The 105,399-nt window shown below is 42.2% G+C and overlaps 2 protein-coding genes, 2 long non-coding RNA genes and 1 pseudogene across 21 annotated transcripts, besides 13 other annotated features; 2 read left to right on the top strand and 3 right to left on the bottom strand.

The window, feature by feature from the left end:
- Positions 5,038-62,215, top strand: RBL2 (RB transcriptional corepressor like 2). 7 transcript variants are annotated; one of them, NM_001323608.2, is made up of 23 exons: positions 5,038-5,363; positions 9,583-9,713; positions 13,225-13,425; positions 17,609-17,673; positions 22,270-22,398; positions 24,019-24,179; positions 24,272-24,336; positions 25,223-25,409; positions 30,018-30,184; positions 32,308-32,417; positions 33,119-33,222; positions 34,793-34,930; positions 36,005-36,169; positions 37,625-37,736; positions 40,483-40,752; positions 40,950-41,230; positions 41,313-41,489; positions 49,721-49,792; positions 50,453-50,558; positions 51,134-51,336; positions 52,238-52,402; positions 60,697-60,868; positions 61,082-62,215. In NM_001323608.2, the coding sequence occupies exons 1-22, from the start codon at positions 5,124-5,126 to the stop codon at positions 60,865-60,867; spliced, it is 3,420 nt and encodes a 1,139-aa protein (NP_001310537.1). In that variant the 5' UTR covers positions 5,038-5,123; the 3' UTR covers position 60,868; positions 61,082-62,215. The 7 variants fall into 7 exon arrangements, with proteins under 7 accessions (NP_001310537.1, NP_005602.3, NP_001310539.1 ...); NM_005611.4 differs by having other exon boundaries at positions 60,697-62,215; NM_001323610.2 differs by having other exon boundaries at positions 40,950-41,083; positions 60,697-62,215.
- Positions 5,093-5,312: a silencer, noted in NCBI's record as "silent region_7496". NCBI's record gives its function as "represses an Ori minimal core promoter by ATAC-STARR-seq in GM12878 lymphoblastoid cells {active_cell/tissue: GM12878}" and the evidence as "EXISTENCE:reporter gene assay evidence [ECO:0000049][PMID:35858748]".
- Positions 5,923-6,032: an enhancer, noted in NCBI's record as "active region_10842". NCBI's record gives its function as "activates an Ori minimal core promoter by ATAC-STARR-seq in GM12878 lymphoblastoid cells {active_cell/tissue: GM12878}" and the evidence as "EXISTENCE:reporter gene assay evidence [ECO:0000049][PMID:35858748]".
- On the bottom strand, positions 13,833-13,899 carry RNU6-1153P (RNA, U6 small nuclear 1153, pseudogene; annotated as a pseudogene).
- On the bottom strand, positions 61,607-74,979 carry AKTIP (AKT interacting protein). Of its 12 annotated transcripts, none has more exons than XM_017023566.2 (10): positions 74,896-74,979; positions 70,785-70,896; positions 68,958-69,163; positions 65,829-65,893; positions 65,640-65,740; positions 65,084-65,172; positions 64,906-65,004; positions 64,705-64,812; positions 63,260-63,320; positions 61,607-63,086 (listed from the first exon to the last, which is right to left on the bottom strand). In XM_017023566.2, the coding sequence occupies exons 2-10, from the start codon at positions 70,824-70,826 to the stop codon at positions 62,979-62,981; spliced, it is 879 nt and encodes a 292-aa protein (XP_016879055.1). In that variant the 5' UTR covers positions 70,827-70,896; positions 74,896-74,979; the 3' UTR covers positions 61,607-62,978. The 12 variants fall into 12 exon arrangements, with proteins under 12 accessions (XP_016879055.1, XP_005256155.1, XP_047290442.1 ...); XM_005256098.6 differs by having other exon boundaries at positions 61,607-63,089; XM_047434486.1 differs by lacking the exon at positions 74,896-74,979 and adding an exon at positions 73,934-74,454.
- Positions 72,972-73,473: an enhancer, noted in NCBI's record as "H3K27ac hESC enhancer chr16:53536317-53536818 (GRCh37/hg19 assembly coordinates)". NCBI's record gives its function as "activates a minimal SCP1, AML or CMV promoter by ChIP-STARR-seq in naive and primed H9 embryonic stem cells {active_cell/tissue: H9 hESC(naive and primed)}" and the evidence as "EXISTENCE:reporter gene assay evidence [ECO:0000049][PMID:30033119]".
- Positions 72,972-73,543: a biological region, named in NCBI's record as "H3K27ac hESC enhancer GRCh37_chr16:53536317-53536818".
- Positions 73,244-73,543: a silencer, noted in NCBI's record as "silent region_7497". NCBI's record gives its function as "represses an Ori minimal core promoter by ATAC-STARR-seq in GM12878 lymphoblastoid cells {active_cell/tissue: GM12878}" and the evidence as "EXISTENCE:reporter gene assay evidence [ECO:0000049][PMID:35858748]".
- Positions 73,474-73,973: an enhancer, noted in NCBI's record as "H3K27ac hESC enhancer chr16:53536819-53537318 (GRCh37/hg19 assembly coordinates)". NCBI's record gives its function as "activates a minimal SCP1, AML or CMV promoter by ChIP-STARR-seq in naive H9 embryonic stem cells {active_cell/tissue: H9 hESC(naive)}" and the evidence as "EXISTENCE:reporter gene assay evidence [ECO:0000049][PMID:30033119]".
- Positions 73,474-74,133: a biological region, named in NCBI's record as "H3K27ac hESC enhancer GRCh37_chr16:53536819-53537318".
- Positions 73,804-73,873: a silencer, noted in NCBI's record as "silent region_7498". NCBI's record gives its function as "represses an Ori minimal core promoter by ATAC-STARR-seq in GM12878 lymphoblastoid cells {active_cell/tissue: GM12878}" and the evidence as "EXISTENCE:reporter gene assay evidence [ECO:0000049][PMID:35858748]".
- Positions 73,894-74,133: a silencer, noted in NCBI's record as "silent region_7499". NCBI's record gives its function as "represses an Ori minimal core promoter by ATAC-STARR-seq in GM12878 lymphoblastoid cells {active_cell/tissue: GM12878}" and the evidence as "EXISTENCE:reporter gene assay evidence [ECO:0000049][PMID:35858748]".
- Positions 74,434-74,533: an enhancer, noted in NCBI's record as "active region_10843". NCBI's record gives its function as "activates an Ori minimal core promoter by ATAC-STARR-seq in GM12878 lymphoblastoid cells {active_cell/tissue: GM12878}" and the evidence as "EXISTENCE:reporter gene assay evidence [ECO:0000049][PMID:35858748]".
- Positions 74,854-74,943: a silencer, noted in NCBI's record as "silent region_7500". NCBI's record gives its function as "represses an Ori minimal core promoter by ATAC-STARR-seq in GM12878 lymphoblastoid cells {active_cell/tissue: GM12878}" and the evidence as "EXISTENCE:reporter gene assay evidence [ECO:0000049][PMID:35858748]".
- On the top strand, positions 74,947-76,545 carry LOC124903690 (uncharacterized). The gene is made up of 2 exons (XR_007065069.1): positions 74,947-74,987; positions 75,308-76,545. It is a non-coding gene; the product is annotated as an uncharacterized LOC124903690 (long non-coding RNA).
- Positions 76,546-80,850: 4,305 nt separating this feature from the next.
- On the bottom strand, positions 80,851-90,124 carry LOC105371268 (uncharacterized). The gene is made up of 2 exons (XR_001752188.2): positions 90,004-90,124; positions 80,851-81,290 (listed from the first exon to the last, which is right to left on the bottom strand). It is a non-coding gene; the product is annotated as an uncharacterized LOC105371268 (long non-coding RNA).
- Positions 81,089-81,228: an enhancer, noted in NCBI's record as "active region_10844". NCBI's record gives its function as "activates an Ori minimal core promoter by ATAC-STARR-seq in GM12878 lymphoblastoid cells {active_cell/tissue: GM12878}" and the evidence as "EXISTENCE:reporter gene assay evidence [ECO:0000049][PMID:35858748]".
- Positions 89,758-89,867: an enhancer, noted in NCBI's record as "active region_10845". NCBI's record gives its function as "activates an Ori minimal core promoter by ATAC-STARR-seq in GM12878 lymphoblastoid cells {active_cell/tissue: GM12878}" and the evidence as "EXISTENCE:reporter gene assay evidence [ECO:0000049][PMID:35858748]".
- Positions 90,125-105,399: the final 15,275 nt, after the last annotated feature.

A 105,399-nucleotide genomic window follows, 5' to 3' on the forward strand; every position in this document is an offset into this window, starting at 1 on the left:
ACCCTGGTCTCCAAATTTTCAGGGAGACTGATTTGAGTCATACAAGTCCGGTCTCCTGTTTAGCTGGCTGTGAGTGTATTAAACTCTTTCTCTAATGCAATTCCCCTATCTTGATAAATCTACTCAGTCTGGGCAGCAGGCCAGAAAAACTCACTGGACAGTTACAATTTCAACTCCTAGCATCTTGCTCAAGAACTAAGACAGAATCAGTTAACCTCCACGATCAAAAATGGCTGTGACTTAAAATCTCTTTCTTTGAAGGAACGTTAATGTCAAACATCATTTTTTTGTCCCACAGATTTCAGTTGGGCAGGGCTCAGTGGGAAGGTTCATCTCTGTTGTATACAACATCAGCTAGGACAATTTGACTGAAGGCTGGAGGATCTGCTTCGGCTTCCAAACTGGCTTATTCAACACAGCTGAGGGCCAGAGGCCTTGGGTCCTATCCACATGGTGATAACTGCAGAATTCTTGGCACATAAAGGCTCCTTCCAAACCTCTGCACTTAAGAGATGACCATATCTCATGAGCAAAAGAAAAGAGAGAGAGAGAGAGGATCAAATTTTTGCATTGCTTCTGGGAGCTTAGGGTCAATTCTCTGGAATGATCCTGGGCTCCCTGCCCCCACCCTCCCATTGAAATCATCAGGAAGAATAGGGGTTCTGTCTTCCAGTCTGTGTAGGGGACAGTAGCCTGACTTTGATAGTTGCTGGCTAGTAGACACAACTAGCCTAATGACATTAACATTGACCCACCTTTTGTAATTTTTTACTCAAGCTCTGCTCTCTCCCCCTCCTCCTTTACTCTTTCTTTAAAAGGCCAAGTCACATCTAAAAAAGTTGGAATGAAGCTCAGCTCTTTCCCTGCTGTCTGTCAGTAGTTACTCAGTAAAATCCGTTTTTCACACTTTAACTAATGTTCGGCTTTGTTTATCTTTGACAATAGGTGACCTGGTCTTTCCCACAGTATGTTGGCTGGGTACAAAGAGTGAATGAAGAATGACTGAGAGAATGAGAGACAGAGAGAGCACATGTGCCAGTCAGGTGAAAGACCTCTTGCATTTTATGACTAAGCTTCATAAGTCAAATAATAACCTCAAGGAAATTTAACTTCTCCATATCAGAGGCATCCAAACCAGAGTGACTCCATCTTGAGTGATGGCTAGGAAAAATGGGGCTGGGACTGGCTGGGCTGCATTCCTAGAAAGTTAGGTATTCCTAGCCCCTAGATGTTTATAGTTAAGGGAACACATTGATAACATTTACTAAACAGACCCAGACTTAGGAGTGTCCTGATATCCCGATATCTTGAGAACAGAAGCATTCCTAATTTTGCTTTAAAGATAATATCAATTCTTGCAAAATATAGTAATTAGGAAGATTAATCCTTTATCACAAACCCTTGTGGCAGAGCACATCTCCTCATGATCTTTCTAAATCCTATTTATAAACAAGTATTGTACCTAGGGTGGATGCATTCCTCCTCCTACTTTCGGGAACGTCCTACTCTCTATGGAGTAACTGTTCTCTCATCACTTTACTTTCTTAATAAACTTTCTTTTGCTTTGCACTGTGGACTCGCCCTGAATTCTTTCTTACATGAGATCCAAGAACCCTCTCTTGGGGTCTGGATCGGGACTCCTTTCAGGTAACACTCACACCCCCATTCCACCCCACCCCCATCCCAAAAGGCTTTGAAAACATTGGTATTAACAAGCAAAGGATATTTTAATAAATACATATTTGATGGTTTATTGCCACCAATTTTGCTTACATTGCAATAATTATTTAAATTACATTAACTTTTACTAAAAATAGTAAAGATAATTTCACATCGTTTGTTTAAGTTAAACAGTTTGAAGTTAAACTTTAATTGTTAAAACAATTTAAGTTTTTCTCTTAGTTGCTAAAAGAAAAACTTTGGACAAGTTAACAGTTTAAGCAAACAACAATTCATGAATTGGGCACCACTTAAAACAAGAAGATATTCAGAGCGCTTCTGCAGGTGAGCAGTAAGCTTTAATAGAAAAGTAAAACAGTTACTTGATTGGCTACAGCTGGGTGTTTGCCTTATTTGGGTGTGAGGGCTGGGCCCGGTGGCTCATGCCTGTAATCCCAGCACTTTGGAAGGCCGAGGTGGTTGGATCATTTGAGGTCAGGAGTTCAAGACCAGCCTGGCCAATGTGCTTAAACCCCGTCTCTACTAAAAATACAAAAATTAGCCGGTGTGGTGGTTGGCTCCTGTAATCCCAGCCACTCTGGAGGCTGAGGCAGGAGAATCGCTTGAACCTGGGAGGCAGAGGTTGCAGTAAGCCGAGATTGCATCATTGCACTCCAGCCTGCGTGACAAGGCAAGACTCTGTCACCAAAAAAAAAAAAAAAAAAAAAAAAGGAAAATCCCTAATTAGAGGCTAGTTGGCAGTTTCTGATTGGTTAAGCTTATGTTTTGTTTTACTGTTGTCTTACTGTTTACACTGAATTCTGGTTTGCTTACATATAAGCTCCAGCTACAGAGACAGATGATATCAGGCTCATGGCCTCTTTATTTGCTTTGACATAGTAAAGTGTTGATAATGATTTCCAAAGGAAGAAATATCATTATTTTAAAATCAATATTCCCAGTGTATATACAGGTAAAATACTAAGATTTTAATACACTTATTATTTATTAATTTATTTATTTATTGAGATGGAGTTGCTCTGTCGCCCAGGCTGGAGTGCAGTGGCATGATCCCAGCTAACTGCAGTCTTTGCCTCCTGGGTTCCAGCAATTCTCCTGCCTCAGCCTCCTGAGTAGCTGGGATTACTGGCACCAGCCACCACTCCTGGCTAATTTTTTGTATTTTTAGTAGAAATGGGGTTTCACAATGTTTGCCAGGCTGGTCTTAAACTCCTAACCTTAAGTGATCTGCCCGCCTTGGCCTCCCAAAGTGTAGGGATTACAGGCGTGAGCCACCGCGCCTTGCCAAATTATTTATTATTATTTTTTTGAGACAGGGTCTCTGTTGCCCAAGCTGTAGTGGCATGGTCACAGTTCACTGCAGACTCCCCAGGCTTAGGCGTTCCTCCCACCTCAGTCTCCCAAGTAGCTAGGATTACAGGCGTGTACCACCACTCTGGGTTAATTTTTCTATTTTTTGTAGAGACAGGGTTTCACTATGTCGCCCAGGCTGGTCTCGAACTCCTGTACTCAAGCAGTCCTCCCACCTTGACCTCCCAAAGTGCTGGATTTACAGGTGTGATCCACAACGTCCAGCCTATATACTTAAGATACTTCTAAACCATTTGTGTTCAACTTCTGTTCTTGCCCCATAGTCACCTTGAGACTCATCACTTAGCCAACTCCAAAAGCATTGCTGATTACTGTGAATTTTACTAAGGTTTTCTTAAGAGGGTTCCATTGTCTCAAAATTGTTCCTGAAATATCCTGTTACCTGTCTACCTGATTTTCTCCTATCTTCAGAGTTCCATTTCCTGTCCTCCCGCCTGTCATTATACCTTCCATAAGCCCCTACTTTTGTCCCAGCACTTTTCCCTCTGTCAGTTTACATATCCCACCAAGCAAAACAAAAATAGCAAAACAGTAATGCCTTCTGAATCCTCAAATTGCTCAATCCTCAGATTGCTCCTCAATCTGGAAAATGTTTTATATCAAGCCCATTTATAAATCAAGGATTGGCAATTTAAAAAATTAAAATAAAGAAAGGAGAATTGGAAATAAAATGAATTGGCTGGGCACGGTGGCTCACGCCTGTAATCCCAGAACTTTGGGAGGCCGAGGTGGGTGGATCACTTGAGGTCAGGAGTTCGAGACCAGCCTGGCCAACATGGTGAAACCCTGCCTGTACTGAAAATACAAAAATTAGCTGGGTGCGGTGGCGCACACCTGTAATCCCAGATACTCAGGAGGCTGAGGCAGGAGAATCGCTTGAACCCAGGAGGCGGAGGTTGCAGTGAGCCGAGATCGTGCCACTACACTCCAGCCTGGGCAACAGAGCCAGACTCTGTCTCAAAAAAAAAAAAAAAGTTTAATTCACGCAGAGCCAGCTGAACGGCAGACAGGAGTTTGGTTATTCAAATCAGCCTACCAGAAAATTCGGAGACTGGGGTTTTTAAAGAATGACTTGGCGGGTAGGGGGCCAGGGATTGGCGAATGCTAATTTGTCAGGTGGGAGGTGAAATCACAGGGGGTTGAAGTGGGCTCTTGCTGTCTTCTGTTACTGAGTGGAATTGCAGAACTTGTTGAGCCAGATTATGGTCTGAGTGGCGCCAGCTAGTGCATCGGAATGCGCGGTCTGAAAAGTATCTCCAGCACCAATCTTAGGTTTTACAATAGTGATGTTATCCCTGAGAGCAATTGGGGAGGTCAGGAATCTTATAGCCTCTGGCTGCAAGCCTCCTAAATCATAATTTCTAATCTTGTGGCTAATTTGTTAGTTCTACAAAGGCAGACTGATCCCCAGGCAAGAATGGGGTTTGTTTTTGGAAAGGACTGTTACAATCTTTGTTTCAAAGTGAAATTAGAAATTAAATTCCTCCTGTAGTTAGTTAGGTCTTCGCCCAGGAATGAACAAGGGCAGCTCGGAAGTGAGAAGCGTGGAGTCATTTAGGTCAGATCCCTTGCACTGTCATAACTTTCTCACTGTTAGGATTTTTGCAAAGGCAGTTTCGTGAACGTACAGAGACAGGCCCTTGCTATTATCCCTATTTTTTAGATAAGGATATCCAGGCGATGAGGAAGTTTTACTTCTGGGAACAGCCTGGATACGAAACCTTCACACGTCAGTGTCTTTTGGACATTTTCTCGTCAGTACAGCCCTGTTGAATGTTCTCACGGTGGGGAGGTACGTGTTTAAAATGCGGGGAAGGTGCTTTTATTTCACCCCTGGTGAAACTAGGGGAGCTAATTTTTTTAAACATGATTTTTGGCCCCCTTGAACCGCCGGCCTGGACTACGTTTCCCAGCAGCCCGTGCTCAAGACTACGGGTGCCTGCAGGCGGTCAGCGTCGTTTGCGGCGGCGCAGGCGCGGTGCGGGCGGCGGACGGGCGGGCGCTTCGCCGTTTGAATGGCTGCGGGCCCGGGCCCTCACCTCACCTGAGGTCCGGCCGCCCAGGGGTGCGCTATGCCGTCGGGAGGTGACCAGTCGCCACCGCCCCCGCCTCCCCCTCCGGCGGCGGCAGCCTCGGATGAGGAGGAGGAGGACGACGGCGAGGCGGAAGACGCCGCGCCGCCTGCCGAGTCGCCCACCCCTCAGATCCAGCAGCGGTTCGACGAGCTGTGCAGCCGCCTCAACATGGACGAGGCGGCGCGGGCCGAGGCCTGGGACAGCTACCGCAGCATGAGCGAAAGCTACACGCTGGAGGTGCGCTCGCGGGCGGAGGGGCGCTTCCGGCCTAGTTGGCGTGAACCGGTGCCTTCCGAGCCGCGTCGCGCGCCTCGAGAGACTCTCGGGCGGGTTGCGGGCTCCCAGCCCCGAGAGGGGTGGGGACTTCCTCTGCGCTATTCCGAGGCTCTTAGCCGCTCCGAGGGCTAACCCGCTCTCGCCGCGCTTTCCTGCGGCTTCCGAATGGGGAACGCGTCTTGCCCTAAAGTAGCACAGCAAGGCTGAGATCGCGCTGGGGTCCCGTTGAGGAAAATGGGTGTGTGTGGCCCATCTGACCCCCCGCCCGCCTTGTTAGTAGAATGAACTAGTGTCGTTGTCAAGACCACACGGACAAGGGGAGGGGACTTGCCCTTATTTGCACCGCGATTAACCGGGTTGTGGCACCTGGGTCTCCAGGCGTCTCCGTCTGTTCGCTTCCCCCTGTTAACCAAATTGCCTTTGCCCTGGCGTTGCGGGCGTTTGAGTCAACGTGCTGATGCGTTTTGGGCTGTGTTTACGTCTGTGTAAACAAATTAATACTCATTTCCCCCCAGGCCAGATGAAATGAGCCCTCCGCCGACCCGGATGTAGACACATGCCCCCATTTGTCACTAGGATCAGGACTGTGGCTACCTCGAGGGCTTTTTGGTCACCCCGGGCATTGCACAGGACTCCTGTTGTTGTTGCGATCCGGGTGTGTTAGGTCGCAGCCTTCGGACAGGGCTTGCAGATGAGAAAAATGGCCATTCTAGCCAGTGAGTGTCAGCTTTGTATGCACCTCCCCTTCATGGGCCAATGGGAAGTGACACGGAAGTACGGATTGTTTATCAGCTGTTTGACTGTGTGTGTGGCATTTAAACCTGAGGCCATTTGATTTCTCAAGTCGTTTTATAATTAATTTGTAGAAAGAGTCGGGCAAATAGGTCCAGGATGCAAAGCCTAACCAAGGTATTATTTAAATATGATGTTTTTGGCTATGTGTACTGATGAGTGAGGTTATTTTTAATTTGTATTTGCATTAATAGAATTTTAATTCAATTACTAGTTCCCTCTTTGAATTGTTAGGTCTGCAGAAGATAGTGTATGGTGGCTTTAGAACCCGACAGACCTGAAACCGCTGGAAAAGTTCAGTATGGTGATCTCTAAACTGGAGATATTTGTGTTTACCTCACAGAGCTGTTCTGAAGATTAAATAAGGCAATAATGTAGTTTCTGGCACATAAAGCACCCATATGGACAGTGTTTTCAAGTTTACTAAGCTCTTTGTATATTTACATGATCTGGCTGAGTAAGCTATGTTCCTATTCATCTCTCAGTGCCTTTCTGTAGTCTGGCAAAGAGAAGGACTGGTTGGCTTTTTATGTTGTTTTTTGTTTTTTGGGTTTTTTTTTGGTAAATGGCCTTAAAGGCTTCCAAACAAGCTCTTATTTTACCCTCAAGATAATCCTGTAAATCAGATAGAACAAGCATTATCGCCATTTATTTGAGGTATTTCAACTCATAGCAGTTAAGTTGTATGAAGTCTAGTGATACATGAGCAAGTATCACGTAATAGCTGGTTAGTAAATTATTTTTGAAAACATGTTTGATTACTCAATTCTTTTGATTACTGAGACTTTAGTTTCAGCTTCTTAGCCCAGTTTATTCAGTAAATGATTTACTCAGTAAAATATTCATCAAATATTTCTTGAGCACCTATTACTTGCTACACATTGTTCTAGGTGCTGGATATAGAGCAGCAAACCTGCTCTTGTGGGGCTTACAGTGAGGTACGCTGTGACAATATGGGATGTCATTCTCATGGGAGTGCAAGGGAAAATAAAGCTCTTATGATGTTTAATACAGAATACTGGTTATGGAATTTTAACTTGATTTCTTGTATTTTCTGTGCATTTTTAACCTGTAACTCATTCTCACAGTCCTCAGCCAAGAAAATGCAGCCTCTGAGACTGTTAAGTAATTTCCCCACTGTGTTATAGCTACTGTATGGCAGAGCCGGAATTTGAAACCAGATCTATTTGACCCTAGAAGATGTGACCATGAGATGTTAATTTTGAGGATAACTTTTTTAGTATTATGGAATTTTCAACATATATTTTTTAGGACCAAAGATAAACTAGGCACAGAGTCTACTCTTTGCATAAATTATTTAAAAGAGCTTCGCGCTCCATTTTGTCATCTAAGCACTGTAAAATTCTCACAAGACTAATTCTTCTTTTTAGGAACGATATAGTTGTAAACTTTCTATTTTTTTTCTTTTTTTTTTTCTCCCTCCACCATCCAAGTAGTTGTGAATTTTCTAGAGCCAAAATAGAACATTATAGATTATCTTTTAAACCCTTTATTGAAGCAGAGGATAATGCTGTGACCGACTTAACTTTATGCTTTCTAAGAGATATTGATATAGTAGAGAAATGCAGTAGTTATGCATCTAAATTTGCTTTTACATCATAAATCAAGAATATTATGAAACCATCTCCCAGAGATATATGTGATACACAGATCTTGGCTGTTTTTTTTTTTTTTACAAAAGAACATCTATGCTATTGATACATATAAGTGGGTTTGTAAGACAGTCTATGTGTAAATGTGAAAAAAGGAAGAATTTCCAGTTCTTCTCATTTTCATTTAGACCAGTAATGAATACATTGAAGCTAAAGGACATCTTCCATCCTTCCTCGCTTTTATAGGGAGAGGAAAGTTGTATCACTTCTTGAGTAAAAAGAATTGTGACGATCTTTTACAAACAATGCCTTAAAAATTATTATTTTTGAATGATATCTGGTAGTGGATCCACAATAGTCTCATTTGGTTATACAAATAAATTTTATGTATTCATGTATGTGTTTTGATTAGGTATAAAATTAGTGGCTGAATATCCATTCAAGCTTAATTTTGTATTTCTATCACTTTTCTAGATTTTGAGCAAGATTAAAAATATAAACAATAGGCCAGGCGCAGGGGCTCACGCCTGTAATCCCAGCACTTTGGGAGGTCTAGGTGGGCGAGTCACGAGGTCAGGAGATCAAGACCATCCTGGCTAACACATTGAAACCCAGTCTCTACTAAAAATACAAAAAATTAGCTGAGCGTGGTGGTGGGCACCTGTAGTCCCAGCTACTCAGGAGGCTGAGGCAGGAGAATGGTGTGAACCTGGGAGGCAGAGCTTGGAGTGAGCCAAGATGGAGCCACTGTACTCCAGCCTGGGTGACACAGTGAGACTCCATCTCAAAAAAAATAAAAAATAAATAAAAATAAACAATAATATTGTTTGCATTACTATGGCTATATAGCAAATTGCCTTAAAACTTAGGGGCAGAAAGCAATTTGTTTTGGTCACAGGTTCTGTGAGTAAGGAATTCAGGCTGGGGACAGTGTGGATGTCATGTTTCTGCGTCAAAATGACTGGTACCTCACCTGGAAGACTTGAGCAACTAGGTACTGGCACAGCTGGAGCTCGTTGGGCATCTCTGTATGTTTGTTCCATGTGGTCTCACCAGCATGGTGATCCAGGGTAGCTAAATTCTTACATGTTGGTTCAGGACTCCGAAGGCACATGTCCTAAGAGAGAGAACCAAGTGGAATCTATACTGCCTTGTATAATCTTTTAGAATTACATAGTTTCACTTCTACCTCTGCAATTATTGATAGAGACAGTTAATCAGTGTGAGGGAACGCAGACCCTTGCCCAGGTCCAAGGTGAGGGAACCCTCTCTACCTCTCAGTGGAATAATGTTAATGTCACATTATAAGAAGAGCCTACGGGGCTGGGTACAGTGGCTCACACCTGTAATCCCAGCACTTTGGAAGGCCAAGGCGGATGGATCACTTGAGGCCAGGAGTTCAAGACCAGCCTGGGCAACATGACAAAACCCTGTCTCTACAAAAAATACAAAAATTAGCCAGGTATGGTGGCGCACTTCTGTAGTCCCAGCTACTTGGGAGGCTGAGGTAGGAGGAGTGCTTGAACCTGGGAGGTGGAGGTTGCAGTGAGCCAAGATTGCGCCACTGCACTCCAGCCTGGGTGACAGAGCAAGATTCCATCTCAAAAAAAAAAAAAAAAAAAAAAAAAAAAAGAGCGTATGAGATAGGGTCATCATTGAAACTAAGTTTCCCACAAAAATATAAACAACACTTTCAATTTAAACATACTTTTAAAAATATTGAAATATTTATATGTAGCTTTTTAACTAAAAATCAATTTTCTTTTCTTTTACAGGGAAATGATCTTCATTGGTTAGCATGTGCCTTATATGTGGCTTGCAGAAAATCTGTTCCAACTGTAAGCAAAGGGACAGTGGAAGGAAACTATGTATCTTTAACTAGAATCCTGAAATGTTCAGAGCAGAGGTAACTATGTTAGAGTTTGACAAGTAGAGTATGGCTAATGTAAGCTCATAAATCATAGTGATAGTAAGAATTATCTCTGTTTATCATTTTCTGAGCATTTGTACCTGTGGACTGGTGAAATTAGATGCTAAAACTAGCATCTAATGATTTTCCTTTCTTTATATCACAGTTAATATCCATTATATTTTACTTCTTTGGTGAAAATATTTAAATTTTAATGTTTTAGGCACTTGTATGGCAGAATTTATTTTTAAAGTTTAGGACATTGTGTAATATTGGGAGAAATGAAGGATATTGAGAAACTTTAGGAGATACTCCAAGTTGAAAAGGTAAATAAAATATTATTTGCTATTATACTTAGAAATATGTGCACAGGACTTGTGGTCTTAATATAAATGGAACATGTAAGTATTTCTCAGTTTCCTGTTTGGAGGATAAATGACATGATTATAATCCATTTTAGAAAGGGTCAAATATGTTTAAAAGAAGAGGCAGAAATTGCTTTATCTGTTGTGTAATTAAATTGATTACATTTATTTTTTGTGCCTTTTAGGTGAATTTTCTTACATGGCTTATTAAAGATAAGTGGAAAAATGATGTTTAGCATTTTGGGGGAAATTACCACTGTCAAAATTTATGGAGTTAATGGTTAAAAAATCACTTACTAAATAAAAAAATTAACTGGGTGTGGTTGTGCATACCTGCAGGCCTAGCTACTTGGGAGGCTGAGATGGGAGGATCACTTGAGCCCTGAATGATGGAGCAGCACTGCACTCCAGCCTGGGCCACAGAGCAAGACCTTGTCTCCAAAAAAAAAAAAAAAAAAAAAAAAGAAGGTTACTATTAAAATAATTAGCAGGCTGGGGGCGGTGGCTCACACCTGTAATCCCAGTAATCCCAGCACTTTTGGAGGCCAAGGTGTGTGGATCACTTGAGGTCAAGAATTGGAGATCAGCCTGGCCAATATGGTGAAACCCCGTCTCAACTAAAAATACAAAAATTAGCCGAGTGTGGTGACATGCGCCTGTAATCTTAGCTACTCAGGAAGCCGAGTCAGGAAAATCACTTGAGCCCAGGAGGCAGAGGTTGCAGTGAGCACTATTGCACTCCAGCCTGGGTGACAAGAGCGAGACTCCATCTCAAAACAAATAAATAAAATAAAATAATTCACAATGTCATGTTTTAGCTGACGTTGTGAATTTTAGTAATCTTTTTTTAACCTTTAACTCCATCCTGAGTTACATTGACCAAAGAATCAGTATCTAGAATTATATCAGGAACTACTAACAGGGTTAATAAAATGAATAAAGAACATGACTTCACAAAGGTTATAATTCACATAGCTAATAGATACAGGAAGAGATATTCACTGTCACTAATAAAGACTTTCAAAGTAGAAAGATAACATTTCATTCTGTTTTTTTTGAGATGGAGTCTTGCTGTTTCACCCAGGCCAGGGTGCAGGGGCGTGATCTCAGCTCATTGCAGCCTCTGCCTCCCAGGTTCAAACGATTCTCCCGCTGTGGCCTCCCAAGTAGCTGGGATTACAGATGCGCACCACCACACCTGGCTAATTTTTTGTATTTTTAGTAGAGACGGGTTTCACCATGTTGGCCAGGCTGGTTTCCAACTCCCGACCTCAGGTGATCCACCCGCCTTGGACTCCCAAAGTGCTGGCATTACAGGTGTGAGCCACCATGCCTGGCCAACATTTTATTCTTATCATTGGGAAAATTTGAAGTCTGGTATACCAAGTTTGGTCACTGTACAGGGAAACAGGAACTCTATTTTTTTTATTTTTCAGTTCTTTTTTTTTTTTTTTTTTTTTTTTGAGATGGAGTCTCACTCTGCTGCCCAGGCTGGAGTGCAGTAGCTCAATCTCTACTCACTGCAACCTCCACTTCCCAGGTTCAGGTGATTCTCATGCTTCAGCCTCCCGGAGTAGCTGGGATAAAGGCACATACCACTATACCTGACTAATTTTTGTATTTTTTGTGGAGACCAGGTTTCACCGTGTTGACCAGGCTAGTCTCGAACTCCTGACCTCAAGTGATCTACCTGCCTCGGTCTCCCAAAGTGCTGGGATTACAGGCATGAGCCACTGCGCTCAGGCAGGAACTCTATATTGCTGGTGTACATTGGTGAGAGTCAAAATTGACACAACTACTTTACTAGCAAATTTGGTGGTATCTAGTAATATTGAAGGTGCACATTCTCTTACTGTACTTCTTGGAGTAGTCCCCAAAGAAACTCCTGCACACATGTATAAGGATGTTTTCATTACAACATGTTTTGTTATCATGGAATATTAGAAACAACCTAAATTTCCATTGGTTGGGGAGTGAATGCAAAAAGTCATTGTATGTTCATATGAAAGAATGTTTTTAGCAATTAAAATGAATATATCTTACATATCAACATTAATGTCAGAAACATTATTGAGTGTGAAAAAGCAAGTTGCAGAATACCACTGAAGTATGATAGCATTTATATAAAATGTAAAAACACGTAATAAGATATTGCTTATTGTTTACACATACATGTGTATGTGTAGTAAGTGTGAAAACATAGGAAGGATTAAGACCAACTTTAGAATGGTTTTTATCTTTGGGGTAGAAGGGTAAGGATGGGATTAGGGAGGAGTATAAAATGGTAATTTTGACTGTTTCTTTTTCTTTTTCTTTTTCTTTTTTGAGACAGAGTCTCGCATTGTCGCCAGGCTGGAGTGCAGTGGCGTGATCTCGGCTCACTGCAACCTCCGCCTCCCAGGTTTAAGTGATTTTCCTGCCTCAGCCTCCTGAGTAGCTGGGATTACAGGTGCCCGCCACCACGCCCAGCTAATTTTTTGTATTTTTAGTAGAGATCGGGTTTTACCATGTTGGCCATGCTGGTTTCAAACTCCTGACCTTGTGAATCTCCCACCTCGGCCTCCCAAAGTGCTGGGATTACAGGTGTGAGCTACTGCGCCTAGCCTTGACTGCTTCTATAGTGTTGCTAGTTTAAAAAAAAATCTGAAGTGGCAGGAGGAGGTGGCTCACACCTGTAATCACAGTGTTCTAGGAAGCCAAAGTAGGAGGATCACTCAAGCCCAGGAGTCTGCAGTGAGCTGTGATCTTGCCACTGAACTCCAACATGGGTGATAGAACGAAACCCTATCTCTTACAAAAACAAAAACGACAAAATTTATTTAATATATTAACATTTAAAAAATCTGGCAGTGAACCAACGTGAATGTTGGTTAGGTTACTCTTGTTAATTTTGGTTTGTATTTTCAAATATTTCATAGTTAACAAATACTTTAGGTAACCTAAACAAAATGGATTAGGAGGATCAGAGGAATATACCAATCTGTAAGAAATTAAGCTAGTCAGAGACATGAGTTGTGATTTTATTTCACTGTCTAAAAGTAATATAATTTAATGCGATAATATTGATTTACTTTTGAATACTTACTTTTGTATACTTTAGCCTTATGTTAATTATGAAATATCTTGTTTGTCTTTAATACCAGCTTAATCGAATTTTTTAATAAGATGAAGAAGTGGGAAGACATGGCAAATCTACCCCCACATTTCAGAGAACGTACTGAGAGATTAGAAAGAAACTTCACTGTTTCTGCTGTAATTTTTAAGAAATATGAACCCATTTTTCAGGACATCTTTAAATACCCTCAAGAGGAGCAACCTCGTCAGCAGCGAGGAAGGAAACAGCGGTAGGTTTTCTTGTTGGTTCATCAGGAATACACGTTAGTCTGTGCTGCAGTGTTGATATTCTGCTAGGTTTTTTTTTTCTGGTTTTAAAAAAGAAATAAGATTTAAAAAATCTTTTTCCTCAGTCGTTTTCTTTTAATGATGCTTTTTTTGCTTTTCATTGTGGGTTAGCCATGAAGAGTGGCTTTTTTCATATTGCTAAATGTATACAGGTCTTTGTTTCTATAAACTTTCATTTGTCTTATTTTATTTTATTATTATTTTTTCCTCAGTGATCCTTGTTCTGAAACCTTCCTTTTTCATTTAAGCAACAAAAAATGCAGACTGTACAAGTCAGACTTAGGGATTTTCACCCTTTCGCCGCCTTGGAGATGTATCTGTATCTGTATCTGGATATATATATTTTTTATTGCGCAGGGGCCATGCTAATCAATGTATTGTTCCAATTTTAGTATATGTGCTGCCGAAGGGAGCACTGCCCTAGATATAGATCACTATATTAACCACTATATTTTCTACTAGTGATTATATAGACTATTTTATGTCAAACTGAGTAATAAATAATCCCCTTGAAATGACTTCTCTATGTATTTTGATGTTTATAATGAATTCAGAATAGAGAGACTGGATTGGGAAAAGACAGGAGAACTGAAACTATTATGAATTTGTGCTTTCTGATCACTTCTGCAAAGTCTATAAGCATGCTCTGACTCAGTGTTTTCTACCTTTCCTGATAGATAAAGGCAGTTATGGAATACACATTTTCCTTCTTTATCATTGAAAGTTTTTTCATAAAGTAGAAATGAAAATTCTAACAATTAGAAAAATGTTGACAAGAAAAGTAAAGGGAAAGGAGTTAAAATTATTTGGCTAGAATAAATAATGTTTGCTTCTCTTTAAATATAAAAGTTTTCCCAGACTGTGAAGGATGTTTACATTAAGTGTAACCTTTTAAAAATAAAATGGGGGAATGACAAACCAGGAGGAAAAAAAATTTAAAAAAACTAGAACTATTTACATTTTAATATAGATGGCACCACTGATACAGAAGCATCTGGTCTAGCTCACTTACAGTTTTGGGGAATTGACTATTTAAAATGAAGCATTCTGAGCCAGGCGGGTTGGCTCACGCCTGTAATCCCAGCACTTTAGGAGGCTGAGGCAGGCGAATCACCTGAGTTCAGGAGTTCAAGACCAGCCTGGCCAACGTGGCAAAACCCCGTCTCTACTAAAAATACAAAAATTAGCTGTGCGTGGTGGTGCATGCCTATAATCCCAGCTACTCGGGAGGCTGAGTCAGTAGAATCCCTTGAACCGAGAGGCAGAAGTTGTGAGCCAAGATCGTACCATTGCATTCGAGCCTGGGCGACAAGAATGAAACTCCATCTCATAAATAAATAAGTAAACAAATAAAAGGAGGTATTCTGGCTGAGTGCCTGTAATCCCAGCACTTTGGGAGGCCAAGGCGGGTGGATCACTCTAGGTCGGGAGTTCGAGACCAGCCTGGCCAACGTGGCGAAACCCCGTCTCTACTAAAAATAAAAAAATTAGCGGGGTGTGGTGGTGGGTGCCTGTAATCCCAGCTACTTGGGAGGGAGAGGTGGAAGAATCACTTGAACCTCAGAGTTGGAGGTTGCAGTGAGCCGAGATCACGCCACTGCACTCCAGCCTGGGCGATAGAGCGAGACTCCATTTTAATAAATAAATAAATAAATAAATAAATAAAATGACATATTCTCCTAGCACTTTGGGAGGCCGAGGCAGGTGGATTGCTTGAGGTCAGGAGTTCAAGACTAGCCTGGCCAATGTGCCAAAACCCCATCTCCACTAAAAATACAAAAATTAGGCAGGTATGGTGGTGTGTGCCTGTTGTCCCAGCTACTTGAGAGGCTGAGGCAGGTGAATCACTTGAACCCAGGAGTCGGAGGTTTCAGTGAGCTGCGATCGCGCCACTGCACTCCAGCCTAGGTGACAGAGTGAGACTTCGTCTCCAAATAAATAAATAAAAAATGAAGTATTCTAAAGTTTGAATAGAAGCTTTGTACTGAGTCTGAGTGAGGCCAATGTGATCATTTATGGGAAGATATCTTCTTTCTTTGGAGTATCTGGAAAATAATTTCAGATTGCACTTGTTTTGCTATTTCTTAGGATATATATACTACCTAATTCTAATTAAGAGAATTTTAAAAGGCCATGTGCAGTGGCTCACACCTGATCCCCAGCACTTTGGGAGGCTGAAGTGGACAGATCACTTGAGCCCAGGAGTTTGAGACCAGCCTGGACAGTATGGCGAAACTTCATCTCCACAAAAAATAGAAAAATTAGCTTGGAGTGGTGGCGCACACCTGTGGTCCCAGCTACTGGGGAGGCTGAGGTGGGGGGATCACTTGAGCCTGGGAGGTTGAGGCTGCAGTGAGCTGTGCTCATACCACTGTACTCCAGTTTGGGTGACAGAGCAAGACCTTGTCTCAAAAAAAAAAAAAAAAAAGTAAATCACTTTATTAGAGATTTTACATTTTAATCACTTTGTATACTTTCTGTTAGCTCTTTCTGTTAACTATAGTCATAATGTATAGCACTTACTGAGCATTTACTTTGGGGCAGGGACTCTTAAGACTTCAATATGTATTACTTCAGTTAATCCCTCTGACAACCTTGTGATACTCATACTATTGTTAGATAGAGAAAATTAGCCGCAGAGAGGTTAAGTAATTTGGCCAGGGTCGCACAACCAAGCGTGGAGTTCTTATTGAAACTGACTGCGGGAACCCATGTGCTTTACTGTGACTATATACTGCATCTCTCACACACTATCTGAAAATGTGTCACTATTTGTTTAGCACTTATCCACAGGAAATACTGTTAGGTATTATGTAGGACACAGGCATTTTTTAAAACACCAAACCCCACAGTCTCTGTCTTCTGAGAGCTTACAGTACAGTCAGCGAGATGAGGCAGGTATGAAGATTCCAGTGCATGCAATGCAGTGTGTTATAAAAGTCCCATGACTACCAGAGGGAATACAGATGTAAAACTTAGGAGGAAAAGAAATCACTCTGGATGAGCCAGTCAGGTAAGTTTACATGGAATAAGTAGAAATGGGTCTTGAAAGATGGGTACGAGTTTGATAGGTGAATTTGAAGATACAGATAGCACCTTCTGTGTAGAGGAAACAAGAAAAGACAAAAGCAGTAAAGCAAGAAGAAATGTGGGAGGTTAGTCAAGTTTTTTTTTCTAGAATTCTCAAGTTGTAGAGCCAGAATTAAGAGTAGCTTAAGTGTTAAGCTAAAAAAAATTGAATTTTATTTTGGTAGGCAACTAAAACTAGAAATAGTTTATCATGCGCCTATGGTAGAGAGGCTACTTTTAAAAGCAGAACACTGACATTTAATCCTTGCCATGGACTGGTGAACTAAGTACAGTATTGTACCCAAGTAGAGTAATCTTTTGACAGATGAAATGACTAAGGCCCAGGTGAGCAAGTACCCTAGCTAATGGCAGTGCTGGAACTAAATCTAATCTAATCTTCTCCACGGAATTTCGTTCTTCTGGGCACCTTGTTAGAATAAGGCTGTTGGGAGGTGGAGACCACAGATTTCTTGTCTAAAAGTTGTCAGAGGTTTTGGTAGAAAAGCCAAGCTTAAAGCAGGTCTGAAACTTGGCAGACTACTTGGCAATATACAACAGGTACTCTTAATGGATGGAAGTATAAGGAATTATAGGAAGCTCATAATTTACATTAAAAAGGCCTTTTGTGATTTGATATAGTCTGGAATATCTTTAAGGAGGGAGGGAGGGATACAGGTCATTAGCTATGATAAAGGAGAAAAAAATAAGGACATATCTGACTGCATATAGTGGTCCTAAAGCAGCATAGCATTGCTGTGTCATCAAAAGAACTATTTTTATTCATTTTATTTTCCACCTCACCTATCTTGCCCTCAAAAAACTTTAAAAAATTCTTTAAGAATTTTCTTTTCTTTGAGATGGGCTCTTTCCCTGGATCCCAGCTATTTCCTACCAATATTTTGTTAAGGCAGAACGTCCACGTTTTCCATGTGAAGCTGAATCTGTTGTCTCTCCCTTTAACTGTGGGTTTTATTTTACACCTGATTTATAATCATTTGGGATTTTTTTTTCTGATTCTTCTGTTGTCTCATGACTTTTTTTTTTCTTCCCCCAAAGGCGACAGCCCTGTACTGTGTCTGAAATTTTCCATTTTTGTTGGGTGCTTTTTATATATGCAAAAGGTAAGAAAATAGTAATATTTATTTAGATTTAATATGTCTATTTACATTTTCAGGTATTAATTTTGTCAACTTCTAATATGTATCAGGAAAAGATTTTCACTGAAAATTTTCTCAAGGGTTTTAATCCTAGATTCTTTTTTAAGTATTGCCTTTTCATCAAAGGATCTATTGGATTTCTTTACAATATCCAAATCTTCTCTTATTAAATGGAAAGTCCATTAACTTTGTTGTATACAACATCTTTTCTACCCAAAGCTACTCTTTTAAATTATGAGCTGAAAACACATTATTCTGTATATGCTTGTATTGTGAACTCTATTTTTCATGAGATGTATCTTATTTAGTTGAGCGCAATTACTGATCAACCTCAGAGCTGTTCAGATTTTTTTTTGTATCTTGTTCAGATAAGTATACTTAGTCAAATGCTTTTATATACTATTTATTTTCTTTCCCTTTTTTCTTGTCTCATTTAACCTACCCAAGGTCTGCATTCAGTGAAATACATGTCTCTATTATTTTTTGTCCTTTTTGTATTTATTTATTTATTTATTTATTTGAGATGGAATCTCATTCTGTCTCCCAGGGTAGATTGTAGTGGCACAATCTCGGCTCACTGCAGCCTACACCTCCCAGGTTCAAGTAATTCTCCTGCCTCAGCCTCCCGAATAGCCGTGATTACAGGCGCCCACCACCATGCCCAGCTAATTTTTGTGTTTTCAGTAGAGATGGGGTTTCACCATGTTGGCCAGGCTGGTCTCAAACTCCTGACCTCAGGTGATCTGCCTGCCCTGGCCTCCCACAGTGCTGGGATTATAGGCACGAGCCACTGCGCCCAGTTCCTTTTTATATTTCTATGTAGAAACAATTCTTTAAAGTAGATAGGAAAGTGCAGTTATATTATTATATAGCTTTCTTCTGTATACTATGTGGAATGCCTTTGCCACTAAGATGGCTCAATAAAATGCAAAGTTAACAAAGAATCTTAGAGCTGGAAGGAGTTTCATAAGTATAAGAGAGACTCTCATTATTAGATTAACTAGCTTAACTTACTTTATTTTATTTTTTTTTTGAGATGGAGTCTCACTCTGTTGCCCAGGCTGGAGTGCAGTGGTGCGATCTCGGCCCACTGCAACCTCTGCTGCCCGGGTTCAAGCAATCTCCTGCCTCAGCCTCCCGAGTAGCTGGGATTACAGGTGCCTGCCACTGTGCCCGGCTAATTTTTTGTAGTTTTTAGTAGAGACGGAGTTTCACCATCTTGGCCAGGCTGGCCTTGAACTCCTGACCTCGTGATCCACCTGCGTCAGCCTCCCAAAGTGCTGGGCTTACAGGCGTGAGCCATCGCACCCGGCCTAGCTTAACTCATTTACTTTATTTTTTATTTTTATTTTTATTTTTGAGACAGGATCTTGCTCTGTTGCCCAGGCTGGAGTGCAGTGGTATGATCTCTGCTCACTGCAACCTCCGCCTCTTGTGTTCAAGTGATTCTTGTGGCTCAGCCTCTTGAGTAGCTGGGATTGCAGGCATGCACCATTATACCTGGCTAATTTTTGTATTTTTAGTAGTGTTGGGGTTTTGCCATGTTGGCCAGGGTGGTCTCGAACTCCTGACCTCAAGTGATCTGCCACCTCGGCCTCCCAAAGTGTTGGGATTACAGGTGTGAGCCACCATGCTCAGTCAGCTTAGTTACTTTAAAGATTAGGCAGCTGAGCCCAGAAACTAGCTGCTGGGAACAAAGCTAAGATTGAACTCAGATCTCCTGGTTCCTGGTTCTTAGTTTCATACTGGCTGTGAAGGCCTCTGGGAAGAATGTGTTACATTGTTGGTCTCCAGGTTTGATTTGTCCTGGTCCCTCTCTGGCTAATTAGGGTGAGAGCCGCCATCCTTCCTTCCCTGAGCTGCATGCTTGATTCAAGAGAAAAATCTTTCTTTTGTCATACATGACACTGGCATGTTTCTTTAGTGATGATAAAGGCGACATGATCAGTGGCATGAAATAAAGGTTTTGGAGTATATAAACCATTTTTACAGCGGCTACAAATTTTAGAATGTGTGACTGCTATTATGTATGATGGTAATCTTTTCATATGATTGTATTGGGCAAGTATGTCTCATTTCTAGGATTTTTATCTGTTTTGTTTGTCTTTTATGGCATATGTGTACTTAGAAGTAAATATAGTTGGTACTATATATAATATGTACAATACAATAAAAAATAATTTCATTGTCCTTATTTTGTTCTCACTGGACCTGTTGGGGTGGTTTTTTCTCTGTAATTAACTCAGTGTTTGACTTTTATCTCATTAATTCAGTTTATAATAATTCCACCTTAAGAACCTTTGTGGATTGGGCATGTTGGCATATGCCTGGAATCCTAGCTACTTGGGAGGTTGAGGTGGGAGAATCGCTTGAACCTGGGAAGCGGAGGCTGCAGTGAGCTGAGATTGCACCTCCAGTCTGGGCGACTTTGAGACCGTGTCTCGAAAAAAAAAAAAAAAAAAAAGAAACTTGGTCCTCTCACAGTCCACCACTGTGATCTTTTATAATACACGATGATCTTTTCTAATAGTCATTTAATTGCTTTAATTCAGTTCTCATTTATTTGGGGGAAAGGTGTACTCTTTTATAGCCACCTTTCTAATGACAAATAAGCCAACTCTGGAGATGAAACATTTCTATTTACTTGTTATCTTTGTTGATTAAAAGATAAAATACCTCACAAAGTCAGATTTATTTGTAAGGTCAGGATTTGAAATAGAAAATACGTCATGTTGAGAGAGTCCTAGAATTTAATTTAAATTAGATTCTGATCTTTAGGGGCATTTCAGCTTTTTATTAGATGTTACAGTACTGCCTTTTTTTTTTTTTTTTTTTGCCTTCTATGGCAAGTGCACACCAGTAACAAGTTTAGGCTTGTTGGTGTGATGGGCTTTGTAGCTTGAAATCAGTAGGTGCTACTTACTTCCTTTTTTACACATGAGGAACCAAGTATATTTTAATATTAAACCTCTTTATAGAAGAACCAAGCAAGTTGGTTTGGCTGTATCAATGCACAGTTTAATGTGTTGATTATCGTTTGCCTCTTTGGCAGAGAAGAATTTTTTTTTCTCTTTAGTTCATTTAAGTTGATTTGTTGAATGTTTCCATCTATACAAAAAAAGAATTGCTTTGTATACGCTGAGGTAAGTGGTAACTTTCTTTGGAGGAACAGAGAGAAAGGGAAACCTGAAACAAAGCTGCAGGTGTGTGTGTGTGTGTACATGTACACTTGGGTAGGCGTTAAGTGTGAAATGCTGAGGTTTGGAAATAATTCTTCATATGTATGTTAGCTATTTAAATTGAATTTATCTGATGATACAAGAATGTAAAATCACCATGAAGCATACATGTGCAGTGTTTAACTAAAAAAGGATGGGCTTGAAGTTATAAAATAACTAGAAATAATTCTTAATTTCTAGAAAATTAAGATAATAATAAAATGGTTTAACTACACGTAAAAATGTGTTCAGTGTTAGAGTTCAACCAGCACTGCAGAAATTACATGTTTCTGTCAGTTTAGGTTTTTGATTTCTTATTTCCCTGTTACCAAGCATCAGCAATTATTCTTGGGATTATTAGCCCTGGAATTGAAAGATATTTAATGGTACTCCTGTTGCATTAATTTGTCTGAGTTTATGTAGAAAAGTATTAAAAATGTTACTGTTGGAGTCTGATAAAAAGTTCTGGTCTTTTAAAAATATGTGTATGAGAAATAGCATGAACTCAGGAGGCAGAGCTTGCAGTGAGCTGAGATCGTGCCACTGCACTCCAGCCTGGGCGACAGTGAGACTCCATCTCAAAAAAAAAAAATGTATATGAGAATAATTAAGTGAATTATTTTTTCGGCTGTCTCCTAAGTATTTCTAATAATTTTCATGACAGAAAAATGTTTTCATGCAAAACAATTTCTTACAGTTTGAGATAATTTATAAATGTTTTGTGTTCAGAATTTTCAAAGAAAAGACCAATGATAAAGTTTTATTCAGCTACTAGGTATTTAATAAACACTTAATGAATGAATGGCATTTTTAGTAAAGTTATAGTTTTCACTAAGCTGTTAGACATTTATTAATTTATTAAAGGCCAGGCATGGTGGTTTACACCTGTAATCCTAGCACTTTGGGAGGCCAAGGCAGAAGGATCACTTGAGTCCAGGAGTTCAAGACCAGCCTGGGCAACATAGCAAGACTCCATCTCTAAAAAAAGTTTTTAAATTAGCCATGTGTGGTGGCGTGTACCTGTAATTTCAGCTGCCCAGGAGGCTGAGACAGGAAGATCCCTTGAGCCCAAGAGGTTGAGGGTGCAGTGAGCCATGATCATACCACTGTACTCCAGCCTGGGTGACCCACCAAGACTCTGTCTCTTAAAAATAAATAAATAAAGAAATTTATTAAGATATAAGAGTAATATGTCAAAATGTAAATTTGCCAAAACACTTATTGTAATGAGTCAATTTTGTACAATTGTTTTGTAATGTCATAATAAGTAAAGGAAGAAATTTTTTAAAAATGTTACAAAGTCAATGCTAATTTAACTCTGTAACTGCTTATAATCCTGCAGGTAATTTCCCCATGATTAGTGATGATTTGGTCAATTCTTATCACCTGCTGCTGTGTGCTTTGGACTTAGTTTATGGAAATGCACTTCAGTGTTCTAATCGTAAAGAACTTGTGAACCCTAATTTTAAAGGTAGGTTTGTAAATCAAAGATTTTTGGGCAATCTGCGTTTCTGTGTTATGTTTACCCTTGGAGTTGTACAGGTTTCCTAGCATCAGTATTTTGAAGAGCTCCTGTCATTACGGCTATCCAGGGTACTTATAACTAAGAGTCAAGCTGCCTGTAAAAATATTTTTGGATAAACAGTTGCAGATACCACAAAGTTTAAAGTCTTAAATGACAACTTCAGAAGTTTCTGAAATATATACTCAACAAGGAGAAGGCATTTAGAAACTCAGAGTTGCGAAGATGACATTAAAGCCGATGATGTTTTTCTACATTGGCAAACTTTGTGCCTGACACATTGTAGGAGATCAAAAAGAATTTGTTGAAAGAATCTTACTTCAAATTTTGGTACAGAAGAATAGTTATGGTTCTAAAATAAAGAAAATGAACTTTCATCTTTTAAACTAACAGATATATGGAAATGATGATTTTGGCATTGCATTTAATAGAACTTAGGTATATAATTTCTATGAATGATAAACAGTTACAAGCCCAAATTATGATTTACAAAGCAAATATTAAAAAGTATGTATAGAGTTAAAATAAATATTGCTGCTGCTATTTGAGTAATATTGTAATAGGATTCTGGGTGATTCTCAGTTTTGAGGTAATTTCAGTTAAAATTTCAGCTTGTCTATCAAGGTAGATTTTTAAAATTAGTGGAGTTCAGTTGCTCCTGGTATGGTAAATTTAATGTTCCTCATATTCTTTTCTGTTCTTTCTCTCATTTCTATCATAACTCCCTTGTATATTCCCAAAAAGCTGCTTCCTTTCACTTTTATCTTTTTTTTGTTTTAAATTAAAAAGAATTTTTTTTTTTGAGACAGGGTCTCACTCTGTCACCCAGGCTGGGATGCAGTGGTGCAATCACAATTCACTGCAGCCTCAATCTCCTGGGCTCAGATGATCCTCTCATCTCAGCCTCCCAGGTAGCTGGGACTACAGACATACACCACCACACCCAGCTAATTTTTTTGTATTTTTCAGTATAGATGAGGTTTCGCCATGTTTCCTGGGCTGGTCTCAAACTCCTGGACTCAAGCGATGTACCCACCTTGGCCTCCCAAAGTGGATTATAGGAATGGAGCCACTATGCCCAACCTTTACCTCTTTTATTTTTATTTGATTTTTTTTCTTTTGTGCTGAGTCTAGGGCAAGAATAAATTGTAAACTAGTATGAAATACATCTAATACATTCAAATTAAAGTATATAATATCTGAACAGTGTAATTTTTTTAAAGTGGTGTTTTTTGTTTAAAAGTAGACTTACTTGCAAAGTTGTATTTTGTGGTTTTTAGATCTTAGTATCCTAAAATTTGATATCCTAAAATTTAAGTTTTAAGTTTCCCTTAACCATCTCTACATAAATAATTGAATAACTGAAATCTTTCGAGTAATGATACACTTTACTTCTATTTGCCATTTTTTGACAAATTCTTAGCGTTGAAATAGGCCCATATATACTGTTTCCTATACATTTGTATGCTAAGTGGTATACTGATTATACTCTATGTTTTACATTTTAGTTTATTACAAATTGGCTTATTGTGTGCTGATATCTCTGTTTTGTGATTCTATACACCATAGGCTTATCTGAAGATTTTCATGCTAAAGATTCTAAACCTTCCTCTGACCCCCCTTGTATCATTGAGAAACTGTGTTCCTTACATGATGGCCTAGTTTTGGAAGCAAAGGGGATAAAGGAACATTTCTGGAAACCCTATATTAGGAAACTTTATGAAAAAAAGGTTTGTAAGTAGCAAAGAAATAACGTGAAAATGTTTTCTGGAGAAAAACTTGATTTAACATGACGACTTAAGGATCTCTTCTTTCATCATAGCTCCTTAAGGGAAAAGAAGAAAATCTCACTGGGTTTCTAGAACCTGGGAACTTTGGAGAGAGTTTGTGAGTACTTCTGTATAAAATGTTTTAATATTTTAAATTGTATACTTAGGAAACTTCAGAAGTTAGTGTTTTTATTGTTTGTACTCTGGAAACTGAGAATATGTTTTGTGAGAGAATACAGGGAAGCAAAAATTCTGTCACCTAAATATAAGCACACTTTTTAAATGTGTTCAAAATTGTATGGCTGTTTTTGAAGTTTCTTTAAGCTTCTGGATTATAAATTTTGAAATAAATTCTTTTGGAACTATATGGGTGAAAATTGATGATGTGTAAGTGTGGAAGTCTTCAGGGGTGCCTAGAGCAGCTAGACAGATAGTTAAGCTTCTCACCGGAAGTTGCACCTACCAGCAGCTGAAACACTGTCAGCAAAATACTTGTACTGTGTGATGGATGAGCTTGGGGATAGCAGGATTACATGTGATACTATCCAGTTTTTGTTTTGTTTTGTTTTTTGAGATGGAGTCTCGCTGTGTCGCCCAGGCTGGAATGCAGTGGCATGATCTCGGCTCACTGCAACCTCTGCCTCCCAGGTTCAAGCGATTCTTCTGCCTCAGCCTCCTGAGTAGCTGTGAATACAGGCACGTGCCACCATGCCCAGCTAATTTTTGTATTTTTAGTAGAGACAGGGTTTCACCATATTGGCCAGGCTGGTCTCAAACTCCTGACTTCGTGATCCACCTGCCTCAGCCTCCCAAAGTGCTGGGATTACAGACGGGAGCTACTGCACCCAGCTATACTATCCAGTTCTTATAACTACAAGTTACCCTACCAAAGTTTAACTTTCAAAAAACTATTAGAACTTTTAGTAAATAAAAAAATGAAATAATTAATTGAAATGGCAGTTCTGTGAGAGAGTACATTTTGTCTGTATTTGTTTTTCCTATAGTAAAGCCATCAATAAGGCCTATGAGGAGTATGTTTTATCTGTTGGGAATTTAGATGAGCGGATATTTCTTGGAGAGGATGCTGAGGAGGAAATTGGGACTCTCTCAAGGTGTCTGAACGCTGGTTCAGGAACAGAGACTGCTGAAAGGGTGCAGATGAAAAACATCTTACAGCAGCATTTTGACAAGGTGAGTTTAGCCATGCCAGAAGAGTAGAAATACAGGAGCAGGTAAGCCAGGGGTTCTTTTTTATTTTGGTAATTTCATGTTTGTGTTTTACTTGCCTACAGTATGAAGGAGAAAATTCTCATCATACTTCTCTTAATTGAAAAAGGTATCTCTATGATATTTGCTTTGTTAATATCAACTTTCATTCATTTTAGTGAGGTCTGAGAAAAAGAAATTAATATAAATTTAAACAAATGTGTCATGCTGATAATTGTTGGTTTTAAAAAGATGGGCCAGTAATATATGGTCTTATATGTAGTGAACATAGTGTAGGCATTTAGAAAGTGATAATTGACCTGACTGGGGCCTTCATTTAAGAGACTGGAGAAAATGAGGATCTACAGTCTTTAAGAAAATTCTTTTAAACTGAATTTCAGGACCACGTGGTATTATTTCAAACAGACACTTAGAGTGATGCAGGCCAAGAGTTTCCCTTCTGCTATGTGGTGGAACAGAAAACACCAAACTTCTGGCAAGTGCCACCAGGGAAACACTGGGTAATCCAAGGGCCAGTTCACCTGGAAGTGAGCTGCTTCAGACTTGAGACTGGTCTGCTTATTCATTCAACAGATATTCCTAAAGCATTTTATATGTCAGGTTGTGTCCTGGACACTGGAGATAAAGCAGTGAACAAAATAACCACGAGAACCCTGTTCTAAAGAAGCTTATATTCCAGTGTGGGGAGATGGACAGGAGATAAACAAGTAAATATATAGTATGTTGGGTGATGATAGATGAAGAAAATAGAGTAGTAATACAAAATATTGAGGGGAGGGGAGAATGGGATGGGTGGGCTGTGGTAGGTAAGGTGGTTGGGAACGGTGTCACACACCAGAAGTAAGTGAGGAAGCAAGCCATATGAATAGCTGGGTAAATGTATTTGAAGCTGAGAGCATAACAAATGCAAAGCCGTGAGGTTGGAACAGGATTAGCTTTTTGGAGGAACAGTGAGAATGCTAGTGTGGTAGGAATAGAGTGAGGGAAAAAGTGGTAAGAAGTGACGGGAGGCCAGGTGTGATGGCTCATACTTGTAATCCTAGCACATTGGGAGACTGAGGCAGAAGACTGCCTGAGCCCAGGAGTTCAAGACTAGTCTGGGCAACAAAGTGAGACCCCGTCTCTACATAAAATATTAATACAAAAAATAAGCTGGCCATGGTTGTGTCCACCTGTGGGCCCAGCTACTTGCGAGGCTGAGTTAGGAGGATTCGTTGAGCCCAGGAGTTCCAGGCTGCAGTGAGCCGTGATCGCGTCACTGCCCTCCAGCCTGGGTGACAGAGCAAGAGCCTGTCTTTAAAAAAAAAGAAAAGAAGAAGAAAAAGAAATGCAGGGAAGAGGGAACAAGAGAGCCAGACAGACCGTGTAGGCTTTGGAAGCCATCGTAAGGACTTTTGCTTCTGCTCTGATTGAGGTGAAAGCCATTAAGAGGGTTATTAAGAGGAGTGACTGATTTACATTTTTAAAGGTCTTCTGGGAAAGTGGGATTAGAGGCAAGGGTGGAAGTAGGGAGTTAAGAAGCTATTGGAATGATTCTGGCAATAGTTTATGGTGGCTTGCTTCAGAGAATGGTTTGTAGCTGGGCCATATTTTGGAGATGGCACCCACAGGATTTACCGAGGGTTTGTATCTAGGGTATGAGAAAAAGAGAACAGTGATGTCTCCAGTTGGGTGAATGATATAAAAGCTAAAATCCTGACAAGTGCCTGTAATGTTGTAAGTTATCTGGCCCTGGCTCTCTCTGAATTCATCTACTTTCCTCCCTCCTCACCCACTTATGCCACATTAACCTCCTTTTTTGTTCTTCAGATATGCCAGGCATGCCTGCAACACAAAGCCTTTGCCTTTGCAATTCCCTCTGCCTAAACTGTATTGCTTCAAGAGACTCATGTGGCTTCCTTCTCACTTCATTCTGGTCTCTGATAACCCAACTGCTATGTCAATAATAACCACAACATCCTCCCCAACCCTCAGGACTTCTTTTCCCCCTGACTCTGCTTGCTAGTGTTTCTCTTCGTATTTATCACTGTCTGACAGTAAGTAGGGAGGTAGGTAGAAAGAATTGTTTATTACCTGTCTCCTTGCATTAGAATATAAGCTTCACCAAGGCTGTGACCAGTGTTGTATGCAGCGCTTGGCACATAGTAGACATTCGGGGAACATTTACTACTGAAATTTATTAAGAGGGAAGAGCAAGTCTGGGGGAAGGGGAATCAAGAGTTAGGGTTATTAGCATGTTAAATTAGAGATGTCTTTTAAGCATCCTAGTAGAGAAGTTGAATAGACAGTTGAGGTATACAAGACCGGAGTTCACAGTTCACAGTAGAGGTTAGGGGTTGTGTATATATGTCCTGGGGTCATCAGGGTGGGTACAGATAGCTTTTTTTTTTTTTTTTTTTGAGATGGAGTCTCGCTCTGTCACCCAGGCTGGAGTGCAGTGGTGCAATCTCGGCTCACTGTGACCTCTGCCACCTGGGTTCAAGCGATTCTCCTGCCTCAGCCTCCTGAGTAGCTGGGATTACAGGTGCCTGCCACCATGCCCAGCTAATTTTTTGTATTTTTAGTAGAAACGGCATTTCACCATCTTGGCTAGTCTGGTCTTGAACTCCTGACCTCATGATCTTCCCGCCTCGGCTTCCTGAAGTGCTGGGATTATAGGCGTGAGCCACCATGCCCAGCCGTAGATGGCTTTTAAAGCTATAAAATGAGGAGGGATTACTTAGAGGTATGAATTGAGAGAGAATACAAGAGGACTAAGGACAAAGCTCAGGGTCACTCCAAATTTTGTAAGTCTTCATTTGGAGATGGAACATCCTAATATTTTTAAGATACCGACTTAATATTTGCACCCAAGTTAAAGATTCCTCTTGATCAGAATGAACAGGAAGCTTTAAGCTAAGCACAGTGCTACCAAGAAGCACCATGTTGACCTTGAGGACTCTGGCAGGAAGCTGTTTGTGGTTGTCACACCTAGTTTCCTCTGTGAAACTACTGCTGCCTGTGGGTGATGTGGTTATATGCTGCTGGCTGCTGTTGATTCTCCTGTTTGTGTACAAGGTGTTTTTCCCTCCCAGTGCCTCCCAATGTAGGCATCGGTTCATGCACAGTGAAGTAGTTGGCTGCAAGAAACCTTGTAAGGCAGGGAGCAGCCTTTTGAATGCAATAATCTACCCAAATCATTTTATTGACTTAATTATAGAATGAATTTCTTTGAAACAAAGTGAAAGTCTTAGTTGTATTACACTTTAAGACATAGAGAAAACATGTAGGTTTGTTTCTGTATACAGTAAATTTCTGTGCTTTTCTATATCTTATGAAACTTGAATAGTTGGCTCTGTTGCCAGGTGAAAGTTTTGCTAGGTTTTTTAAAAAATTAGAATAAGTACATTTAATACACAGGGAAATTTTATCTTGAATATTAAAAGACATTGTTAAGCTATCTTAACCTTTCAGAGTTTATTTGAAAAATCAGAAAGATGTTTTACTGGCTCCTTTGACACCAAGTCACATCTTCTCCATATTTATTGTCAAGAATGTTGACTTTAACTTATTTCTCTGAAGACCTGTCTACCTTAGGGGGAGAACCTGTGATAGATTCTGGTAACCAAAGGTAGAGGAGGGGCAGGAAGACCAATGAAGGCTGTTCTGCATCAAGTTGCCTTTTTAGGGAATGTTCAACTTATTATCTGTCTCTGAAGCAAATTTGAATATTTGGATGGTGGGTGTATTAATTCATTTTAACGCTGCTGATAAAGACATGCCCAAAACTGGGAACAAAAAGAGGTTTAATTGGACTTACAGTTCCACATGACTGGGGAGTCCTCAGAATCATGGTGTGAGGCGAAAGGCACTTCTTAGGTGGCGGTGGCAAGAGAAAAATGAGGAAGAAGCAAAAGTGGAAACCCCTGATAAGGCCGTCAGATCTCGCGAGACGTATTCACTATCACAAGAATAGAACGGGAAAGACTGGCCTCCATAATTCAATTACCTCCCACTGGGTGCCTCACACAGCACATGGGAATTCTGGGAAATACAATTCAAGTTGAGGCTTCGATGCAGACATAGCCAAACCATATCAGTAGGCTTTTGTTAAATCATGGATTTTTTTTGGAACCAAATTTAATCACAATTTTCTTTTATCTTTGAGTGTCTGCAAAAATAGCAGTAGATGGGAATTGTGAAATTCTGTTTCTCAGAGCTGAGAATAATCTTAATTTTTCAGGTGAGCAGAATGCTTATCTTTGCCTCCGAGCATAAGTTTTACAAGAGGGAATGTAGGGAGCTGTACCTTATTTTAGAGTTTTAACTTTTAAGAGACAAACTTTTAGTTAGCTAAAATACAAATTATTCTTTCACACCTTCGTCTTCACATGGATATTGGCGGCTCTTAATGCTGTTATGTTTAAATTCCAAGAATGGTGACATTTGAGTCACTAAAATTTATTGATATTGTAAAGATAAAGTCTTACTGGCTTGAAGTCCCATTTGTGAAGTGAATTAAAGTCTTTCTGGCCTAAAATAATGTTCTTTAAAAAATGTTTATTAATTCTGTGTAATTTTTTTTTTCTTTAGTCCAAAGCACTTAGAATCTCCACACCACTAACTGGTGTTAGGTACATTAAGGAGAATAGCCCTTGTGTGACTCCAGTTTCTACAGCTACGCATAGCTTGAGTCGTCTTCACACCATGCTGACAGGCCTCAGGAATGCACCAAGTGAGAAACTGGAACAGATTCTCAGGTTAGTTTGAGCCCTGTCTGCTTTCTAAGATTTGGTTATTGACCATTTTCCAATTTCCTATTCTTTCATTATTAATGCCTTAATTCACCCATGAATAATTTTTTATCAATTGTATACTCAGTCCTGTTGTGAGTCTATAGAGGACCTAGCAATAAGATGTATAAGTGGAAGATCTTCTTTCCTTAGATTTCTTTAATATAATACAAGACACAGTAACTAATAACACCAGACAGTGTAGAGTAAAACACAAAAGTGTCTTATTGCCAACTGTTCTTTCAAGATTTCAGGGAGTGGTGAGGTGGGGGCGGGGGGAAGCTCAGTGATGATGGGAATTGTCAAAGGACTTTATGAAGAGGGTTGAACCTGAGGTAAGTTCTGAAGGGTGACTCAGATTTGAAAAGATTAATAGAGTTCCACATGTTCATAAAGCAGGACAAAAACCACTGTAACTTTTGTAAGCTCTATAAAACATCCTTATCCTGGAAAGGAAGTTCACTGCATTTAGTTCCTTTGATCTCCCTGAGACTGGTAGGAATATCATTGAGTTTTAATTAAAAGCCCAGTAGGCTGAATCTCATCATCTTATGCATAACCTTTGGCAAGTTGATTTGAAAAGTTACCTCCAAGGTCCCTCTCAGTCCTAAAACCTTATGATATGATAACGTAGACCCAAAAGGACCCCATTTTATTTCTGATGATGGTATATCAAGAAGACCCTATATGTACACATAAGTAATTTCCCACTCATAGCCAGGCTTCTTAAATGCCAACTACTTTTCCTTTACATTTTAGTGAAGTCTGCTTTATTCATAAACTTGATTGTGATTTATACTCAACAAGTTATATCTCTGTGGCCTCTTCCTGAGTCATGTTTTTCAGATGCACCTTGTTTGCCTTGAATTTAGAAGCATTTCGTAAATACATTTCAGAAGCCATCTTAATCTCTGTGTCTTCCAGATCGCTTTACAGTTTCTAACTAGGCATAACAGCATTTTAAATCTTAGGTACCATTAGTGGGGTTAAATAAATATTACCAGTAAATACTAGGTAAAATAAAGGGTGCTATTTTTGTTGAAAGGTATGTGTGTGTGTGTTCCCAGAAAAATTCTGCTTGTATATGTATTCAGTAGTTATCTCTAGCAGGACTGTAATTGATTTTTATTCTCTTTATAATTTTTTAAACTTGCTTCATTTTCACAAAGAATATGTATATAATTATATATATATTTGTGATCAAGATAAAAACAGTTGTTACAAAAAGCTTACATGGTGATAATTTGTATAATGCTTCTGGATTGAACATATATTGCTTTCTAATAATAGAAAGACTGAAGTAAACCTCGTTGGCGGGAAAAAAATGTAGAATGCCAGGAACAGTTTATGTGAGTCTGTAGTATGGGTTTTACACCCCTTCATTCTATTTTCTTCCAGGTGTTCTTAATGGGAGTTTTACTGTCCTCTAGGGAAATAGTTAAGGGCAAGTTTGGGATAATCAGTGACTGGGGATGTGTAGGACAGGTGGGGGACAGTCATAGATATCGAATGGGCCCAGGCCAAGGTTGCTAAACTTCCTGCACTGAAAGGTGTATCCCCGGCCGGGCGAAGTGGCTCATTCCTGTAATCCTAACACTTTGGGAGCCTGAGGCAAGTGGATCACTTGAGGCCAGGAGTTCGAGACCAGCCTGGCCAACATGGTGAAACCCCATCTCTACTGAAAATACAAAAATTAGCTGGGCGTGGTGGCAGGTGCCTGCAGTTCCAGCTACTTGGAGGCTGAGGCAGGAGAATCACTTGAACCTGGGAGGTGGAGGTTGCAGTGAGCCAAGACTGCATCACTGCATTCCATCCTGGGTGAAAGAGCGAGACTCTGTCTCAAAAAAAATATATATATATAAAATAAAAGGTGTAGCTCCCACAAGAAAAGTTTTTTTTTTTTTCATTCAAACTGGTAATACCACCACCTTTGAAAAGGAAGTATGGGATCTCTTGGATTAATTTGGGAAGTGTATAGTTTCTGTTCAGAGTGTTTTATATTTACATGTTAGTGAAATTATAGAAACATTTTATCCCCTTGTGACTTGACAAGACCTTTAAATTATGTTATTTCTCATTACCTTTTTTAGGACATGTTCCAGAGATCCAACCCAGGCTATTGCTAACAGACTGAAAGAAATGTTTGAAATATATTCTCAGCATTTCCAGCCAGACGAGGATTTCAGTAATTGTGCTAAAGGTAAGGTTTAACATTGTTATTCTGCTTTTATGTTTGAAGTTTAACTAAATGGAGTCATTTCTTACTAACTAAGAAAGATGAGGAAAAGATTTATGACTTTAGACTGAAGGCTAGGATATGGCTGTCCAATTTTTCTGGTCAACCAACTGATTTCTGAGCCCTTCTCAGTAAGATAGAAATTTTAGAATGGTATCTTTATTATATTGGACTTCTGATGCTTTTTTATCTGCAAATCTTTAGGTTTTTTTTGTAAACTGGAAATTAAATAGAAGTGTAGTGATTCTTCAACATATTGAGAATAAGGACAGGAGATATCACTGTTATGGGCCCAAACCTGGCCTAGGAATTGTTTGCTGTCAGGAATTGGAACTAAGTAGGTGTGGACTAGTAAGCCAATTACATACCTCTTAGCATTGGTCTGTTTTGTTCAAACATAGAGGAAAAAAAAGGGTGTTAGTCTTAAATGATATTACAGTTCCTTATGTGCAAATTTCATTTAATAATTTTAGAAAAATGTGACTGTTACCATGAAGAAAATTAAGGTATCTTAGGGATAATTAAAACACCAATCATAAGAAGTGTGCATATCTAAAGTATTGGGTTGGTTTTGAATTTTATTTTGTGAGTAAAGGAGGAGGAATGGGCCTTTATTTTCTTTGTGTGCCATTTTTGTGGGGTTTTTTTTTTTATTATTTCTACAGAAATTGCCAGCAAACATTTTCGTTTTGCGGAGATGCTTTACTATAAAGTATTAGAATCTGTTATTGAGCAGGAACAAAAAAGACTAGGAGACATGGATTTATCTGTGAGTAAAATAACCAATGTATTGATCAGCGCAATGAAACATAATTTCCTTCCTGCCCTATTCTGTGGGTTGTTTTTTTTACTTTATATATAGTCTCCTTTCATACACAAAAGTTTTTAATTTTGATGAAATCCAATATATTTTTTCACTAGTTGCCTGTGCTTTTGTTTTATGTATGTATGTATGTATGTATTTACCTATTTGAGATGGAGTCTTGCGCTGTCGCCAAGGCTGGAGTGTAGTGGCACGATCTCGGCTCAATGCAACCTCCGCCTCCTGGGTTCAAGCAATTCTCCTGCCTCAGTCTCCCAAATAGCTGGGATTATAGGCATGTGCCACCATGCCCAGCTCATTTTTGTATTTTTCGTAGAGATGGGGTTTTGCCATGTTGGCCAGGCTGGTCTTGAACTCCAGACGTCAGGTGGTCCGCATGCCTTGGCCTCCCAAAGTGCTAGGATTACAGGCGTGAGCCACCGCACCTGGCCTGTTGCCTGTGCCTTTGGTGCTTCAGTAGCTTTTAATTAAAAAATAATAATTATTGACAATGTTGGAAAATTATAAGCAAAAAGAACAAAATAAAAATCATCTATGATTAATGTCATCCTATGATAAACATATTCACTTTTGGTACATGGTCATCTAGCCAGTCACCTGCCTGCCTGCCTTTCTGTTTTTTTGGGTTTGTTGTTGAGACAGAGTCTCACTCTCTTGCCCAGGCTAGAGTGCAGTGGTGCAATCTCGGCTCACTGCAACCTCTGCCTCCCAGATTCAAGTGATTCTTGAACAGTGTTGCCTGGGCTGGTCTCAAACTCTGGACCTCAGGTGATCTGCCTGCTTCGGCCTTCCAAAGTGCTGGAATTACAGGTATGAGCCACCTGCCTGGCCCCTTTCAATATTTTTTTTTCCTTTTTTTTTTTTTTTTTTTTTTTTGAGCCAGAGTTTCGCTCTTGTTGCTCAGGCTGGAGTGCAGTGGTGCAACGTCGGCTTACTGCAACCTCTACCTCCTGGGTTCAATTGCTTCTCCTGCCTCAGCCTCTGAGTAGCTGGGACTACAGGTGTGTGCCACCACACCTGGCTAATTTTCTATTTTTAGTAGAGATGGGGTTTCACCATGTTGGTCAGGCTGGTCTCAAACTCCTGACGTCAGGTGATCTGCCCACCTTGGCCTCCCAAAGTGCTGGGATTACAGGCGTGAGCCACTGCGCCCGGTCCCCCTTTCAGTTTTTTATAGCACTTACTGTAAATACTGTTTTGAAACATCTTTCCCTGTCATTGTTCTTCTAAGCATCAGTGTGTGTGTGTATTTTGGTTAGAGATGTAATCTCTTTTAAGATACATTTTATAATAGGTAAGGTTTTAAAATTCTCATACATTCCTTTTATATATTTCCTCTACTAAAAAATGGGCTTTATTTATATAATTAAGAAAGGTTTTGTAAGAAAATAAGGACACACTTTGCACTCACTCAGAAAATGAGACTTTCTTTGGTATTTTCACTTAAGTTCACTGGGTATGAAATGACTTTTTAGACTAAGTAAATGTTTCTAATGCTAATAACTTTATTTTATAGGGTATTCTGGAACAAGATGCGTTCCACAGATCTCTCTTGGCCTGCTGCCTTGAGGTCGTCACTTTTTCTTATAAGCCTCCTGGGAATTTTCCATTTATTACTGAAATATTTGATGTGCCTCTTTATCATTTTTATAAGGTATTTTTAAAAATATGATACTAATGGGGATATTGTAGATGAGACCAACTTCCTGTTGTTAGTCATTTAGTTCAAGTTAACATCTAAGAACATTTATTCTGTTTTTATTTACATAGTTAATCTCTATTTGTGGAGTAGAAAAGAAATAGAATCTTAAGACCTATGTAAATTCTTTTAATATTGTATGAAAGATCTATTTTGGGTAAAAGCTTTGATTCCTCTCTATCTAATAAAAGTTTTTAGAATACTGTGATTTTTATGAGCTGAGAAGGCTTAAAAAAAGTAGCACACATGTCACTAGCTAATCTTGTATAGCAGCCTTTTTTTATTTTATGAAAATTAAATACCATTGAAAATGTCAGAAAAAAAATAAAAAGTTCTCTTTCATGTGTTACAGAGAGGCATAGAGTTAAAGCATTGATTTGGTAGCTAGTTCTTTTTTTTTTTTGAGATGGAGTCTTGCTCTGTCGCCCAGGCTGGAGTGCAGTGGCGCCATCTCAGCTCACAGCAAGCTCCACCTCCTGGGTTCACGCCATTCTCCTGCCTCAGCCTGCCGAGTAGCTGGGACTACAGGCGGCCGCCACCACACCCGGCTAATTTTTTGTATTTTTAGTAGAGACGGGGTTTCACCGTGTTAGCCAGGATGGTCTCGATCTCCTGACCTCGTGATCTGCCCGCCACGGCCCCCCAGAGTGCTGGGATTACAGGCTGGTAGCTATTTCTTGATACTGACTTAGCATATGAGTTTATCTTAACTCTCATAAGATAGTCAAAACTAATTTTTATAGTGGCATAGATTAAATGTTTAGAGATTTTTATATGAAATTTTAAGAGTAATGTTTTTCAACCTCAATGTACAAAACATGTATTTTCATTAAAAAATTTTGAAATACATCACAATGTAAACCATTTTATATAATTCATAGTTTGAACTATAATTATTTACAAAGACAGTAAAAGGAAGAGCGGCTGTTTCAAAATAATACTTCAACTTGTAATTTTGACTAATTTCTTGTCTAAATATTTAAAAATATTTAATAATTATTCAGTGAACCAAGACATTTTTTATTTCAGGTGATAGAAGTATTCATTAGAGCAGAAGATGGCCTTTGTAGAGAGGTGGTAAAACACCTTAATCAGATTGAAGAACAGATCTTAGATCATTTGGCATGGAAACCAGAGTCTCCACTCTGGGAAAAAATTAGAGACAATGAAAACAGAGTTCCTACATGTGAAGAGGTTTGTGAAAATAACATCTTTTTATGAGAAAAATACATCAATATCTAATCTATTAATAATCCTTTTGGGGATGGGAGGGTGGCAATTAGGTTTAATATGTTATAATTACACCTTGTTATGAGAAAAATCTTGGACTGTAACGTCCCTCTCTACCCACAAATTGGGAAGGTGCCAAGAGACCAAAGAATGACTCAGACAAGTCCAGCTTGGTAAGTAGATAACGTTTATTAAGACTTACATATGGAGGAGGCAGAGGTGGTGGGGAAAAATAAAAGACTTATATACAGGGTACTCCTAGGTAGCAGCAGGACAGCTCTAGAGATCCTCGCCACCTCCCATCGCTAAGCTGCTTTTAAGCTAATTTTCTGGCTCTTTGCCTACTATGTGTGTGCACGATGGGACTGTTTTCCTTGGTAGTTTCTCAGATCTTCTCTGGGATGTTGGGGTTCTCAGGGACACCTGTTCCTTGGCTGGGCACCATGGCCTTGGCTCACTGCCTAGCCTTCAGGGTTTAGGCAGCAGACATACACCCTTAAGTAAGGTAGGTGACCTGTCACATTTCACCCCATGTCAAAGAGGAAACGAGTCAGATAATTTGTGGTTGTCCTAAGATTTTGGTGACAGAGTAAAAATTCAGTGTTCTTTCTTGATTTCCTTACCAAGTTTCTTTCCCATAGAGCAGTGGTCCAACCTTTTTGGCACCAAGGACCAGTTTCATGGAAGACAATTTTTCCATGGACAGGGTTGGGGGTTGGAGAGATTTTGGGATGATTCAACTGCCTTACATTTATTGCACACTTTATTTCTATTATTATTACGTGGTAATATATAATGAAATAATTATACAACTCACCAAAATGTAGAGTCAGTGGGAGCCCTGAGCTTGTTTTCCTGCAACTAGATGGTCCCATCTGGGGGCGGTGGGAGACAGTGACAGATCAGCAGGCATTAGATTCTCATAAGGAGCATGCAACCTAGATCCCTTATGTGTGCAGTTCACAATAGGGTTCACACTCCTGTGAGAATCTAATGCCACCACTAATCTGACAGGAGGCCAGCACAGGCGGCAATGTGAGCGATGGGGAGCAGCTTTAAATACAGATGAAGCTTTGCTCGCATGCTCACTTGCCTGCTGCTCACCTCCTGCTATGTTGCCCAGTTCCTAACAGGGTCCATGGCCCAGGGGTTGGGGACTCCTGCTTTAGAGTGGTTGATATTCAAACTCTCCAAACCAGTAATGAAGTTTGACTCATATTTAGTATCCAATTACAAGGTTTTGAATTTTTTGACTGCCAAAAGTTTTTTTTTTAACTTTATTATTAAAATGGGAAAGACAGCTGATTTTATTTAGATGGAATAATTGTTAAGATACTTTTTCTGCCTTAGATTACTATTGTATTTGTAATTAAAGTGCTTTTTTGGATACTGGCATTCTGTGTAACCAATTCTTCATAGGTCATGCCACCTCAGAACCTGGAAAGGGCAGATGAAATTTGCATTGCTGGCTCCCCTTTGACTCCCAGAAGGGTGACTGAAGTTCGTGCTGATACTGGAGGACTTGGAAGGAGTAAGTTTAAAATACTAGGAGAATATTTTGGGGCTTACTATCTGGAAATTTAAATTTCATCTAACCCTACAAGTGAAGTTAATAGGGTATACATAGAAGAAAATATTCTATGCATTTTTGTACCACATGGATCACTTAAAAGAAGGGCCTTTAAAGACTAAGAACACAGGAAAATGCATGATATAACAGGTATCTTTTAAAAAGGATAGACTGCTTTATTTATTTATTTATTTATTGAGACAGAGTCTTGCTCTGTCACTCAAGCTGGAGTGCAGTGGCCCAATCTCAGCTCACTGCAACCTCTGCCTGCCGGGTTCAAGCGATTCTCATGCCTCAGCCTCCTGAGTAGCTGGGACTACAGGCATGCGCCACCACGCCTAGCTAATTTTTGTATTTTTAGTAGAGAAGGGGTTTTGCCATATTGGCCAGGCTGGCCTTGAACTCCTGACCTCAAGTGATCCGCCTACCTCGTTCTCCCAAAGTGCTGGAATTACAGGCATGAGGCACCGTGCCCGGCTGACTGCTGTATATTTAATATGATCCCTATTTTTAAAGTGTATGTTTATTTATGAGCATACAAAATAGTGGAAATGGAAAAACCAAACTGTTAAGATCATTGTTGGGTGATAGAATTCCTGGTGATTTCTGTAAAATTTTTAAGGCAAATACATATTACTTTTAAAATCAGAAATAGAAAAGCCTTCTTAAAGATAGAGCTGCATGATCCAGTTAGGTATAGACAAGCCAGTGAGTTAAGACAACTGAGTATGTTCCACTTTGTTGAGCTGTGCTACCCTAGTTAATGTGACATTAGTGCTGGCCCAAGAAATACAGAAAAGGGCAGTTTTGCTATCTATCTGGTTTGTATTTTTTAGGCAGCTGCTTAGAAGATCTGCAAGGTGAAAGGTTTTAGTTTACATATGTGAGATAGAACTACTTTTTTAAAGAGCAATTCAGTAAATCCAGAGAGTTCTAAATCCTTGGATCCAATTAAAAGAATATTCTTATTTCTAGATCAGTTTTATAATGTAATTGATAAGAACTGGCTATAGAAGGAATACCAGTTTTAAAGTCAGGATTCACTCTAGGCTGGGCATGGTGGCTCATGCCTGTAATCCCAGCACTGTGGGAGACCTAGTGGGGAGGATCACTTGAGCCCCGGAGTTCAAGACCATCCTGGGCAACATAGCAAGATACCATCTCTACCCCCAACCCCCCCAAAAAAATCACTCTAAGTGTATACTTAATACACATGGATGATCCTTATGAAAAGTCCTCATTTTTGAAAGATCTGACAGCTGGTCTTTCTTAGTCTATTTTTGTAGAATTTTCCGTTCCCTAATCTACAGATTAGGAAGACTTGACTTTAAACTTCATTTTCTTTGTACTTACCACTTCTCAGTTTTCCTGAGATCTCTTGATATTTTATAAGAAAAAATGATCATAATCTATTCTTTCTGATTCTGCAGCTTTGTACCAAATACAAATCTAGTAAGTTTATTTACTTTTGTATCATCTGGAAATAGAAATGTTAAGCCACAGTTTGTTAGGATTTACTCCTATCAGTACTTCTTACAAACTTTCTATGTATATTTTAAATTTTAAAAACACTCTGATGCACAGCTCTTAGAAGTGGACACAGAAGAAGGAAGAAATGCTTCTCAAAAATTCAGACATTGGTGTGAATACTTAAAAATAGACTAAGCCATAATGGGTTGTGTACCACTGAATCATACACTTAAAAATGGTTGAATGGTAAATTTTATGTTATATATATAACCACAATTTTAAAAAACTAGCCTGTAATACCAGCATTTTGGGAGGCCAAGGCGGGTGGATCACCTGAGGTCAGGAGTTCGAGACCAGCCTGGCCAACATGGTGAGACCTCATCTCTACTAAAAATACAAAAATTAGCCATGCCTTGTGGCATATGCCTCTAATCCCAGTTACTTGGGAGGCTGAGGCACAAGAATCACTTAAACCCAGGAGGCAGAGGTTGTAGTGAGCCGAGATCAGGCTACTGCACTCCAGCCTGGGTGATAGAGTAAGACTCTGTCTCAAAAAATAAAAAAAATAGTAACAATTTGCCCCAAACCATTGAATTGTATAATTTAAGTAGATGAAATTTATGGTATATAAACTGTTTTAAAAAAATAAATTATGCTTAACTGAATCCAAATCATGCATGTCCACCTTGCTTAAGAACATTATTGAGTTTTAATAATTTTTTATATGTGGAAAAAGACAGAGATCAAAATTGATAAAACCGGTGGCGGAATGCTCCTAGATGACATACTACCAATCAGGTCCCCTTATCAAGTAGTGGCTCTGTAGTAAAATCACATCTTACATGAGTGGTAGGTAGAAAGTGGATATGATAGAAAATATTATAGAAAAATATAATATAGAAAAATAGGGTAATTCCTTAAATTGCCCCTAAATCATGAAGGTTCTTTAGTAGTGGAAGACAGAGTCAGGTCTGATTTGGGAAAGGGGGCGTGGAGAAAGGAACACTGCAAGACAAAAAATTCCGTTTTAAAATTTTGCTCTCAGTAGTGTTCACTGAACACGAATGAAAGTTCACTAATGAATATAGGTAAGATATGACTTCTGTAATTCTTGTTTGCTTTTTGAATTATGAAGTATTTCAAACACTGTAGTTATTTTTTAACATAAGAGCTTGGACGGAAGTCAGATCTGAGTCTCCTTGAGTTAAATGCTTTGTTTGATTTGTTTTGACCCTAGGCATAACATCTCCAACCACATTATACGATAGGTACAGCTCCCCACCAGCCAGCACTACCAGAAGGCGGCTATTTGTTGAGAATGATAGCCCCTCTGATGGAGGGACGCCTGGGCGCATGCCCCCACAGCCCCTAGTCAATGCTGTCCCTGTGCAGAATGTATCTGGGGAGACTGTTTCTGTCACACCAGTTCCTGGACAGACTTTGGTCACCATGGCAACCGCCACTGTCACAGCCAACAATGGGCAAACGGTAACCATTCCTGTGCAAGGTAAGGAAGGCAGAGTTGGATATTGAGTTCCTTCTCTGTGGCATGTATTGAAAAGTTACCCGAGGTTTGGCTAGAGTGACATAGGGGACAGAGGAGTGATGGGGAGAGAGGGTTTGGGAGAGCAGAAATTGTAAACCTCTGCCCGGAGAACCTCTTATTATCAACATTTTCTTCATGCTTTTTTTCTCTGTCACTAGGTATTGCCAATGAAAATGGAGGGATAACATTCTTCCCTGTCCAAGTCAATGTTGGGGGGCAGGCACAAGCTGTGACAGGCTCCATCCAGCCCCTCAGTGCTCAGGCCCTGGCTGGAAGTCTGAGCTCTCAACAGGTGACAGGAACAACTTTGCAAGTCCCTGGTCAAGTGGCCATTCAACAGATTTCCCCAGGTGGCCAACAGCAGAAGCAAGGCCAGTCTGTAACCAGCAGTAGTAATAGACCCAGGAAGACCAGCTCTTTATCGCTTTTCTTTAGAAAGGTAATTTTTCACATACCTTATCAGAGCATGAGCTTGGGAAATACAAGTGTTAAACAAAGTTTGAAATGTTTTTATCTCCTAGGTATACCATTTAGCAGCTGTCCGCCTTCGGGATCTCTGTGCCAAACTAGATATTTCAGATGAATTGAGGAAAAAAATCTGGACCTGCTTTGAATTCTCCATAATTCAGTGTCCTGAACTTATGATGGACAGACATCTGGACCAGTTATTAATGTGTGCCATTTATGTGATGGCAAAGGTGAGTACCATTTGGAATTGTAAAGGCAAAGATAGGTCTTCATTACTGAGAACATTTTTTAACCACTGTCTTGAGATACAGTTTACATGCTCTATAATTCACCTATTTAAAATGCACAACTAAATGGGTCTTAGTATATTCACAGATATGTGCAATACTCACCACAATTTTAGAACATAATATTCCATTGTATAGTTATATGAGAGTATTTTTATCCATTTATTAGCTAATGTATATTTTAGTTGTTTCTACTTTTGGCATATATGCATAATACCACTATTAGCATTTGTGTTTGGGTTTTTGTATAGACATGTATTTTCATTTCTCTAGGGTATATACCTAGGAATGGGCTGCTGGGTCATACATTAACTGTGTTTTAACTATTTAGGGAATTGCTAGATTGTTTTCCAAAGTACTGTACCATTTTACACTTACACAGCAGTATAATAAAGATTTTAGTTTCTCCACTATCTCATTAACACTTACTATCTTACTTTGTTTAAATAACTTATTGAGGAGAAATTCACATAACATAAAATTAATTGGGTTTTTCTTTTTTTTTTTGAGATGTTGTTTCATTCTTGTCACCCAGGCTGGAGTGCAGTGGTGCATCTCAGCTCACTGCAACCTCTGCCTCCCAGGTTCAAGCGATTCTCCTGTCGTAGCCTCCCGAGTAGCTGGGATTACAGCCATGTGCCACCATGCCTGGCTAATTTTTGCATTTTTAGTAGAGATGGGGTTTGACCATGTTGGCCAGGCAGGTCTCAAACTCCTGACCTCAGGTGATCTGCCCACCTCGGCCTCCCAAAGTGCTGGGATTACAGGCATGAGCCACTGGGCCCAGCCAAATTAACTATTTTAAGTTGAACAATTTAGGAGCATTTAGCACATTTACAGTACTAAGTGTAATAAATGGTTGTATACTCACCACCTCTGTCTAGTTCCAGAACATTTCCGTACCTGCAAAGTAAAACTCCTTTCCTATTAAGTAGTTTCTCCCCATTCTACCTCCCACAGCACCTGGCAACCAGCAGTTGGCATTCTGGCTGTATGGATTTATCTGTTCTTAATCGTTTATAGAAATGGTACAATATGTGACCTCTTGTGTATGGCTCCTTTTACTTAGGATAATATTTTCCAGGTTTACCCATGTTGCAGCATGTATCAGTACTTCATTCCTTTTTATGACTGAATGATATTCCATTGTATGGATAGGCACAATTTTTTTCTCCACTCATACACTGATGGATATTTGGGCTGTTTCCAACTGTTGGCTATAGTGAATAGCACTGTTGTGAACAGGTATATCATGTACCTGTTTGAGTGCCCATTTTCAGTCCTTTTGAGTTTATTCCTAGGAGTGGAACTGCAGGGTCATATGGTGATACTATGTTTAACTTTTTTGAAGAACCACCGTACCATTTTCCACAGAAGCTGCACCATTTGACATTGCTACCAGTAATGCACAAGAGTTCCAGTTTCTCCACATCCTTGCCAACTTATTATTTTTATTATAGCCATCTTAGCGGGTATTGGGTGATATATCATTGTGGTTTTGATTTTCATTTGCCTGATAACTAAGGATGTCAAGCATCTTTTCATGTGCTTACTGGCCATTTGCATATCTTATTTGGAGAAATATCTTTAAATCCTTTGCCCATTTTAAAATTATGTTATTATTGAGTTGTTGGAATTCTTTATTTTGGATACAACTACCTTCTCAGATGTATGATTTGCAAATATTTTCTCCCATTCGGTGTATCTTTTCACTTACTCGATAGTGTCATTTGAAGCATAAAAGTTTTTAATTTTGATGAAGTCCAGTTACCTGTTTTTTGGTTTGTTACTTGCACTTTGGGTGTCCTAAGAATCCATTACCAAACCCAAGGTCTTTTGATTTTTATAGTTTTATCTCATAGTTAGGTCTTTGATCAATTTTGAGTAATTTTTGTGTATGGTATGAGGTAGCAGTCCATTTCCATTCTGATTATGTGGTTGTGCAGTTGTCTCAGCACCATTGTTGAAAAGAAGATTTTTTTCCTCACTGAATGGCCTTGGTACCCTCCTTTAAAATCAATTGACCGTTGACAACATTTGGGTTTATTTCTGAACTCTAAATTCTATTCCACTGGACTATATGCCTATCCTTATGCAATACCATATTCTCTAGATTAGAGAGTTGCTTTCTTATAAGTTTTGAAATTGGGAAATATGAGTGCTCCTACTTTTTTTTTCTTTTCAAGATTATTTTCGAAGTCCCTTGAAAAATGAATTTTAGAATCAAATTATCAGTTTCACAAAGGAATAAGCTAGGATTCTGATAGGGTTGCACTGAATCTGTAGATCCATTTGGGGAGTATTGCCATCTTAACAATTTTATATCTTCTGATCCATGAACATAGGATGTTTTTCCATTTATTTAGATCTTCTGTTTTTTTTTCAACAATGCTTTGTACTTTTCAGAGTATGTTTGCAATTCTTTTGTTAAATTTATTCCTATTCTTGTTGATGCTATTCCAAGTGTAGTTGTTTCATTGTTAACGTGTTCATTGCAAGTGTATAGAAAAACACTTTTGTATATTGATCTAGTATCCAGCAACTTTGCAGAAGTTATTAGTTCTAATAGTTTTCTAGTAGATTCCTTAGGATTACTATGTAGGAAATCATGTAATCTGCTTATAATTTTACTTCTTGTCCAAACTGGATGCCTTTTATTTCTTTTTCTTTCCTAATTATCTTGCTAGAACTTCCAGTATAGTTGAACAGAACTGTCGAAAGCAGAAATCCTTGTCTTGATCTTAGGTGGAAAGCATCTAGTTTTTCACTATTAAAGTATGATAGTAGTTATGGTTTTTTTCATAGATGCCCTTTATCAGGTTGAGGAAGTTCCCTTCTTTTCTTAGTTCATTGAGTGTTTTTTTTATCATGAAAGGGCATTAGATTTTGTCAAATGCTTGTGTGTCCATTGAGATGATCGTGTGCTTATTTTTTTTATTCTATTAATATAGTATATTACACTGATTAATCTTCCTATGTTAAACCAGCCTTGCATTTCTGGTGTAAATCCCTCTCAGTCATGGTGTGTAAGTCTTATTTTTTTCTTTTTTTGAGACAGTGTCTCGCTCTGTTACCCAGGCTAGAGTGCAGTGGTGAGATCATAGCTCACTACAAGCAGTCCTCCCACCTTCATCTCCTGAGTAGCTGGGACTACAGGTACATGCTGCCATGCCTGGCTAATTTTTTAAATTTTTTGTAGACAGGGTCTACCTTGTTGCACAGGCTGGTCTCGAACTCCTAAGCTCAAGCAGTCCTCATGCCTCAGCCTCCCAATGTGTTGGGATTATAGGCGTGAGCCACTGCACCCGGCTGCTGTAATTCTTTTATTTATTTATTTATTTATTTATTTATTTTGAGATGGAATTTCGCTCTTGTTGCCCAGGCTGGAGTGCAGTGGCGAGATCTTGGCTCACCGCAACCTCCGCCTCCCAGGTTCAAGCAATTCTCCTGCCTCAGCCTCCCAAGTAGCTGGGATTACAGGCATGTGCCACCACCCCTGGCTAATTTTGTATTTTCAGTAGGGACGGGGTTTCTCCATATTGGTCAGGCTGGTCTCAAACTCCCAACCTCAGGTGATCCACCTGCCTCGGCCTCCCAAAGTGCTGGGATTATAGGCGTGAGCCACGGTGCCCAGCCTATAATTCTTTTTATATGTTGCTAGGTTTGGTTTGCCAACAGTTTGTTGAGGAATTTGTTTTCAGTTAAAAAAAATATTTATTTTTTCAAGTTTCCACATGCAGCAGTGATTGCTAAGGAATTTTATCCTTATGCATAAGAGGCATTGGTCTGTAGTTTTCTTGTTGTGGCTTTGTCTGGTTTTATTATCAGGGTAATAATGGTCTCATAGAATTGAGTAGGAAGTGTTCTCTTCTATATTTAGGTATTATATTTTTTCCTTTGCCTTTTTTTTTAATTTACAGCTGCCTGAAAGACCCATGGATATGAGCTTCTTGGTATTAATGTTTTAAAGTTTGGTAGAATTCAGCAGCGAAGCTGTTGAGACCAGAGATTTTCCTTGTGGGAAGTTTATTGGTGAATAATTCCGTCTCTTATTTGTTATAGGTCTATTCAGATCATCTGTTTCTTCTAGAATCAGTTGTGGTAGTGTATGTCTTTCTAAGAATTTGTCTGTTTCCTCTGGGCTAAATTGTTGGCAAATAATTATAATATTTCCTTCTGTTCTTTTTTATTCTTTAAGGTCAGTAGTAATGTCCTTTTCCTTTTATGATTGTAGTTTTCGTTTTGTTTTGTTTTTTGAGACAGTCTCACTCTGTTGTCCAGGCTGGAATACAGGGGCATGATCTTGGCTTACTGAAACCTTAGCCTCCTGGTTTCCAGTGATTCTTGTGCCTCAGCCTCCTGAGTAGTTGGGACTACAGGCCTGTGCCACCTCGCCCAGCTAGTTTTTGTATTTTTAGTAGAGATGGAATTTCCCCATGTTGCCCAGGCTGGTCTCAAACTCTTGGCCTCAAGCGATCCATCCACCTTGGCCTCCCAAAGTGCTGGGATTGCAGGCATGAGCCCCTGTGCCCTGCTTTTTGTAGTAGTTTGAGACTCCTCCCTTTTGTTCTTGGTCTAGCTAAAGGTTTGTCAATTTTCTTGATCTTTTTCTTTTAAAAACCAGCTTTTTGGTTTCATTTATCTATTTTTGTGTTCTTTATTCATTAGTATATAATCTTATTTCCTTCTTTCTGCTTACTTGAGGCTTACTTTTTGCCCTTTTCTGTTGTTTTAAGATGGTTTAAGATGGATGTTTAGGTAATTAATTTACTATTTCTCTTAATATCTTTTTTCCCCAAATCCTTTACGTAGATATCAGTATCTTTTAAAAGATACCTTTCTAATATTTCAATATCTTTTTTTTTTTTTTTTTTTTTTTTTTTTGAGACAGCATCTTGCTCTGTCGCCTAGGCTGGAGTGTAGTGCTCACGGCAGCCTTCCTCCAGGGCTTAAGTGATCCTCTTCCCTAAGCTTCCTGAGTAGCTGGGACCACAGCCGTGCACCACCATGCCCTGCTAATTTTTTGTAGATACGAGATTTTGCTGTGTTACCCAGGCTGGTCTCGAACTCCTGAGCTCAAGCAATCCTCCCTCCTCAGCCTCCCAAAGTGCTGGGATTACAGGTGTGAGCCACCGCCCTTGGCCCTTCTTCATTTTCAGTGTAAGCATTAACAACTCTAAATTTTCCTCCGTGCACTGCTTTAGCTGCATGAGTGTTGGTATGGTGTGTCTTCATTTCAAAAGTATTTTCTGATTTCTTTTTTTGGCTTCTGTTTGACTCACTGGTTATGTAGCAATATGTTGTTAACTTCGTATTTGTAAGTTTCCCAAATTTGTTACTGATTTCTACTTTCATTGTGATTGAAAACACACTTCATTTTATTCCAGTTCTTTTAAATATATTAAGAATTGTTTTATAGCCTAGCATATATGCTCTATCCTAATGAATTTCAAAGTACATTTGAGAACAGTGTGTATTCTGTGGAGGTTGGGGAGAGTGTTCTGTAGATGTCTGTTAGGTCTAATTGTTTTATATTGTTAGTAAAGTGTTTTGTTTCCTTGTTGATCTGCCTAGATCATCTCTCCATTCTTGAAAGTGAGGTACTGAAATCTATAAATATTATTGCTGAATTGTCTACTTTTCCCTTCACTTCTGTCACTTTTCGCTTCAGGTATTTTTTGTGCTCAGTTATTAGGTATGTGTATAACTGTTATAGATTCCTGATGGCTTGATCCTTTTATCATTATGGAATGTCCCTTTTTAATAACTTTTTTTGTCCTGAAGTCTGATTTATAGTGTGAGATATATAGTCACCCAGCTTTCTTATGGTTGCTGTCTGTATACCTCTTTCCATCCTTTCATTTTCGAATGTATTTGTATTTTTTAAATCTAAAATGTCTCCTGTAGATAAAATACATTTGGATTTCTTTTGCCTTTTGACTATGTATATAATTGGATTTACATCTGCCATTTTACTTTTTGTTTTCATGTCTTTCCCTTTGCCTTTGCAGCTTTGCTTTTGCATTAGGTCAATATTTTCTAAAGTAGCATTTTAACGTCAGTACTTTGGTTTCATTTTGTGTGTGTGTGTGTGTGTGTGTGTAGTGGTTGCCCTAGGGCTTACCATATATCTCTTATCAAAAATCAGCTTCAGATTATACTGACTTAATTCCAGTGAGATATAGGAGTGTTAACTGTTTCGTTACACATATTACATCCATAAATGTACAACTCCACCAGTACATTGTTATAATTATTGATACAATTTTATGACTTCTAAAGTAGCAGAAAGGAAAGGAGTGTAAGTATGTATTTAAAACTTTTGCTCTAGTAACCTTATTAATAATTTCTGGTTTCCTTTCTTTCTTTCTTTTTTAAGACTGAGTCTTGCTCTGTCGCCCAGACTAGAGAGCAGCGGTGCAATCTCAACTCACTGTAACCTCTGCCTCCCGGGCTCAAATGATCCTTCTGCCTCAGCCTCCCATGTAGCTGGGCCTACAGGGTGCAGGCATGTGCCACCATGCCCGGCTGATTTTTGTATTTTTTTGTAGAGACGGGGTTTTGCCATGTTGCCCAGGCTGGTGTCGAACTCCTGGCCTCAAGCAGTTCACTTGCCTCAGCCTCACAAAATGTTGGGATTACAGGAGTAGCCACTACACCCAGCCTATTTCTATTTCTCTTATTCATTCCTGTGTATGTGAGTTGCCATCTGGAGTAATTTCCTTTGCTCAATATGGCTTTGCTCCTGCCTACCTCCTTTGTACTGTTGTAGGCAAATATGTTACATTTTTGTATGTTATGGGTACATTATATATATATATTATTTATACAATTGATTTTTTAATCAGTTAAGAAAGGAGAAGAAATGTGCAGTTATACTGTATTTACGATTACATAATTATCTTTACCAGTGCTCTTGGCTTTCTTCATGTGTAGTGTTGTCCAGGGGCATTTGCTTTTGGCTTCTAGAATTTTGTGTAGTATTTCTTGTAAGGGGTTTGCTAGCACCAAATTCTGTTTTTGTTTATCTGAGAGTATATTTATTTTACCTTCATTTCTGAAAGATAACTTGCAAAAATTTTGAATATTGACATTTCAGAGATAAAAATCTTGAGTAACTTTTTAATACTGGATTCTTAGTTTAATATTTTTTCTTTCATCACTTTGAATGTTATCCCACTGCCTCCTGGCCTCTGTAGTTTCTGATTAGAAGTCAAATTTTATTTTATTGGGGTTTCCCTGTAACTGAAAAGTTGTTTTTCTCTTGATGCTTTTAATATTTTCTTTCTTTGGCTTTGAACATTTTTACTGTGATATATCTGGGTACGGATGAGTTTATCCTACCTGGAAGTCACTGAATGTCCTGGATATGTAATTTAATAAATTTGGGAAGTTTTCAGTATTTCTTTGAACATTTTTTTCTGCTTCTTTCTCTCCTCTCCTGATTCTCCCATTACACGTATGTTGATTTCCTTAATGGTGTGCCACATTTCTCTGAGGCTGTTTTTCTTCATTCTTTCTCTGTTCCTCAGATCACACAATCTCTTTCTTCATGTTTGCTAATCCTTTTTTTTTTTTTTTTGCTAGTTCAAATCTGTTTTCCCTAGCTTCTAGTGAATTTTTCATTTCATTTACTGTACTTTTCTACTCCAAGTCTTTTTTTGAGAGAGAGTCTTGCTCTGTCACCCAGGCTGTACAGTGGCTCAATCTCAGCTCACTGCAACCTCCATCTCCCAGGTTCAAGTGATTCTCCTGCCTCAGCCTCCCCAGTAGCTGGGATTACAGGCATGTGCCACCATGCCCGGCTAATTTTTGTATTTTTAGTAGATACTGGGTTTCACCATGATGGCCAGGCTGGTCTTGAACTCGTGACTTCAAGTGATCCACCCTCCTCAGCCTCCCAAAGTGCTGGGATTACAGGTGTGAACCACCGCACCTGGCCTCTAAGTCTTGATTCACATACTATAGACTCCTATTGTTTTTATTGAATTTTAATAGATATTCTTGAATCGATGTATCTTCATTTGCTATATGCCGTTAATACCATTTCCAGAGACTTTAAATAGCTTTTATATAATTTTCACCCCTTTTACTGGGCAGCAGGTTCACAGAGCTCCTCACACTATTATGGTGGTAGTTGCCATGTCTCTCAGAGCACTCTTATTGTTTGCCAGGTCACAAAAGAAGATAAGTCCTTCCAGAACATTATGCGTTGTTATAGGACTCAGCCGCAGGCCCGGAGCCAGGTAACTACATTTTCTCTATGGGCTGAAAAATAAAGCTTAAAGTCTGTGATGAATACAAAAAATTAACCATAGTTGACTCTGTGGCCTTTTTTCCAAGATAAACACCTGGGACTCTACTTAAGGGAAGTTTCTACTTTAATCTTTATTCTTGATGTCACATGTTGATTAAGGTCTCTTTTCCTCAAAAGGCAACAATGTTAAATATTTGATTGCCTTCTTAATTCAGAAAAATCACAAGATAGGAATTAAGAAGTTACTTGGTTTCTATGTCACCTTTCATTCTGGTTTAGTAAACATACTGTAGGTTTAACCAACAGAATGTCACATGGAAATTTAAAACCCACTTTGCCTTTATTACCATTCATCTCTGAGAGGCAAATCGGCCAGATCTGTGTATCTTACTTAGAATGACTTGACATTATGGTTGGGTGCTGTCACTGCAGTGTAGTACTGCAGGTAGTACTTGGCATGTGATGCTAGATGGGCTCTGATTGAATCCTGGATCTGTTATAATTTGAGTTATGTTTCTCAACCTGTTCTGAGGACAACTATTGCTATACAGGTTATTGTGAAAACCAAGTAACATATGTGAAGGTCCTATCACCAAGGGTGTGCTCAACAAATACTAGTTTATGTCCCCTTCTCATTGTTTCTCTAAAGGTGTATAGAAGTGTTTTGATAAAAGGGAAAAGAAAAAGAAGAAATTCTGGCAGCAGTGATAGCAGAAGCCATCAGAATTCTCCAACAGAACTAAACAAAGATAGAAGTAAGTGGGATCTTTGTGAACTACAAGACAAAATTAGGAGCTTTTCTTACTTTTTAGGCCTTGAAGAAGTAACTAAGCATTACTAAATGAAATAACTATAGAAACTATGAAAGTGTTTTATAGATCAGTAAACCATATTCTAGCTGGCAAAACTGTCCATTACATAGCTTTGGGGCACATATTATGTAACATTTTTCTCCAGGAGAATTAGAGCTTTCAGGGAGGAATCTGCTTGCCTGAGTTCCAGAAAGGTCTGATATGTCAATTGGAACCATGCTATGGAAATACCATCCCCTGCCTGTTGCTTTGTACCACTTAGTACAGGGCTTAGGTCCTAGAAAATTTGGTGTAACTTATTAATGGACACTACTCAGAAAGCCCTTGCTATGGTTATGGCATAGGGAGAAAGTTAATATCCTAGCTGAGCTTTGCTTTTTGGTGTGAAGAACAGAGTGCCTATTCACTGTTATTAGCAAGTAGTGCAGGTAGCTGTTCCCTTTCTCCTACTTTTAAAAAATTAAAACAGTCAATATTAGCAGCCTTTGTACTGACAGCCTTTGTTCTCCTGGCTGCAGCCAGTAGAGACTCCAGTCCAGTTATGAGGTCAAGCAGCACCTTGCCAGTTCCACAGCCCAGCAGTGCTCCTCCCACACCTACTCGCCTCACAGGTGCCAACAGTGACATGGAAGAAGAGGAGAGGGGAGACCTCATTCAGTTCTACAACAACATCTACATCAAACAGATTAAGACATTTGCCATGAAGTACTCACAGGCAAATGTAAGTATGACAGGGATTATTTCATACTTTTTTCACTCATGAGTGTTGAGGAATCATTTATGATTTATATATGGACCATTCACCTGGTCCGTATATAAACTAGTTTTGGCCAGGTGTGGTGGCTCACACCTGTAATCCCAGCACTTTGGGAGGCCGAGGAGGGCAGATCACTTGAGGTCAGGAGTTCAAGACCAGCCTGGCCAACGTGGTAAAACCCAGTCTCTACTAAAAATACAAAAATGAGCTGGGCGTGGTGGCACACACTTGTAATCCCAGCTACTCTGGGGGCTGAGGCAGGAGAATTGTTTGAACATGGGAGGCGGTGGTTGCAGTGACCTGAGATTGTGCCACTGCACTCCAGCTTGGGTGACAGAACAAGACTCTGTCTCATAAATAAGCTAGTTTTACAAATAATTCTATTAAGTAAAACTGAGGAGGTCTGTAATTTACCTAACCAATATAAATTCTACTGTTGTTAAGCATTAAACGAGTAAGATTGTATTTGGAGTCCCTACAAAGTATAGTAGTACAAGAGACAGGCTACATGGGTTCAAATTTTCCAGTACTTAACAGTGGTGGTAACCTTGCAAATCATTAAATTTTCTCTGTACCTCATTTCCTCATATATAAAATGGGAATATAACTAGTTCCTAGCATATGGGGTTGTTGTAAGGATGAAATGACATAATGTATAAAAATTGCTTAAAATAATAACTGGCACAAACTAAGCACTTAAGGTTTGCTATTAGAATATTTTTCTTTAGGTTAAGTTATTGCTAATACATCACTCTGTCATTCATAAAACTACTGGTTTAGCACACCTCTTCACTCAATAATCATTTTCAGTAAAAATAATTATAAATTTTTTTCTTAGAATTACTGATTTTTTTTTTTTAAACAGATGGATGCTCCTCCACTCTCTCCCTATCCATTTGTAAGAACAGGCTCCCCTCGCCGAATACAGTTGTCTCAAAATCATCCTGTCTACATTTCCCCACATAAAAATGAAACAATGCTTTCTCCTCGAGAAAAGATTTTCTATTACTTCAGCAACAGTCCTTCAAAGGTGAGCCTAACATCAATCTTGGCCTTTACTAACCTCAAAATGCTTCAGATGCTAGAAACAGGGTTTGTGCTAAGCTTAGGCACTCATTAGAGTGATGAGAGCTGCCAGGGAGCAGTGATCAGTCAGTCCTCATGAAGCAAAACCCAGGGTTTGTTTTGTTTTTTGCCTTTTTTGAGGGGGAGGGGGTGGAATTTTAGGGTGGGAAACAGGGTAAGGGATTTGGATTTCTTTTTATTCCCTCTCCTATTTGTACATTTTGCTGTAAACCTGAAATTTGTGTTTATCCCATTTGTAACAATTTTCCACATTTGTTAGGGAAAGAAATTTTGGATTCCTTACCAAAGGCCTGTTTCTGGGACAGGCAGTGTCCTCAGGACTCTGGCTAATGGGAGAAGTTGACATTTTTGACATTGCAGTGCAATAGTCATATTAGCACAGATGTATGTGGCAACAGCCACCTCATTCTAAGAAGGGGAAGGAAGCTTGAGTCAGGCCTTAATGTTGAAAAGTCAGGGAGCTGTTGAGGTATGGAAGGGCACTCAGCAGGAAGCAGGTTAAGGGGAAGAAAACAGTGTCCTTGAGGCAGACAGTGATCCAAAGCTTAATTACGGGCATCATGCTATGTTAGCGAGTGGAACTGGATTGTGAAGGCCCTTACATAATGAGATTTTTATTGATAAAGGTTGCTTAGAGGCTGGGCGTTGTGGCTCACACCTGTAATCCCAACACTTTGGGAGGCCACAGTGGGCAGATCACCTGAGGTCAGGAGTTCAAGACCAGCCTAGTCAACAGGGTGAAACCTCATCTCTATTAAAAATACAAAAATTAGCTGGGTGTGGTGGCATGCACCTGTAATCCCAGCTACTCGGGAGGCTAAGGCAGGAAAATAGCTTGAACCCAGGAGGTGGAGGTTGCAGTGAGCAGAGATCGCGCCATTGCACTCCAGCCTGGGTGACAAAAGCGAAACTCACTGTCTCAAAAAAAAAAAAAAAAACGGTTGCTTAGAAATACACATATATATATGGCCTGAACTCTTCAAAAAAAGGTCAGTATGGTAAGAGGACGGGGAAGGTATCATTGAGGAGACTAGGGAGACACGACATCCAAATGCAATGCATGATTTTTGATCCTGCATAGGAAAACGTTGCTATAAAGGACATTTTGAGGAAAATTTGAATGTGGCCTTCAGTGTATTTTTTTTTAAAAGTTTCTTTGGTGTTGATGATGCCTAGCAGATTATGTAGGAGACTGTGCTGAAAGTATTCAGAGGTAAAGTGTCCCAGTGTCTGCAGCTTACTTTCAAACGGGTTGGTTGCAATATATTTAGGTAGGGAGAGAGTGAAAGCAACTCTTAGACATTAATGATTGATAAGTGGCTGCTCAGTGTACTATTTTTTTCAACTCTTTGTAGGCTTGCAATCTTTTAAAAAGTTGAGGAAAACAGTCCGGGTGCAGTGCCTCACGCCTGTAATCCCAACATTTTGGCAGGCTGGGGTGGGAAGATTGCTTGAGGCCAGGAGTTGGAGAACGGCTCAGGCAACATAAGACCCCATCCCTACAACAAATAAAAATTAGCTGAGCATGGTGCCATGCACCTGTAGTTGTAGCTACTCAGGAGGCTGAGCCCAAGAGTTCAAGGCTGCGGTGAGCTATGGTCGTGCCACCACACTCCAGCCTGGGCAATAAAGTGAGAAACCCTGTCTGTTTGGAAAAAAAAGTTGAGGAAAACAAGTAAACAAGAACAGCAAAAATCTGTTAGAAAATGTAATAATGGGCCAGGTGTGGTGGCTCATGCCTGTAATCCCAGCACTTTGGGAGGCCGAGATGGGTGGATCACCTGAGGTCAGGAGTTCAAGATCAGCTTGGCCAACATGGTGAAACCCCATCTCTGCTAAAAGTACAAAAAAATTAGCCGGGCATGGTGGTGGACACCTGTAATCCCAGCTACTCAGAATCGCTTGAATCCCGGAGGCAAAGTTTGCAGTGAGCTGAGATCGTGCCATTGCACTCCAGCCTGGGGGACAAGAGCAAGACTCCGTCTCCAAAGAAAAACAGAAAATGTAATAATGGAGACACTTTTCCTATCATAGTAAAAAAAAAAAAAAAAAGGTGTAAAGGTGTCACGTGCTTTGGAATGAATTTATAAAACTTATGAAAACTGGAATAAATGAAGACATACCAGCGATTCTGAATAAGAAGACCAAATATTTAAAAGATATACTTTCTCTGTTATATAGGCTTAGTCTAATTCCAGTGATATTCCTAGTAGGACTGGTTATGAAACCTGGAAACATAAATTGGCAGTAACAGCCCCAAAAAGCAAATGGAGTTGGAGGAAATGATTCTGACGGCTTAAATTAGACTCTCATCCTGTAACCTATAAATTCTAAATGGATTAACAGAGTTAAATGGAAAAAAAGAACAGAATAATAGCAGGTAATAGACAAAGCAGATGAATTGGAATGATAATACTCAAAAGGTGGCTTAAAAAGGAGGAAAAAAGGAACATACAGGAAAATAGCATTTAAATGTAAATGGTCTAAATGTACCAATTAATAGTTAGAATTTATCTGACTGGACAAAAAAGCAGGACCAAACTATATGTTGTTTGTAAGTTATATACTTTAAATATAAAAATGTATATCCATAAAAGGAATATTTACTTGGCAATAAAAAGGATGAAGTACTGATACATGCTACAATATGAATGGACCTTGAAAACATCGTTAAGTGAAAGAAGCCAGTCACAAAAGAGAACATATTTTATGATTCCATTTATATGAGTTGTCCAGAATGGGCAAATATCTAGAAGCAGAAAGGAGATTCATGGTTGCCAAGGGTTGTGGGGAATAGAGTTTCTGCTTATGAACAAGAAGTTTCTGGGGTGATGAAAGAATTCAAAAATAGAATGTAGTGATGGCTGCTCTGGGAACTCTGGGAACATACTAAAAGCCATGGAGCTGTACACTTCAAATGGTTGAATAATACGGTATAAGAATTATATCTCAATAAAGCTGGAAGGGTGGAAAAGGTTATACCATGCTACCACTCATGAAAAGAAAGTTGGAGTGGCTGTATTAATATCAGAGAAAGTAGATTTCAGAGCAAAAAATATTATCAGGACAAAGAGGGTCGTTTCCTATTATAAAGAGGACATATAACCCTAAATAAAAAAAAAAAACTGGTAGTCAAGAGATTTCAACATAATTGGTACAACAAATAGAGAAAATCACTAAGGATACAGAAGATGTAGACATTATCAACTGATTGACATTTATAGAACACTCTCTAACAAATCAAGTGCAGAGAGAACATTTACCAACATAGACTACATTCTGGACCATAAAACAAGTCTCGATAAATGTTAAAAGGGTTGAAATACTGTGTTTTCACTATCACAATGGCATTAAATCAGAAATCAATAAAAGATACCTGGAAAATCCCCCAATTCTTGGAACCTAAATTATATATTTCTATTGGTTAAAGAAAGCACAAGAGAAATTAGAAAATATTTTGAACTAAATGAAAATGAAAATCCAAAATATTAAAATTTGTGGGATGTAGCTAAAACAGTGCTAAGAGAGAAATACATACACCTATGTTCCAAAAGAAAAAAGGTCTCAAATTAGTGACCTAAGATTTCAGCTTAAGAAAGTAGAAAAAGTGTAGGACTCACTGAAATGGAAAACTGTAAAGCAGAGAAAAACCAAGGCAAACAAAAGCTCGGTTTTTTTGGAGGCTGGGTGCTGTGTCTCATGCCTGTAATCTCAGCACTTTGGGAGGCTGAGGTGGGTGGACTGCCTGAGCTCAGGAGTTCGAGACCAGCCTGGTAACGTGGCAAGACCTTGTCTCTACTTTAAAAAAAAAAAATTTAACTGGGTGTGGTGCTGTACACCTGTGGTTCCAGCTACTCCGGAGGATAAGGTGGAAGGATGGCTTGAGCCCAGGTGGTTGAGGCTACAGTGAGCCATGCTCACATTACTACACTCCAGCCTGAGTGACAGAATGAGACCATCTAAAAAAAAACAAAAACAAAAACAAAAAACCACCTAGGTATTTTGGGAGATGATTTTAAAAATTGATTCCTCTATGTACAGAATAATCAGGAAAAGAAATGACACATTACTAGTATACATTAAAAGTATAATGAAAGATAAAGAACAACGTAATGCCAGCCAGATGTCGTGGCTCATGCCTGTAATCCCAGCACTTTGGGAGACCAAGGCAGAAGGATCCTTGAGCCCAGTAGTTCAAGACCAGCCTGGGCAACATAGCAAGACCTTGTCTCTGAAAAAAAAAAAAAAAAAAAAGCCAGGTGTGGTGGGGTTGGTGAGGTGTGCCTATAGTCCCAGTTACTTGGGAGGCTGAGGTGGGAGGGTTGCTAGAGCCTGCGTGGTCAAGGCTGCAGTGAGCTGTGATGGCACCCCTGCACTCCATCCTGGGCAACAGAGTGAGACCCTGTTTCAAAACTTTAATGCCAATAAATGTGACAATGCACATGAAATAGACAAATTCTTGAAAGATACAAACTAATAAAACTCAAGTAGTAGTCTCAGTAGCCCCTGTATCTACTAAAGAAATTAATTTGTGGTTTAAAAACCTCCTGTCAGAGAAAACTGTAGGCCCAGATGGCTTCATTGGTAAATGCTACCAAACATTTAAGGAAGAAATAATGCCAATTCTATAGAAACTCTCCCAAAAAGTGAAGGTGATAAATGATCTTAGTGTTTGAAGGAAAGCATCTGACAAAATCCAACATTCATTAATGTAAAAACTCTCAAGGAACTTCCTCAGCTTGGTAAACATTTACCAAAAGCATCTACAGATATCATACTTAATGGTGATAGACTGAATGCCTTGCCCCTGTGATCAAGAACAAGGCAACAATGTCCACTCTCACTACCCCTGTTCAACATTGTAACTGGGAGTCCTAGCATGTGCAATAAGACAAGAAAAGCCATACAGCCTGGATTGTCTACATAGGAAAATCACAAAGAATCCACAAAAAGCTACTGGAACTAATAAGGGAGGTTATGTGATCAACATACAAAAATCAAATGTATTTCTATATGCTAGCAGTGAACAATCAGAAGTAAAATAAAAAATTGAATACCATAACATTTTAAAATTACTTAGGGGTAGGTATGATAAAAACTATGCAACACATATATCCTGAAAACTATAGAAGCTTGGTGAGAGAAATTAAAGCCTGAGAAGATACAGAAATGTGTTCATGACATTGAATGAAAATAATACCTTAGTTTCCAATTCATGGAAAATAAAACAGCAGTTTTCTCCCAATTGATCTATAATTTCAAACCAATTTCAGTCAAAATCCAAACAGATTTATGTAAAAAACTGATTCTAAAATTTGTCATTTACAAGGCAAAGAACTCGAATAGCTAAAATAATTCAAAGGTGGAGGATTCACACTAATTATGAAGGTACACAAAATATCTGTATTATAACACCACAGTAATCAAGACAGTAGTGTTGGTGGAAGTATAGACACAGAGATCAATAGAACAGAACAGAGTCCTGAAATAGACAACACATGTATGGTAAACTGATTTTCAACAAAGGTGCAAAGGCAATTTGGTAGAGAAAGGATAGCCTTTTCAACAGATGGTGCTGGAACAATTGGATGTGCATATAACAAAATAATAGTAAACTTGTTCCCATACCCTGCACTATATACAAAAACTAAAAATGAACCACAGACATAAATGTAAAATCTCAAACTACAAAACCTCTAGAAGACAACAGAAAATCTTAGTGAACATGTTTTATGGGAAAATTTTATATACAACATCAAAAGCACAATCCGTAAAATACTGTTAAAATGGATTTTATCAAAATGAATAATTTCTGCTATTTGAGACACTGTTAAGAGAATTAAAAAACCAGCCATAGACTATTAGAAAATCTGTACACGTTCCATATCTGATGAAGCATTTGTATATCTACAGTATCTAAAGAATTCTCAAAATTCAGTAGGAAAACCACCAAATGTAAAAGTGGGCAAAAGATTTGAACACACTTCACCCATTACATGCCTGTTAGAATGGCTAAAATCCAAAAAGTGACAAATCGTAAGTTCTGACAACAATGTGGAACAATTTTACATATTGCTGGTGTGAACGCAAAATGGCATCGCCACTGTGGAAAGTTGTTTCTTAAACATACCATTATACAACCAGCAATCTCATTCCTAGGTATTTACACAAATGAAATGGAAACTTATGTTTAGACAAAATCACGTACATGACTGTTTATAGTGACTTTCTTCCTAATTGCCAAAAAGTGGGAAACAACCCAAACGTCCTTCAGCTGGTGAATGCATATAAATAAGCTGTGGTGCATCCAGACAATCGACTGCTACTTTGCAATAAAAAGGAACTGATATATTCAATGTAGATAAATCTCAAATGCATCAATGCTTAAGTGAAAGACACTGGATTCAGTAGGCTACTTATGATTCCATTTCTGTGACATTGTGGAAAAGGCAAAACTATTGGACAAGAACATCAGTGGTGGTTTGGGATAGGCTGACAAGGGAGTATGAGGGATTTTTTCAGAGGAACAGTTTTATCCGACTGTAGGTATTTCTAGCACAGAATTGGGAGTCTGTCCAGTAAAATGATAGCGATTATTAGACTCTTGGTTGGAGAAAGATTTGTCATCTTGACGTAATAGGTGATAGCTGAAACTTACGGGGAGAATATTACAAAGCAAGAAGGGGGAGAATATTACAAAGCAAGAAGTAGCTTATGTCTAGAACCAATCTATAACGTACTAACATTTAGACTACTATGAGAAAATAATTATCAAATACTATACAAGATCAGTTAAGATGAAGACTGATCATTAGTGATACTTGACAGAGCAGTGTCAGTGCACTGGTATGACTTGTTGAAAAATAAATTATGGTAGCATTGCTTATACACAATTAACAATGTATACAGTAAACAGTGTAAGAAATATTCAAGCAAATGGGAGACTGCAGAGATAGCAAATGCAGACCAGACTCTTAGGAAGGCAGAAAGGGGGCTAGAAAAAGAATTGAAGGAAAGCTTTCTTCAGATGCTTAAGATTTTGTGGCCAGGTGCAGTGGCTCATGCCTGTTCCCAGCACATTAGGAGGCCAAAGCAGGAGGATTGCTTGAGCCCAGGAATTCAAGACCAGCTTGGACAACATAGTGCAACCCCATTTCTATTGTTAATTAAAAAAAAAAAAAAAATGAAAAACACTTGTGAAGGTACATCTGTTGATAATAAAGAACACTGATTTTCATTAAAACCCCCAAAACATTTATTACTTTAAAGAATAAAAATAACAAGTGTCATGATAAAATATGTCTGGGATTTGTTTTAAAATAATCTGGGGAATGGAAGTGAATCAGAGTATAAATCAAACAAGGCTGGCCAAACATGCTGAAGTAGAGGAATAGGTATGTGAGGATGCATTATGCTTCTCTACTTTTGTATGTTTACAATTTCCTATAATAGATATCTGTGAATTTGCTTAGTATGCTTTCTGTAAGCAAACATGGATGAAGCAGCACATGAAAAAGAATTTTAACCAACAAACTAGCAGAAAATAATGTGACAGACGACTTTTAGAGGCTTTGGAGAAACTGAATGCTAAAGGTGCTGTACAGCCAGCCCCAGTCTTTCTGACATTCTGGCAGTGTCTTTCTCAATTGCAGCTCCTCATCTGAGCCACTGTCCAGAAAATAATTTGAGTAACTTTAATCCTCAATTCTCCCAAGGATAGTACCATTCTAGATCTTACTAATTTATTAGCTACAATGGATACCTTAGGGGGGGATTAAGGCCTACTTTTCTAGTGAAATCCCAGTTGAGAATGGCTGCTAAAAACTGAGTAACATTAGACTGAAAAAAAGGGAATATTGTATAAAGTTGTACTTTAAAAAAGAGAAAAAGATGTGTCTAAGTGACTATCAGATAGCAATGTAATGCTCCCTAATTGTAAAAAAAATCACAAATTTGTGAACTCACAAATTATAGACATGTATAATTGACCTACAGGTCAAAAGTGCCTGTGGAAGAGCTTGTTAAAAATAGAACTACTCAGCCCCTTCTCAAATAGCCATCGGCCTCAGCCAGCTGAAAAGTAAAGTTGGCAGGTTATGTAACTTAGTGTTTCTTTTCTCTGTAGATGTGTTCAAACTCTTCCAGGGTAAACTGCTTAACTCATTTGAGATTCTTTGACTTAATACTGAGCTATGTGCATTTGCATTTTAAAATTTTTGTATCTTTTTCCCACCATAGAGACTGAGAGAAATTAATAGTATGATACGCACAGGAGAAACTCCTACTAAAAAGAGAGGAATTCTTTTGGAAGATGGAAGTGAATCACCTGCAAAAAGAATTTGCCCAGAAAATCATTCTGCCTTATTACGCCGTCTCCAAGATGTAGCTAATGACCGTGGTTCCCACTGAGGTTAGTCTCTTGTATTAAACTCTTCACAAAATCTGTTTAGCAGCAGCCTTTAATGCATCTAGATTATGGAGCTTTTTTCCTTAATCCAGCTGATGAGTTACAGCCTGTTAGTAACATGAGGGGACATTTTGGTGAGAAATGGGACTTAACTCCTTCCAGTGTCCTTAGAACATTTTAATTCATCCCAACTGTCTTTTTTTCCCTACCATTCAGTGATTACTGTCAAGGCTGCTTAGAATCCAAACTTGGATTTTTGACTCTGGCAAAGCTTTTAGAAATACTGCAAGAAAATGATGTGTACCCAAACGTGAGCATAGGAGGCTTCTGTTGACGTACTCCAACAGAAGAACTGTGTTTCAAGTTCAATCCTACCTGTTTTGTGGTCAGCTGTAGTCCTCATAAAAAGCAAAACAAAAATTAGGTATTTTGTCCTAAAACACCTGGTAGGAGTGTGTGATTTTTTGCATTCCTGACAAAGGAGAGCACACCCAGGTTTGGAGGTCCTAGGTCATTAGCCCTCGTCTCCCGTTCCCTTTGTGCACATCTTCCCTCTCCCCATTCGGTGTGGTGCAGTGTGAAAAGTCCTTGATTGTTCGGGTGTGCAATGTCTGAGTGAACCTGTATAAGTGGAGGCACTTTAGGGCTGTAAAATGCATGATTTTGTAACCCAGATTTTGCTGTATATTTGTGATAGCACTTTCTACAATGTGAACTTTATTAAATACAAAACTTCCAGGCTAAACATCCAATATTTTCTTTAATGCTTTTATATTTTTTTAAAATGTTAAAACCCCTATAGCCACCTTTTGGGAATGTTTTAAATTCTCCAGTTTTTTGTTATATAGGGATCAACCAGCTAAGAAAAGATTTTAATCAAGTTGAATTGAGGGGATTAATATGAAAACTTATGACCTCTTCCTTTAGGAGGGAGTTATCTAAAAGAAATGTCTATTAAGGTGATATATTTAAAAATATTTTTGGGTGTTCCTGGCAGTTTAAAAAAATTGGTTGGAGAATTTAGGTTTTTATTAGTACCATAGTACCATTTATACAAATTAGAAAATGTTATTTAACAGCTGAATTATCTATACATATCTTTATTAATCACTATTGTTCCAGCAGTTTTCAAGTCAAATTAATAATCTTATTAGGGAGAAAATTCAATTGTAAATTGAATCAGTATAAACAAAGTTACTAGGTAACTTCATATTGCTGAGAGAAATATGGAACTTACATTGTTCAATTAGAATAGTGTTCTGCAAAAATATTTATAAAACTTCTCAAGATACTGCTACTGTAATTTTATATGAAGATAAGTGTATTTTTCAATAAAGCATTTATAAATTAGCCTTTGTTTGGTTATATTGAGAAAAGGGTAGTTTCCTGCATAAATGGCAAAGAACAATCATTTATTGGTTTATTTTGTCTCTACTAAACACATTAGTCATTTATCATTTAAATACCGGACTTCATTAGAAACCGTTGTAACACTTTTTCTCCCTCCTGCCATAAAAATACAGTAAGTAATTTGCTTAAAAAAAACAACACAACACTAGGAACAAGTGTTCTGGTTTCTTCTCACTGAACTAAAGACATTTCTCAGTGATTTCAGTTTGTAAATCAGTAAGACAGTGCAGGCTACAAATCAGTGCAGGCTGAAGACTGAGATTCAAATGATCTTCCACTTAAAAGTGCTGAGCTATGGAACCTGCTCTCTCTATACCTCTCCATTTCCTAACATATATACAACTGAAACCACTGATTTATAAACTATTAAGTAGTGCTGAATTCTGTCTGCTCTATTAGTTTAAATGAATGCAACTTACCTTTAGCATTATATTCAGAAAAATACTTACTTAAGCCTCAAGGTCCCCAATAATTTGGAGTACTGAACTAGATAACCACCCTAAGACACTTCTGACAGAAGTAATGCATTACTTAGAGACAGGTTTCCAAACCCTGCTGTTAGAACCTATGCATACATGGAAAACACTGGCAGTCAGTCATTGTTCACACAGTTTTACTCTTCAGGCAGTCCTCTGCCATTGGTCAGCTTGAACTAGGCCAGAGTCTAGCAGGAAAGTGCATGGTGCACCAGATTCACCATCTCTTAAGTCGCCACTGTTTTCTCTTCTTTACTGAAAGGCTGTACTGAGCCAGGCTTTACCCATGACAGGCCAGCAACATGAACACTTTTATTGTGCTGTTCTTCAGGCTTCTTCTAGGCACAATCAAAACAGATATTTAAAAAATTACTGGTGAGGAGATTTCAGCACTGTACAAACTTGTTTCCCAAAAAAAGTTACTTGTATGTAATGAGCAGTCTCCAAATGAAGACATTTTAGAAAAGAAACAATGAGTTAGCCATTTCATAAGTTGTTATCCACTTACTTTCTGAGTCAGCATCTTTTCTCTGGCTTCATCATGTACAGAAGGATTCCATGGAGAAAAGCTTAAGGAAGAGAAAAGTATTTAAAAACTATTTGTTGGCTCACTAAATTTCTATAACATTCATTTTGCAGTTTTAAGCCAATTCCCCTAACTTAATAAAGCACAGTATTTTTTATTGTTGTCGACATGTATGTTTTAGACATTATCTAATTAATTTTCTCACATAACTATCCCTCATACATGAATGATCTCATTTAAGCCTCACACCACCCCTTGAAGTACTGTTATTTAAAGATTAAGACAGCAAAGCAGAGTAAATTAATTGCTCTGGGTTACCAGAGCTAAAAAGTACAAAAGCCACGTAGTCCATCTGCTGACTCCAAGCTCTTTTTTTTGAGACTGAGTCTAGTTCTGTCACCCAGGCTGGAGTGCAGTGGTGTGATCTCGGCTCACTGCAACCTCCGCCTCCTAGATTCAGGCCATTCTCCTGCTTCAGCCTCGCTGGGACTACAGGTACCTGGAGTGCAATGCCAAGATCTTGGCTCACTGCAACTTCTGCCTCCCTGGTTCAAGTGATTCTCCTGCCTCAGCCTTCCTGAGTAGCTGGGATTACAGGCATGCACCACCCACACCCAGCTAATTTTGTATTTTGTATTTTTAATAGAGACGGGGTTTCTCCATGTTGGTCAGGCTGGTCTCGAACTCCCAACTTCGGGTGATCTCCCCGCCTCGGCCTCCCAAAGTGCTGGGATTACAAGTGTGAGCCACTGCACCTGACCAATTTTTGTATTTTTAGTAGAGATGGGGTTTGGCCATATTGGTCAGGCTGGTCTTGAACTCCTGACCTCGTGATCCACCCACCTCGGCTTCCCAAAGTGCTAGGATTACTGGCATAAGCCACCATGCCTGGCCATGAGTCCAAGCTCTTAATAGCTATACTCCACTGCCTTCCTAAGCACTACCAATGTTGCCAAAGAGCAAAATCACCAATTCGTCCATTCCCAATACTCCTCCAGACACTGTTCCTTAAATCAAATGTCATAGTGCTTCAGGAACCCACCATTCTCACACTATTCAGTTTCCCTCCTTTTACCACATCTGAATGTCAATGAGGGTTTGGCAGTTTAAGAGGGGCTCCAGCTAAAACTGCCAGCTGAAAAGAAGAGTCCTGACATGGGAATGAATAAATATATCACAAGGATCCCTGGGAAACCAAAGTCACCAGAGAATGTGCTGTCGGCACAGCCTGTCAGATGTGAAGCTTTTTGTTTAAGAGAAGAGCCTCAAGAGGCATCAGAAATCGAGTTGGCACCAAGTTATAAAGGTTGTAGGCTAACAGCTTATGCATGTGCCTTTTTATATCCCTATTCTGAGACCACCTGGAGAAAGGAAGCAGTGTATTGGAAAGGACAGTGGACAGTTCACTTGGGGGATGCACCACTTACCTAATTGCATAGGGGTCTTCTATTTTAGGTTGGTCAAACAAACGAGCAGTGCACACCTTAACACTGTCAACAACTTTACTTTTAAAAAGCTGAATATCTTTTTCATACCTGTGTTAAAAGTTTAAGTCAAAAAGTTACTAACTTAATCTACTTAGCTGCATCTTCAAATTTATTTTAAATAACAAAGCAAAAGTTACATACAGTACTGCAGCCTCTGGGTTCAGGGGGCTTGCTGTATCAATCTTGTAGAAAACTCTCCTTGCATACATTAATACCTGCCAAATATGATTATGGTTCCGCCTAAAGGGAAACATGGCGTGATTACCGAGGCGTCCTCTTGCTGTATTATGTCACTAAAAGAAACACTTTATTTACTTACCTCCATTTTGCAAATGCTCTCTTCACATCCAGCTCACCTGAGGTGGGATCAACTAGCGGGTGAAAGACAGGAATATCGAACACCAAGCGCTGTATTTAAATAAAGAGAGACATGTCCTTTAATGGAAGCAGTGGCGCTTATGAGACCCATAGGAATCGTGATAAAAAGAGCTTCAGGACAAGGCAGTCACGTTATTTAAAGCTAAAGAGCTGCCTCAAGAGGGCTACTTAACTACTTTTACCATTTTCCTGAAAAACTAAATTTTGCAATGAAGCGGGGAAAACTCCCTCTCCTCCACTAGAGCCTGAGGGCCACCATTCACCTGGTGAGTGCTGCAGGATGGCAGGCAGCCAGCCTCCCTTGCAGACCCTGAGCAGAGAAACAAAGCTCTGATGGCATGCCGGAAGCTGCTGCAAAGCACAGAAGTCCCCCTGGACAACTACTGGGTAGATAAATCATAAAGGTACCAGGTCAGGAAAAGAACCAGGAAAGCTGTAAGCCCTTTCAGCCCTTCTCGCTGATCCACAAATAAAGCCAGACTGTGTCTCCAACTTACTGGACAGTCACCATCTGGATAGTTATCAGGGATGTAAACTGTAAACTTAAATACGCCATCTTGGTAAAGTCCATGCCGTATGAATATTACTCCAAACCACACTGTAGGAAAAAATAAAAGAGTTAAGGCCTAAATTTGTGTGGGAGGAACTAAATGTGCCCATAAATTAAGAGTGAATCCTCATCTTACTTAATGCAGAGCGATAAGATGGCTGCACATAGACGCCTGGTAGCTTCTGCTTCACAACCAAGGTACTACAACAAAAGCAGAATAATTAACTTGTGTGGATACAAATGACACATGCAGATCAAACCACCCCACATTCACTTTGAGACAATGAACGGCCCCTCAATGGGCAGCTGATGCCCAAACCCTGCAAGCCAAGTTCTCACAATCTCTCACCTGACACAACTCAGGAAAGAGCCCCAGCCCTGATCGCTGCCCACTACTGGCCTCATAGCAGCAGCTCACAGAGAAACCAGCAGGCCAGCAGGGGCCCCACAGTAAGAACTAAAGCCAAACAGGAATAAATGAAGAATAAAGTTTCCTCCCAGAAATTCGCTCTTCCAAAACATCATCTTGGAAACCAGCCTATAGGTAATTCCGAATAATGCAACCTGAGGTAAGTTCTGTACAGCTGAGGTCAATGAGAGTATTTGTAAAATTATGCTTTTGTGCCTGGATGATCATTCAAAAACTTTTAAAATACAATGTTAGATAAATTAAGATTTCTTGGAATTGGGTCACAAAGTTGTCATTTTACATTTTAATCACAAGATCCCACAGCAGAAGGCAATGTTCAGACTCGCAGTACTGCCTGGGGAGGGCAGGCATCCTTGTGCGGCTCTCACACGCCCTGCTCTCAAATGGACACCCTGATGCAGAGACCTGAACTCTGTGGGCCTTGCCAGGGAATGGAAAACTGGGTGCTGAAAACAAGAAACGATAAGTGTATTGACACAAAGGCTACACTGGTTCTTCTGGGACCCAGTTACCCACCCACAGCCATTCTGATCACATTAACCTACCAATCCTGGATTCTATCAAGAACTAGTTTATCAGGCCTTAAGTTTATCATTTTTATTACCTACTTTCCATTCACTTACTTTTCATCATTTTTGAGTTATTATCCGGTCCATTTTTAAGTTGCTAAAATTCAGCATGTCAGTAGCAACATGGCTGGCAGCTGTATCTCTACTACAGTGAAGTTTGCCAGAAAAGGCAGTTCTAATACAGATTTAATCACCCCAATAGACGCCTGTCCAACTCACTGCCCAGCCTCAAACACAAGGCCTCCATTATAGAGCCAAAGGGGCCATTACTACCAAATCATACCCAGCCTTTGTATACAGTTAAAAAGTTACACTGGGGCCTCAGACCCACTGACCATTACAACATTAATACATCCAGGGAGGGGTCAAGGATGCTTTTTTTTTTTTTTTTTTTGGTTTAAAAAAAAAAAGATGAGGTCTCATAGGCTGTCTGCGATGTCTCATGCCTGTAATCTCAGCCCTTTGGGAGGCGCCAAGGCAGGCAGATCACTTGAGGTCAGGAGTTTGAGACCAGCCTAGCCAACATGGTGAAATCCAGTCTCTTACTAAAACTACAAAAATTAGCCGGGTGTGGTGGCGCACACCTGTAGTCCCAGCTACTCCAGAGGCTGAAGCAGGAGAATCCAGAGGCAGAGGCTCTGAGGAGGCAGAGGCTGCAGTAAGCTGAGATTGTGCCACTGCACCCCAGCCTGGGTGACACAGTGAGACTCCATCTCAAAAAAAAGAAAAAAAGATGAGGTCTCACTATATGGCCTACACTTGTCTCACATTGCAGAGCTCAAATGATCCTCCCACTTCAGCCTCCTGAGTAGCCGGGACTATAGGTCTGCAGCTGGGAAATTTTTAATTTTTTTTTTAGAGACGGGGTCACTCTATTGCCCAGGCTGGTCTTGAACTCCTGGGTTCCAGTGATCCTCCTGCGTCAGTCTCCCAAGTAGCTGGGATTACAGGCATAAGCCACTGTGCCTGGCTCAAGGATGCTTTTAAAATAACTGTATACAAAGGAATTTTTAAATGATGGAAATTAAGAATTCTCCAAACTTTCTGTCCTTTTAACAAATTCTCTAATGAAATGCCATCTGCGTCTGTGCAGTGCTGGAGCCCCCGTGTGTGCCAGGCACCACAGGGTCGCTGCCAGCACTCCGCACCCTGCTTGGCTTCTTGCACTCCACAACCAGGTGCAACTGCAGCCCAGCTGCAGACCTCGGTGACCAGTCAGCGTCTTCCTTACATGGAGCCCACATCTTTGTCTCTTCCCTAGAATTGCTAAGTCCTGCCTTTGGGGGTCATACAGAATAAGATCCTTCCTTGTGACAGACCTTCAAATATATTAAGACAACTTTAATACGTGCTTAAGCTGTCTCTTCTCCAAGAAAACTTCTCCAGTTCCTTCAACTGTGGATCCCTAAGGACTGGCCTTCCTGGTCCCTCCCTGCTAGGCCTTCTCCTCCATCTGTCAGGAGGCTGCCTACAAGGCGACAACCAAATGGAGCACCACCCTCCAGATGGGTCTGACCCAAGAAGGCAGAGACAGCCACTCTCCCACTGTCCTACTCTCTAGAAAAACCTCCAGGAGGCGAATTCCTCACTTCACATAAACGAAGACTAAATTTATTAAGTTCCTAATCTACTGTAGGTTCTTTGAGACGGGGTTTCGCTTTATCGCCCAGGCTGGAGTGCAATGGCACAATCTCGGCTCACTGCAACCTCCACCTCCCGACTTCAAGCAATTCTCTGCCTCAGCCTCCCGAGTAGCTGGGATTACAGGCGCCTGCCATCAAACCTGGCTAATTTTTGTATTTTTAGTAGAGACGGGGTTTCACCATCTTGGCCAGGCTGGTCTTGAACTCCTGAACCTCGTGATCCACCTGCCTGGGCCTCCCAAAGTGCTAGGATTATAGGCGTGAGCCGCCATGCCCGGCCAATCTACTGTAGGTTCTTAATAAGCCTTAGTTTCTTCCTTTTGTTACTCTCCAAAACAGACATGGAAATTAAAGTACCCTCTGCCTTTAAATCTTATTCACCCGAGCTCTAAAGAATCTTTAAGAGAGGCTATTTTTATCTCTCTACCTAGGTCTTGGTTAAGAAACATTTTATCACCAGCAATAGCCTATAGTTTTATATTTATTAAGTCTGATACTGGAAAGGGACAGGTTTGAGCTTTGAGATTAAATGTCTGCCCTTTACTGCATCCATCAGAATAAATTTCATTCTTCACTTTAAAGGATCATTCCTAATTTAACCAAATAGTTTGTTAAGGACTTACAATTCTGCAAGAAGAGAGTATTCCAGGTAGAAGGGTCCATAGGACGCATGCGTGCCATTTGTTGACTGTGCTGCTGGGGCAGGAGATGTAGGCTTAGTTATGGGCAAAGCATTTTTGGGAATAGAAGGCAGCTGTTTCTTTGGTGCAGTTCGTGGAGGACTGGTTTTCACGTCCCCTGTTAATGTCTTCTCTTCACCTTCAGATCGCTATACAAGATGAAGTTGTAAGAATATCTGTTAGGATGATTCTTAAATCACAAGAGTACATTATTAGCTCCATGGCCTAAATGCTGGAATTACTCCTTTACAAGCACATTCTAACACCATGACCAAGATGACTAGAAAGTCCTTTGGGCAGGCAGGTCATATAAAGAGAAGACAAACCTGAAGCAAGACCAAAGCATTAGAGAAACTCTTTCATATAGGGAAACTCATCCTATAAGGATGATACAATCAGTGTGTACAGGATTAACTGAAACACAGAAAGAAATGTTTTTTCCTAGTGGCCCCAAAAAGAGGGCAAGGGGTTACTAAGCAATTAGACAACTGTACAAGGCTAGAAAAGTCCCCCAGCACTTACATGCTACAGAAGGTTAGGTGCTAAGAAGCTCAAAATAATGTGGATGACTGAAATCAGTCACTGCCTGTTAGCACTTAGGTTAGAAACAAAGAATGAAGCTATTCTCTCACTTGCCTGGGTCTGATTTTGATTTGTCCCTACTGGGTATGTTTCAACATTTCAAATATCACCAGCATAAACTGTCATCCTTCGTCAAAGACAAAGGTCGACATGAGTCAGAGACTAAACTACCATCTCATAGGTACTTCCTTGGCGCAAGTACAACCAAACGCTGTTTAATTAGCTATATAAAAACATGTATATCATATGCATTGCTCCAGTGATGGGGGCATCTAAAGGCCCTGAATTCAGCACAATGCAATATGCCAATGTAGCAAAACTAAACTTGTACCCCATTACTATGTACAAGTAAGGAAGAGATGTCATGTATATAGAAAAAAAGTAATAGTGGTGTTTGTTCTCCTAGAGGTGAGATTATAGTTTTTTTTTTTTTTTTTTCTTTTTGAGATGGAGTCTTGCTCTGTTGCCCAGGCTGGAGTGCAGTGGCGCGATCTCAGCTCACTGCAAGCAAGCTTTGCCTCCTGGGTTGACGCCATTCTCCTGCCTCAGCTTCCTGAGAAGCTGGGACAACAGGCGCCCGCCACCATGCCCAGCTAATTTTTTTGTATATTTAGTAGAGACGGGGTTTCACCATGTTAGTCAGGATGGTCTCGATCTCCTGACCTCGTGATCTGCCCGCCTCGGCCTCTCAAAGTGCTGGGGATTACAAGCATGAGCCACCGTGCCCAGCTGGTTTTTATTTTCTTATTGTTTGCCTATTTTAACCTTTCCTAAAATGAAAATATATTTTTAAAAAATCATTTTATTTAGAAAAATTAAATTAGTGCCCCTCAAGTCTGATTTAATGATATTAGACTAGCCTTTCCCACAGCTGTTCTAACCGTAGAACCTTGAAGTTTAGTAGAAAACTACAATGTTACAAATTTCATCATGTGTAAATATAACCTAAATCATCTTAGAATTGTGATGACCAGAACGATTTCTATTTGAGATGCAATCCTAGTCTCAGAAACAGACTTCAACCAACAAAATAATTATTTCTCAAGAGTAAACCCTTAACTAGAAAAACCAGGTAATTTTGTCAAGATTACAGGTGACCGTGACAGATTATTTTAGCCTTCATTCTGACCCTATTTTCAGACACAGAAGCAAATGGGTTTTCTTACTGAATTTATCAACTATACCTACTTTGCGTACAGAGCTTGTAGACATGCTCCAGAAAGGGTTCATAACGTGTATTCCAAACAAAGAAAGTCAGTGGTGTATCATCCAAATCTTCTGTCTTCGGCATTCACTTTACCTTAAAACAAGACGGGAAGACATAGAAACATGCCAACACCAACCATTAAGACTTTTTTTTTTTTTTAAGATGGAGTCTCACTCTGTTGCCCAGGCTGGAGTGCAGTGGTGTGATCTCGGCTCACTGCAACCTCCACCTCCTGGGTTCAAGCGATTCTCCTGCCTCAGCCTCCTGAGTAGCTGGGATTACAGGTGCCTGCCACCATGCCCAGCTAAGTTTTGTATCTTTAGTAGAGACAGGGTTTCACCATGTTGGCCAGGCTGGTCTCGAACTCCTGACCTCAAGTGATCCACCTGCCTCAGCCTCCCAAAGTGCTGGGATTACGGGCATGAGCCACCACGCCCGGCCAACAGTTAAGACTTCTGAAATGATGAATAACTAATTATGACACCCTGGATATACAATATAATGTTATATAACAAGGGGTTATAAAAACCTAGGAAAAGGTCTTCAGGCATCTTCAGAAATAGTTTCCTTCTATACCCACCTCCTTTTCTGGTTCTAATTTCTTTCACACTTAGATGTCTATAAGAATCTGTGCACCAGGTCCCTTGGCCAGGATTCAGATTACTCAGTGACACAGATGAGCTTTGGTGCCAGAAATTCAGAAGATACGGACAACAGTTGTTACTAGCACATCTCGGCATTTAACTAACAGGAAAGCCAGACTCAGAATGCACTGTACCCACATACACATAAGTTGTATCACTGTTCCCAGGGTTATGGGAACAAACAATAGATACAAGGAGGCTGATTTAAGCGCTGCCTCAACTCACCTGAGTACAAAATGATTCCTCCAGCAAAGTATTAGCCAAAGAAATAAGAGAAAACAGGAAGGCACAGCACAAGTATGTCACTAAGACGACAAAAGTAGTTACCTGAGTCCTGTCAGTACCATCCCCCAATAAACTGCCTTCTACAACTTCGAAACATATAGAAACTGCAGGATCATGTACTTAAGGAACTGCCAAGCAATCCAGACAAATGCAACACAGGCACGCAAGAGAGACATTTCACAAGTACAGATCTTCCAGCCGAAGCTTCAAGTCGTGGATAAGAAAGCATGTCTCAAAGGTCATAAAGTCAGTGGGTCATTTACTAAAAATACAAAGAAGCAAAGGAAAAGCAGCCAAGCCCAGCTGTAAGAACAGCAACTTCCCTGCCCTGGTATTTCCCCCCAGGCTCTGTTACCTTTAAAGCAGAGCTCCTTCTCTGAATTCCTACTTGCACCAATCAAACGGCTGAAGGTGAAAAGGGTCAAAACTAAGCAACGTTTTCCTAATTTCTTAAACAGATCATGAGCAAACCATGTACTAAATGTCCCCAATCAGCAATAATTTGTCTTCTCTGACGAGCTTGTGACATCCAGGGACGTACCCAACCCAGGTCATCCATACCTTGCCAGTGCCCATTACTGCTGTTTTGTTTTCCAAGAGAAAATGCCACCCAGTAATTAAATCAGAGGAATGAAGATCCTGGCTCTTCTACTAGCATGGATAACATGCAATAAGTAACAACAGTTCTCCGCAAATCTGCCTTTAAAGGTGAGTATGACACACTGAATATACTTGAGATATCAAAAATGTGCGGGGGCATGTTCCCCTTTGGCTCAAATGAAGACACTGATTTTCAGATCTAGCAGTAATGTGCAGCACCCCAGTGTCCTCTAGGACACACCTAACACGGGACCGGATCCCTTGGGACACAGTGGTGTGCTCCACAACATACATTTAATGGGCTGGTGCAAACCTGTAAAGTCTCTTAAAGGTCTAACGCGTTAGGATTCTCTTTAAGAATCCAGTAAATTTTGTCCCCAGTTCTGCCTGTCATTAAGCAGGAGGTATTGTCTTCTGCTGCCTAACTTTGCTATGGATCTTTTAATCCAATGTTTCCAGCAGCAACATAATCACGAGAAACTGTAGCACACTTTTCAGGGTCTAGTCTAGGACAAGCACAGCATACATGTTCTGAGAGGAATGACATAGATGGAAGCAAGACATGTTACATCCTTGTCACTTGGAAACAATTTTAGAATTTCTGCCTGTTTGGCCACGGCTGCATTCCTTTACATCACCCAGCTGAGAAGTCTGGGTCTTCAGCCTGCGCGAATGACAGTGCGTGGCAGAGCTAAAACTAGGCTAAAACATGAGTGCTGCTGTTACTCTACATGCCACAGCGCACTCACATCACCCCGAATCGGACTTAAGAAATTACACGTTAAGAGGAGACAGAGCAGGGGCCAGAAAAAAAAAGATGAAAACGGCCCGGGCCAGGCTCGCTGGGGACAGCCGGGACCCGCGGCGGCCTCGGACCGGCACCCTCACCGCGGGCGGAAACCCGTCTCTGAGCACTCAGGGAATCTGGACAAACCTGTCTCGAGGTGATGCAAGGCGGGGGCCCTGTCCTGGCCTCGCAGCTAGCTCGATGCTGGCCCGGGAGCCGCGGGCCCCTCCAGTGGGGGGGCTCTGGGGCCCGGCGACGCCCCCTTAACCAGAGCTCGGGGTCGGGACCCGGCCGGGGAGGGCGGGCACGGGCCGGGGCGAGCCAGCTGGGCCCCCCTCTCCCTCGGGCCGGGCCAGCCCAGCTCCAGCCGCAGTCCCCAGCAGCAGTCCCGGGCTGCGAGGCGGCCAGCGCAGCAGGTGCCTGCAAACGCGCACAGGTGCCCGGCCCCGCCTCCGTGTCCCACTGCGGCCGCCGTCGCCGAGTCGCGAGCGCCTAGAAAGATGGACAAATGCCGGGCCCGTGGAGGCTGGCGGCCAGATTTACAGACACCTCAGCCCTCGCGTACCCACCAGCCTGCCGGGCAGTAAGCCTCACCCCAGTGCCTTCAATGCAGAGCTCCTGGCTGCCAAGCGCCGCCGCGGCCCGACAGCATCTCCCGCCGCAGCGCCAGCCCTGCCCCTGCTTGATCCCCGCCCCGCCCCACCCCGCCCTGCCCTGCCCTGCCCTGCCCTCGGCAGCGGGCTCCGCCCCCTGCTGCACGATCCTGGGGCCCGAGGCTTCCGCCTGGCCTCCCGGCGCCAACTGGCTCTCACACCTGCCCGTCAAAGACGTTCTTCCGGGGGCGTTGGGAAGAACACACTCGGTCCTGCAAATCAAATCACCCCGGTTTGGGTGGGACTGCACTTGACCCTCCCCTTACGTAACAGCGCCTGGGACGGCCTGTCAGTCATGGAAGTATCGGCCCCCCGGGGAGGGATGGGGCAGAGACAAACAAGCGCCGGGTCACAATTGGCCAGGGCGTCTGCCAGTCACCACGGAGACCTTCCCGGAGGTTTATTCGCACAGCCCACAGCGCAACCGCCATGCGCAGGGGCTGGGGCATACGCTAACGTCTGCAAGCCAAGCTTTTGGGGAGGGCCGGGCCGCGCGACTGCCCAGTGGCTCCCATCGCTAGGTCCTACTGCGTTGGGCGGCGCTGCGAGGCCCGAGGCCGCCACGTCGGGCCCACAGGGTACCAGGGGTCAGAAGGACACTTGGCGTGGCATCAAGAAACGCCCGTTCTCTCCATCAGTGCAGGAGCTGAAGGCTGGAGCTGAAGGGAGCTCAGCTCCAAGTGGGCCCTGGGCACTAGAGCAGCCAGAGGAGCTTTGTAAATCTGTGTGTGTCGGCCCCGACCTGCAGCATCCGAGTGGGGGCCGGGGGCTGGGGGGAGGGGGGAGGCTGAGGACCAGGAATCCACATCTGTCACAGTTCGCTGCTGATTCTGGCGCACACTGAAGTTGGAGAACCTCTCCCATAGCAACATAGTTCCTGGTCTTTTTTTTTTTTTTTTTTTTTAATTCACACGCTCTCATTTGGACCTCCCGTCTGCTTTCCCATGGAGGTCTCTCTCTGGCCTAATTCTGTGACTGCTGCCAGCTGCTTTCCAGGCCTGTTCTTACCAACGGTGCCTCCCCGTGGTTAGTCCGTCCAATCTCGGCACTCCACTTCCACACTTGCGCGACAGCCCTCTCCCCGCAAGCCCCTGCCCCTTTTCTAGACACCAGAGGCACTGACCTGTCTGTGACACCGCCTCAGTGTCTTACACTCAGAAGCCGCATTCTCTGGCCGGGTTGTTTGGTCCATTTTTGGTTGCCTCTGAGATTCTGGTAAGTGACTTATTAAAGGGCAGGAAGCCAAATTCTCCTGATGTTAATCCCAAGGGTTGGTTCTGAAACCCAGCTTCCTCCCCTAGCTGAAAACACTTCTGAGCCACTTCCTTTTGTCCCCTTAGGACACATTTAGGAATGTTATCATGCCTTTTAATACGAGTCTTAATACAGAAAGGCAGGCAAGCAGGAAATCCTTTTTTCAGGCCACAGGTGGTCTCCTTTGGCACCTCTGTGGCCCATTTCCTCCCAATCTTCTTTGAAGCTCATTATCCTCTGCAAAGCTTTTTTTCTGCTTTCCTCCTTTCCCCAACCTTCAGTTTTCACCGAGGACCCACATAGGTATTTCTCCAGCTCACATCTATCCACTGAGCTTCCAATGCATGTCATCAACTGCGTACTTGGCACCGGATGACTCAGACGCACACCAGCATCAGACTGCACATGGCAGGAAAGCCAACTCAAACCGGCTTACTTAGCAAGGGGATTTCTCTCCCATGGGAGGATTGTCTCCAGAGGTGGTGCCCTGGTCTTCAGGCTCTGCTTTCCTTGCAGTCCCTGGAATTGCACTTTCAGGCTGGTAGCAAGATGGCCGCGGCACACCCAGGATCTCACAAAATTAAAAGTATCCCTTTCTTCCAGTGGTCCCTTTTGAAATACATGACTACCTTTCCCAGAAGCTCCGCAGAAGAAATGCCTGCAGGTTTCAATGGCCAGAAGTAAGTCTCTGGCCACAACGAAACCCAGTCAACGGCAAGTGGAAGGAGTCCGCCATGATCGACTTGGGCTGAGATTTTCCCTAGATCTCTGCCTGGACTTTAGGCAGAGGAGAGCCATGATCAGATTTGTATTTTGAAAACATCACTTTGTGCGGAAAACAGATTGTAGGGGCACAAGGCTCACGGGGCAGTTGAGGAACCATGGCAGTAGTTCAGGCAACAGAGAATCGCATGAATTTGAAGGTAGAGATGGAGAATTGAATGAGTTCCAGAGATGTTTAAGACGGGATGATATAGTTTGGATATGGTTTGACCCTTCCAAACCTCATATTGAAATGTGACCCCCAATGTTGAAAGTGGGGCCTGGTGGGAGTATTTGGGTCATGGAGGCTGATCCCTCATGAAAGGCTTGGTGCTGTCCTGGCAGTAGTGAGTTCTTGGCAGTAGTGAGTGAGTTCTATTAGTTCCCGAGAGAATTGATTGTCAAAAAGAGCCTGTCACCTTCTCCTCCCCTGACCACTGCTCTCTCTCTTGCCAAATGATTCCTGCTGGCCTCTCCCTCTGCCATGAATGGAAGCTTCCTGAGGTCCTCACCAGAAGATGCTGGTGCCATGCTTCTTATACTTAGTTGCCTCTGTCTTTCATTTGACATATATTTATTGCATGCTTAATGACATCTAGGCTTTAAATGCTGGGGAGGCGTTGGAGAACAAAACAGACATTGTTCCTCCTCATGGAGCTACGGGAGATAGATGCTAATCAAGTCATCTCCCAAATCAATGGCTAATTGCCCCAAGGAAGTGGACAATGAGCTGAATAAACCTCTTTTTAAAAATAAATGACCCAGCCTCAGGTATTCCTTTATAGCAACACTGATGGATTCATACAGGTGGGGTGGACAGAGCTTGGCCATGGACTAGGTATGGGGGATGAAGAGGCAGATATGGCTGACACCTAGATTTTTAGCATGAGCTACAGGATGGATGGTGAGGCCATTCACTGAGGTGACAAACAGTGAACCACAAGCAGGTTTGGGACAGTGGGAAATGGGAAAATCTGGGTTGTGTTTTGGGTAGGTATGTTTGGGGTGTTTCTGTAAGCACTATTGCCTGTATACCTAATACCCACTTCTCCCTTTTTCATTGCTGACAGAACCTCCATTTTCTTGAGGAATTTAAGCCCTTCAGTGGTTCCCCATTGGGCAAAGACCAAACTCCTCACCATGGCTGTGTCCCAGCCCCAGGTGGCTGCAGACTCCAGCCACTCTGACATTCTTCCAGTTCCTTGGAAGGGAGTTGCTCCCCTACCTGCCCTGCCACAAAAGGGGCCTTCGCAGTGAACGTTCCCTTTGCCCAGTTCATTCTCTTCAATCCCCTACACAGATCTCAGCTCTAACACTACTTCCTTGGGGGCAATTTGCTGTTGATTTGGGAGATTATTAGTGTCTGTCTCCCACACTGTAAGCTCCTGAGGAGGAACCATTTTTTTGCTTTCTATTGTCTCCCCGGCACCCAAGAGCTAGATGTTGTAGGCATGCAATAAATATTTGCCAAATGAAGGACAGAAGAAACAAAAGTACATTTGAAACACCTACCTGCACGCCCACAGGTCTGCACCAAGAAAGCAACTCATTATGAAAATCAGGATGATTTATTCAAAGGGAAATGAGGAGGTGGCCTCAAGGTACCATTTCTTTAAGACTAAAACATAAAGTGCTGAGAAAAATCTCAATGGACCCAAAACCTTACCTATAAAACATTTTAAATCGCTTCATATTACATTTCCTATTCTCAATTTTTGAAGCATATTTGATATATTTGCACCAAAAGGTTCTTTTTGCATCCAGACTTAATAGATATGTGATCTCTGAGTATTCAGGACTTCTGCTCATGTTCTAATCAGCAAAATATTCCCTGAATCATACATCTTTTGGACTCCGGAAAAGTAACTGTACAAAGCTGTTTAGATCACTGACTTAACTATTAAAGGCCTTCACAGAAAGAAGGAAAGGATAAAATGTTGAAGGTTGTTAAAATACATATGTTTCATACACAGGCACACATATAAGCCGATGTTTTTAGCGCAATCCATTTGCCCCCAAGTCCTTTTCTGAAAAGTAGATTCCTGTATACATGTCACTGATTACATATACTGTTCAAAATATGGGAGGATGATCTAGCTATACATATTAATGTCTTTGAAAAAATATACTTAGCACATTAAAGCCATTATTTTATGGGTAATAATGTTTAGGATGAGACCAAAGTAGGCATTTAATGTTGTTGTTTTTTTTAAGTAAATGGATTTAAGGGAGATCAGATAGTTGTCCTATAGTTAACAATGATCCTCAGACAAGACAGAAATCACAAACTTTTAAGAATTATTGAAGGTTTAGAAATGCTGCTATAGACGGATGATGTGGCTTTCTTCCTTTCCATAGCCTCATCGAGCGATACGGTTCTTGCTTATAACATCACACATGTGCTTCCAGGTTTTGGTTGCATCATGTTTTCCTCCCTATCCCATTACCCATAACTCCTATCCCTGAGCAAGTGGGTGGGCGGGTGGAGGAATGAATTTTACAGACAGACTACAACATTTCAAAATGAAATCAGGGTAGCTGATGGACCACTGCGGATATTTATGTCTTAAGGAAAAGCAACCAATATATGATACGGCTGCTCATTCAGGGCTGAAGAGAACTGATTTCCTTTTATAATCAAACAGCATTTTGAACGTGGTCTGACACCGCAAATAATCCCCACTCCCTCAGCACGCTGATGACTGTACCCACAGCCATAAGAGCAGTGTTCTCTTTGATTCAGTTTATCTTTGGGAAACCACTTCACTCTGTGGTCTCAAAGCATTTGGAATGATGATAAAGGCTTGAGTTAGTTTTATCTAGAGTGGCACACTCAGAAAACCAAAGAGAGAGAAAGCAATACTCTTTCAGGGAAGGGTACTATTCCAGGCACAGACACCTTTTCTTTCTTGCAATAGGTAAATGGTGATTCCGTGAACGATAGGGAAGCTCAGTGATCTCGAGAGTCACCCACCCAAAGCAAATGACACCGTGACCATCATTTATTCTAATATTTTACTATAAAAATGTTCAGTCATACCGAAGAGTAGAGGACAACAAACTCCCTTACACTCACCATCTAGATTCAACAATGTTAATGTTTTGCCGTATTTCATCTATTAGTTTTCCTCCTGAGTCATTTAAAAATAAGTTGCCGTCATCATGTCCTTCCCTCCTTAGTGCTTCCCAGGGTGTTTCTCTTCAGAGCAAGGACATTCCCTTACAGAACTACACTGCCACAGCCACCCCTAAGAAAATTAACTCCACATTCCTAGACTTTGTATGCTTTTTTTTTGTTTTTTGAGACACAATCTTGCTCTGTTGCCCTTGCTGGAGTGCAGTGTCTCACTGCAACCTCAGCATACTGGGCTCAAGCAATCCTCCCACCTTAGCCTCCCGAGTAACTGGGACTACAGGTGCATACCACCACACCGAGCTGACTTTTGTATTTTTTTGTAGACACAGGGATGCGCCCTGTTGGCCAGGCTGGTCTCAAAATATGCCGACTTCGGCCTCCCAAAGTGCTGGGATTACAGGCCTGAGCCACCGCACCTAGCCTTCAGACCTATTAAAATTGCCCTAATTGTCACACACCAAGAAAACACTTTTATGGTTAAGGACGGAATGTTTATCTCTTCAAAATTTATATGTTGAAAACGTAATAACTAATGTAATGGTATTTGGAGGTGAAGCCTTTTGGAGATGACTGGGTTATGAGTTAGTCATACATGGGATTTGTGCCCTTATAAAAGGGACCCCAGAGAGCGATCTTCCTTCTTCCACCACATGAGGACGCAGTGAGAAGATGCTATCCCTGAAGAAGCAAGAACTCACCAGACTCCTAAACTGCCAGCACCTTGCTCTCAGACTTCCCAGCCCCCAGGACTATGAGAAATAAATTTCTGCTGTTTATAAGCTGCCCAGTTTATGGTATTTTGTTATAGCAGTCCAAACAGACTAAGACAGTTATTTTTCTAAACCAGGATTCAATCAAGATTCAGTCATTGCATTTGGTTATATCCCTTTAATCTCTATTCTAGAACAGCCCTCCCACTTTTTCCTCCCAATAATATTGACAATTTGAACCGGTCAACAGATCAGAGTATTCCGCATTTTGGATTTGGCTGTTTTCTTGTGATGTTTAACTTGATCCTCTATCCTTGTATTTCCTATAAACTGTCAGGTGTGAAGGCTTGATTGGATTCGTCATTTTTGGCAGGAGTGCTTCATGGGTGAGAAGCTTATTGTGGCTCCTCGAGCTGTCTACAGGGTCTCCCTTTGTCCTCCAGGATAGAGTGCAGTGTTGCGGTCATAGCTCACTGCAATGTCAAACTCCTGGGCTCAAGCAATCCTCCTGCCACAGCCTTCTGAGTAGCTGGGACCACAGGTGTGTACCACTACCTCACCCAGCTAATTTTTTTCTTTTTTTTTTTTTTTTTGTAGAGATGGGGGCTTTACCATGTTGCCCAGGTTGGTTTCAAACTCCAGGCCTCAAGCCATCTTCCTGTATTGGCCTCCCAAAGTGCTGGGGTTACAGATGTGAGCCATCGCGCCTGGCTGGAGCCACTGATTTAGTAAGAATTGCATCCTAATGGTTTTGCATGAACCAACGATTAAAAACAGAAATGTAGTCTGCTAAGAAAAGTTATCTGAATATCTGGAACTGTACAATAATGAGCAAATAATGAGGCTTCCAGGAGAGTATTAGGGTCATTCCTACTTCCCACTTATAAGACTGACTTCCTGTCAATAACTTTGTTATTATGAATGTCGAGTCCATAACAGACTTATTCTCGTGGCCCTTGCTGCCTACTTCATGCTAGCCAAGTCGAATCCAGTTTTAAAATACGCCGGATGCAGTGCAGGAGACACTAAGTGGCGAACTGCGGTTGCCGTGCTGCTGAAATTTAGTGAGGGAAGCCCCGGCCCGGGTGGGTGGTTACGCATTCCGCACCCGGTATTGCCGCATCCGACCTCTGGCCAAGTCAGGCCTCAGGTCCCTGATAACTGGTGTGCCCTAAACTCGCTCTGCAGAACGTCCTTTTTTTTTTTTTTCCTCTAATGTGACAAGGTACAAAACATTCCCTAATGTGCCCGAGAAGAGGAAATAAAGACTGCTGGAAAGAATGCTAAAGCCAGGCACACAGCTTTTTCCTCTGGGAATGTGAATAACACAGCAAACGTGACCGCAGAGAGGCAGTGGCTGTACATCCTACTGGGCTCGCATGAGTGTCATTTGTATTTTTCTCAGTCACAGGCGGCGGCTTCTCTTGACACCATTTAGATGGCCCTTTCAGAAGACACTTAGCGGGTCAACTTTCCCTTGTTCTAACTCAGCTCCAGCCTGGGAAGATGCTGGGTGCGGTTGAGGAATCCACGGGTTAGGGAACTCCGCCTGGCGGGTGCTTGAGTGCCCTCTGGTGGGCAATAGGAAGAATGCAAGTAGCAAAGCCGAAATTATCTTCTCAAGTTGCTCATACAGATTTTAAACAAACTCCTTCCCTTAAAAGAAAAAGAAATCCTAAGTCTACATTGGCATTCCTAAAAATCATTCCTAAAAGTTTTATATTTTCCTTAACCAAAGGGTTGAATAGTCTCAAGCAGGGTAGCATCTCCACCAAAGGTTTGAGTACATGGAGATGAGGGGTGGATTCAAGGAAAACATTTTTACTGAGCCTTCCACCTAAGACGCCTTAAAGATCCTGTAAGAAGCCATTCCGCAGGGTTGCCACACCTGAGGAAATTCAGACCTTTAGCCCCCAGAATCTCCCCATCTACAACTACATCTCTCCCTCCACATCAAAAGCAAACCTTGGAATCTTCATTCCCTAAATATAAATGACTGAGTTTAATCCTTCCGCATACGTTAGGACTTAAAGCCCTGCATTAAAGAGATCAATCAATAATGGTGGAGTTTCCAGTACTGGCCCAGGGCATAATGACAAATTCTCTCCTCCATCACAGATGGTCCGAGGAAATGAGGGGATGGTGAAGGGACTGGGGAGAGGCTAGGGGCTGTGAGAAGCGGGGATCACTACACCCCTCCCCGAGGCTCCACGCTTACACTATGTAGGAGCATGGTAACATGGCCTAGGTTGAAGGCCAGCCCCAAATTTGCCCACGCAATTAAGGATGAGGTATGTAAATGGGGACACAGCATCTCTGAGCAAGGTGTGTTTAGGTGGAAATCAGGGGTGGAGGTGTCACTGGGGAGGTGCAACATTCCTAGTGACACAAGTCACTGAGGAACCAGGCCATCACCCAAGGGTCATGTGACCCAGCTTCTCAGGACAAATATTTATTTAGTCACTGACCAAATAGAGCCACTGGGCTGTCAGTATTAGTGGAGTCAGGCAGGAAAACAGATGAAGCCAGGTGGTGAGCCCTCTGGGGCCAAAGAGAGTGTGGGAGAGCTCCCTCAGCCCCCAACCACCACCTGTCCATATCCTCATGATGGGCCCCGGTGCTTCCTGGGGTGCCTCTACCTTAAGTCACATGGCATGGGGCATGGTAGGTGACCCCGTTTAGCCTCTGCTTATCTTCCCTTCTGTAACAGCCACAGCCACCCGTGTCGGAGGCAGCCCTTCTAGAAATGTGAGCTGATTAGAGAGTGTGCCGCTATTGCTTCCTGACCAGAAATATCGCTCTCCAGCAAAGGGCAAGGTCACACATGGACAGAGGGCAGCAGGGGGAGCAAAGGTTACACCACAAAACAGGCAACCCCCAAATCGTTCCCACACCTCCACTGCTACTACCCTGGTTTGAGCAACCGTGCCCTATGCCCCTTGGCCTGGGTGAGGGTGCCAGACTCCTTGCTGGGCTCTGCCTCCCCTCCATCCTTCTCATCTGCCCTCAGCGTGGCCAGCAGTGTGACCACGCTGAACCTGGGTCAGGTCAGGTCACTTTCTGCTTAGACCCCTCTGGAGGTTCCCCATCTCACATGGACAAAAAGCCTATGGGGGGCCAGGCACAGTGGCTCACGCCTGTAATCTCAGCACTTTGGGAGGCCAAGATGGGAGGATCACTTGAGGCCAGGAGTTCGAGACCAGCCTGGGCAACATAGTGATACTCTACAAAAGAATAAAAAATTAGCCAGGACTGGTGGCACATGCCTGTAGTCCCAGTTGAGGTGGGAGGATCACCTGAGCCCACGGAGGTTGAGGCTGCAGTGAGCTCTGGTTGTGCCACTTGCACTCCAGCCTGAGTGACAGAACAAGACCCTGTCTCAAAAACAAAAAACAAAAAACAAAAAACCCAACAAAACAAACACAAACGCCCCCCAAAACAAAATATAAAAACCTATATTAGGTCCATTTTCACACTGCTGTTGAAGACATAACCAAAACTGGGAACAAAAAGAGGTTTAATTGGACTTACTGTTCCATACGGCTGGGAAGGCCTCAGAATCATAGTGGGAGGTGAAAGGCACTTCTTACATGGTGGTGGCAAGAGAAAAATGAGGAGGAAGCAAAAGCAGGAACCCTGATAAACCCATCGGATCTCATGAAACTTATTCACTACCACAAGAACAGCATGGGAAAGACCGGTCCCCATGATTCAGTTACCTCCCCCTGGGTCTCTCCCACAACTTGTAGGAATTCTGGGAGATACAATTCAAGTTGAGATTTTGGTGGGGACACAGCCAAACTATATGATTCTGCCCCCTCCAAATTTCATGTCCTCACATTTCAAAGCCAATCCTGCCTTCCCAATAGTTCCCCAAAGTCTTAGCTCATTTCAGCATTAACCCAAAAGTCCACAGTCCAAAGTCTCATCTGAGACAAGGCAAGTCCCTCTCGCCTATGAGCCTGTAAATCAAAAGCAAGCTAGTTACTTCCTAGATACAATGGGGGTACAGGTATTGGATAAGTACAGCTGTTCTAAATGGGAGAAATTGGCCAACACAAAGCAGTTTACAGGGACCATGCAAGTCCTAAATCCAGCAGGGCAATCAAATTTTAAAGCTCCAAAATGATCTCCAATGACTCCAGGTCTCACATCCAGGTCGCACTTTGCAAGAGGTGGGTTCCCATGGCCTTGGGCAGCTCTGTTCCTGTGGCTTTGCAGGGTACAGTCACCCTCCTGGGTGCTTTCACGGGCTGGCATTGAGTGTCTGTGGCTTTTCTAGGCACACGGTGCAAGCTGTTGATGGATCTATCATTCTGGGGTCTGGAGGATGGTGGCCCTCTTCTCACAGTTCTACTAGGCAGTGCCCCAGCAGGGACTCTGTGTGGGGGCTCTCACCCCACATTTCCCTTCCACACTACCCTAGCAGAGGTTCTCCATTCAGGGCCCCACCCCTGTAGCAAACTTTTACCTGGGCATCCAGGAGTTTCCATACATCTGAAATCTAAGTGGAGGTTCCCAAACCTCAATTCCTGACTTCTTTGCACTCGCAGGCTCAACACCACGTTGAAGCTGCCAAGGCTTGGGGTTTCCACCCTCTGAAGCCACAGCCTGAGCTATACATTGGCCCCTTTCAGCCATGGCTGGAACAGCTGAGACACAGGGCACAAAGTCCCTAGGCTCCACACAGCATGCGGACCCTGGGCCCAGCTCACAAAACCACTTTTTACTCCTGGGCCTCCAGGCCTGTGATGGGAAGGGATGCCTGGAAGTTCTCTGACATGGTCTGGAGACATTTTCACCGTGGACTTGGAGATTAACATTAGGCGTCTTGCTACTTATGCAAATTTCTGCAGCTGGCTTGAATTTATCCACAGAAAATGGGTTTTTCTTTTCTATTGCATAGTAAGGCTACAAATTTTCCAAACTTTTGTGCTCTACTACCCTTTTAAAATGGAATGCTTTTAACAGTACACAAGTCATCTCTTGAATGCTTTTCTGCTTAGAAATTTCTTCCACCAGATACCCTAAATCATCTCTCTCAAGTTGAGAGTTCCACAAATCTCTAGGGTGGGGGCAAAATGCCACAAGTCTCTTTGCTAAAACACAACAAAAGTCACCTTTACTCTAGTTACCAAGTTCCTCATCTCCATCTGAGACCACCTCACCCTGGACCTTATTGTTCGTATCACTATCAGCATTTTTGTCAAAGCCATTCAACAAGTCTCTAGGAGATTCTAAACTTTCCCACATTTTCCTGTCTTCTTCTGAGCCCTGCAAACCGTCCCAACCTTTGCCTGTTACCCAGTTCCAAAGTTGCTTCCACATTTTCAGGTATCTTTTCAGCAACACCCCACTCTACTGGTACCAATTTACTGTATTAGTCTGTTTTCACACTGCTGTTAAAGACATACCTGAAACTGGGAACAAAAAGAGGTTTAGTTGGCCTTACAGTTCCACATGGCTGGGAGGACCTCAGAATCATGGTGGGAGGTGAAAGGCACTTCAAAAGGCACTTCTTACATGGTGGCGGCAAGAGAAAAATGAGGAGGAAGCAAAAGTAGAAACCCCTGATAAACACATCAGATCTTGTGAGACTTATTCACTATCACAAGAACAGCACGGTAAAAACCATCTCCATGGCCAGGTGCAGTGGCTTATGCCTGTAATCCCAGCACTTTGGGAGGCCAAGGTGGGTGGATCATGAGGTCAGGAGATCGAGACCATCCTGGCTAACATGGTGAAACCCCATCTCTACTAAAAATACAAAAAAAAATTAGCTGGGCATGGTGGCGGATACCTGTAGTCTCAGCTACTCGGGAGGCTGAGACAGGAGAATGGCATGAACCCAGGAGGCAGAGCTTGCAGTGAGCAGAGATCACGCCACTGCACTTCAGTCTGGGCGACAGAGTGAGACTCCATTTCAAAAAACAAACAAACAAAAAAACTGTCTCCATGATTCAATTACCTCCCCCTGGGTCCCTCCCACAACCTGTGGGAATTCTGGAAGGTACAAGTTGAGATTTTGGTGGGGACACAGCCAAGCCATATCAAAACCCAAGAGGAAATTTAGACACACACAGAGGCACAAGGGACCTGCACTCAAAGAACGATGACCACAGGAAGAGACAGCAAGGGAATGGCCATCTGCAAGCCAGGGACACAGGCCTTAGGGGAGGAAACCAACCCTGCCAGCACCTTGATCTTGGACTTTCAGCCTCCAGAACTGTGAGAAAATAAGTTTCTGTTGCATGAGCCACCCCGTGGGTGGTACTTTGTTACCATGGCCCTAACAGACCAATAGGGCCCTGTAAGTATTTGTTGACTGGAAAGCTGGAAATGACTGCCTCCTCTGCAGCTGCGGATGAGCCTCATTGTTTTTCTTCTTCCTGTATTAAGATGAGCGTCCACTGTGCAGTCCTCACTCCTGAGGAATCTGCTGACCACAGGAAGAGCCAAACTGTGATTAGGAGGTTTCCCCACAGTCTGTATCAAAGTGTAGACGGGTCACGTCAGAGGCTGTCAGGGCATGACTGTACCAAGGTTTTTTTTTTGAGACAGAGTCTGGCTCTGTCGCCCAGGCTGGAGTGCAACGGCATGACCTTGGGTCACTGCAACCTCTGCCTCCTGGGTTCAAGTGATTCTCCTGCCTCAGCCTCCCAAGTAGCTGGGATTACAGGTGTGCGCCAAGATGCCTGGCTAATTTTTGCATTTTTAGTAGAGATGGGGTTTCACCACATTGGCCAGGATGGTCTCAAACCCCTGACTTCAAATAATCCACCTGCCTCAGCTTCCCAAAGTGCTGGGATTACAGGCATGAACCACCATACCCAGCAAGAGGTATCTCTTTGATTGTGAAAGACACTCTCCCCCATGATCCTCTTGGCATGGCCCACAGGCACCCATGACCTGTCTCATTTATTCAGGAAAAGGACCACATTTTGTTATTTAGCACTTTGCAAACCCATGGGCAAAGTGCCAGGGTAAGTATTTAAAACACAGCTTATAACAATGAGAAAACAGCCCACTTAGGAATAAGAGGGTCTGTCCACCAGCTGTGGCCTTCTGTGCATTGATGGCCATTTCTGTGCAGTTCTGCGACCTGTACCTGATAGGAGAGGGGCATCTCAGAGCCCGTATTGCAGGGAGTTAATGGGAATATTGTGGCGCATTGGCAAAGCCTTTTTGGGACCTGGGGAGGCCTCCGACTGCCATGCATGCCTCTGCTTGCATGGGTCATAGCTCTTAGTTCTGCTCATACACGGGGCATCTGACTGCACGCTGTGAAAAAGGAGCTGAAGAGAGATGGGTTTCAGCACAAAAACAGTCTGCAGAACAATAAACCCCTGGTGACACTGGGTTTAGTTTGACAGCCCTGGGGACAATGTGAAGAGTCTTTGATTACAGCAAATACCTCTGCTTGTCTCTTCTCTTCTGCAAACTATCCACCCAGGAAGCACATCCAATAGTGGAGGAAAAGGCAGAGACATGTCAAAAGAGCAGCCTCATCTGAAATAAGATCATGAGGACAGGCATAGTGGCTCATGCCTGTAATCCCAGCACTTTGGGAGGCTGAGGCGGGAGGACTGCTTGAGCCCAGGAGTTTGAGACCAGCATGGGCAACATAGCGAGACCCTGTCTCTTAAAAAAAAAAAAAAAAAAGTCTAAGAATTAGCTGGGTGTGTTTCTGTAGGCCCAGTCACCCAGGAGGCTGAAGTGGGAGGATCGCTTGAGCCCAGGAGGTCAAGGCTTCAGTGAGACACGATCATGCTACCACATTCCAGCCTGAGTAAAAGAGAGAAACCCTGTCTCTAAAAAAAATAAAAATGAAATAAGATCATGAAACAAAACACACATATTTTGGCTCCAGAGAACCACGAGCTGAAGGATCATGAGCCAGTTCTGCATAATTCAGGCTGGGCCAACAAGTCATTAACTTTGCAGCTGGGACTTAGAGAAGAGTGAGGACTCTAGGAATAGGTGTCTACCTCTGAGATGCAGACCTAGGTTAACCTTGCACTGCTGCCCCACCATACATGTTTTCTTGGTGCCTGATATGGTTCCCAGCATACCTACACCTCTAGGAGCCCAGAAGAGCTGGAATCATGCTTCAGATTCTTTGATGGCCACACCCTTCATGAAAGCACAGGCAGCCACCTGCATCATTCATGTATTATTATTCTCTTTTCTTTTTTTTTTTGAGACAGGATCTCACTCTGTCATCTAGGTTACAGTGCAGTGGCATGATCATGGCTCACTGCAGCCTCGAACTCCTGGGCTAAGCAATCCTCCCATCTCAGCCTCCTGAGTAGCCAGTACTACAGGTGTACACCACCATACCTGGCTAATTTTTATAAATTTATTTACAGAGATGGAGGTCTATGTTGCCCAGGCTGGTCTTGAACTCCTGGCCTCAAGTGATCTTCCTGCCTTGGCCTCTCCAAAGTGCTGAGATTACAGGCATGAGCCACTGCCCTGCCTGGCCAATTTATATTATTTTTCAAGACATTTGAAGACTCCTTCAGGGTCTGTCTACCAAACACATTGCTCCAGCAACAATAGGAAGACACCTTCCAGCATGGCCACTTGCTGGGGTGCCCCAGAGAAAGGCCTTTGATGCCTTAAAATCTTTCTGCTCTTGGGATAGAGAAAACTAACCCCAGGCTGCAGGGAAGGGAGGTGTAGTCAAGAATGCAGTCACAGTCCTTGTCCCACCATCATTGCCGCTATTAGCCAGGACCTGTCCAATTGCTGGTGGAAGAGCCTTCTCTTCCAAAACTGAATTGTGGAGACTGAGCTCCCTCATCCCTCCCCAGCTCTAAACTCTGATTCTGAAGATCTCAAGTTAGAAAGGACTTTAAAGACAAAGTGGTACAAATCTCCAATTCTGCAGAAGAAATGGAGGCCCAGGAAGATGAGAAGTTTTGAGAGTCTCATGGATAATTAGCTGCACTTGGGAGAGTGTGGCACCTGAGCGTGCAGCGCGTGCACTTGTGCGTGTGTGGGGAGGAGAGAGAGGGGTGCAGAGAGAATGCCTTTCTTTTTGCAGATCCCTGTAGAGATTTTCTTGACTTTACAGGTGGAGCTGAAGATAAATGGATTAGCTAGGTGAATAAACCTGTATTAAAAACTTTCTGAAAAATCAATTTGAGAGAGAAGATTTGGGAAAATAAAATATGATCAGCTGTGTTGGATAACTTGACTAAATCGATGCCTGCTAGCCTGGTAAACAATTTCTGATCTACAGCTCCCACTGTCTCCTTGCTGGCGATAGTTACCTCAGTAATTGTACCGTGGGATGAGGCCAGGCCAGAATGAAAGCCATTAAAAATGATGTTTCTTCAAGTGAAAATTAATTTATTTGCTGACCAACAAAGACCAAAGTAATTTCAGAATTTTAAGGATGGTGAGACTTTTTACCCCCTCTTTAAATTAGACATGGAAATGAAAAACAAATAGACCTCTCTGTCCCCACGCGTGCCATGCCAAGCACAGAGGCAATCGACTAATAATAAGAATGCAGTTTCCCGAGCGTCTGACAATTTCAGGAGCAAAAGTGAAGAGAGGTAGGGCAGGATCCTAGGTCGCGCTACAAAAACCAATATCTCCATGTATTGCAGGAGGGAAATCAAAACAATGTGGACAGTCAGGAGGGGTTTTCTTCCCTGCTCTGGATTTTCTCCACATAATAGCAGGAGAAGTTAAAGAGAAGTCACTTTCGGCACTGGAATCCATCAGCCTCGAGAAAAGATCAAGTCCATTGTTGAGATCAGATTAAGACCTAAGGCTGTGGTTTGTACCCTAGCAGGAAAGGCAGGCAGGATGTGGGAAGGGAACGGAAGGAAGTGATGCGGTTAGCCCTGTGATGACGGTGGGGTAAGCACCTTTGATTTGAAGGGCTCAAGAAAGTCCACACAGCAGCCAGATGGTCTTAACAGGAATCAAAGCACACGACTCTCTGGCTTAACCCAGGGGTATGAGGAGCCACTCATCAGCTTGTAATGTTTTGTTTTATAAAATGCCCTTTAAGTGTAAAAAGCAGCATACTTTCAATAAAACCAGTCCAAAGGAAGGAGCCATCATTTTCACCCACGGCTGTCTGTGCACGTCTCCTTTTAACTCTGAGCTCAGTGAACACTTGGGGAATTTGAAATTGTCCTCATGGGAACATCTACACCATAGAAGTCAGCAAACACTCTCGGTCAGACTCCACGTCCCCACTCCACAGCCAGTTGAGCACGTACCAGCACTCCATCGCTTAAACCCTTCCCCGAGCTTCAAACTGCAACGAAAGACAATCTGATTCTTCACTGTGGCCTTTGGGGTCACTTCTCCATGCTCAGTTGTTATGTCTCCCCCTTTCACCTACCGTGAACCAACTCACAAGCCTTACTTCTGCTCCTTGGACGCCCTCTTGGACAGCCTGTCCGCTCTGCCTGGATGTTCCTTCCCCAGATCTTGCCTGTCTTCTTCTCTTTCACGCCTCAGCTAAAGCGTCACCTCCCCAAGAAGCCTTCTCTGACTCCGTCTTTTTTTTTTTTTTTGTCACTGTTACATCATCCTATTTTCCTCACAGCACTTATCTCTCCTTCTTTTATACATATGTATATATTTATGTATAATATATATGTAAATATATATATATATATTTTTTTTAAGATATGGGGTCTTGCTGTGTTGCCCAGGCTGGAGTGCAGTGGTGCAATCAAGGCTCACTGCAGACTTGAACTCCTGGGCTCAAAGGATACTCCCACTTCAGCTGCCTGAGTAGCTGGGACTACAGGCATGCGCCACCACACCTGGCTACTGTTTCATTTTTTTTTGTAGAGACAGGGTCTTGCTACATTGCCCAGGCTGGTCCGGAACTCCTAGCCTGAAGCCATCCTCCACCTCAACCTCCCAGAACACTGGAATTCCAGGCATGAGCCACTGTGCCTGGCCTTTATCCCTCCTTAAAATCCTCATTTGTTTGCTTGATTGTTGTATGTTATGCTACAACATAAAACTTCCTTGAGTGTGGGGCCTTCAATTTCTCATTTCCTCCAAGCCCAGCTCAGTCCCTGGTACACACTAAACTCTCCGTCAATAGTTGCTGAATTGAATGAATAAATGGTGCAGATCCTCAAATATGATCATGGGCGAGTCAGCCTTCTGAGGTAAGCAGCGTGCCTCCATTTCTAAGTCAGTAATTTCAGAGAATATCCCACTTTTAGTGACTAAAACCCTCAAGGGAATACGTTTCTCTACTTAGCTCCTCCTGGGTGAAAGGGGCCAGAACAGCCCTGTAGAGGCTGAGCAATGAAAAGGGGCATTGCGTGCAAACCCAGTCCAGTAACTTCTCTGCTGAGTGACACTTCCAGGTGCCCTGTCAAAAACTACAGGTAGGCCGGGCACAGTGGCTCATGCGTGTAATCCCAACACTTCAGAAGGCCAAGGCAGGTGGATCACCTGAGGTCAGGAGTTCGAGACCAGCCTGGCCAACATGGCAAAATCCTGTCTCTACTAAAAATACAAAAATTAGCCAGGCATGGTGGTGCATGCCTGTAATCCCAGCTACTCAGAAGGCTGAGGCAGGAGAATTGCTTGAACCCGTGAGGCAGAGGTTACAGGAGGCGGAGGTTGCAGTGAGCCGAGATTATGCCACTGCACTCCAGCCTGGGTGATAAGAGATTCTGTCTCAAAACAAAACAAAACAAACTACAGGCAACCCCACCAATGGCAAGAGAAGTGCAGACTGAAATTCCATTCTTTAAAACTCTCAGATGAAAGAGAAAGAATTTGGTAACAGACTATGCTGGAAAATGTGTCGAAACATGAACTCTTGTACGTGGCTTGTGGGAGCTTAAACTGTACCACCTTTGGGGATCTCTATTAAAAATGCAAATACACATCCCCCTTGACCTAACAATTCTGCTTCTAGGAATTTATCCAACTGATTTATATTCACACAGGTGCAAAATTACAGGCGAGCAAGGTTATTATTGCAACAAAAGATGGGAAGCGACGTAAAAGTCCCTTGGTAAGGGGCTGGTTAAGCAAATTACGGCACATGCACAAAAGAGAAAAAAGAGAATGAGTAAGTTCTTTATTTGTATATTAGTACATGATCTTCAAGGAATGGTCTTTGAGATGTGTTAAATGAACAGCGGGTATATGCTATCATTGTGAAATGAAGGGCAAAGGGAGGAATGTGTGCTCACACCCCCTGCCACCCCCATGCTTGTACAGGCATGCCACAGAGATATGGAGGGATTTAGATCCAAACCACTGAGATAAAGCAACTCACATGCATTTTTTTTTGACTTCCCGGTGCATATAAAAGTTACATTTACAGGCCGGGCACTGTGGCTCACGCCTGTAATCCCAGCACTTTGGGAGGCCGAGGCAGGTGGATGACAAGGTCAGGAGTTCGAGACCATCATGGCCAACATGATGAAACCCTGTCTGTACTAAAAATACAAAAATTAGCTGGGCATGGTGGCAGGCGCCTGTAATCCCAGCTACTTGGGGAGGCTGAGGCAGAAGAATCGCTTGAACCCGGGAGGCGGAGGTTGCAGTGAGCCGAGATCTTACCACCGCACTCCAGCCTCGGCAACAGAGGGAGACTCCATCCCTCCACCGCCAAAAAAAAAAGTTACATTTACACTATACAACTGATTTATATTGTCTTTTTTTTTTTTTTTTTTTTTTTTTTTTAAAGACAGGGTCTCTATCTCCCAGGCCAGAGTGCAGTGGCACAATCAGCTCACTGCAACCTCCACCTCCCAGACTCAAGCGATCCTACTTCAGCCTCCCTAGTAGCTGGGACCACAGGCACACGCCACCACACCCAGCTAATTTCTGTATTTTTTTGCAGAAACGGGGCTGGTCTTGAACTCCTGGACTCAAGCAATCCTCTCGCCTCAGCCTCCCAAAGCCCTAGGGTTACAGGTATGAGCCACTGTGTCCAGCCTTATACTGTAACCTTTTAAGTGGAATAGCACTATCTAAAAAAATGTACATAGCATACGCCAAGAACACTTCTGGAAGACTAAGAAATTGGGGACCTGGTTGGCTCTGGGTAAGGGGTCGGGGGCTGAGGAGCAAGGGTGAGGGAAAGACTGCTGTGCTCTTTGAACGTGAACCATATGGTGAGTGTATCTCCTATCCAAAACTTACATTAAAACATTTTAAGCTAGGCCAGGCATGGTGGCTCATGCTTGTAATCCCAGCACTTTGGGAGGCTGAGACGGGGGGATCACTTGAGGCCAGCCATTCAAGACCAGCCTGGCCAACATGGTGAAACCCCATCTCTACTAAAAATACAAAAATTACCCGGGCATGGTGGTGGGCACCTGTAATCCCAGCTACTCAGGAGGCTGAGGCAGGAGAATCACTTGAACCCAGGAAGCAGAGGTTGCAGTTAGCCAAGATCGTGCCGCTGCATTCCAGCCTAGGCAACAGAGAAAGACTGTCTCAAAAATATATATATATATTTTTTAAAGCTATAAATTTGGCCCCAATTTAGGGTGCCAAAATCCCTTGGGAGACAGGAAATTCTTTATTTTGGTTTAGTTATATAAATAAGTCAGCAATTTTTTTTTTTTTTTTTTTTTTTTGAGACAGGGTCTCACTCTGTCACCCAGGCTGGAGTGCAGTGGCGTGATCTCTCAGCTCACTGCAACCTCTGCCTCCCGGGTTCAAGCGATCCTTCCACCTCAGCCTCCCGAGTAGCTGGAATTATGGGTGCAAGCCACCATGCCTGGCAAATTTTTCTATTTCTTATAGAGACAGGGTTTTGTCATGTTGCCCAGGCTGGTCTCGAACTTCTGGGCTCAAGCAATCCTCCCGCCTCGGCCTCCCAAAGTGTTGGGATCACAGGCATGAGCCACCGCGCCCAGCCCCTGGCAAAACTTTTTTACCCACTTTCTTCCCTATGGAAGATAAACTCGAGAGGAACAACTTCTAACTGACCTGCTGCTCTCCTCACTGACCTGCTGCTGGTGTCTCCAACTGTCGCTGCCTTCTTAATGCTGGCAAGCTCAGGGCTCAGCCTGAGACCTCACCTATGGTCACCTGCTTGGTGACACACCCTGGGCTCCAGCCTCTCTCCTGATCTTCTGACTCCTGAACTCCAGGCTCCTGTAACCAGCTGCTCCTTCCTCATCTTCACTCGAATTTGATCATCTCAAAGCCAACACATCTCCGTGCCACAGCGTACCTCATCCCTGAGGGCCTCCCGTTTTGTAAATGGCAATGCTACGCTTCCAGCTGTTCGGGTCCATAACCCTACGGTCATCCTCTCATCTCATGCCCCACGCGTCACTCGTCAGCAGATGCAGGAGCCCCATTTTCGTCTGTATCCAGAATCCAGTCATTTCTTGCTGCCTTGCCTGCGGCCATCCCTCCTCCCCACTCCCTTCCCTCACCTGGGTGACTGTTAGAGCCTGTGGATTGACTTCTCCACATTCTTCCCACAAGCCCGGCCACCGTGATCCGGTTAAAGCCTAACTCAGGCCACTCTTCTGTTAAGCTCCCAGAGCTTTCCCATCTCAGAGTAAAGTCCAGAGTGCTTGTGCCATACCATCAGGCCCTGTCCGAGTTTCCTCCTCCCTTGCCCTAGTCTCCTGCCACTCTCCTCCCGGGCTCCTGCAGTGGCGGCCACAGTCCCAGTACCCTCTGGCTCTGCCTCCGGTGCACCGAGCACAGGGCATTTGCACTTGCCGTTTCCCTCTGCCTGAAATTCTTCCAGACAACTACATCACTTGCCTCCCCACTTCCTTCAGGCCTTTACTCAAACAGCACCTTCTCTGAGAGGTGTTCCTCGCCCCTCTATCTACAGCGGCAAGCCTCCCGCCCTCGGCCTCCTTCTCTCTGCCTACCTCATGCCAACACTCCCTCTCCCGCTGGTTCCCTAGCCCTTCTTGCCATGCAGCAAACAGTGTGCTTTACTTATTGTGTATATTATCTGGAAAGGGCACTCCACGAGGGCAGGAATGCTCACAGCTGTCCTAGCATCTGGAGCAATGCACCTAGCGGGTGCTGAATGAATATCTGTGGAATGAGTGAGTCCTCTGCTCGGCTCCTGGTCGGTGGCTGCTGGCCTGCCTGTGTCCGTGCTCCACAGTGGACCGGCCCCTCCTCGGGGGCTTCTCTGACAGGCGCACACTGCAGGCCTGGGAATCACACCTGGCATGGGCTACCGCCCTGACTGCACTCCCCAGGCAGAGTCCTAATGTCTGCTCTGCCTTTGGAGCTGCTCTGAAGTTACCCTGGAGCACGGACCAGATGTCCAGATACCCACGGAGGCCAGACAGGGCACAGAAATGAGGGACTCGGGCCAGGCCAGGGAAGGTACAGGCCCAGCCCGAGGGACGGCCACTGCTCAGCTCTGGTCAGTGGGTACCAGGCATGGATGTGTTTTACAGTCATTAAAAGTCTTTGGTTTTTCCAGGGAAAGTGGAAATCTGGATTTTTTAAAAAATGGCATGGCTGGGCGCCATGGCTCATGCCTGTAATCCCAATGCTTCCGGAGGCTAAGACGAGAGAACTGCTTGAGCCAGGAGTCTGAGGCTAGCCTGGGCGGTATACTGAGACCCTGTCTCTACATATCATTTTTTAAAAGTTAGTTGCATGTGGCGGCGCATGCCAGTGGTACCAGCTACTCAGGAGGCTGAGGTGGGAGGAATACTTGAGCCCAGGCAGTTGAGACTGCAGTGAGCTGTGATTGTGCCACTGCACTCTAGCCTGGGTGACAGAGCTAGACTCCATCTTATAAATAAATAGATAAATAAGCCAGGCATGGTGGCTGACACCTATAATCCCAGCACTTTGGGAGGCTGAGGCAGGCAGATCACTTGAGGTCAGGAGTTTGAGACCAGCCTAGCCAACGCAGCAAAACCCCATCTCTACTGAAAATGCAAAAATTAGCTGGGTGTGGTGGTACATGCCTGTAATCCCAGCTACTAAAGAGACTAAAGCATGAGAATCACTTGAACCCGGGAGGCGGAGGTTGCAGTGAACTGAGATCGTGCCACTGCATTTCAGCCTGGCGGACACAGTGAAATGGTGTCTCAATAAATAAATAGACAATTAAATGGCTCTTAACTTTTAAAAGCAGAAGACTTAAACATTCTCAACATGAATATATATACCTACTATATATCCACAAAATTTCTGTTAAATGAAGTTAGAAAAATTTTCAACACTGAGAGTTTAATAAACGATGTACATCTTCAAGGTCTTTAGTCTGTGGCATCTGTATAGACCTTGACCAGAAAGCTGAAACCTTCCGACTGGGTGAAGGGGAGATGTCCTGTGATAGACTTTATCTGCAGTGTAACTTGGTAGCAAAAATTCTATTTTATTATATTCCATAGTTTTCTTTTTTTTTTCTCTGAGATGTAGTCTCGCTCTGTTGCCCAGGCTAGAGTGCAGTGGCATGGTTTCAGTTCACTGCAACCTCCACTTCCTGGGTTCTAGCCATTCTTCTCCTGCCTCAGCCTCCCGAGTAGTTGGGACTACAGGCACCCACTGCCACGCCCGGCTAATTTTTGTATTTTTAGTAGAGATGGGGTTTCACCATGTTGGTCAGGCTGGTCTCAAACTCCTGACCTTAGGTGATCCACCCGCCTTGGCCTCCTAAAGTGCTGGGATTGCAAGTGTGAGCCACTGCACCCAGCCTCTCCCATAGTTTTCTAAGGAGGGTGGGTCCCGGGAGAATCTTGTTCATGGAGCTCAGGACCACCTTCTTTGTTGCATGGCCTTCAATGGCCTTTTCTCTGCTTGAAGAAAATGTGAATGAGTCCATGTAGGGAGGCAGGCTTGGAAGACCCAGACTGAGTTTTAGTGCTTTTGTGGAAAGGAACAAAACTTAGGGAGAAGGTTGGGAGGCAGGTGGATGATGGGTTGGGGATGCAGGAGGGAAGAGAGACTGAGAATGAGAGAGGTGAAATGGAGTTTTTTATTTACCAAGAACTGCAGGGTGTTCAGCGTCAACCCCTCCCTTGCTCTTCATACAAAATCTTCAGTAAAATATATGCAGTTGACTCAATGTTTGTCCCAGTGGAATTCACCTTGCGGGGAACTCGAGTGAGGAGGGAAGGCAACCACTGACATGAGCCATTGTGGCAAAAATTAGTTTTAAATACTGATCAGAAGTTAGTAGCACTGACCCAGCAATTCCACTCCTGGACATATATCCAGAATTGACAACAAGTGTTCAAACAAAAACGTGTACCGAATGTTCACAGTAGCCCTATTCACAAGAGCCAAAGGTGGAAAGCACCTAAATGCCCATGAACAAATCAATGGCTAAACAAAGTGATAGACAGTCGTGCCTTGGTATAAGTGAGGGGTTGGGTCCAGGACCCCTAAGTTTACCAAAATCTGTGCATACTCAAGTTCTGCAGTTGGCCCTGAGGAACTTCATAAGAAAAGTTAGCCCTCCATATATATAGGTTTCACATCCCACAAATACTGTATTTTTGATCTGCATTTGGTTAAAAAATATCTGTGTATAAGTGGACCCTCACAGTTCAAACCCACGTTGTTCAAGGGCCAACTGTATTTCTACAATAGAATATTATTTGGCCATAGAAAGGAATGAGATTCTGATACAGGCTACACGTGGATGAACCCTGAAAATATCATGCTAAGCACAAGAAGTCACAAAAGACCACCTATCATGATTCTGTTTCTCTGAAATGTCCAGAGTGGGCAAGTCTATAGAAACAGAAAGTCAATTCATGGTTGCTTATGGTTGGGTGGCGGCCTATAGGGGTAGTAGCTAGCTACAGGTAAGTGATTTCTTTTTGAGGTCATGAAAATGTTCTAAAATTGACTGTGGTGATGGTTGCACTACTCTGTGAATATACAAAAGTCCATGCATTATACACTAAATAGGAAAATTGGCCGGGCACCGTGGCTCATGCCTATAATCCCAGGACTTTGGGAGGCTGAGGAGGGTGGGTCACTTGAAGCCAAGAGTTGGAGACCAGTCTGGGCAACATGGCAAAACCCCATTTCTACTAAAAATACAAAAATTAGCCAGGGGTGGTGGCACACGCCTGTAATCCCAGCTACTGGGGAGGCTGAGGCAGGAGAAGTGCTTGAACCCAGGAGGTGGAGGTTGCAGTGAGCTGAGATTGCACCACTGCACTCCAGCCTGGGTGACAGAGCGAGACCCCATCTCAAAAAAAAAAAAAAATTGTGTGGTATGTGAATTATATCTCAATAAAGCTGTTTAAAAATGTCAAAGTTGGTGACACACCCATGGGTAATTCACAAAACACCACGTGCCATGGCATGCCCACTGGAAACCACAGCCTGAGACACGCTCAGGTGCAGGGAGGGCCTGGACTAGAAGCTTTCAGAAAGGACTCTCTCCCTGACCAGGATTCAGCTCCAACTCTGGGATCCCGTGGATGGAACAACAGCCTCTTCAGCTGTGCCAAAGCAAGGAAGGGACAAGAGGAGAGAAGTCCCCAACACCCTCTCCCAGCCAAACAGCCAAGAAGGCCTCATCTCAGCCTTCCACAGCCGCTGCGTGCATGCTGTATTTTATAAACTCACGTCAGCACCCAAGACAACATGTGCGTGCTTAGAATTAAGTCCTTTTTAATACTAGAGATGGGGGGAACAGAAATCAGCCAAGAGGAGGAAGAGGAGGGACTTGAGTGTTCCCTGTGTGGGAGTGTTCCCGGTGGCTCAAGCCTGTAATCCCAGCACTTTGGGAGGCCAAGGTGGGTGTATCATCTGAGGTCAGGAGCTTGAGACCAGCCTGGCCAACATGGTGAAACCTTGTCTCTACTAAAAATACAAAAATTAGCCAGGCGTGGTAGTGTGCACCTTTAATCTCAGCTACTCAGGAGGCTGAGGCAGGAGAATAGCTTGAACCCAGGAGGTGGAGGCTGTAGTGAGCTGAGATCATGCCACTGCAACTCCTGCCTGGTGACAGAGTGAGACTCTGTCTCAAAAAACCATCACCACCACCAAACAAACCTGAGGACCTGTGGCAGCATAACCGCTGCAGCCGTGGGTCTGGCCAGAAACAGCCCAGCTTGGTAGAGACCAATGTAGGTGAGGGCACAGGACTCAGGGATCCTCTGTGTCAATTTTTGAGCACTGACACCTTTGAACAAAGTGCATAGGAAGCATTTTGGAGTCCCAGGGCTTGGCTGCAAATGTTAAAGTGCTACTGAGAGGGGCGATGACATGCGTTCTCTTGGGGATGGTCTGTCACTGGCTTCCTTGAATACTGGACCTTCTTGGAAGGCAAAGCAAGCCTAGGTCCTCAGTGACAACCTGGTGACAAGACTGCTGGTGACAGGCAGTGGCCCGAGCTGCTGTGGCCGCTGCCTCTTTCTCCACATTGCCGTGCTCTCGGGGCCTGCTCCTGGCCACACCCCTTCCTTGTGTCCCCTTATGGGCTCAACCAGCTGCTTCCAGAGCCTTCATCGCCTCAGCCTCCTTAAATCTCAGCATCTTCATTTTTCATCAGCAGGACAAGAATGACACTTATCTGAGACAGTTGTCTTTATGGATGTTTAATGAGGGGATTCACAGGAAGCACCAACCACAGGGGCCTAGTAAGAGGCTGCGATAGGTGGAAAGTTTGTTCCCACCTGAATGTTACGCCGGACGGGAGTATGGTACCCCGATGTGACCAGGCTCTAGCTGAGCTGGCGAGACAAGGTCTTGGGTGCCGCTCCCTCCTTCTGAATATCTGGCTGTGCTCCAGGAAGAGCCCTCCCTCTATGAATACCAAAGCATAACTCTTAACCACTTTAAGGTGGACTGTGGCTTCTCTCCAGCCATGCCCTGGCATTGCCTTGCCTCCTGGAGGGTTACACAGCAGCCCCGGGGCCCCAGATCAAGTCACCCTACAGCTTTCAGCTGGCTGGCCCCTCCTGTCCCTGCAGGCTGGCATCCTGTCTGCAAGCTTGCCTTAGCACACCATGGGGGTGGGCGACATGGGTCTCACCCTCCTGGAAGGCAATTGACTTTTCCCAAGAAGCAGGCCACGCTCAAGTGCAGGTGCTGAGTGGGCTCTGAGCACAGCCCTGGGCTCCGCAGCCACCTGCACGCCCCTCTCTCTCTGAATGCCAACCCAGGTGTCCGGCCACCATCAAGGTGACTGTGAAGTACTAAGGCTGTGCGCTTTCCATTCCACAAAAATCACTGGGAGCCTCTTTGATTTCCAGGGAAATTGGGGCTCCTTGCTATACTTCCTGTCAGGCTGGCCCTTTGAACAAGCTCACTCCATAATTTCGAGTTTGAATCTCGTTTTAAATGGCAGTTAAAAATTGTATGTGGCAGTTCACAATGAAATTTAGCTTGACAGCTTGGACATAAAACTAAAAATAAATGACTTCACATCCAAATAATAAGTAATAACAATGTTAGCCTGCATAAGAATAGCAGGGCTAGATTCAAATACAATATTAATTTTAGGAATATGAGTGACTCGGGAGAGACAGAGGCAAAGAAACAAATCCTTCATATAGCAATCGGCTCCTCTTATCCCCCAGGCAACTGGCTGCCTTTCACCTCCGCGGCACAGCAATTATGTGGTGTAATGGAGGCAGCGCAAATAAGCAGAAAGATTTTATTAAACCAAATGAGCAAATCATCTGCGTATTATTGCGATTTGATTGACACTGACAAGTGTCGAGCAGACGCGGATGTGAATATGATACAGAAGCTTGCAGCAAAGCTCTTGATAATGTTACTCTTGATAAAGTTGCCTGGCCACCCTCTCTAAGTAAATAAAGGGGAGAGGAATATGACGCATATTAATTCACCCAGTTTGCAGCCTACTGGAGGACGAGAGGGGAAAAAAAAGTTGCAATGGGTTCAGCGCGTGGCATTTTATATGAATACCAAAATTGCATTCATGATTCACATAGACTTTACGATAATATATTAATATTAAAACTAAAGGTCATTCCACGTAACAGTTAAGCTGCCTGAGCTTCAACCTTTATACCAATAACAGATTCTAGAAAGTAAGGAAGAAATATTTGAATACTCTAAAAAAAAATTCTTTTTTTTTTAATTTGGAAGGATTGCTGGCTAACGCTAGCACAGGTGGCCCCTCACCCACCTGCCTTCTCCGGGGACAATTAAAGGGCTACCTCTAGGATGGCTGCATCTGAGACAGCTGGTGCTGCTGAGTGAGGAAAGGTGATTAATTGCCACAGGCCTTCAGGCCCTCATTCAGGGCTACATCTCACTAATGATTCCCTTATGAGCTGCGGGAGCGCCTGCCGTCGTCAGAGCTCCACGGAGTCAGCACAAAACTTTACTCAGCTGCTCAGGGAGCTCCGAGCAAATGGCCCAGGACGAGGAAGGCTCTGTCTAGTACGATTTAGGGGGAGATCTGCCTAGAGGCAGGGGGCTGGCCACAATGACCTCTGGAGCTCCCTTCAGGGGGTGGTTTGCTCCGATTCTGTCAGTCAGGCTGGCTCACGCAAAAGATTGTCCTGGGTGGGTAGACAGACCCTGAGAATTTTCCTGGAAGAGGGGCTTGAAGAAGAAAATGGAGACAAGGGCAGTCTACTTGTCCACAATGAGGTTCTGTTCACGCAAAGCAGAGAGCCATTTCCATAGAGTAAGTGAAACCAGTGTGAGAGAAAGCAGTATTTATGCTGGAAAGTTGATCTGGCCCTCAGACTCATGGGCACATTCAGAAGTCTTGCCTACTGAGACTGGGTGGCCAGGGAGCCTAGTGGCTAGAGTCAGCTTGTCCAGGCTCAGAGCCCACTGTGCCTCATTTAAGATAACTCTGCAACCAGTGGCCTCTACAGTAGCTTGAAATTGGTGGGAGTAGTTACACCATGGAAATTGGCCATGGTGGGTGGAGTTACACCACGGAAATTGGCCATAGCAGGAGTATTTACACCATGGAAATTGGCAAGCACTATAAATCAGGACTCCTCAAGCTGATTTAACAGCTTGTTTTTAAACATTTTAACAGCACTCCACTGGCTGACTCAGGGCATAGATACATGGCTATTTTACCTAGAACTGAGTCTTTATGAATGCCAATTTGGTACAAAACAAGAGGGAAGAAAAAGGCTGAACTCACTCCAGCCTATACAATAATACTAACAGCTTCTCTAGGTGATTTTCTACCTCTTTTGGGAAAATAATTCGGGTACTCTGGCTTCTAAGCTCCTCTCTGAGGCAGCGCTGGAGTAAATGAGGTGGGACGTGGGGGTGCTGCTGTAGGTGCCTGGCTCTTGTGGAAGGTGTCCTTGTCTGCTGGTTACTACTGACCTCGCTGGCATCTTAAACAGGTGAACTCATGCTCTGGTCTCCCTCGGCCTGGTCACTCTCTGGGCCTGGCTCAGCCTTGCCCTCCCCCAGCCTTCTGGCCTCATTAGGCCTCCCTCATCTGCTGTGGAGTCTCCTGGCCTGTTCTGAGAGGGAAGTGCCTGGGTTGTGTCCACACCTCGAGGGAGGGGAAGGCAGCTCAGAAAGCCCATGCAGCTCCTCTGCCGGACCACGACTACCCACCCTACTTTGCTCATCCAGTTGGATGGAGAGCGAGCAGGGGATCTATTTCCAGGTTCTTAAGGGGAATTGGGGCAGAGATAACCTCTTCCTTTAGCCTCCTCTTATTCCTTTATCTTACACCTTTCCCAGCCAAGATGTGAAGGAGAGAGGTCAGGACACACATCCAGCTTCACCTCTCGCCCATCTGTCTCTCTCACCTTCCTCCTCCTGCATCTGCCAATGTTTTTCAATGTTTTCATGCTACCAGTCATGACCCATTCCTGGGGGAGTGACTGAAGTCAGGGGGTTATGACCAGCATTAATACAAATTTAAAAAGAATTTTAAAAATGAGAAAATATCACACATAACAAGGCTAAGAATTGTTTTCTAAAATTTGTTTTGTGTACGTGTCTGTGTGCACACACAAATGTCTTGCTGTGGGTCATGGAAAAAATATGTGACAGCCACTCTTCTGCATGATATTCTATCACAGAGCAACAGGCTGAATATCCCAAGGGACACAGGGCTGTCTTCTCCACACGAGAGATCTCCAAGCACTGAGGCTCCCTAGCCTAGCTCTTGACATGCTGAGTACATTTTTCTTTAAAAAAAAAAAAAAAAAAGGAGGAAATCTTCAAGACAAGTCTGGTTTGCCATGCAAAATCCAGTTATGAATGTCAAAACCTGAGCATAATTCTTTCTCTTGCATTTCCACTGTAAACAAGCGTGACCTCTCCCACTCCCCGAAGATGACCAATGCCTCTGGCCAGCTGGGGAGAGGCTCATTTTCAGAAAGGCCAAAGAAAAAAGGCATATATTTGTTCAAACAATGTGTCTTCTTCCATGCTAATGGTGTAAGAGGCTGTTGGGCTGACCCCCCATCTATGGGGCCCTCCTTGCTTCGCCAGCGGTGCATGGGTAGTGATGGACACTGAGCTACATTTTCTCAAGAGGTACTCAGAGCTATACTGATCTGCATCTGAGAAGCCTCCACTGTCCATCCTGTTGCCAATGCCATGAGCCACACTTGGCTTTAATGAGCAAATCTATGTGCGATTGTGCAAAAGCCAAGTTAAGTGGCTCAGAGGTTCCTTCCACCAGGACTAAGCCAGGTTGTTCTTGTAATCACTTTTTGCCACCTCCCCTTCCCTCTAGACTGTTTTAGGAGGGTAGAGAATATGTCTGCTTAACTCATCCTCACCCTCAGTCCTAGCAGAGCATCCAAGGCATTTGGTAGGCGTTCAATGAAGTTGTGTAGAATAAATGAATGTGGGCCAGACGCAGTGGCTCAAGCCTGTAATCCCAGCACTTTGGGAAGCTGAGGCGGGCAGATCACCTGAGGTCAGGAGCTCGAGACCTGGCTGGCCAACATGGCAAAACCCCATGTCTACTAAAAATACAAAAATTATTGGCAGGTGCCTGTAATCCCAGCTACTCGGGGGGCTGAGGCAGGAGAATCGCTTGAACCCAGGAGATGGGGGTTGCAATGAGCAGAGATCATGACACTGCACTCCAGCCTGGGCGACAAGAGCGAGACTCCATCTCAAAAAATAAATAAATAAATAAAAAAGAATAATGTGAATGTGAACTTATGTGGGAGAAGTGGCAAATCTCCTATATTCCTTTAAAGTATTTCTCTAATGCTGGGGTGTCCAATCTTTTGGCTTCCCTGGACCACATTGGAAGAATTGTCTTGGCTCACACATAAAAAATACACTAACACTACCAATAGCTGATGAGCTTTAAAAAAATTCCCCAAAAATCTCATAATGTTTTAAGAAAGTTTACAAATTTGGGTTGGGCCTCATTCAAAGCCGTCCTAGGTCACGTGCAGCCCATGGGTCAAAGGTTGGACAAGCTTGCTCTAATGGGTTCCAGGGAATATTATTAAGTTCGGTGTCTCAACCATGTCACAACAATAAGGCCAAAACACTTCTTGTGTTTTCTTTTACAAATTTGCAAACAGGCAGAAACCTGAGAGACAGATTAGGTGATTTCTGGTGTGCCAATCTTTTCATAAAACGTTATCACACTTTTGTTTGTTGTTTCAGAAGAGTATTTTAAGATCCCATCATTTAAAGTAAGTGTATAGCTCACTGTGCACCACAGCAAAGCATTGCATATCCTTTGTGTCTTTAAATACTACCATTACTGCTAGTAAAAGTGAGATACACACCCATCAATATATTTTATGCCCTTCTGTTCAAGAATACATACAACGATAACATCATTCCCTATTTAACTCTGAATACTGGTCTGAGGGGAAAGTAAACAAGGCTATATATTTTTTGGAGTAATAGGTCTCTAAATTCTACAAAATTTCAAGGGATAAAATCAGTCAGATATATCTTAAATGCTAACTGCCATTTCCCTGTGCTCTTAACAGGATTGAAAACCTCAGCGGTAGGATATTCAGTGTCTATAAGATATATGTGTTCTAATCCTTGCTTTATGGCCTACAATAACCAAAACTTTATTTTAAATGAACAATTTTCCCAAAGTACCATTTTCAACACTATTTTCCTATTGCCTACGCACAGTGCAGACTTTGTAACCTGGCGCTGAAGACACATATAAGCTGAATCTTTGTTACTTCCCCAATCTTATTGACTCATTTGTATTAAGTTCCAGAATACATGTTAGGACTTTGGCAAGACAGACAAGACCTGTACAAGAAGGAAAAAAAAAAATTCCAGATCATGGTAGGTGCTGTGAAGGAAATATACAGGGTAAAAACAGACAGACAGCCCTTTGGATGCGAGAGGGTGGCTTTGGATAGAGATGTCAGGAAGGCCCCGGGGAGGAGCTATGGGATCTGAGGGTGAGCTGTGGGAAGGGCCAAGGTAGTCCCAAGGCCTTGGAAAGGGGAGTACTTGGCCTATTCAGAGTGAGTGAGTGGAGGGGGAGGGGTGGCCTGAGAAGAGGTATGTGTGGTTGGATCACAGAGGCCTCCAGAATCACAGTGAGAAATGTCAGTTTTGTGTTAGAGAAATTTGAAGTTAAACATTGCATAGTGGCTTTATTCATCATTGCCAAAAGACAGGGAAAAGCTCAAATGTTCCTCACCTGGTGGACGGGTAGGCAAACTCTGCACACCCATTTAAAGGCATACTACTCAGTAATGAAAAGGAACAATGGGTACACGCAACAACATGGGTGAATTTCAGACGCGTTATGCCAAGGGACAAAAGCCAGACTTTGGGGGAGTCATCCATTGCTGCCAACAAAACTATTCCTAAACTTGGCAGGAGCAGTGAAGTACAATCCTACTGTGTATCTGGAAGG

Source organism: Homo sapiens, chromosome 16, assembly GCF_000001405.40.
Source record: "Homo sapiens chromosome 16, GRCh38.p14 Primary Assembly".
Lineage (NCBI taxonomy): Eukaryota > Metazoa > Chordata > Mammalia > Primates > Hominidae > Homo > Homo sapiens.

Excerpts from the sequence above, each read along its gene's own strand:
- AKTIP (XM_005256098.6), bottom strand. The coding sequence starts at position 70,826 with ATGAACCCTTTCTGGAGCATGTCTACAAGCTCTGTACGCAAA. Across the intron at positions 69,164-70,784 it reads CTACAAGCTCTGTACGCAAA|CGATCTGAAGGTGAAGAGAA; the intron begins GTAGGTATAGTT and ends CATCTTGTATAG. Across the intron at positions 65,005-65,083 it reads AGAGCATTTGCAAAATGGAG|GCGGAACCATAATCATATTT; the intron begins GTAAGTAAATAA and ends GTTTCCCTTTAG.
- RBL2 (NM_005611.4), top strand. The coding sequence starts at position 5,124 with ATGCCGTCGGGAGGTGACCAGTCGCCACCGCCCCCGCCTCCCCCTCCG. Across the intron at positions 22,399-24,018 it reads TGTGAACCCTAATTTTAAAG|GCTTATCTGAAGATTTTCAT; the intron begins GTAGGTTTGTAA and ends TATACACCATAG. Across the intron at positions 34,931-36,004 it reads CTCTTTATCATTTTTATAAG|GTGATAGAAGTATTCATTAG; the intron begins GTATTTTTAAAA and ends TTTTTATTTCAG.